The 144,179-nt window shown below is 33.1% G+C and overlaps 2 protein-coding genes and 1 long non-coding RNA gene across 3 annotated transcripts in view; 2 read left to right on the plus strand and 1 right to left on the minus strand.

The window, feature by feature from the left end:
• The window catches only part of LOC140439983 (uncharacterized), an 11,071-nt gene extending 10,157 nt beyond the window's left edge, over positions 1 to 914 (plus strand). Inside the window, exon 2 of the mRNA XM_072530206.1 lies at positions 784 to 914. Within this exon, the coding sequence (XP_072386307.1) occupies positions 784 to 825 (42 nt within the window). The 3' untranslated portion in view covers positions 826 to 914. The remainder of the gene's footprint in view (positions 1 to 783) is intronic.
• A 21,303-nt stretch (positions 915 to 22,217) lies between these two features.
• Positions 22,218 to 33,342, minus strand: LOC140439991 (uncharacterized). Its single transcript, XR_011950775.1, has 2 exons — positions 33,014 to 33,342; positions 22,218 to 22,420 (listed from the first exon to the last, which is right to left on the minus strand). It is a non-coding gene; the product is annotated as an uncharacterized lncRNA (long non-coding RNA).
• Positions 33,343 to 38,787: 5,445 nt separating this feature from the next.
• LOC140434466 (uncharacterized) lies at positions 38,788 to 111,571 on the plus strand. Its single transcript, XM_072522765.1, has 12 exons — positions 38,788 to 38,982; positions 45,649 to 45,734; positions 57,057 to 57,504; positions 72,238 to 72,650; positions 75,798 to 75,902; positions 81,448 to 81,614; positions 82,729 to 82,860; positions 89,982 to 90,211; positions 96,246 to 96,382; positions 97,488 to 97,603; positions 105,426 to 105,774; positions 110,861 to 111,571. The coding sequence occupies exons 1-12, from the start codon at positions 38,943 to 38,945 to the stop codon at positions 111,569 to 111,571; spliced, it is 2,934 nt and encodes a 977-aa protein (XP_072378866.1). The 5' UTR covers positions 38,788 to 38,942.
• The last annotated feature ends 32,608 nt before the right edge of the window (positions 111,572 to 144,179 follow it).

Raw genomic sequence — 144,179 nt, forward strand, 5'->3', positions numbered from 1 at the left:
TCTGGTAAATCTATTAGTAGTACTCCTTTTTTGTCTTTTATGTGTCCTTGTTGTCTATTTCGACCAATTTTAGTCACTTCTCTTATTTTTTTGTGCATATTTCTCATAACATATTTTGTTTCTAGTTCTTCTATCTCTTTACATTGTTTCATCAAATAGATTTCCTTAGCTGTTTTGATTTTTTCCTTAATTATTCGTTGTATTTCTTTATACTTCTGTAGATCTTTTCATTTATATTTCCTTCTTTCTTCCATCTGTAATAATATTTCTTCTGTCATCCACTGTTTTTTAGCCTCTGACCTATGTTGTATCAAACTTTCTTGAGCTGGTTTCAGTAATATATTTTTTATATTATATCACTTTTTATTTACATCCATAGGCACTTGGCAACCTGAAAATTAATAATTTTCATATGACTTTTCCAGTCTCAAAATCATAATCGGTAAAGTGTTTTTAAACAATTATATTTGTTTATTCCATTTGAGAGAATAAAGGTCATTTTCAAATGGCCGTACAGGTGCTTTGTCATTACTTAGAATGTTTTGTTTGGTGTGATTCTCTTTATAAAGTCTCAATTTATTATGTTTTTTGGATACTATAATAATTTTTATTGTTTACTTACAAATAATTGATGCAGAATGAAATACCATTACCATTATATTGGCAATATCCCTAATTTATGCCGCGCAGTATATTTTCGACTTCTTTATATTCTTGTATTTTCTGTTGTATATTTTTTATATTCTGTTTTAAATGGTGTACTACACACAATTATATTTTTAGGTGGAGAAAGTCAAAGCAAAGGAGAAAGTAAAGCAGATATAGATATTAGGATAAAAGATAATTAAAAATCAATTTTTCCATAGAAAAAATAAATGTAGTTTAAGGATTTTCAATAAATAGTAATAACTAAATATTTTCTTTTAATCAAGTTTACCTGTTAAATGTAAATCGGATTTCTGTATTGCTTAAACTCTATTACTCTATTACTTAAGCTACAAAGTTTTCTGTGCAAATGAGGTGTGAATGAGGATGAAAGAAATGGAAATTTTTAGTATTAATAATGTAAATCCAACAAATTAATATGAAAACATTTATAGCTTAGTCTTTGTCTTCTCATAGAAGATTAGGTTTGTTTATAAAAGCAGATTCAGACACATCAAGTAGTTTAGTAGACTGGTGGAGTTATTTATTTATCATTTAATATTTATTTTACACGATCTGACTGAAATGGTCGAGTAAATGGTCAAGTCGAGTTAATTAAATTTTGTTCTATTTTCTTTGTCAAATGGGTCTTCTCATAGTTTTATTACCAGTATGCATAGCGACTAGGGAAGATGGAAAATTAAAGTAAATACGTATTTCTTACTATTTAGTTATCATCAGTGCAGCCAAGTTAGAATTGAAAAAAATTAACTTTGAAAAGGATTACTACAGGAGTATTATTGGTACTACAGGTACTCTTATAAGCCAATAGGGCGTAATTGAACTTTTGTTCTATTGGCTCATCCTTAAATTCGTTGCGATTATTAAATAATCTAATATGTTCGATAATAAATTGTGGTATAAAATCTTTTGGCAATTCCATTAGATTCTGGGTGTTGTGAGGACATAAAATGGATCTTGATTTTGTGAATAGAAACAAGTTCTTGGACAAGAGAATTTTTAAGTTGGGTACCACTGTCCGAAATTATTTTTTCGGGTGTATTATGATGAGAGAAGTACTTTATTAAGGCGTTTACAACTTCTATTCCTTGGGCAGAGTTTAATTTGTAGAGTCGGCCGTATTTGGAAAATAAATCGATTAACGTTAGAAATTTAGTGTTTTCTAGTGTGATTGTATCGAGATGTAATATTTGCAAAGGGTTAATTGTTGTGAGGATACAATTATAAACTGATTTGATTGTTTTTCTGTCATATTTATTTAGTTAACAGATTTCGCAGTCATTTATATAAGTTTGAATCGAAGCCCGTTGATTGAGTCAATAATATATATTTTTTATACGTAACTCGGTCTCATCTAATCCTCTATGGTTTTGTTTTCCTTCATGATAATTTTCAATTATTTCTTTTATTTCATCGAGAGAAACATCAATAAGTTTTTTCAAACAGTTAATGAAGTTTATTTGGGAATTTTTAATAAAAATTTGGACGACTACGCTAAACTTTTCGAATATAGGATTTTCAAAATATTAATGATATTTTGTTCTTGGAACAACATATTCTTTAACGAATTTTATGACACCCTTTTTGAAATTGTTTTTCGAAAATTGCAGTAGAATCCTTAACTTATTATTAAATAATATAATAATACTGGGTGATGCTGGTTTGAAGTTTACTTCAGAAATTTTTATTTGGGGATGCCGATAGTTGGATTTTCTTGATTGGTGTGTATTGTGTCATCCTCGTCATTTGGGTCTTCATTTATTTCAACTATGAGTGATTTATTTTCTGTATTATATTTTGGGGTATTGGGTAGTTCTTTGTCAAAATTTATTATATAATCAATTTTGTCTTCGGTATTTAATTGTGCTTCATATGTTTTATTTACGTTTAATTCTATCCTGGATACAAAATTACTATTAGTGTTTAACTCACCCTTTTTGTATACGATACTGTAGTCATATTCCTTTAATTTAAGGCGCCATATAACAAACTTTGAGTTAGGGTCCTTTAAAGAAAATAGCCATTGTAATGGATTATGGTCAGATACAATTGTAAACTTACAACCAAAAAGATTAGGGCGAAAGTATTTCACTGACTAATCAATTGTGAGGAGTTCCTTCCCAATTGTTAAGTAATTGGTTTTGTTTTTATTTAAAGTTCGACTAGCAAACGCTGTAAGTAAATCAGATCCGATTTTTTCTTGGCTCAATACAGTTCCTAGTGTAAAGTTGCTTGCATCTGTGATTAAGTTAAATTGTTTGAAAAAAGCAGGGTACTGCAGTATTGGATCATTAACACGAAGATTTTTACACATTTCAAAGCTCTAAGAATAATCTGAATCGTTTACGTTTACGATTGCATCTTTTTTCAGATGAGAAGTTAAAGGTTTAGTTAATTTAAAAAAATCTGTTATAAACTTTCTATAGTATCCCAATAATCCTAAGGAACCTTTTAGTTGTTTGGTATTTTTTGGAATAGGAAAGCTTTAATTTTATCTGAATTGGGTTTTTCTCCATCTGGTGTATCAATGTGTCCCAGATATGCAACCTCTTTTCTTATAAATTCTGATTTATCAATCTGAATTTTAAAATTTGACTCTCTTAATCTCTTAAAACTTCTTTTAGATTTGTAAGGTGTTCTTGAAGATTAGTACTAAACACTATAATGTCGTTCAAGTACACAAGATACTTCTCATTTAGTATTCCTCGAAGAATATTATCGAAAACCCTTTGGAAGATCGCCGGGGCGTTACGCAATCCAAAGAGCATTCTAAGGAATTCGTAGGGATCGTATTTGCTGTTAAAATCTATTTTGGGTATATCTTCTTCGGCCATTTCTATTTGATGAAATCCCGAAGCAAGATCTAAAGTTGTAAAATACTGACAACAACTTAGTTTGTCAAGTAAATCGCAAATATAAGATAGGGGACATGGATCTACTAAAGTAATTTCGTTTAATTTTCTGTAGTCAACTACGTTCCTATATTTAGGTACTTGGGAGTTATCCAATTTTTTTGGGACTAAACAAATCGGGGATGACCATAGTGAGTTTGGGGGACGGATAATATTTTGGTCCAGCATACTTTTAATCTGGTTCTGTATCTCTTTGCTATATATTTTAGGATATATATAGGACTTCGAGTAAATATTATGTTTTACCTTACTAGTAAAGGATAGCATATTGCCTGTTACATGAAATATATCTGAACATTCTTTGATTAAACTTTAATAAAATAAAGGCAGATATCGAGCACAGTTTTATTAATTAAATCTTGCCCAAGTACTTTGGCTCACTAGAGCATCTTCAGAGATATTTCGTCAATTTTGGGCTATCCAACAATCATGGAATGTCATAAACATAAAATTAAACATAAAATTAAACATATGAAGATGCTCTAGTGAGCGAAAGTACTTGTGCAAGATTTAATTAATAAAAATGTGCTCGATATCTGCCTTTATTTTATCAAAGTTCATTTATTCGAGCATTCAACCTTATATCAATTTATGCTTTGATTACTTTTAACATAGTTTCCCGTTCCTCGATATTTAAGTGTTCGGTACACACTTTGGACATAATTTTAACTATTTCTGCATATATATTATTTAAATTAGGGTAACCTAATATAGCAAAAATTCGTACATTTAAATAAATTGAGACGATTTTTTTTATTTCCTTGATATCAAACTAATTATAACCATTTATTTCCGTTACCTTGGTTCATAGGTCTATTTTAGGAAAGATAAAAATATAACTTGATCATTTTTGGGTTTTAGATAGGTATATCTGTTTTTAAATCAACAGACATTGATACCAACCGGTAAAAATATATTTAATCAAAGTTTATCAGTCACATAAAACTAATTTATAAAAACTAGGCAACTGATATATTTATAGGCTTAATATAGACACATATTAAAACGTAATGACCTAGTAAAATAAATTACAAAACGCAAATCGCGAATCGCAAATCTAAAAACATCACATTAAACTAGAAAATGATACATTTTAAATACATTTGAAAGAAATTTCTAGAGGAGGGATCTATATATCCTTCTAAGATAAACATCAAGCAAAACAATGCCCTTTCTGTATGTCTAAAATATAGAGCCATCCTCGATAACAGTTCATTTGTTCATATTTATCGTTAGATACTGTATGTGAGTGATCCCTACTCTTTTTGGCGCCACAAGGCTAAAACACGTGTCCTGGGATACGCAGATATGCATCGTATTTGGTAGAAAATTTAAACAAGGCATTGGAAAATGTTAGAAGCAAGAAATTAAGTTTACGGTAAGCCAGTGAAATGTACAGTGTTAACAAAATGAAAATCTATCGCTGTTTAAACGGGAAAAATCAAGCATGGGGGACAAATGGCACTGTCTGTAAAAGACGAAACTTTTCTTACTGATAAACTAGTCACTGCAATTAAGTGGGACTTCACTATGGCATCTTAAAGTCAGACAAATAGTAAAAACTTACCTAGAAAGACAAGAACAAAAGGTAGGAGTATTTAAGAAATATCTTCTAGGAGAAGACTGAATGCAAGGTTACTTAAACCGAAATGGCCAAAAATTAATAGATGAATGGCCGTAACATCAAATACTGTCGCGCCGCAGTTTCGCCACAAATTGTGAATGAATATTTTAATAATTTAGAGATTTCGTTGTTAAATGTAAAGTTATGGTAAATAATTAACTACGATGAGACCAACTTAGCTAATGACCCTGGGAGAAAGTGCGTGTCGTTAAAAGGGGAGGCAAGCATCCAGAATTTGTTTTCAATTCTTCTAAAGCTTTTAAATCAGTAATGATGACGTGTCCTGGAAATGGTACTCTTTTACCACCATTCATGATATATCGTTCAATCCACTTATGGGACACATGGACAAAATGAGGCCCAAAAGAAACGCAATATGGCAATACCAAATCAGGTTAAATAGATCAAACGCGATCATATGCGGTTTATTTTTTCGCCCAAAATTCAACTCACATAGTACAGACCCTAGATGTTGCCTATTTTAAGCCATTCAAAAGATAATGGCGCGATATATTGATCGAGTGGAAATTAAAAGGCATTAGAGGAATAGTACCAAAATACATATTTACATCTATGCTTAAATAACTGTCAAGTAAAATGGAAACAAACACGGTAGACATAATTAAAGTTGTATTAAAAAGTCCCAGTCCCAATAAAAATCCCATTGACAGGATGAAAGTTTTGGATCAAATTCCAAAAGATACTATATATGCTAAAGCTGATCAACATAATATGGAAATATTTCAGTGATATTTTAAGACAGTTAAGATATAGTAGTGACGAACCTAAGAAGAATCCACAGAAAAAGAGAAATTTAAGAGTGCAACCTGGAAAAAGCGTTGTCAATATTCGCGTTTTCAAACGACCGTGCTGCCAACTACTGTCAAAATTGATAACTAATAAAATGAGGATAAATTTCAAAAATTTGAATAAACGAGTGTTTAAAATTGGTATAAATTTCATCAAATTTTTAAAATAATAAGCGATAAGAAGAAAAGTAATTAGAATATAAGTAATTCCCTATCAAATTTACAATGCCAACTAACGATATCCCTATTTCGTCCGCCATTTTTCAAAACAAGTGCTGCCACCTATAGTCGTTTGAGAACGCGAATAGATTCCGCTTCTGAAAACAACGACTTCAACGTCACTGGAACCCTAATAATTGAAAACAACGGTTGAAGTGAAGATGCCGAGAAGAGTAATTTATTGGAAGATAAGTCAGACGAACTCCCTATTTTCAAAATTTGAGAACTCACAGACGGATTCTACGGTCTTCGACTCTATTCTCTACCAAAAGTTTTTTGAAATATTCTTCCCAGTCTTCGGGTTTTATGCTCTGTATTACTTCTTTATTTTTTTCTTTTTTCAATGTTTTTATCAGTTTCCAGCTTTCTGTGCTTCTGGTTCCTCCTAGATAAGTATTTATTCGTTGGCAGTTTCCTTCCCAAGACTCGTTCTTCTTCTTAGAGATTTTCCTTTGTACTTCTGCTTGTTTTTCTTTATATTTTATTTTGTCTTGTAATGATTTGGAGCTTAAATATTGTTGGTATAGTTGTCTTTTACAGTTTTCTTTTAATTTCTTCCTCTATTTCGTTATCCCACCAGTATCTTTTGTTTACCTTGGGTTTTATGTAGTATCCCATTGTTTCAAATGCTGCTTCGTGTAAACAGTTTTTTATATGTTCATATAACTGGTCCATATACTTAGTGGCGGGAATTTGTAGCTTCTCATCCAATCTATGTTTGAATAAATCTTGGGTACTTTCTTCATCTAGGCTTCTGATGTTGTATCTTCGTTCCTGTATCTTTTCTGTCTTGTTGATGTCTATATGTGTTTCTCACTGTTGTCTTCGGATTGGGAAGTGTATTTTTGAACGTAATTAATAGTGATCGCTACCGCATGTTGCGCTTCTCTGAACTCTTACATTTTGTACTCCCAGTCGGGTTTTTTGTGTTGTTACAATAAAATCGATTATTGATTTTATGTTTCGTGTTTCCCGAATACATATATATCTGTATATCAGTTTATGTGGAAAGTATCCATTTAAGATTCTGAGTTGATTCAATACATTTTTCAATACACATAAAAAAACCATTTGGCAAAATTACGGTTATTTTTGATTTATAAACATTTAGAATAACTTTTATACTATTGCTCGTAGATGAAATATTTTTTCATATTCGAAAAGCTGACATTTTTACAGGAATTGTTTACAGGAATTAAAAAAAAAAATGTTCTTCTACGATAATTTAGGGCAAAGTTATTTTTTTTAAATACACGGCTAATTTGTTTATAAAAATTAAGTAACGCAATTTTCGCCATTTGAAAGAAAAGGATTCGTAGTTTTTGTACAAAAAGTTGTACAAACATTGCGCAATAACTGGATCCTCTGTGAATTTTCAAAGATATGGTTCAAATTAAGACTAATAGTGCCAAGCGGAGAAGAAAGCCACAAATCTAAGCGTTCAAAAAATAAAAACACATCTTCAAACTACTACAATTGTTTATATCTTGGGATCTACTTAACGGATTTTAATCTGTCTTTTTTTAGTTTGTATGTACTCTTTGCGTATATTACAAATATTTAATTTGTTTATAAATTAATTAAATAATAAACAGTGTAATTTGTTTCCACAATTTATAAAAAAAATCCCCCCAAAAATCGATATTTTTTGTAGTACTATCATTGTTAACTATGGGGAAAGTTAGGATATAGTTTCTTTAATAAATTATCTTTAATAAATAATTTAATATTACTTAATTTTAAGTAAAAATAAGCAAACTAAATAAACTAAAAATATTATTTCCCATCACAAAATACAATAAAAAAAATAGAATTAGAAATAATATATGTCTATATTTTTCATAATTTCTAACTCACATTTTATTTGATTGTACAATAATATTAAAAATTTCACAAATTACATGATGGATTTATGTTATTTTATGAATATGCTTATAATTCTCAAATAATCATACAAATTATTAATATTTCATTTCGTGCATTTAGCAATATTCCATAATCACATAAAATAATATCTACATCATACATTTGATAATATTAAATGATGCGTGAAAATATTATTCTTATTAAATATATAATATATAATAAACAGCTCGGAAAAAAAAAGGTGCTCGAGATTCTTGTAGATGAAACGGATTTTATTGGAGGTGATTGGAATGGACATATTGATAGAGAAAGAGCGGAAATAGAAAGAGTTTATAAATGTTTTGGGGTTGGGAATAAAAAATGGTGAAAAAAAATAGTGTGATTAACTTTTCAGTAACATGGGATTTTGCTCTCATTAATACGTTCTTTACGAAGACTGACGACCAGTATGTTACCTGTGGTAGTAGGGAAAAGAAAAGTCAGATATATTTTGAGCTTTATAAAAGAATTCAGCTAAAATTGGTTAACAACTGTAAAGTGATAACATGTGAGTGTGTATCTAGTCAACACCAATCTTTAATCGGGTGAGGCGGAAAGGAAAGCCAGTTGGACACCAGAAATTAAAGTGGTGGAAGTTAAAGGATAAAATGTTGACAAGAATCTTTAAGAGTAGAGTGCTGGAAGAGCTTGAGGAAAAATATACGGTAAATTACTGGTGAGAAGCCAACAGTAAAGTTGTAGTGCGATTGGGATAGGAAATGCTAGAAAAAATATCCGGTAAAGGGCCTCATAGAGTAAAAAGAAACTTGATTGTAAAACAGGGAAATGCAAGTGCAAGGAAAGATCGTCTTTACGGCTATATGAGGAGTTGGAAATACCCAAGGGAATGAAAAGGTTATACAGCATTGCTAAAGCAGGGGACAAGTTATTAAAGGACTTGATCCACGTGCGGCAGATTAAGAGTGAGGATGGAACAGTGTTAAGAACCGATTTGAAATAAAGCAAAGATGGTATGAGTTCTTTAGAACGTTGCTAAATGAAGAACACCAAAGAAGAGACAGAGGATGCGAGATCCCAAATTAGAATGAAATACCGGGGATAGCGGTAACTCCTGTCACTAAACAAAAGAAATACCACAGAATACAAAGAACTTAATCGAGCCATACGAAAACAGATAAAAGACGATATTAAAAAACATCAACAAGAACATGTAGAAAGAGTGATAGAGAAAAATCAAAGTCTGAAATATACCAAACCGAAATTAGGAAAGAAAAATATTATAACTATGAAAAATCAACAAGGCCAACTAGAAACAAGCAAAGCTCAGATATCAAACATAGTTGAAAACTTCTATACTGAGTTATACCGCTCAAGAAACGATCCCCCCGACTCTTCAAAGCAAAATCTGAAAAGACAAATAACAAACGTAAATTCTGAAGTAATGCCCGAAATAAGCGAAGTAGAAATAGAAAATGCAATTAAAGAATAAAGCACCGGGTAGTGATGGAATTCTGGCAGAAATGTTGAAAGAAGGAGGAGAAGAAGTCATCAGGTACCTAAAAATACTTTTTAATAAATGCCTATTTGAAGGAAACATACCAAGGGAATGGAATACTGCTAACACAATATTAATACACAAAAAAGGGGACAATACAGATCTGAAAAATTATCGTCCAATATCACTACTATCACAACTTTATAAAACATTCACAAAAATAATTACAAATAGATTGACAACAAAGTTCGATGTATATCAACCAGTAGAGCAAGCCGGATTTAGAAAAGGGTTTAGTACATGTGACCATCTTCACACACTAAAGGTCCTAATAGAAAAAGTTAACGAATACAATTTACCAATCTGTTTAGCATTTATAGACTACGAGAAAGCTTTTGACAGCATAGAATTATGGGCTATTGAGGAAGCACTGGTCAACAGCAGAATAGATTCTAGATATAGGATATTAATACATAATATATACCAACACGCTGAAATGGTAGTCACGATGGATAACGGAATGAAAACGAGGCCAATAAAAATCAACCGAGGAGTAAGACAGGGAGACACCATATCTCCAAAACTATTTACTGCCGCACTTGAAGATATCTTTAAATCACTAAATTGGGAAACGAAGGGACTGTCGATAAACGGAAAGTATTTAAACCATCTAAGATATGCAGATGACGTAGTACTAATAGCCGACAGCTGGAAAGAACTGAAGACGATGATCGATGAGCTTCATACGGAATCCATAAAAAAAGGACTAAAAATGAATCTGAGTAAAACTAAGCTAATGTCGAATAAAGATGATCAACCGACGATAACCATCCAAGGAACAAAAGTGGAACATGTAGAAGAATACATATATCTGGGTCAGAATATCAAGGCAAACAAAAAAAACCAAACTACCGAAATAAGCAGACGACTAAGAATGGGATAAGCCGCATTTGGAAAACTCTCATACATACTGAAAGACAAAAAGATACCCCAAAACCTTCGAACCAAAGTGTTCGATTCTTGTATCCTTCCCGTTCTCACTTACGGAGCTCAAACCTGGACATTCACAAAAAAGAACATGGACAAGATTCGAAAAACTCAGCGAGCCATGGAACGACAGATGCTTGGTATCTCACTAATAGATCGGCAAACGAACGAAGCAATCCGGAACAAAACAAAAATAAAGGACGCCGCGAAACAAGCAGCTAAATTAAAATGGAAATGGGCTGGACACAACGAACGTCTCGAAGATGGTAGATGGAACAAAGAAGTCGGAAACTGGCGACCGTACGATGCGAAGAGACCAAGAGGAAGACCTCAAATGCGCTGGAGCGACGATATCAAAAGAGTCGCAGGACCAATGTGGAAACGCCTAGCACACAACAGGGATGAATGGCGAGAAATGGGAGAGGCCTTTATTCGACAATTCGGATAGAAAAAAGGGCTAAAAAAAAACCGGGGATAGCGAGAGATAAAGTTGTCGAGGAGTTAAATAATAATAATGGGATATTAAAATCTGGGAATAATAAATAAGGATAAAGAATGGTAAGGTAGTAAAACCTGTTAGAATATCGGTGGAGTTTTGGAAGGCTCTAGGAAGGGAAGGGGTTGATATTTTGTGGCAAATGATGAGTGGGGTATCTTGAGAAAGAAAAGATACCCAATGCATGGAGAGAGAGTGTGACGGTATCATTGTTTAAAGATAAAGGGGACATTGAGGCATCTAAGAGCTATAAAGAGATTAAGTTAATGTCTCACATAAAAAAAAATTGGGGGAGAACTGTAGAGCGAATATTAAGGTGGAAGACATCGATAGGAGAAGAACAGTTTGGATTTATGCCAGGAATGAGGACAGCGGATGCCTTGTTTGCTTGAAATGGTTCATAGGGAAGTACGGCGAGAAGAAAAAAAGCTACATTTATAGATCTTGAGAAGGCGTACGACACAGTATCTAAAAAAGAGCTATGGAGATGAGTCAGAGAGAGAAATAGGTTCGTAAAAAGTATATAAGGCTCGTGAAGGTATAAACTGTTTTAAACCCATTTTCTCCTACTATACTTTGGGGCTTTAATTAAAAACATCTGCACACACCTTTACCGCCTGATAAGTTATACCGCCATATAAGTATGAATATATTGAACTTGGTAGTGTATGTATGTAGTTAAATTGAAAGATTTTGAACAAATCTGAAAATTAATTGAATAAAGCGCAACCATTTAGCAAAAGACCAAAACTCCCAAGATAATCTATTAATCTTGAAAACCTAAAAACTGACAATAAACCCGGTAATTTAATTGTCATTGGTGACAAATGTTGAGGTTTTACGTATAATAAATAGAAATAAGAGATCATCCATACAATCAAATAGCGCAAATTAGAATACCTGGGTGGTTTTTAAATAAATATATAAATAAATAGAAATATGGCTTGTTGCAACTCGTTTTTTATGGCAAGGTAAATGGAAAAAGGGGACCAGAAGAAACTTGGCCTGGATGAAATTTTGCAACACGTCTACAACCGGACAATTTCCAATAGCTGTCAGCAAATTAAGGAGAATCATGTTAATTGTCAACATATGAAACGGATAGGAATCAAAAGAAAAACAAAAAGAGGTCTGCTTTTACACCATCTACTTGTTGGCAATAGTCTTTTTTTAACTCAGAATTATATCTGGTATTTTTAATACCAATACTAGCCTCTTCGAAATCAGGTCTAACATTTGGGTCAACCACTCATCAAAAAAAGCTGTGTTTATGTCTCCATCATAGTCACCATTACGCTTCAAAAGAAAAGTTAATAATTCACTATCCACCAAACCTTCAATACTTCCAATATTACAACTATAAGTTTTTTCCCTTCTCCTATGGCAAATTCAGACCTATCGATATCCTTTTCAAGAATTTCTGCCTTCTGATTGACAGTGATATTTTCTATTGCATTTTTCATACTTGAAAATTAATTTTGTCAAAAGTTTAATAATATTTTTCTAGAGAGTCAGTGTAAAGTTTTAACTAGTGTAAATGCGCAGCATCGTCCTGTGTTGTATGTTAGCTGTGTGACACAGTTGTTAGATAAAATAAACACCATTCTTTCACCATGTATTAGAGGACACTCTCTTAGAATTTAAGTATTCGGTAGTAATTTAAACCTAAGAAAAACTGATAATTGGTCAACTATGACCAGATTTTAGTGATATAAGCACAGATTGGTTTAATAAAATATTAGAGAATTTTGAATAGTTCGTATTTTTTTAACACATGTCATAAGTCTATCAGGCGTTTGAACCCGTTCTTCTTTCTCAAGGTTCTTTTTCCAGTACCAGGAAAAGGAAATATTTAACACAAGACAAATGATAATGGAAGAAAATTATGCCAACTAGCAGCAATAACAAACAGTTACAGTATAGGCACAATCTTTAAGCACAAAAGAGAACATAAAGTAACACGGCTGATACCTGACATAACAGACGTCAATCAGATAGATCACATACGTATATCAAAAAAATGAGATTTGGACATAACAACACAAGATGGAAACTGGTGTAAAGTTTAGGGTATGGGAACTAAGAGAACAATATGAGGCGACCTTATTATGATTATTAGGAAAAATATAAAATAATTTATTTTAAGTCCAGCGACACAGGTGCTAGGACAGTGGAAAATAATAAGAAGAAAATAATGGTTCGATACACAATGCGAAACGAAACAAAGAGAAAAACTAAGCAAGAAATAAATGGATATCAAGTAAAGAAGAATATCGTCGAAATGAATATAAAGTAAAACGAAAGTAATAGACAAATGGTGCAAGAACCAAAAAATGCTGTGGGTAGGAAGAGACAAGGTAAGGTAGGTGAAAAACAAATATATCATTAAAGATTCAAATATTGGACTTTCATGGAAACTTTCATGGAATAACACAATAATTTATTTAAAAACATATTTCTAGTGAATTTTAATAACAGAAAATTAAAAACTTTAATTAGTTTAAATAAAAATGTACTGCATATTCCAACAAAAATAATTACGGGCCATTGTCGACTGGTCGTCAAAAATTGAAGGTCAAAAAATACATATTTCATAAGGTAGAAGATCAAATTTTCATGAACTCCTAAACTTCTACAGAACTTCACCCATAAGGAACTCTTAAAGAGCTTCAGAGCATTTTATCTGGGAAACATTTGACCAATACTCTAGAGAAAGATAATTTACAACACAAATTCTCTAGATATACTGAAATTTCTTTAATCTTAAAACACCAATGGAAACGTTTACAACTAAGAAGCAAGATGATCAAGGTCCAAAAACTTTTGCGTTTGGGAATAAAACATTAAACCACAGAAATTTCAAAAAACTAAGAACTAACGCCTTTATAGAGAGCAAATCGGTGATAGACAATTACAGCAATGGATGTGTTAACGGCTCAAACTTTTTAAACTGTTTCTTGAATAGTGATAGTCCAGGAAAGATCTGTTTTGAATTGGAAATTTTCCAAAGGAAAATTGCCTAAATCACTTCAGGATGTACCTTCTATCAATAATTACGATATTTGCCAGTCGCAAACTTTGTGATTCATTTTTTATTTACCAAAATCTAAAACTTCTCGAAAGTTCAAAATCCAAAATTTGGCATTTTGCTCCCATATTTTTGGATATAACTCGCGAGATATTGCTCACAAAAAAAAAGAATTATGCAATGTAAATTTTCGTTTTTCAATTTAACATCATATCTAAGTAGTTAGAAATTAAAAATTTAATGTTTATTGTTTAAGTAATAACAATAATTGAGAAAAAAGTGAAAAAAAAATGAAGTTTCTCCTTTACATTTTTTCAATTTCTTAAACATAGTGTTATATATTTATTAATTCTTCTAATTTATTTGTTTTTATTTATTTAAAGGTTCTATTTATAACACTCGCAAATTTATTAAAGTCTTTATTAAATAATTTATCTTAATTATACAATTTATTATAATTCGTGCGTTACAATTTAAACGCGAGCGCGAGCTTCTTTTTGACTGGTTTCCCACAATGAAAATCCCGTTATTTATATCCAATACCGCTAGACTAGAAAAGTCGATCGCCTTCTCGTCTGGTAAATTCGGAGGGTCGGGCCGTCGGCTGCATTCTTGTTACCTGAAGTTGTTATTCGACCCTTCTGGAGAATTCGGTAGTATATGACCTAGAAAATTCGTGAATGAACAGAATATTAGTAATAAATATGTTTACGGTTTTTAATATGACTCATATACTTTTCTACGTAACATTAAGCTCTTAAAAGATGGTTCCTCCTGGAACCTTGTCGGGACTGGAACTGGAACGGCATGCTGGTATCGGCAACTGGACCCTCTTTTACAACTTCCAGTTGTATAAAAATGACAAGGGACGGTTTTCTCTCCGCACCAGTAACTATGCGGATTGCAACAGACTTACACCTGGACTTCGGTGTCTTTAAAGATCTCCTCCACCATACTTCGGATAATCCTCCAATCTAATTGGCGGCACTCTAACTTTGGCATGGCTAACTTTTGCACGTCGGGCTTTAGTACGTGCTCTCTCAATTGAAGTAAGGCTTCCCATACATCTCGGTAGGTAGGTTGGTCACGGGCTGTGTCTTTTGTTACCAGGTAGAAAAGGTAACGTGATGCTTCTTGGAGTTTCAAGGCTATCCCGGGAGCTGGCACTTGGCATTGAAGTTCTGCAACTCGACCCAACTTCCTTCGAAAGACGGATGCCAACCCTGGTGCCTCTTTGATACTGGCCGGGATGGTAAGGGCGAGCGAGTAGTCATCGGGGAGCGCGAGTAGATCTTGCTTTTCTTCAGTGGTAACACCATGTCTTGCTTTACCGGTACCTCCATAGACACCCATGAATTCCTCAAACGTGAGGTCAGACACATCTTGGACTTGGTTTACTTCCACTTCTTCATCTACGTCGTGGTCACCTCCGAAAGACGCCAGCCGGTTATGGTGTACTATCATCGGCTTTCCCCTCGGAATCTTGCTTATTCGTAGATGACATCGTTGATCTTCTCCATGATGAGGTATGGACCTTTCCAAAAACTGCTGCAATTTGGGAGAACAACCTTTTCGCTTCTTGGGATTATAGAGCCAGACTTTGTCGTTCTTCTTAAAGCAACCCTTTTCGGCTTGTGTATCGTACCGTTTCTTCATTCGGTCGCTAGCGATCTGAAGGTGCGAACGGACCAACTCATGTACATCGTCCATTCTTCCTCGTAATTCGATCACATAATCTTCACCTGCTATATCTTCTCCAGGTCGACACCCAAACTCTAGATCACAAGGTAGTCGCATTTCGCGTCCGAATAGGACTTTGGCTGGTGTCTGGCCTGTTGATTCGTTAACAGCAGATCTGTAGGCTATTGTGAAGAACGGAAGATATTGGTCCCAGTCTCGCTGATGATCGCACACCATCTTTGTCAAATACTTGCCAACTGTCCTATTCATTCGTTCTACCATACCATCTGATTGCGGATGATACGCGGTAGTTCTTGTTTTCTTCATGCCTAGTCTATCACATATTCCTTGGAATAGATAGCTTTCGAAGTTCCTGCCTTGCTCACTATGGATCTCCAAAGGCACTCCAAATCGGCTGATATATTCTTGGATCAACTTATCTGCAACGGTGGCGGCCTTCTGGTCTGGAAGTGCGTAAATCTCGACCACTTAGTAAAGTAATCCATTACTACCAACATGTACTTGCCTCCATTTTCACTTTCTGGAAATGGCCCAGCAATGTCCAAAGCTATTCTTTCAAACGGGCTTCCAACATTATATTGTCTCATAGGAGCTCTCTTTTTTCGATAAGGCCCGTTACTCGTAGCACAAATAGTACATTTCTTACACCAGTCTTTTACATCGTCGGAACTGTTCATCCAATAAAACCGTTCCCGAATTCGCCGAAGGGTCTTCTTTACACCAAAATGCCCTCCTGATGGACTGTCGTGTAACTGACGAAGTACTTCGGCTATTCTGCTCTTTGAGATCACCAACTGTCTTCTCTTCTCTGAACCGTCATCATTTACCAGGACTCGTTTGAGCAAGCCATCTTCCATGATAAATGAGTCCCACTGGGCTCATACGTCTTAACTACTGAGCATAGGTTTGATATTTCTTGCCAAGGTGGTCGACGGTTTTCCTCTTTCCATTTTAAAATTTTCTGTACAACTGGATCTCTTTCTTTTGTTCTTCCCTTATCTTGGTAGGCGTCCAGTCGTCGTTGACTATCGTCGTTCTAAGCACTGCTGCTTCCTAAAATTCCGTTTTGTTGCAGTGGGAACACTCTACTGGGCATGGCCTTCTGGAAAGAGAATCAGCGTTTCGGTGGCTAACTCCGGCCCGGTGCTCAATCTTGAAATCGTATTCTTGGAGTCGTTCGATCCACCTGGCTATCCGACCCTCTGGATTCTTAAACTGCATCAACCACTTAAGGGCGGCATGGGGTCGGTTCGGATTAAAAACTTCCTTCCATAGAGGTATTGATAGAAGTGCTCTACTGATTTCACTACTGCCAGAAGTTCTCTTTTTGTGACGCAATAATTCCGCTCAGGTTTTGAGAGAACTTTACTTAAATATCCAAGGACTCTTTCCTGTCCTCCTTGAATCTGAGACAGCACTCCCCCAATTCCCACATTACTTGCATCTGTATCTAAGATGAACTCTCCTTCTGGCAGTGTATACCCTTAAATTGGTGCTGTGATTAAATGCTTTTTTAAGGTCTCAAAGGCATTTTGGCAGTCTGTATCCCAGCGGTAGTCTCTTGCTTCCTCTGTGAGTTGCGTTAATGGTTTAGCGATATCCGCAAATTTCTTAATAAACCTCCGGTAGTAAGTACATAGTCCCAGAAAACTTCTCACTTGATGTTTGTCAGTTGGTTTTGGCCATTCCTTAATGGAATCGATTTTTCCCTTATCCACGGCCACTCCTTCTTTACTGACTATATGACCCAGATAATTAACTTTACCTTGAAATAGCTGGCACTTCTTGGGGTTTAGCATCAATTGGGCAGCTTTAAGTCGATTAAAAACGTTTTCTAAATTCCTCAAATGATCTTCAAATGTCTCCCCCAAGACGATTATGTCATCTAGATAAACTAGGCATGTTTTCCAAGATAACCCTCTCAACACATTTTTCATAAGCCTCTCAAATGTCGCAGGAGCATTACAGAGTCCAAATGGCATAACGTTGAATTGCCATAATTCAGATCCTGTGGTGAAGGCTGTCTTTTCTTTATCTACCGGGTCCATTTCTACCTGCCAGTATCCAGACTTCAAATCCAAAGTAGAAAATAATTTACTTCCGGCCAATGTGTCCAATGTGTCATCGATCCGAGGCAGAGGATAACTATCTTTCTTGGTAACGTTGTTCAGCAAACGGTAATCCACACATAACCTCGTTGTTCCGTCTTTCTTCTTAACCAGGACCACCGGAGAGACCCATGGGCTCGTAGAAGGTTCTAGTACCCCGTCTTTCTTCATTTCCTGAACAATCGTTTCCGCTTCCTCTCTTTTCGCCTGTGGTAATCGTCGAGCTGTTTGACTAATTGGTTTAGCATTACCAGTATCAATTTTATGCTTAACAACGGTAGTTCTTTCCGTCTTTCCTCCTTTCGGTACGAAAATATCACGATACTGCCGAAGAAATTCCCTTAATTTCCTTTTCTCAATCTGATTCAGAGACTGTCCAGCAACTGCAACCATTTGGTCAAATTTGTCGTTGGAATTATCAGATGTTGTCGTCTGACGGATTATGGATGTCACAGGTACACAAGTTCCTACTTTTGTCTCTTTCTTGATGGTCACTGGGTAGTTATTGACATTGATAAGTCTCACAGGAATTTCTTTAGCCGAAGTCACCAATTCCTTTCCAATTATGATTCCACGGCCAACTTCGTCGTCATGATTCCAAGGCTCCATCATAACAGCGATAGTCAGGTTTAAAGCCTTTTCTTTTTCAGACCATCCATTCGCTCTTGCGGCTGATTCGAACTGTTTCATGTAGTTGTTCCATGATGATTTTTCGTCGAAAGTTGGGACTTTCACATGAACAGAACCTCCACTTCCTTCAAATTTCGGCTGTATTTCCAACTTACATTTCGTATTGTCTTCTTTTGTCTCTACTGTAATCGGGTTGTTTTTTCTCTCTGCTGTCCCTGTTTCTTCCATCTTCTTTTCCATCTCTTTCATCTTTTCTTCGAAGGCCGACATATCGGCAGCAACTTGGTTTTTTAACGAAGATATTCTATCGTCGAGGGCAGACATCTCAGAAGTTACTTTAGAGATTTCCAAAGAGATGTTAGCAGAGACTTTGCTTTCCAGCGAAGAAATCTCATTAGAAACTTTGTCTTCCAAAGAAGCGATGACGCCGGAAACTTTGTTCTCTAACGATGCGAAGTCACCAGAAACTTTCGAAATATCGCCAGAAACTTTCGAAATATCGCCAGAAACTTTGTTCTCTAATGATGCGATGTCACCAGAAACTTTGGCTACATCAGAAGAAACTTTCGAAATATCGTCAGAAACTTTGTTCTCTAATTTCGAAATCGACGAGATGACAGCATCTTCAAATATATAAGTTTCTGGATTAAAACCCTCATCTTCCAAAGCGTTTTTTAGTCGTTGGACTAACTCAGCCTTTTTTCCGGTAGAAGCTAATTCTCTATCCTTGAGATATCTTCTTAAATTCGTCACTGTGAGCTCATAAATCGTCGTTATTTTCACAATTTTACTTCTGACACCACTGTTATATATTTATTAATTCTTCTAATTTATTTGTTTTTATTTATTTAAAGGTTCTATTTATAACACTCACAAATTTATTAAAGTCTTTATTAAATAATTTATCTTAATTATACAATTTATTATAATTCGTGCGTTACAATTTAAACGCGAGCGCGAGCTTCTTTTTGACTGGTTTCCCACAATGAAAATCCCGTTATTTATATCCAATACCGCTAGGCTAGAAAAGTCGATCGCCTTCTCGTCTGGTAAATTCGGAGGGTCGGGCCGTCGGCTGCATTCTTGTTACCTGAAGTTGTTATTCGGCCCTTCTGGAGAATTCGGTAGTATATGACCTAGAAAATTCGTGAATGAACAGAATATTAGTAATAAATATGTTTACGGTTTTTAATATGACTCATATACTTTTCTACGTAACAATCGATTACAGCCTTCATATTTTGACTAAAAAAACTTTATAATAAGACTAAAACGTTTGCTAAATTTTGTTAGGATTGGTTTTATAGTTTTTGCACAATATTTTGCAGTACGAGGTCGGCAAAAAAAATTGCATATTTGCGAAATTTTGCTGGGCCCAAAATAGGCACTATAAAAATAGTCATTTTTTTTTAATTTTAGGAAAAAAACTCAATCTTTAAAAAGTACTTTGAAAAATTAAATAAGTAAACTAGGAGAGCCTAGGGAGTTTTTAAAAATTATAAACAATTTTACTTATAAATGAATAAAATAACTTCGCGAGTTTTACACATCTTCCGATTCCAAAATTTGTATACATTAGAACTTTAAAAGATGCGTTTTAGAAAAAAACAATGCATTTGGTTTACTGGTTGAGATATAGAAGCTAAAAGTTGGCATCCATTTGCCGCCTGATCATAAATGATAGAAGAATTTTTTTTAAAAAAACATCGGCTTTATTTTCAAGTACTTTTTATACAAAAACTTTTGCGATATGCGCCTCGTGACAACATGCATAAAAAAAGACACCAAAATGCCTAGCCAAAACAGAATCGGCGGGTTCAAAATCACAACGCGCTCTAAAAATTATTGTATTTTCTCGGATTTTCTCCCAGTATCATCACGTTGTGATCTTTTTCTTTTAAATCGATGTCTCGAATGACAAGTATTTCAAATATGGTATTTTCAAGCACCTATTTTAATTGCAAAACAAGAAATTTGTAATAAACAATTTTAAGCCATTCAATCATTGCATTTTCTTTCTATGCAGTTTTTGTTTTTGAACTTGCAATTACATAATAAAGTGAATTTTTACTTTTAGTAAAATTGGAAAAGTGAATTTTTTGGAATCAGCTCATTTTATCGATCTAAAAATGTCCTAAAATACAGGGTGTTATATTTAAAAAAAGAGCCGATGACGTCATCACTGTAATGTGTATCACCTTGTATAATGAAATTTTATTGTAAAATGTAAAACATTAAATTTAAAAATCGACGTGTTTTAGATTTTTTTAAAAAGGCTTTTCATTTAGGAAATATCGAATTTATTCCATACTTTACGGACACTTTGCATATATAAATATATATATATATATATATACATAAATATATATATATATATATATATATATATATACATAAGTATATATATATATATATATATATATATATATATATATATATATATTTATATATAAATATATTTATATCGATATATGTTCCGAAAGATTTAATCCTGGAGCTAAGATTAATACTATTATCAGAATTAATATTAAACTCAACAGTCTCCGTCTCCGGGTTGAACTGTGTCGATTATCATTGCGCCGAGCTTTCGACATCCTCTTTGATGTCTTCTTCAGGACTTTCGAGGTCTCAGTCTCCCGAGCACTCAGACGCTAATACACTGATCACTAACCAATGTGATCGTGGGTGGAATTGATGCGGGGATTTGGTGCGAGGGTTGGCTCGAACATTTCTGACAGTAGGCCTTTGATTTGCGGGTGGAGCTGGCGATATTTTCTTAATGTGAGGTCTCCATGTTGCCATCTCTTTTATTGAGACAATTTGGCCTTTTTTCAATTTCTATGGCTTCTCGTTTAATTCTTGGTTTATAGAAGCGGATGGGACTATATTTCTGGAGTTTTCAAAATCAATATTGTGGCCTGTATAAAGATGGTGTTGATCTACAGCTGAAATTGGATCGGAATTGCGTACAGAAATAAATCCTATTTTGGATTTTACGGTTTGTTTGGCCTATATAGGATCGGGGGCAGCCTGTGTAAGGTATTTTATAAACTTTGTGTTGTTCATTTGGAATGTTGTCTTTGATTAATCGGACAAGAGATGAAAGTTTTTGTTGGGGGGTAAATATTGTCTTTATTCCTCTTGATTTTAAAGTTTTGTCGATTTTGTCAGTGACATCTTTAATGTAAGGAAGTAAAGCTTTCGTATGAAGAGGTTTTGAGTCTCTGGGTTGAGAATTGAGTTAGAGATTGTGGATGCTCCTATTGATGTGATTTTTGCGGTAACCGTTAAGGATGAGGGCTTGTTTTAAACTAGAATGCTCAGTGGCTCTACTTGCACCATCGCAAAGACGTATTGATCTGGAGCCAAGAGTATTAATAAATTAATTTGTGAAGGTGAATGATGAGAGTTGGCATGCAAGTAAATATTGGTATGGGCGGGTTTTCGATAAACAGAGTGATGAATACCTTGGGACTGGTTTTATGATGTATGTTAACGTCGAGAAACACTAGGGATGAATTTATTTTTTTAGATAATAATAGAAGAATAGAATAATATAGAACAATCCTGTTTCCTCTTCAATCTAATTTATTCATACGACCTCCAGTTAAAGATCTTGCAAAATGATATAAAACCACACAATTTTTTGAGTATTTTATTGAAAATAACTGGTAAAATAACAAGATCTATTTTCGTCGTATTAAACTTGGTATTAAGCTATCTACCAATATAGTTCCCTACAAGTTCCAGCTTTATCAGCCACAAAGCCTTCCGGACAATTTCCTTTCACATTAAGAAGTGAAAAAACACCGTCTTTAGGTATTGGCACAGTCTCGTCTCCATTTGGTATGATTGGTTTTTCATTTAAAGTTGACCCTTCTGAAAAATGACAAACCAAATAGATATTGAATATGAATAAAAAAAATATTTATCAATATAAATACAACCAAAACTTGTAACGTAATTGTAGTTTAGTTTAGTGAGTTTAAATATATCTATGAAATGCAACTGTCATTATTTAACACGATTATACAGCAACGTCGACCTACTAGTTGTATAGTATATATACCATTTAAAGATCAAATATTATTAATTAATAGTATAACTACACTGAGATTCAGATAATTCTTATCATGATGGAAAGAAGTTCATGTAATTATGATATCCAAACCTGAAAAATGGCAAATTTTCTCAAAATTATCAACCAATAAGCTTACTGACAACTATAAAAAAATTGCAGAAAAAATCATAAACCAAAAACTGAATAAAGAAAAAACCAACAAGGAATCATACCACAGTACAGTTTGCTTTACGTCAAAACACTTTAAGAACTACAGGTTGTGAATTTAATTGAATACATTACTTAAGAATTTATTGAAAATCAATATACAGGTGCAGTATTCCTATACCTTAGCAAAACATACGATATCGAGAATGGTATAAAGGTCTAAATTACAAAATGAAAAATTTTGCGTAAAATAAGACAATGGTATGCCTGATTGGTTTATACTTGGTAGGCAGGAAGTTCAGATTTCGGATAAGGTAAGTCCTATCCAAAGTCAGAACGTCACAAGCCAGAATATAGCCAATACTGTACAAATATATTAAGAACACTTTTGAAACTATATGCCGATCACAGGACCATAGCTGCAAAAAGTGTAAAATTAGACCTTGCAAAACGAAGACTACAGAATGGACTTAAGATATTGAAGACTGGTGCGTTCAGTGGAAAATATTCATTAATCTCAAGAAGACTTAAGCTTTAATCCCAACTTACCACGACGAAATATTCGATATTGAAATAGAATGGAATAGAATGGAATGGTCAAATAGAGCTAAGTATCCAAGAATGGTACTTGACAATGGGCTGACGTTTCCGGCAAGTATGAACAATACAAATACAAAAAAGTAAACAAAACTAATCTAGACAAACAAATGTTAGTTAGACTAATATAAGATTCAAAACAACATGAATATTCAATAGTATTGGTATACCGATATTAAAGTATACCTACTACGTCATCAATAGTTATAGTCAGTTCCGTAAGATTTATTCCATATAGAAAAAGTCCTTTTACGAAAAACAAAAAGAATAAAAAATCTAGAATATTCTAGATGCCATCGAAATATTCCAAAATGTCTTTTAAAAAAATTCCTTTATAAAAGGTATACTAATATAAAAACCCTATCGAGCTACATCAAAGAACGTTTTTGGAATAACTATCCCATCATCGGTGCTATCTGGTTGTGCATGTTTGAAGCCACTAAATATGTAGGTAAAAACCCTTTAAATGTAGTTAAATTAACTTTGAATTACATTTTTGATATTAAAAAACTATGATGTTTAAGTTATAAAAGGAAATGGACACATTGTAACGTACTCCACTGGAGTTGCTAGTCATTAGACGAAGTGTCTTTGAGGACTTGTGCTATCAAGTTTTACTTCATAGTAAGTTTTTTAAAAATTTTACAACTAATACTGGCCCTAAATAATACTACGACCCATGACTAATACCCCTTTGCAGGGTCTAATAGCTTTTAAAAAATCAGAAGGACAAGTTGCTCGGTAAATAGAACGACTCCAAAAGTATACCTTTGACGTAGTACATTGAAAAAGGCGTCCTTAGAACAATGCCGATATTTTTTCGTGACGATACTATTTGCAACAATAATGCCAGCACTCTAAAAAACTTAAAGAATAAGAGAGTGTAACCGAAGAAATAAGTCTCCAGATGATCACAGTTAAACACGAAGAGAAAATAATGATCAGACTTTCCTGGAAAGCTTTAAAAAGACTCAAAAGAAAGATAACCTAAAAGTCATACGAGAATGCCTTAGAAATAAAGTAAAACCTATTTGCCAGGAAACAGCCTAGTATGGTAGAACTATAAAGGCATACTGGCTCAATGGAAATCTCTGTATCTCTCCAATGGTGGATTATATCGAAAGTGGGAAAGTTCCACTAAATTACGTACAGTTCAAGAACTAGTACTATCAAAATCACATATTAAAAGTATGTGAAGGACATTTTGGGGTCAATAAAACACTGGCTAGGGTTCGAGATAGATTTTACTGAATCAATTGTCTCCAAGATGTATATTGGTGCTATTGAACAAGAAGTCGTGGCAAAATTGCACAACATATTTATGAAAAGCCTTTCAATGACTTGCAGTAGACATTCTAGATCCACTTCCGATGACAGAGAGAGGAAACCAGTAATTAATGGTCTCAATATTATGGTCAGATTATTTTCAAAATGGCCTGAAATTGTACCCCTTCGTAATCAATAAGCAACTATAGTAGCAGAAGCATTCATAACATATGTCGTATCAAGACATTAAGTTCCTTTAAAGTGATATTTTAATCAAGGATAAAATTTTGAATTAGAATTATGGCAAAAATTGATAAAAATCTTGGGTATTAAGAAAATTCGCACAACGTCTCTCCATACGTAATTCGATGGAATGGTCGAAAGGCATAATAGAACAGTTTATCTATACCTTTTAATGTTCATCGCCGATAATCAAAAACATTGGAATACTTTTATTTATCTATTCTTGTTAGCTTGTAAAAGTTCCAAACAGGAAGAAACCACTTATTCTCCATCGATGGGAGTTACAGGAAGAAGCTTCACAAGAAGAAATGAAGCTTTTTCAAAATCTTATTTTTGAAAGATTAACTCCCTGCGAAAAAGAACGTTCATCCTTGATGTACATAGAAAATTTGATAGAAAATTGTTGTATTGCTGTTTACCAACTCTACTGCGGTTTGCAGTAGACTTGGTAGACAGCAATACAACAATTTTTTTTTAAATTTTCTATGTTCATTAGGGATAAACGTTCTGTGCGGTTTACAGTAAAGCTAACGCCTTCTTCTTCTTCAAGTGCCGTCTCCATCAATGGAGGTTAGCGGTTATGGTGGCAAACGTTTGTCTATCTTCAGCTGTTCTTAAGAGTTCCTCAAATCCAAGTCCTGTCCAGTTTCTGATATTACGTAACCAGGACAATTTTTTTCTTCCAATTCCTCGCTTTCCTTCTATTTTGCCTTTTATTATCAACTGAGGGATGTAGTATTTCTCGTTGCGCAACAAATGCCCTAAATAACTGGTTTTTCTTCTTTTGACTGTTCTCAATAGTTCTTTTTCTAAATTGAGTCTCGCTAGTACTTCTTCATTTGTTTTTAGTGCTGTCCAAGGAATTTTTAAAATTCTACGGTACACCCACATTTCAAATGCCTCGATTCTATTCAGGCTCTTTATTTTTAAAGTCCATGTTTCGACTCCGTAGAGAAGAACAGACCAGATAAAACATTTTACAAGTTAGTAACAAGTTTACAAGTCTGAGTAACGCCTCGTTACTCAGAAAAAAAATAAAATGTTAAAAAACCCAGCAAAACGCCTCAGAATGAACCGATCAACAAACGACGACGTACGCTACGAAAACGGAGTATGAATTTCGAAACTTGGAAGGTGCTAGGGTTTAGACCTAAAATAAATGAAATAATGTATGAAATGAGTAAGCTGAAATTGGACATCACAGTAATCACCAAAACAGAACGAAAGGACCAAGGATCAGAAAACATCGGAGAATAGGATCACTTCTACAGCGAGGTACCAAAGGAGAAAAGAGGTCAACAATGTGTTGCCATATTAATACGTAAGAAGCTAAGGAAATACATAACTACTTGGAAGGCCATAAACGAGAGAATGATAAAAATGAACCTTACGATTAGAGGACACAAATGCACAATCTTGGGTGTACATGCAGTAAATGATGACGCACCAGTAAACATTAAAAACGATTTTTTTGAGAAATTAAATTTAGATGTTGCAAAAGTCGGCACATCTCGAGAAATTATCATCTTGGGAGATTTAAACAGCAGAACTAAAAAAAAAACCCATAACGCAGTTGTAAGTTGTAGGTCAATTCGGAGCGGACCATGTAAATGATAATGGTAGCAGACTAATATCATTATACGAACAAAATAAAATGAAAATTGCAAATGGATTTTTTCAACACAGAGACATACACAAATACACATGGACGCAAAATATGAGAGGGTTAAAATCAATCACAGACTACACAATCATACGACAAAAGACAAATAAGATTGTACAAGATGTAAGAGTATTGAGAGGAGCTACCTGTGGAAGCGATCATCACTTCCTCAGGTGATATATATCCCATAACCTAATCAGCTTAGAACACGAAAGCGTAAGAGAATTATACAGAAATAGATTAAATCAAAAGTTGGAAAATAAACAATTTAATGATAATGAAGAACATTACACTCACATAAAAAAGGGTCTCCAGGAGGCAACAAAAGAAGCCATTGGATACCAAATCCAGAATCAAAGAAAACTTCCATATTGGTTTGACAAAGAAATAGAACAAGAAATAAAGAAGAAAAGAGACCAATATCAAAAATTCTTAAATACAAAGAATATAATGGATTAAATAATCTACAAGGTATCTCAAGCTAAAGTACGAAAAATGATATGTCGGAAGAAAAATGAAGCATGGCAACATAAGTGTAACATGATAAATTCACATCTAGGAGGACGAAGAAACACAGAAAGTTGGAGAGTCTTAAAATCTTTACGACAAGATAAGAAGAGAGACATAGTGCCAACTATAACAATGGATGACTAGAACCAATATTTTGAGAAACTCCTAAGGGAAGATAGACCACAATTTAAAGACAGCAACGAAACACAAAATATAAATATATTAAACTTTGCCAATACGAATAACAATGAAAGAAGTGGAAGATGTATGTAGATTTCGAAAAAATAAGAAAGCACCAGGTCCAGGTAACATCCCTGCAGAGTTAATTAAACACATTAAAAGTATAATTACCTACAGTAGTAAAGTATGGCAAATAAAGGAAAGATGCAAGAGAAAACTTGAGACAACGGAAATGGATTTCTGGAGATGTTTAGCTGGAAAATCTAGACTAGAAAGAGTAACGAACAACAGAAAAAGAGAAATTATGAAAGTAAGACATACAATAGTAGACGATATTGGTACCCAACAACTCAGATGGTACGGTCATGTACAGAGAATGTCTGAAGAACGTCTCCCAAAACAAGTCTTAATGTGGACCCCTCACGGTAGAAAAAAATAGAGGAAGACCCCGCCTTAGTTGGAGAGAAGGCATCAATAGAGAAATAAAAGACAGAGACAGAAGAAGAATTATGGATGAATCGAGAGGAGTGGCAACTGGGTATCAGAAGACGTAGGAGAACGTTTTAAACCGATCTATATATATATATATATATATATATATATATATATATATATATATATATATATATATATATATATATATATATATATATATATATATTAATAAGGTTCCATAATTTTCAAAAATCAAATAGAAAATATTAAGACAAAAATCAAATCACCGACCAACAGAAATCGCAAACACCCTGTATATTATACTGTTAAGCATTAGCTTTAGAAAGTGTTCTTTTTTCGGAAAGTGAATTTTATACGTTCAAAGACATTCCCAGAAAATATATTGGTTTTTCTAACGGTTTAGTTTTAAACTAGCGGACCAACTCGACATCGAGTTTTTTAAATGAAATTTTTATTTTGCGAGAAAAATATACAATATATACAATGACCGGAAGTAAAAATATTTTTATCAATAACTCAAAAACTATAAATGATAATTTCGTGAGCTTACATTTTTGAACTCTACGTTAAATTCTCTATTGATTTGACTAATAAAACGAAACCGGAAGTCGACCTCAAAACCGGAATGCAATTTTTAGTTCATCAAATGTCGACATGGATATCATTTAGCAGTTAATTTTGCATGCTGATCACGAATCCGGTGTCAGATTTGCTCTATCTTGACGTTTTATGCGCGTTTCGGGTCACTTCCGGTGTCGGATTGCAACCGGAAGTACATATTTAGATTCGTCTCGACGAGACCTTTCGATCCATATATACATTGTGGGGTCTAAAACTTAAAGTAAATTTTAACTTCCGGTCATCTCAAAACCGGAAGTGAATTTTTGTACCAAAAGTATATCTTGACAATCTCATACGTAATACTAATAATATTCCGAAAAAATATTTTAAATATCTAATATGGTTTTTGAGTAAAGTGGTGGACAAGAAAAGGGCTTAGCGTTTTAGTATATAAGATAGACATTTTTGTAAACAGTTCTACCTTAAACTTTCTATTGTATGGATTACCAAGAATTATACAATAGGGTAGGTTTGTAAATAGTTTGTGAGAGGTAATTGGATAGGAGAAAGTTAGCTTTTTTTCTTTGAAGAACGTAAAATTTGTTTGGATGGAGATACGTTTCTGATTGGTTTAAGGAAAAGGAAGAGGGAGATGTATGATTTTGGATAGAGTTTTGCAAGAGAGAGGAAGGCATTGTGAATTGAATATCGGGCGAGTATACTATAGTTTTTTTATTTTTGTGGAGACGACGTTTGATAATTAGCCTAGTTTTTTAAAAAAAGTCTAGATTGTGAAAAGTTGTATTTGTGTTTGGTGGAAAGAGTTCCAACTGTGGTAGCAGACAGAAGAAATAACTGACATGCTATAAGTAATAAACAGATGTATAGTTTTATACTGGACCAAGTCGATTAGTTGAGATATCCTTGTGTCTGGAGAGGAGGAGTTTATTCATGTAGTAAAGATTTGGAGCAGAGGAGTTTGGCAGGAGTATTCTGGAGAAACTGAAAGGTACGAGCAAGGTGGACAAGGCACAATCAAAGGAGAGAGAGGTGAAGTCATCAATTTTGGGAACAAAAGGTTAGTTTCGTCATTTTTAGAAACAGAGACTTTCAATCACGACCACCTATTTAAATTAGAGTTATTCGTTTTTGTTGGTTTTATTGATAATTATAATACATGATAATTTATCGGTCACGAAAATTAAGAAATTTTAGATTTGCATATAAGCTTAATTAATTTGTATTGATAATTGTGGATGTATGATTTGATGGATGTTTGAGATTTTTATTCTAATCATTGTATATGGTATATTTATGTTTATTCAAAATTTTTACTTTTAATATTTGATTGGTTTTTTTTTAATATAACATTTGCTTGTAAAAGAGACCTGAGATATCATATTAATTTGTTAAAAAAATAAATATTATAAACATACAGTTTGAGCAAATCACAACAACATATATATATATATATATATATATATATATATATATATATAAGTAACACTAGGAATCCTAAGATTTCCTACTTGACGAAACTAAATTCAAATTTAATTTTTACCACTGTGCTTTCTAAAACTTGCAAAGCAGGAATATTGATAAATTGGTCGGCAAGGGAATCTATAATTTGCATTCCACATGCCGTTCATCACGATAAAAATTCTTAGTGAATTTATTTTCTGGTACTCGAAACCGAGTAAAGAACTAAAACAAAAAGACGGTATAAGATTTAATTTCGGTGCAGGGCATCCGCAAGCCGCTTATACGTATTTCAACCTCATTAGGTCTCATCAAAGCGACATATGCAGTTGTCCTGAATCGAAACCAATCTCTTCCGTCATAGGAAAATAATTATAAAAATAATTATTTACAGACGTTACAACGCCATCTAATAACAACACTAGGAATCCTAAGATTTCTTACTTGGCGAAACTAACAGATCATCATTAGTGAAAAACCTACAAATAAGTATAACCACTTAAAAATGAAAACAAAAGGGTAAAATTTGAATTGATAAATTGAAAATGTGGTTAATACTTACGTCTATAATGAGGTCAGATGACCCTAAATTACAAAATTTCAGTAACGAACGTTATAATTCTTAATACACTAGGTCGATGATAAAGGATTACAGTTTTTAAGGAAACGAACAATTTTCCAGTTAAAAAAAGTGGACCTTACGCTATGAGAAGTAACAACCAACTGTTGACAAAAGGGAATACAAATTGTTTTAAAATGACAAAACCTTTAAAACAAGTGATAGGTAGTTTTTAAAAAATAATCAGATAGTATATGCCCATTAAGGGTGGTTTTAGAATCAAATTTATATTATTGTTTTAAATGATATATAATAAAAAAAAATTAAAGAAAAAAGAATAATTTTATTATGAATAATTAAAAAGTTTTTAATTATTTTATTATAAAAATTTTATAATAAATCAATAATAGATTGAATTTGGAGAATATACTGTTGATAGTATGAGGGTTTTGTAGACATGAACGAAAAACTGAAGATGCTGATTGAATTTAAAGAGTGTTGGTGGTTGCCTATGTGTCAGTATCTCTATAAGTTTAAATTCATATATGTATGGAGAACCTGTAGAGTTTTAAAAGGAAAATGGTATATGGATCTTGAGAGAGTGTAATTATTTAAATGAATGTGTTGTAATCACCAAAGGATGTCATATGTGACAAGAGGACGGCGGAACATATACACTAGTACCAAGAATGTTGGTTACAAAAATCCTGTAGGGAAGTTGGATTCCAATTCTGTTCAAAATAAATATCTGTGAATTAGTAAAGTATTTATGATAAGGAAATAAGAATATGTAAGGGTACATGTTTGATCAACTCAATGGGGTCCCAATGGGATCCCAAAACGGGACAGGATGACAAGAGCAGAAGTACACGTAAACCAGGTGGTTATGATGGAAAAATATTTATTGTGGTTCATGCCGATTTAGCAAAATTGACCATATATTAATTAACATTGGAAATCACAGTTCAGATTCTGAAGGTGATGAAAATGAAATATGAGAAATGAAAAACATACGTTCAAAATCTTGCAACAATCTAATTTTAATTAAATAATGTTTCATTCTTTAAATAATTTTACTGTTATCAACACGCTGTAAATAATATTGTATATTTAATTATACCTTTTTTATAAATTGTTTATTTATTAAGACTAATATTATTAAAAGAATTTATTAAGCTACTTCAAATGCAGCTGTAATTCTGCACCAAAATTTTATAATATAATCCGTGGTCGGAGCAGTAGCCAGTTTCTGTCATGTGCTGTTGCGTGGAGTAAATTTTTCACTTATTTCGTATGTTTTAAATGATGACGCATGGGTAAAGAATCATGGACACAACTATGTTATATACTAAAAAATCATAATTTAACAACAAAAATCTTTATCTTCAAAAGCCTAATCTTCAAAATTTATAACATTAAATTTTGATTTTGAGTTCTGGCAACAAATATGAGGCATTTGAAATATGACTTAATAACGCCGAATTTAAACTTTTATATTACAAACAATCTCCGTTACGTGAAAAGCTTCCACGAAGACAGCATTAGGTGTAAATTGTATCCAAAAATATGAATTTTTGAAAAATGTCCTTGTGCTATCGAAAAGAAAGAGTTTTAAAAGTTTTAGATTCTTTGTAATGTGAAAGTTTAAATTCAGAATTCTTTAGGTATATTTTGAATGCCTATATTTGTTGCCGAAGCTCAAAATCATAATTTTAGATTATAGGTTTTAAAGATTAGACTCTAACAATGGAAATTCCATAGTGATCAGTCATAAAAAATGGCAAAAAAAATGTTTATTTATTTAACAGCTTATCTTTATTTGCGGCAAAATGCAAAAAATTAATACGAAATCTTTTTTTTTTGACATTATAGAGGGTACAAAATCAGCGTTCTTCACCATTAAAACACATTTTGAATGTTATCGATAGGACACTCTGATTAAAAGATATCGAATTTTTACCGTCAAGTTGATACAAATTTTATGTAAAATTGATTTCACCCTCGTAACTATGATTTAAAATCGCCGGTCACTTCAAGCGTTGTTTCTTAGAGAACGATTTATTCTACAGTAAAAGTGTTGATAAACATTTTTGTTTAAAATTATCATAGATATATTTCTTGCTTAAAACAATTTTTTCTAAGGCATGTAGATTCTTGGTAAATCGATGTTTTTCATTTCCCTTTTACGATGGGGAGTTTTAGAGGGAAACCCGTGGGTATGAGTGGCAAACTTTTTTGCACCTTTTTGGGGTCCCAAAATTGACATTATCAGTCAAATTAAATTTGTTCGTATCATTTTTAGAGGTTAAGTGGCGTTTTCGTCTCCGACGACTGGAGTATTTAGCGAATTTAATAGTTAATTGTACCATGACGATGTAGAAATGTAATTATTGGCTACAAATCGGCTTTAAAGGAAAAATATTGTAATTTATCAAAAGTATCCTACGGTATCAAATATATTTTTGGAGTTTTATATGAAAATGGGATGATCCGAATAGATACTTATTTCAAATATGTATTTAGTTCTGTTTATAGAGTAGTTTACGAAGGCAAATGGGCTGAAATGACTGGTTTATATGCAGTGCATTGAAAATCACAAATAATGTTTAGAGCTGAGAATGGATGGTAAAGTTTGAATGAGGTTAATTAAGTAAATAAAAATTGGCATTATTATAATAGTCTAAAAGTTTATTTCTATCTAAAAGACTTTTTAAAAAAATGTTTGCTTACTTGCACATGGACATGGCTCCACAACCACTGCCACTATTTCTTTTGGCTTAGGATCTTCATAATTTTTAAGTGGTATGATGACGCTTGGAACTTTCATTAAGTTATCTTCGCCAATACTAGCTGAATTACTTAAACAAACAAGACTAATAATGCATATAAATATTGGAATTGGCTTCATGTTAATCCAAGTTATAATTTGGCAATATAAAATATTACTCTTAAACTATTTGAACAGTTTTTTAACTAGCTTAATATGCTATTTCTTATCAATACAAACGAATGTTCCGCATTATCTTGATCTTTATAAAGATTATTCGTTTAATCTCAGTTTCTGTTTAATTTTGATAAAGTTTTGGTTTAAAAAAAGATCTAGAAAGAGCTAGAAAATGTTGCACAAATAGTTTTTTACGTTAATAGTCATCATAAAAAGAGCATACAGAAAAATTATGTGACAATTATTTTTAATTAAGAATAAATTAAGTGATTATTAACCCATTTAGGCCCATAGTTGCGTTAACGCAATATATTGAATGCATTTTTTTTACATTATTACTGAAGTTTTTTTTATAAATTGCGAATAGTATATAGTACGAATAGTTTTTTATATATTGCGTGTTAAGGAAGATTTAAAAATTCAGAAAAAAATTTTCCACACAAAAAAATATAAATTGAAATATTGTTAAAAGTATTAAAATAACTAAGTATAGAAATTATTACAAGCGAGGTAAATTCTAAAAAATGCTTTAAAATATTTAGGTATTATTGTTTTATTATTCACAAGATATTTTCATAAGTTAAGACACACAATAATATTTTAAACGCAAAATTTATTTGTTTTTAGAAAATAATGTTGTCTCAGGACTTTGAATATAGCGTTGCGTTAATGCAACCATGGGACAATAAGTATAATACATATAATTGACTAATTTCTTGTGTATATCTAACTGATAAACGCGTGGTGTTTGTTATTTTGTCTCCTTGTCTTTGAGCTACATGTCTTGTGTGACTTATGCTTGGGTTATCAGTCTTCGTTTTTATTTGGTAAGGTCAGTATCCAAACACAGATTTTTCTCGAATAACGGTTTTTTTTGGTATTTGAGGTGCTACTGTTAGTTACACCACAGAATAAATAACACTTCTTTTATTATTCTGTGGTTATACGGTATCTGTAACGGTTCAGTAATACTACTAGGATAACAGAAATTGTTATCCTATTGTTATTTTCTGATATTTATGTGGAAATAACTAAGTTATTCAATGTTTTTAGGGTGATAAAAAGAATAAAGATGATCCCAAAAGGCCCTTGATTATAAAAGATCTCGAAGCTATTGGTGAAAAACTGGATGTAAATGATGAAATAGATGTTTGATTAATACCTCCAGAAGTTGATAACCTAACAAATGAGGAAGATATAGATAAGGATGCTCTTAACATCCTTAACATAACATAACTAGTTAACATAATAGGGTAACATAAATAGTTTGCCGAACGATGAGCCTGGGACGTTTAAAATAACAAATATAAATGAAGGAGATGAGTTAGAAGAGACAAATGTAAATCAGTCCGCAGTCATTTACATCTAAAAAAAAAAAAAAAATAACTGAAGTCGAAAACGTAACGTGATGCAGAAAACCCGTTGACTATGAAAATGATCCCAACTCAAATGAAGAAAATCGCATAAAAAATATAGTTGAGGAGTTGCGTGAAAAGTCGGTAGGTACTAGAATATTTTGTGGAAATGTTCAATGAAGATGTTATGTAATCTTTTAATTCAAATTCATAAAAATATTTGGGAGATCACAACTGTACCAAGTTTGACTTGGATCGAAATGATTTAGAAACATTTTTGGGATTAGATATCACAATCTTCCATGTTACTCCAGTCGTCAGAGACGAAAATGCCACTGAACCTCTAAAAATCATACGAACAAGCTAAATTTTGCCTTTTGATTATAAAAGATCTCGAAGCTATTGGTGAAAAACTGCTTATGCCGAGCATATTAATTTTGAAACCCCAAAAAGATACAAAAAAGTTTACCACTCTTACCCCCGGGCTTACCCCTAAAACCCTAAAAAATTTACTGAGAATCTGTACACCGTAGAAAAAAATGTTTTAAATAAAAAGTGTAGCTGAAATAATTTTAAACAAAAATGTTTATAAGCATTTTGCATGTAGAATAAACCGTTTTCTTAGAAACAACGGTTGAAGCGACCGTCGATTATGCATGTCAGTTACTCGCACGAAATCAATGTTCAATAAAATTTGTATCAGCTCGACGATAAAAATTCGATATCTTTTGTTTCAAGTGATCTATCGACAAAAATCAAAATGCGTTTTAAAGGTAAAGAGTTCGGCTTTTGTATGCAGTTTTTGTATTTTGCCGCAAAGAAACCATTTTTGCCATCCTTTATGATTCTCACGGGATCAACAGAATATATCCCTTTCATTGACTGGTCACTATGAAGTTTTTATTACTAGAGCCTAACCTTTAAAACCTATACTATGAAATGGTAGTTTTGAGTTTTGGCAACAAATGTGAGGCATTTGAAATATGCTTAAAAAACGCTGGATTTAAACTTTTCACAACAAAACGATTTAAATCATTTTTTCTTTTTAATTACATTATTACGTTTTTTAAAAGAACAAAACTTTTGTAATAAACTACACCTAAAACCGTCTTCTTAAATGCATTTCCCGTGACGTGTGATCGTGTGTAATGTAAAACATTAAATTCTGCATTTTTTATTCATATTTCAAATGCCTCATATTTGTTACCACAACTCAAAATTAAAATTTCATGTCATAGGTTGTAAAGACTGATCTCTAAAAATTAAAATTTTACTATAACTGGTCAATGAAAGTAATCAATTTTATTGATCTCACGTTAATTTATTTAACACCTTTATAAAAACTGAGTTTATTCTCGGCAAAATACAAAAACTGCGTACAATAGCTGCACTCTTTGCCTTTAGAATGCATCTTGATTTTTGTCGATAGGACATTTGGATCAAAAGATCTCGAATTTTTACCGTCGAGCTGATACAAATTTTATTGAACATTGATTTCGCGCAAGTAACTGACATGCAAAATCGACGGTCGCTTCAAGTGTTTTTTCTAAGAGAACGGTTCATTCTACACAAAAAATGCTCATAAACATTTTTGTTTAAAATTATCTCGGCTACATTTTTTATTTGAAACATTTGTTTCAACGGTGTACAGATTCTTGGTAAATCGATTTTTTTTTGTTTTTACCCCTCTGCGAGGGGGGTTTTAGGGGAAGCCCGGGAGTAAAAGTGGTAAGTAGTGGTAAAAGTGGGAGTAAAACTTTTTTGCATCTTTTTTGGAGTCCCAAAATTAATATTCTCTGCAAAATTCAGCTTGTTCGTATGATTTTTAGGGGTCAACTCTCTGACGACTGGACTGCGTGTAAAACTTTACTGGTCTTCCAATGAGGATAAGAGAGTTCAGTTTGTGAAGAATACAATGTCTCGAAATAGATATCTTGAAATAAAGCGGAGCATACGTCTTGCAGATAAGGGCTAGCTAGATAAACAATCATTATCATTAATTTAATTAAACCTGTTTGCGACAATTTTTTGGCTGGCAACCTGTTGTCAATGTATTCTCCTATTCTTAAATGTATGTAAAAATGTGTATTTGAAACTACGGTATAAACGTATTAATTTTCCAGTAAAATCTAGTACTATTAGGACACCGCTAATAACTTACTAATTTAACGAATATAAACAGAGTAATATATAATAGTCTAAGAGCCCACTACTGGATCACTACGTTCATAATGTAGCAAATTAAACATTTAAAATTATTGGCATATATTAATAATAAACACGAAAATGAAGAATACCGTGGCTTAAAAACTTGAGGGAATGGTTTGAATGCAGTAGTACAGAACTATTTAGAGCGGCAGTTAACAGGGTCCGCATAGCCATGATGATTTCCAACCTTCGATAGAAGATGGAACTTAAAGAAGAAGACATTAATAATAGGTTGCTAGTCAAAAAGTGGCCGCAAATATTTTTAATTCAATTAATGGTAATTAATTTTTGAACAAAAATTTTATTTCGTTCATTTATTTTTTAAATAAAATACGCTGTTTATGACGTATATGCATATTTTTTGTATCAAATTAAAGCTAATTTTTTTCTTAATGTGATGATGTATGGTAGCTTGAGAAAAATGGTCACAAATTAGGGTTGCCAGCTGTTAAAAACACTTCTTCTTCTTCTTCTTCTTTTTATATAGACATGACATATATATAACATCTGTCTGTTTATCAATGTGCCTCCAGTAAGTTGTCATTCCATCGTTTGCGTGGTCTTTCTACTGATCGTCTTCCTATTGGGGAAGCGTCTCTTGCCATCTTTACTACTCTGTTTGTTGTCATTCGGCTTATATGATCGTTCCATTCTACTCTTCTATTTCTTATCCAGTTTTTGATGTTCTCCACCTTGCATCTATGTCGTATATCTGTACTTCCAGCTCTGTCCCATAGTGTCTTACCAATTTTTCTAAGTGTTTTCACCTCTGCTGTTTCTAACATCCTTTTTGTTCTCTCTGTGTCAGGTCTTGTTTCTGCCGCGTATGTCATTATTGGTCTGATGACTGTTTTGTAATTTCTGCCTTTCGTTTCTTTCCCGATATTTTTATTTCTCCATATTGTTTCGTTTAGGCAGCCTGCGGCTCTGTTTGCTCCATTCACTTGATCTTCCACTTCGGTTTCGAGCTTTCCGTAGCTAGATAATGTGATGCCTAGATATTTAAACTCCATCACTTGTTCTATTATCTGACCTTCCAGCTCCAATTTACATCTTAGTAAATTTGCTGAAGTAACCATGCATTTTGTCTTTGTTGGGGACATTAACATGTTAAATTTTCTGGCGGTGATATTAAATTGGTGCAGCATACGTTGTAAATCATCTTTACTTTGAGAGAGTAGTATTGCGTCGTCTGCATAGCAGATTATTTTAAGTTGTTTTTCTCCCATTTGGTATCCTTTTTTAGTTTTTACTTTTTTTATTATTACATCCGTAATCAGGTTGAACGATAGAGGACTCAGGGAATCTCCCTGTCTTATCCCATTGCCAGCTTCAATAGGGTCGGTTAGTTCTTTTTTTACTTTTATTGTGTTGTTTTGGTAGATATTTTGGATCGTTTTGATTATTTCTAGTTTTGATTATTCCTGTTAAAAACACGAGGTATTAAAGTAAAAGACAGCTAACGCAACTGGTTTGAAATGTCAGTTGTGTGAGTTTTTAAAGCATATGTCGATAGATATATAATAATATTTATAATACCACTTGTCAAACTAGTGTCATTGCGCGCTAACTGCATTCTACTTTATCTTTGATACCTCTAGTTTTTAACAGCTGGCAACGCGTATTTGCAATTATATTTTCTCAGGCAACATTATCTCATCATATTTAGAAAAAATTAGCATTAATTTGATATAAAAAAGAAGCAAATACCTACGCCATAAGCAACGTATTTTATTTAAAACATAAATGAACGAAATAAAATTGCTGTTTAATTAATTGAGTTAAAAATATTTGCGGCAACTTTTTGACTGGAAACCTATTATTAATGTATTCTCCAAATTTTAAATGTATGTAAAAATGTGAGTTTGATTAACTACGTTATGAACGTAGTGATCCTACAGTGGGATCTTGTACTATAACTTGAAATTGTAAATCAAATTACACGTAGATTCTGCTTACACGCACTGTCGGTATTCAAAATGGCTACTATAATTTTGACATTATTTGAAAATGTGACAGATTTGCCTATTTACAAAATCATTTGTTTGTTCTCGTAAGATTGAGTTTCTTCATTTTCATTGTGACTTAAATTCGAATGTGGGATATTTTCTCCGCAGTATATACGTAAAAGAACTACACGCTGAGGACGACTATGGCATCGTCTACTCCAACTATCGTGGGGGAAATAAGTGGTAAGTATCCCGTTAATTTTTCATATCTGAAATTTGACGTTTAATGACAGATTTATGTATAGAAATGCATTAAAAATTACATGTTGGAACAGTTTTAAATAATTATATTTATATATTTTTTTATATATATATTTATTTATATTATATTTTTAATTAATGAACATATTACTCTCAATCTTATAATAAACGTTATATAAGAAAATTATCTGTTTATAGATAGTTGATCTTTTTATTCATGCGTCAACGTCTGGATAATCTCAAGGACTATTGTTTCGTTTCTTCCTTAACCGTTACTTTCATATAAGTTTCTTAAAAGACATACCTCTTGGTAGCAGAATACAAACAAAAATACAGTGTCTAATCTTATAATAGCGTTCGTGGTACACGAAAACAAAATAAATGGTAAATGTTTAACGACAAAAAAAAAATCTGCAATATACTTCGGAAATATTGCTATACTCTGTTTTTTAACCAGGACGAGTAAACTTAAAAGACAGATTCACACCCAAGAAAGTTACTAGAAAAGTCACCAAATAAATCTTCTTTTTTTGTTGATTATCTCGGCCTTGCGATAATCCAGTAATCAGTATCGGACAATCTTACACGTCGATTCTAAACTAACTTTGTTTATTTATGTTTGAATAATAATTTTTTTCAATTCACTTCCAATATATATTACAATTACAAAATGTTGGATTGTTATGAAGAAGTTGAAGAATATTTTGAGTTTTTTTACCACATTCTAGAAGAAAATCGTCTTTGTATCATTATTTATATTATATATATATATATATATATATATATATATATATATATATATATATATATATTTAAATATCGGGTTTAAATTATAATATAATTTAGAGAATATTTTGATCTGGAGAGTCATTAATGTTTCAGATCTAAGTATGGTTTATCACAGAAATTTTTCTTTTAATTTGCAAATAGATCTTATATGCAACAATGCAAATTCACCTCTATTTTGTTTTCCATTTACTCAAGCATGTATCAAAAAGTTAGAGAGGGTTCAAAGATTTCTGAAATACTGTTCTTTTAAACTGCGTAGACAATACAAGATACTGCATAGATTAATTTCTTGAATCTAGATTTTTTTCTTACCAGAAGAGTTAACTTTGACTTTGATCATTATTTTTAAGTTTAATAAACCAGTCTCCTGAATTGCTTCAGTCAATTTGTTTTACATATTCCTTCCTGTTCATTCCTTTAGAATTCACTTTTTCATGTTTCCCCTCACAGAATAAAATATGTTTCAAATATAGGTGTGGTCCTACTTTTCATGCATGCTAATCAGTTACCTCATTAGATAGATTTGTTTACCTTATGTACCAATATCTCTAGGTTCTGTTTGAAGCACTAAAACTAAAATGCAAAATGATACTTTGTATAAATAAGTGTGTACTTGCAATATCTTTAATGCTGGATTCTTGTTTAATTTTGACAGTGAGTTTGTCCCATTTGTTATCAATAAATAAAATTTACTAAAACCTACTGGATTTCTGTGAGATAATCAACAAATTCAATTTAATATGTTACATTCTAGCATAATTTTGCAGTTTTCTTGTGATGACCTACAACCAGGAAGAACAAAACCAACTGTATCAATACAGCATAAAAGTACGAATACCAACAGCAAAGTCTACAGACTATGAAAATGATGCGAGTAACTAAAATACAACATTAATTTACTAATGTTCTTTTGTTGTGACGAAAACAAAATGAAAATGCTTCCCAACAAGTATACACTAAATTTAAAAGATAGTTGCCATTTTTCTTATGATAATTATTTAGATATAAATTCTTCTTCTTCTTAAAGTGCCCTCTCCTCAATGGAGGTTGGCTACTACAATTTTAAACTCTTCTCTATATTCAGCTGTTCTTATTAGCTGTTCAAAATTTAGCCCTGTCCATTGTCGGATGTTTCTGAGCCACGATAGTCTTTTCCTTCCTAGGCCTCTCTTTCCCTCGATTTTTCCTTTCACTATAAGTTGGGCATATTGGTACTTATTATTTCTCAGTATGTGGCCTAGGTATGATGTTTTTCTAACTTTTACTGTGTTAAAAAGTTCTCTTTCCTTGCCTATTCTATGCAGTACTTCTTCGTTTGAGGTATGCGATGTCCATAAAATTTTGAGTATTCTCCGGTAGATCCACATTTCAAAGGCCTCCAATTTATTTACGGTTGATGTTTTAAGGGTCCACGTTTCAACTGCATATAGAAGAGTCGAGTTTTATTCGAGAATCACAAAGCAGTTTTTTTATTTTTTCGAAAGATTTTCTGGTCTGTTCTATTCTCGATCTTATTTCTAGATCAGGATTTAGGCTGCTATCGATCCAACATCCCAGGTACTTAAATCTATTGACCTGTTCTAAAATGTGCCCATTTATTGTGCAAGGTTGAGGTACGTTTTGGTTTTGGTTCATCACTTTGGTTTTTTTAATGTTTATTTTCATACCAAATTGCTCACAGGTCGAGTTGGTCTTGTCGATGAGTCGTTGTAGACCTAAGTCGGAATCCGCAATTAACACTGTATCATCGGCGTATCTGATACTGTTGATATTTACGCCATTCACCTTGACTCCATCCTTGGAATCCTCCAATGCTTCTTTAAATAGAAACTCGGAGTAAAGATTAAACAGCAGAGGCGACAGAACACATCCTTGTCTAACTCCCCTCGTAATTTCTACTTCTGCGGATGTGAAACCTTCGATCCTAACTCTGGCGTTTTGGTTCCAGTACAAGTTTTTTTAAGAATTTGATGTCTTTTCCATCTAAACCGACTTCTTGCAAACGTTGTAATAGTAGGTCGTGTCTTACTCTATCAAATGCTTTTTCGAAGTCTATAAAGCATATAAATATATCTTTCTGTTGGTCGTAGCATTTTTGGGCGAGAACTAGTAAACTGAACAGGGCTTCTCTCGTTCCCATGCCGGCTCTGAATCCAAACTGATCGTCTCCGATGATTGTTTCGCACTTTCTATAGATACGATTATGTACGATTTTTAGTAGGACTTTTACTGCATGGCTCATAAGGCTTATCAGACGGAACTCATTGCAGTGTTGTGGGTTTGGCTTTTTTTGGTAGTGAGATGAATATTGACTCCAGCCAATCTTGGGGTATTTTACCTGTATCATAAATGCGATTGAATAAAAGGACAAATATTTCGATATTTTCTTCGCTGATTAATTTTAACGTTTCTGGGTATATTCCATCTGGACCTGGGCTTTTATTTGTTTTAAGATGATTAATTGCATTAATGATTTCAGATTTCAAAATTGTTGGCCCTTCGTTGTTATTTGCCAATCTTGGTTCTTCTCGTATGTCGTGAAAAAGAATTTTAATATAGTTTTCCCATTCTTTCAGTTTATCTTCCGTTGATTCTAACAGTTTGCCATCCGTGTTCAGCATGGTGTGAAAAGTCGTTCTCTTGGTAGTCGATGTACACTCTTTTACCTTTTTATTTAAATTAAAAAAATCGTGCCTTTGTTCTAGTTCTTCTATTTCCACGCATTTTGTTTCCAGCCATTTCTCCTTTGCTTCGGTTATTTTTTTTTCGAATTATTTTATTTAGTCTTTTGTATTCTCCGTCCTTGTCATTTTTTCCTTTAGATTCTCTTCGTTTGTTCATTAATTGTAAAATCTCTTTTGTCATCCATTCCTGTTTGTTATTTCTAGGTGTTACTTTTAGATGTTTTTCCGTTACATTGTTCATTTGTTCTTTAATAGTTTTCCACAGAACGTTTATGTCATCGTACTCGCTAATTCTATTGTGGTCGATATTTCCTAAATTTTTGTTTAATTCTTTATTTACTGTCTGATGTATGGTGTCGTTTTTCAATAATTGGATGTCTAATAGTTGGTGTTGAGGTTTTTGTTTCTTTATTAGTTTCCATCTTGCGCGAACTTTTGCAACAACAGGATTATGATCGGAATTGATGTCAGTTCCAGAATATGTTTTTGCACTGATGATTGCATTGTGATATCTTTTGTTGACCAATATGTTAGATATAAATAACATACATTTATAAATTTATAAACACTTTAAACTATATTTAGTATAAATACCATCTAGAAAAATATCACATTAAATACTATTCGCATATCATCAAGTCCAAGTTATAACAAACAACTTAAAGAGTCAGAAATCGATTTATATATTAAAGGAAAATAATATTCAGTACATAATATTATATTCGGGATGTATGTAAAAATAAAGATTTAATAATTTTATTAGTCTTAGAAAATATCCTCTCCATTTATGTCTTGGTGAGATTCATGAACAACTACATCATTTTGAATTTCTTCATTTAGTTTTTTGGCAAAAACTGAATCTATTTCAGATATTTGAGCAAGAAAGTTTTGTTTTTGGTTAGCAGTCCAATTTATAAACCATTCTTAGAATAATTTCACCTAAAAAATAACTATGGTAAGACATTTATAATATAGACAATAAATCAATCATCCTATAAACAGTAAGATAAACATTCTATAGTTATGCTATGCAATATTTGCTGCAATGAATCTGCTTATATTATGTAAAGTAAAAATATTCCTTTTTTCCTTTTCTTCCCTTTTCATGTTCTTATATCTGTTGAACCAAACTACTTGACAACATTCCAGTAGAGTATACAATTAAAGACTTAAAATTTATTTTTAATAACTTACTTTATGAGATCATTACTTAGTATACTTATCATCAAACATACCAAGTATAATTTCGTTCAATGAGAACAGTGAAATGTAAGTACATGATACTTAAAATGAAAATATTAGTACATTGGTATGTTTTCAAAAACATGTCACACAAAGACTGTTGTATATATGTCTATAAATAGGAAAACTATTTTGATCAAACAAGAAGGGCACTATTATAATTTTTTCTCATGTAGCTCATAAATTTTAATTACAAAAACTATTTAGTAGTAACACTAATATACCCGATGATAAAAATGAAAGCTTTAAAATGTTTTAGATAATTTTACCAAATAATTATTGTGGCTAACCAATATTTACTTACCTAAAATTGATTTGCTTCAAGAATTTATATAATTATTATGAACGACACATATTTTGGAAAATCAGGGTACTGAATCCACTTCTGAAGTCACCTTGCTCTCTTGGCTGTGCAGCATTTAATGCATTTATTAATATGTTGTTAAGGATCTTTGTGAATATCTTGTATATGATTGGTAGTAGACTTATAGTTTTGTAGTTTTTGATTTCTTGTTTGCTACCTTTCTTATGAATAAGAATTATATTTGCTGTATTCCAGTGGTGTCGTATGCGTCTTGATCTTAGGAAGTTTGTAAATATGCCTGCTAAGATTTTCCAGGTTTTTTTTGCTCGCGTATTTAACCAGTTCCACTATTATAACGTCTATTCTAGCTGCTTTACCGCTATTTATTTCTGTAATTGTCGATTCTATTTCTCCCGGAAGGACATCTTCTTAGTTACTGATTGCTTCTTGAAGTATTGCAGGGGCTTTGTATAGTTCGCTGTAGAATTTAATCACGAGTTGTATTATTTTACTTCTGACTGTAATTCTGGTGTTTTCGTTTGTTATATCAACGATCTTTGTATATTGCTACTTACTTTAATTTACCTTTATTGTTTTAGCATTATTTTAATTTTATCAGACTATTATGTTCATTTGGTTGTTGAGGACCTCCAATTTCTTTGGCACTATCAAGGATGATTTCCATTAATTTTCTCGATTAGATTCTCGAGAGTTGTCGATTTTCTCAAGTAATCTTTCATCAATAATTGTCCTTTGGTAGTGATCTGAGTTTTCTTTTAAATTGTTAATATTTATACCGGTAACATTTGGTTTTATGATTAATTTTATTCTTTCTACTTTGAGATCTAGAACAATATTTGCCCTGATTAGTATATGGTCCCTGCCTATTTGAAATTTATTTATTACACTGACATTTTTTATTGTACATTGTAGTGTAGTGTCTGGTATGTATATATACATCATATTATAATTTATATATATATATATATATATATATATATATATATATAGATATATACATCATATATAATTATAATATATATATATATATATATATATATATATATATATATATATATATATATATATATATACCATATATACCATTCCGAAAGCTAGACAAAAAGTCATAAGAGTGTTTCATTAACATCCCGGCCAATTTTCTGACTGAAACCCTAATAAACTTTGTTGTTAGTATATATATATATATATATATATATATATATATATATGCTGTCACTATTTTTCCGGGTTTGACTCCGCGTTGTAAAATGCTAATTGTTTTGGCGACGTTTCGGCAAGGTCTCACTTGCCATTCTCAAGCCTGGTGGATCTACTTCTCGTCGTTACTCGATTAGTACAGTACTAATCGAGTAACGACGAGAAGTAGATCCACCAGGCTTGAGAATGGCATGTGAGACCTTGTCGAAACGTCGCCAAAACAATGGTTTTTAAGAAAACCAGCATTTTACAACGCGGAGTCAAACCCGGAAATATAGTGACAGCACATATAGCTCCCGCGGAAACCTCAAAACAAACATATATATATATATATATATATATATATATATATATATATATATATATATATACATATTATATAATTATATATACATAATTTTGTTTTAGCAACTGATGAAGTTTCTCAGTACAAGGTAGAGAAGATAATTCTCGATGGTGATTTGCTTTCTTCAAGCCTTCCTCAGTTAGAAATGGTAAGTCCTTCCTGTTATTCTTTAGCTTTATTAATGCATTGATGATGTATAAGTAGCTGAAAGTAGAAAATAAAGAGGTGAAAAATCAATTATATGTTGAATTGATTAAAAAGTTAAAAAGGACAACAAAAGTAAATAATGAAAGTAATAAAGTGATATTGAAAGTAATAAAGAAATTTAATGATTCTAAAGTAAGTATTGTTGTTATACGTCCTATTAAGGCTATATCTTAATGTGTGATGTGATTATCAGAAGAAATTAGCATATTCCGAGTATTTCATAAGCATGTCATTTTAATTGAAAATAATAATAGCTTAACTTAATAAAATATTATCATTACCTCATTATATGTTAACTCATTATCTTTTGGTTTTCCGGTTTTTGACCGTGTTTTGTTTAATCGACTCTTTGTGAGTCCACTTCTCATGCTTTGCTACACTTATTTGTAGCTTTTTCAGGACCAGTGTTGGCTTGTAAATTTCTGAAACCACGCATGGATCAACGTTAAGTTTAGGGATTACCTCTGAGTTATGTTTTTTATTCTTCTTCTTCCTCTTTCTAAACAATTCTGCTTATTTATCGACAACCTATATGAAAGGTTGTCATTCCATCTTATGCGTGGTTGTACAGTACTTCTGCCGATTGGTGATTTATCTCTTGCTATTTTGACCACACAGGTCTCCTTCATTTTGCTTATGTGATTATTCCATTCTATTTTCTATTTAGTATCTATTCGTTTATACACTGTACGTTACATTTTCTTTTTCTTCTCATGTGTTTAACTGTGTCTTGAATGAGGCTTTCTATTTTAATAATATTTACTATCTTTAATGGAAATTATGTCCATTTGTATAGCGTTTACTGCAATATTTTTGTGTTGCTCTAATTTGATTTGAATTGTGTAGAAGTTGGGCATATTTTTTTAGGGCACATTAAGTCTGTGAGGGCTAGTAACTTTTGTTGTCTCGTGATTTTTTTGTGATTTTACACAAAAGTTTTAAACGTTTTTTTTTGCCTTGTTCTATACGAAATCTCACCAATTTTATTTTTTTTGCGTTTGCAATACAAAATAGAAAGACAGAAGTAGATAGAATTAAATTTTGGGTTCTTAAAATTATATATTTTGCTATTCTTTTACGTTATTGACTTAAACAGTATTTTATAGTTTGGTATGTATTTCTTCTGAATTTACTAAGTGGAAGGCCTTAGGTGTGTTATTTCATGGCGCAGGATTTAAATAGATCCAAACATGCAAGACATATAGACACTACAACAAATATTAAGAAATGATACAAAACCCATACTTTCACTACACGGTGAAAATGGAATTGTCTACACCATACATGAAAAAGCAGAGGGGATGAGGAGGACCCTTTCGAGAAAGTTAACATTAAATTAACACCAAGACGAAGATGCAGACTTCATCGAGGAAGTCAAAGAACAACTAGAAACTCTGTAACAGTCGTTACTTTTATTACAATTTATATTAAAATAATAAACAATTTATATTAAAATAATTTCAGAGATGTAGTATGGGTTGCCTAACTTTAAGTGTTCATTTGCCCATTAAGTGTGTATTTTTAATAATTTAAGTTGTCACTCTGATCTAATTTGGTACCATTGCGAACCAAAGAGATGACAGGAGATTAGGGGGAAGTGGAAACTGGCTCTTCTTGGTTAATTAACTGTGAATTAAAATTCACTTTTGATCGAGAGTTTGGAGTGGTACACAGGTGGTAGTTAGCGAAAGAAAATCCAATTAATGCATAGAATTTCCTTCACTTCAAGAAGTTAAATATTCTAAGTATAGCCATAACAATTTAATTGACGGTGTTTTCGGAAACTCGGGAAGCTGAAGTGAGATTTCTAGCACGGAATTAAGTAGCTATCTGGTAAATAATAATTTTTTTTATATTATAAAAACTAACTTTTGTTCTCACCTTCCACATCCTTAAGGTATTCAGAATGACCTTGGGTCACGAATTCAAGTATAGTATGGCCGCTTACAATCATTCCGGCATGAATCTGATTAAAATTCTGAATTTTTCGTAAATCTCTAACATCTATTACAATTTCCACAGATATTTTAATGAACATTAGAGTATTTTATCTATATCCTATTATTCAGATTTATTATTTCATATTTTAATATAGTATTTTGTTCAAGGCCATTATATTTTTACTCTATGTGAAGCAAGGTCACGCTACATCCGATCGGATAGTTTTTTTTATCTACTATAATTATCTTTTTGCTCCGGTTTCTTATGCTGAAAGAAACTTTCCTCACTTCTTCTTTGATTTCTTTTTATCAATGTTGAGATTAGAAGTAACGGGGAATTGTTTTCAGCCACCTACCATGGAATTATAAATTTCTCTCAGAACATCCGAGGGAGAGTACCACTTCAACTCTATTAGAATCAGGGTCATTGGGACAAGCCAGGGAGTATTGTCTACTCCACCCTCATTTTTTTCTCCAGCCTGCACCTAGAGGTAGGGCAGGACCGTAATCATCGGAACTGAGCCAATTAGCACCAGCTCCTTGCTAATTTCGGACCTCAAGGAGGACTTCGCTGGGACACCGAAGCCATTCGGGAGTATCCTTCCAGACAACTGTTTCACCTAGGAGGACAGTTGGTTTTTGATTCATAACTATATATATCTTGTTTCACCAATTATAGTTTTTTTTATAACATATATATATATTAATTAATATAACTCCCCTTGGTGTAAGGTATCGGTAAGTTTGAGCTCAAATTCTACCCAGAGATTATCTTCCATTGTTTTTTTGTATTAACCATTTATTTCATTATTAACTTTAATTATTTCATTATGTGTTTACTTAAATAATTTTTTTTATATTTCATCTTGTGTTATTAACTCTGGTTATTATCCCTTCAGGATAATAGACCGTTTCAATTGTTTAACTTGGCTTGTTCCCATTTATATATTACTTATTTATTATATTTGAATTTAGAGGTGTTTAACAATATTGTTGGTCATATTGTAGGTAAGTTTGATATATTTACTTGGCTATACGTTCTTCCAACGTTAGCATTATTTTGTTTAAGGTTGTTTTAACCTAGATGTAGGTTGTACACTCTATATCAGAGTTATTCTGTGTAATTTTCCACTTTTTATTATAGTTGTTTTCAACATTTTTTTTTTAAATATTATATTGTGAAATTTTCATATACTTTTTGGTAACTTAGAGATTGTCAGAATCTAAGAAGTTATATTTAATAAACTTGAATTTGTTTTGCATATAATTTTTTTTTATTAATATTTCCTTACCTTTTTACATTTACAGCATTTTTGTTTATTAAATCAACTTTAATTAATATTAGCAGTATACGATACCTGGAAGAGTGACCGTTACTCTTTTTAGAGTAGTATCCCTCTTCTGGCGCCCTCAATTTGTTTTCTTTGTTAATTTTCATTATATCTATTCATTTTTCTTATCTTCTTTTCTATCCATCATACATATTTTCCTGATTTACTGTCTTTAAAAGGCATGCAAATTGGCCGTATCCATCCTTGAGTTTCTAGTGGTCATTCTCTTGCCTACATTGCTAGCCTAGCCACATTCCGTTCAATATTTTTTATTACTTCTTTATTTAATTGTTATCTATTTTACTTCTATCAATTTTATCCCATATATATAGACCACTCTTCTTATACCTCTCTCCTACACACCCCAGTATTTTGCTACAACTCCCGAAGAACTAGAGGAGATAATCACACATCTTCTCAAGAAATAAACGAACTAATTAAAAATAGCATACCGAGAAAAGCACCTGGTCTAGATGAAATTTGAAATAGAGCTCTGAAGTATCTACCAGCAAACGCAATAGTATTTTTAACCAACATAACGAACGCAATGTATGCAATGTAGCAAAGATACATACAGACTCAGATACAGATAGATATAGGCTCTTTCCAAATCGATGGAAGGAAGCCCATGTTATCATGATTCCGAAGCCAGGAAAGTATACTACGTTTCCGCAAAACTACAGGCCGATAAGCTTACTGCCAGAAGTCAGCAAGATCGTGGAAAGAGAAAAGGCCTAATATACAAAATGAGAGACTACCGATACAGTGAGGCCATAACGAGATTGATCTCTTCGTACTTGTGCAACTGAAGCTTCAGGGTACGAATAGGACAAGTACTATCCGAACACGGAGCTCCGGAGACTGGAGTGCCACAGGGAGTTGTAGGCCTGTCGCCCCTATTGTATACAATATACACCGCAGATGTTCCAAAAACACCAGGAACACTACTTAGCCTTTATGCAGACGTCACAGCGATTGCGGCGAAATACAGAAACTTAGACGTAGCGGTCAACAAACTACAGAAGGTATTGAACAACATTGAAAAATGTTGTATCCAATGGAAAAAAGCAATCAATTCAGACAAGATAGAACCAATTATATTCAAAAAGAAAGGAGAAACCCCAGAGCTGTTCGTGCAAGATAATCCGATCGAATGGAAAAGATAAGCGAAATTCACGCAACACATGGAAAACAGCAACCAGAAAACAGCAACAGGTATAGCAGCAATAAGAGGACTCGCAGGTAGAAAAGCAAACTGTGCATAACGACGAAAATGAGACTAATAAAGAGCATCATATTTTCAATAATCACGTATGTATCTCTCGCATGGGGACACATAAGTAATTCAGATAAAAAGAAACTAAAAGTAGCCCAAGATAATATCCTCATCGAAGCGGCAAATGTAACCAGATACGTTACTAAACTCTTTCTGTTTAGATAACTGCAACAAGTAAATTTGATAGATAAAATGACAGAAAAAGCCAAAATTAGGTTTCCAGAACTAGAGCTCAAGAATACTCAAGCCCGATCCTGCGAGAGATAATAAAATATGATGTGTTTTATCGATGGTAGCACAAAAGACCAAAACAGCAAATCCTGGCAAACACATAAAGTCTAGATAACTCGTAGCTCTACCAACAGAAGAAGCCCCAGCACGCAGCACTAAAAATTTTAATAATTGATGCTTATTTTCAGAAAAACCTTAAAATAAATAAATAAATAAAGGCTTCGGTCACCAAAAAAAATTAAAAACTACTAACAAAAAGGCGACAGCTATCCAAAAAAATTTAAAAAACCCAAAATCTGGGCACGAAGGGTCCACATCCTCGGGCACCGAGTCGCCGAACTACTTGGCGCAGCCCGGACTTTGAGCAGCAATTTCAGTTCGATGATACGTCACTAGAGACAGCAGGAAAAGAGCGCCTCATGCTGGCCTGCATTAATCGAATTAGGATATCGTTTTAGAGTTCTTGTACCCAGGACTTCCACGTGAAAAGCATTTGGCTAATAGTGAGCCCCTATCGCGCATCACAGTGCTATAGAGGGAAAGGGATGGCCTGGAGCATTGGGGAGCGGTGGAGTGGTTCCTGATAACACGAATCAACCTCGCTCCAATGAATTGTAACATCGGAATATCATTCTAAGGGGCGTGCAAGTCTCTCAGACTAGGTTAATCAAATTGCTTGGATTTAAATAGATTTAATGTGATATGTCATCGGATAGCCAAGCGGGCTGGGCGGCTGGCTTCTCCTTCGCTTCAATGCGAGAGATGTCAGTTCAAATCCCCGGCTCGGTGAACAGAAAACAAAAAGGCTAACGCAGTAGTTTAAAATTCTAAAATGAATCTGCGGCTTAGTCTAGAATATGCTGGTATCTGATCGGCCTATGGTGGAGCAGTACGGCAAGAGATAAGGGCTTGCGGCTAGGTGATACTCCTCCATAGATCCCTACCGGAAGGGCGTGGAACGCCTAAATACCGGGTATATATATATATATATATAATGTGATATGTCTAAGGGGATATCTTTAGTAGATGTTATAGATTTCTAATGTTTGTTAGAGTTATTGCGGAAATACATCTCATTTGGGGTTTGTTTTGTAACTTTATTGATAGCCGAGACATATTTATTGGTGGAAGGTAGTTTGTGCATAGATGTAGACATTCGATGTGGTCTGGCTACTAATAATGTAGAGAACTGTTATATTATTAGAATAAAGTAGACACTGTAATCTAATGGTAAAGGTTGTAATTTATTTAAAATTTTAAATGTAAGAAATGCTGTGAATGATTGGATAAATGATTTTTGTCATTTCTGACTACTGGGCTGTCCCAGCGGAATCATTAGGACAAGTGGTAACATCGTCAGATAAGATTTCTTCTCCGATCTGAGCTTATATTTAATATCTGTTAACTTCTCAAAGTCGTCAGTTTCTTCTAATATTTTGATCTGTCTCGACATTTTTGTTTAAAAGCTCTTTAACCACGAACGGCCAACCCAGGAATATAACTTCTACCAACTGGCAAGATAATAAGACCCTTAAGTTAGCAAGAACACATGAGTGAAATCCAATTTAACCTACGTCAAATTTTTTCATTTATGTTTCACTAATTTATTGCCACAATATGGCAATTATACTAATGTGAGCGAATTCGGTAGCATAATATTTAAGCTGGCAGAATTAAAAGAAAAAAATATTTTTGAAATACCACAGTGTTCTAATATATTTTTTCTTCAAACGTCAAATAATGATGACATTACTTATCTAACTTGATCCTGTCAAAGTTTGATGTCTCCGCCGGCAGCAGTTTTTTTTCCCATTTCTTTACGGCGGAGGGAAAAATGTTGTCATGGCAACAATATGAAACATGTCACAAAGCAACAATACAAATGTCATTAACAACAATTAAACATCATTTTTATTTATAGTAATATTAAAAGTACAATTAGTTAATGAGGCATTTTCAAAATTGAAACCGTGCAAAAATGTTCCCGACTCTTGATACGCATTGGTAATTGTTGATGATACTGATGGTCGAGAACAACTTTCAGCAATCATTCCAACGTGCTACTGCATCATTAGCCGCGGACTCAATTTCGTTTAGGTTTTCCATTTCCGCACTAAATTTGCGCTTGCGGTTGCAACAACAATAAGCTGTCTTTAATAATTGCAAACAACTGTCAAACAACTGTAACCAGGAAGACGCAAATCCCACCGACGACTTAATTATTTTAATTTCTAACATCTAGACGACTTTGATAGTTGTCACAGTTAATTTCGAGTAAAAATAGCGTATGAATTGTACTATTTATGGTTGAAAATTGCTACGTTTGAAGAAAAAATAGTATACTTTATTCGGCAAAGAAGCGACTTTTCTTGACTTGCCCTCTATTACGCGCCTCACTTCGTTCGGCGCGTAATATCGGACGCGTCAAGAAAAGTCATGCTTCTCCGCCTCATAAAGTAATATACTATTTACTAATTTATTACCACCCTAGTAATTTTTCAACCCTTTAACTACCCCTTATAGGAAGTCAATAATTCTGTTAGGTAAAAATTTAAGGTAAAAAACTATTTCTTTACAACTTCACTCTACTTTTTTTCTGGAAAATGGCTTTAGCAAAACCAATTAGCTAGACTCTACTCTACTTATAACTAAAATAAGAAAGTGTTGTGGTAAGATTTTACTAAATTTTGACCACCCTGATATTTTTTACTCCTAAACCAAACTCAGGTGGAAACGTTCCCGCTAGCTTAATATTCGAGTCAACAGAATTAATTTTTTTTTTAAATACAGTATTCTGCTGGTTTTAACTAATTTATTAATACAGTAGTAATTATTCACTCCTCAACTAACCCTTGTTATGTCATGTTACGGCAGCAAAACAAAAAAAGTCATATTAAGTTTCGTTGTGTCATGCAACGCTATACTATTCGTTTACCACCCTAATAATTGTTTATCCCTCAACTACCTGTTATGAGAAGCCAATAATTCTGCTATGTTGAATTTTGGACTGAAAAAATAAAATTAAAAAAGTGTTTTTGTAAATTTGTCTGTATTGCATTTTTACTTCAACATTTTACTCTTTTTTACTATGTTTATATTTTTTACCTTGGTACACCGCACTAGACCATAAAATCCGTACTTTACGCTCTAATTTTGTGGGCCTAACGTCATATTTTTTCGTCAGGTATAAAAACGTTTTTGCATTTAAATAGTTGAAAATTAACTCTAGACGTGATCATGCCTAGATGAATCTGGCTTTTTTTATATTAAAAATTACTTAACAAAAATTATACTCAGCATAAAAAAATTAATCGAAATAGTATTTTTGGCTATTTTTTCATTAAAATCGAAGCTCAGGGACATCTTGAATGGATTTCTTAAGACTTGTAAATTGTAGTCTATAAGTATATTCCATTCCTGTGACCTTTTTTTTGGCCAATGTTAGAAGAAGCTTTTTTAGGATTTTCTATGTGCTAATTCCGAATTTCACACTAAAAATTCTCAATTTTGCGTCAATAAAATTTCTAACAGTTTTATTCAAAAATTAATTATTTAACACTTTTGATAGCAGAAAAGTTGAGAATTTTCATTGTAAAATTCGGAGTCAGCGCATAGAAAAACCTAAAAAAGCTTCTTCTAACCAAAAAAAGTTAACGAAATTCGAGTAAATACTTAAAATTAAAGTCTCAAAAATCTGTTCAAGATGCCCTCGAGCTTCGATAGCACAGCCTACTTTTAATAGTAAAAAACAAAGCGTCACAATTTACGAAAAAGTACGACTTTGTGCCTACAAAATAAAAGCTTAAAATGCGAACTTAACGCCTAGTGTGCAAAATATGAAGATAGTAAAAAATAATAAACGACTAAAAGCAAAAGTACAATACAGAAAAATTTACCAAAATACGTTTTTTAATTTTTTTTTGTCAGTGCAAAATTCAATCTAGAAGATTTATTGGCTTCTCGTGATAGGTAGTTGAGGGGCAAACAATTATTATTAGAGTAGTAAACGAATAGCAAAAACTTTGCAGGACACAATGGTACTTGAAAATTACTTTTTTATGTATGGTTTTTAATGGTTTAGGGTTGAAAAATTATCAGAGCAGTATAGATTTAGTAAAAATTTACCAAAGCACTTTCTTATTTCATTTATAAGTAGAGTAGAGAGAAATTGCAAAAAAATATTTTTTTCACCTTAAATTTTAACCTAACAGAATTATTGACTTCTCACAAGGGGTGGTTGTGGGGTGAAAAATTGCTAGATTGGTAATAAATTAGTAAAAATCTAGCAGAGCAAAAAGCCAGCGGAACTCAAAAAATTGTTTTTTTAATTCTGCTGGCTTGAATACTCAAAAATGCTTTTTTTATTCTGTTAGCTTGATCTTTAAGTCAGTAGATTCGCTCCCATTGGAGGTGGTGTAGGGGTGAAAAATTATTATATATATACAGCTCAACAGAACCTAGAAACCTTGGAAAATTTTAAAAACTTGGAATTTTTTTATTGTTTTCCTCTATTTCCGTCTATTCATAGCCGCAGTTTTCCAATTTGTTATCCTGATTGTTCGTAGATCGTTTTTATACGCTTCTTGCTACTTTTTTCGTGGTCGTCTTCTTCTTTTCTTTCCTTTTCCTCTTAGCAGCGAGTCCTTTGCCTACCTTCCGTCTGCCATTCTAGCACGATGGCCTAACCATCCATGTCTCTTTGTCCTGACGATCTGGCTAATTTCTGGTTTCCCGTACAGGTCTCCGATCTCTGCATTTGTTTGTCTCCTCCAAATATCTTCATAGTCTTTTACTTCCTGAATATGTTTCTTAAAACACTCCATTCCCAGATGTTCAGCATATTTTCTTGCTTGTTGTTCATAACCCATGTTTTGCCTCTGTACTAAACCGTGGGTTGGATTACTGTACCGTATAGTATCAATTTTACCTCTCTGGAGATGTTTTTTGCTCTTAGTAGTTTGAGTAAGGCTCCAACCTTCTTCCTTTCTCTCGAAATTCGCTTCTCAATTTTTTGGCTTTCTTCCCCTTGACTTGTGAGAGTTACTCCTAGATACTCAAACTCCGTCACATTTTTTAAGCAATATTCTTTACTCTCGTTGTTTGTAGTAGTCTTCAGTTGTGTGCCTTCATATGTGGTCTGCTTCGTTTTTATACACTTGGTTTTTTGCTTATTATTAATAACTCCATACTGTTTAGCCTTCACTTCAAAGAGTTTGAAAATCCTGAGCAGTTCCCGTTTAGTTCTTTCGATTAACACTACGTGGTCCGGAAAGGCCAGGACCTGGCTTTTGTTATCATAAATCATACCTTTCGTCATAAATCGGACCTGGCTTCTGTTGAAAAGAAATTTAAGAGTATTGTGGACAGCAGATCTCACTGCTCTAGTCCCCTTCTTACTTCAAATTTTTCTGATAAGCTTACTTCTAGCCTTACTCTATTGTCGATCTTCGTTGAGGTCATTTTTACTAGTCTGATCATGTTTCGAAATTACAAGTACTCTTAGAGCATGGTACAGACACTTTATTATCACAGAATCGTAAGCTTATTTGAAATCTATAAAGAGGAGGCTTAACTTTAACTGTTGCTCGTACGTACTGCTCTGAATCATTTTTAACACGAATAGTTTGAGATATCAATCAATTCTCCCTGGTATTCACCGACCTGCTCTTATTCGTTTTCTAGTCTACCTGCACTAGACTGGAAAAGCAAGTGCTTTTCAAGTCTACTGTTTATGACTCTGACGAATACCTTATGTGTTATTGGTGAGGGGTGGTTTAGGGGTGAAAAATTATTAAGGTGGTAATAAATTAGTAAAAAATTGGTAAATAAATATGGCTTAGGTTAAATTGGATTCCTCTATTGTGTCCCCGCTAACTGAACGGTACTAATCTAATTAAGCGGCTTACTCATTAGCTTGCTTCCAAATCTGTTCAGAAATAAAACAATTATTTTTCAGAGATTCTCTGATTTTTATTTATTATTTTTGGATAACATTTTACTAATTTTAGGTTATATTTTGCTTTTTCTTCTTCTTTTTCAACCTCTTCTTCCTCTATATAAGCAATTTTGCTTGTTTATTGGCGGGTTGTTGCCTCTATTAAAGATTGTCACTCCATATCGTGAGCGGTCGACCGAGATTTCTTCTAACTATATATATATATATATATATATATATATATATATATATATATATACATATATTTTTATTTTCAATTAATAAATTGTTTTTGATGAATTCAAAAGCAGTGAACCTTGACTGGCGCATTACTCTACTGTTACTGGATGTCGTCCATATTGGTGAATTTTTGCAGATAGTAAAAATGAGGTTCTAAATTAGATATAAGAATGTTCTAAATAAGATAACACCTTATAATAATGCTAAATAATATTGTAATTATAAAATTATTGATGTTACTAAAAGTGAATAATAGTAACTTCAGTTGCCGTTTATCAATGTTAATCTTCAAGTTTTATTATTATTTTAGTCTGTTAGTGGTAATAATGACCAACAAATGAGCTATTCGGCTAGAAAAACCTCATCTGTTTTGGCTTCGAAAAAAGAAGTTACCCCACGAAAAAAATCTGCTGTAAAGAAACCAACTGTGTCATCTAGTATTCCGCTGCCGGTTATTAAGCCAGCCAAGCCAGTTCCTTCAGCTAAACCATCAAATCAGAATGTTAAATCCAGTACTGGTAAACTTTCTAAGCCAAATTCTGGACTGCTAAAGGGTTCGACACAAAATATTAACAAACACACGTTAGAAATTCAGTTTTTAAATAAAAAGAAAAGATTATCGCTTTTGCATAAAGATCTAATAGAAAAACAAAAACCAGTGCTTGATCTCTATCAAAGTTTGGTACATATCAAGAAGAAATTAGAAGAATTTGGAAAAAATGTTTGTTTAGAAGAAATTAAATTAATACCTTATTCAGGTAAGTTTTAATATTCTGGTTTAACTCTTGCCTCAAGATATTTTTGTTATGTCGTTATTCATTTATCTTCTCCAATGTCTCTGTGTGGTCTGACCCTTTGAGATTGGAAATATCTCTGTAAAATTTAAAGTTATTTACCAATTTTAACCATAAAGTTTATTCAAATTATTCTACTGCGCATTCTTCAATAATTGCCGAAAATTGTTAAACTTTTATTATCGATTATTTATTAATAATAATAATAGTCACAATATTTAAAAAAGAAATTAAAAACCTGGAAGCAAACAAGCCAAAAAAAGTTAGATTTAATTTATTAGATGAACAGTAAAAATCACTTAGGGCCGATTGTTCGAACGCTAATCAAAACTTGATTGTAATCAAATATTTAATTAAAATCAAATAAGTCACATTTTGAGGATTTTATTCAATTTTCTTATTTTGCAGTTTAATTTAAAATAAACCATAACTAAACTCTTTCTGATGTTAATTTCATGTTTTTATTTACAAATCAATAATAACAATAAGCAATTTTTAATAACTTTGACAGCTGCTGTGACGTATTTGATTGTAATTAAATATTTGATTACAATCAAGTTTTGATTAACGTTCGAACAATCGGCCCTTTAAATCCCGCACCAACGATAGATATACTCATTAACAAATTTTCAAATAGGACTTTGCGCTGTATAAAATGCGTAGGCAATAACCTTTCAACAAAAGGTCCAAAACAAACGATAATAAAAGATATTTAATATGTAAATTGCTTGGAAAATTATCATGCTAGCTACTAAGAATGTTATGTATGTAAAGAGTCACAGAAAAGAAAATTTCCAAGGCTTGGTGGTAAAAATGTCAACTGCTTGATTCACATATTTTATACTTATCAAACACTTAATCAACTAGCAACTTTACAAAAAAATGTTAAAAGAAAATATAAAAATGCTTCCACCACCAATAGGATGACGTCAGCTTGAACTAATCACAGCAAAGATTGTCACTCTAGTTAAATAAAACAAAGATTATTCATTTCATTGGTGCTTCGACGGAAAGATCACTGCGCATATGCAATTACTAAATGCATAAAAACAGTGGATCCTTCGGCTGGAGTACAGGCTAGTTCTTAATCTCAACGATATAAAGTCTCACGACTTTGAAATTATTTCGCAAATACCAAGTGAAGGAATTTGGCACTTTGCTGTTAACATATTATTAGTTGGAAAATCAATAAAAGTCTGAAACGAATTTAGAATTATTTAGCAAATAACAAACAGCTCGAAGTAGACACTTCGCCGTTCAGTTATCATTTGTTTGAAATAAATAAAAGACTGAGAGACGGAGTCATTTTACAAATTGTCGAACGGTCGAAGGGCGTCACTATATGACCAACAGTCAGGAATAAATAAGTAATGTAAGTCTGAAGAGACTTAGAATTATTTCACGAAAAGTAACGATCCGAACTGAGCACTTTGCTATTTGAATGGTTATTGTCGAAATAAGGAAAAGTCTGAAAAAAACTTATTTCGCAATTCGTAAAACAATAAAAGTTTTATCGCTTTGATGGTATTCCTACGCATTGAGAAAAATAGTATCGATGGCGCATCAACACTGGAGAAACTGACATCTCTGTTTAACAATCGAGGTGCCTTCTGAGCATAGAGTACTCCTGAGCCTTTGTTAGTTTCGAACTGCTTAAGTACTCTGTATTGCCAGTAGTACCCCGTTGACAGCAGAGCCCTTTATAAACCTCTTGTTGGTGACAATCCGATCCATACCAATTTCTCCAATAATAAGAAGATGAAACAGAAGAGTCTTCGTTTCTCTTTTCGAGTGGTGGCTGGTAACCATCCAGTAATCTCAGATACTGTGGAAGATCGTACCGATCGTACGACAAGGGCTTACCATGAAATCGATATAAGACCCATGAAATCGTTTAAAATGGTTCGATATCATATTATCACTGATATCTAAGCTTAACCTTCAACACTAAATTAAAGATAACCTGTTGACTTCTTCACTCAATACCAGGAAGTTAAAGCTTGTTTTATTATCTAGATTTTATGTTCGAAGAACACATCACTAATATGAGCTATTTTTGTATTGCCAAATATTCAACATGTTATAAACCTCAGCCATCCACTATGTTACCAGAGTTATTATAACAAATACGATTAGACATAACGAAATGAAAAATCAGTAGCGTTAACATTTAGGCGAGTGTCACTAAAGGATTTCCAAAATCCGATCATTGTATCTGCTGTTTATTATTGACTAAATATTTTATACCTACCCCCAAAGTACTTCAATAATTAATTTCGCATCAGAGCATTTCCATTTCTTCATAGATCTAAAAATTCGACTTCATAAGTGTCCCAAAATTTTAATCCTTTCAAGTAAAAATAAGCATACATTTTGGAAACCAAAGGAAAACATTTATTTATATAAACTTACCTCTTAAAATGATAAAAATAAAACAAATGCAGTTTTCTGCTAATCTACTTATTCGGCGAGCTGCACAACAGAACCTACCTACAAATACCATCTAAATTAACAACCAACTAAAGAACGCTCTGAACATATAAAGCAAGAAGTTACAATCATTTTATGAGATTTAAAAGCCAAAATTAATGAGGGAGCAGTTGAGACATGGATTGGTAGGTTTGGATTAGGCAAGAAAAATAAGCGTGAGGATTGATTCTTAGAATTCTGCTAAAGTGAAGATTTAAGTATAATACCTTGATCAACCTACCAAAGGGCAGACAGTATTTCTAAAAGTTACCAGCACATCGAGAAACATATATTGTCAAAAACCAAATCGACTTCATTTAAATTAGAAACCGATACCAGTTGTAACTTCAGCCCAGCCTTTTTGATAAAGTCTATTGTGGCTTTAGGTGGCCTTTCTACGAAGTCATAGGGATCAATGTGAAAATGCTCAAATATATTGAGCCTTATCCTATCTAACCCTGGGAAGTTGCACAGAACGTGTTCCTCCGTTTCGTCATCAGCCTTTCAAAATCTGCAATCTGATTTTTGTGTGGGTCCATTTTTGCTCATATGCCCCTTCGTTAGGAGACATACGATAATGCGCAGATTACTCCTATTTATATCTAGCAGATCTTCGGATCTATTCTTCGAATTTTCATGTCTAAAAGCCTTTGAATGTTTGAGACCTATTTGTTCGTACCAGTGCTTCAGTTTTATCCGCTCTACCCAGTCCAAAATTGTTCTTTTGGTTGTGCTTTTTGCAATGTTAATGACAAGTTCCGCTTTTTTGTTTTCTTCAATACCAGTATGTCCAGGCACCCAGAGTAAACCACCTTTATTACTTTTACCGATCCGAATCAGATTCTAAAGACAGTTAAATACTAACTTGGACTCAATCCGATCCGATTTCAGTGCTTTCTGCATAAAATTCCGCTTGGAAGGATCGAACGAAGATTTTGCGGTCCCTTGTCCTTCTTGATTTGCATGCAGAGATGATCCCTCAATGGCCCCTCCTTAATACGTCTATCAAGATTCTTTTCTATTGTCTTCAATAGAAATAATGTAAGACTGATCTACCTGTAATATTTAGGTAGGGCGTTGTCTTGTTGTCCTATTTTGTGTGTATACACTACCCTTACAGTTGTCCAAGTCTTCGATACATAACCTAATGCTATGTTAGCCCTAAATATTTTTATTAGGATAGGCAATAGGATATCCAATCCTTTTGTAGTAAGGCAGGAAATATTCCATCCTCCCCTGGAGATTTAAATAGTACAAATTCTTTTAGGACCCACTTTACGTTCTCCAGTTTAATTTTTATTTCAGAAAATTTCTAGTCTTCTTTACTAGAATGTTTAGATCGTTCTAGTTTTCAGCATGAGTCTACTCATGACTCTATCGTTTCTTTTTTAGATGATTCGGCAAAGATGCCATCAGTAAGTAGGCCGGGTCCCTGTGCCGGATTCTTGAAAAGAATCTTGTGAATTATAGTGCTGGCAAGTATATCCCAAATACTCTGACAGTTGTATATCTCGTAGTTCTCCAATTCTTTGACTTTACTCGATATCCTCCTTACTTTTTTTCTTACTATGTCCAGTTTTCTGTTTCACCAAGGCGTTTGTCTGTTATTCGTCTTTTTTTTTATTGGGCAGTTTTCCTGGTATGATGTGATAATTTTGTGAGCTTTTTATCAATATGTTGATTATTTTCTTAGTCCTGATTTGCCTTGTATGCCTCTTTATTTCTTTTGATGATTCGCTGACAGCTACTTCTGAATCTCGTTTCTTGCAACATCTTTGGTAATACCACACAATGGTTCTAGGCTTGCCTACAAAGGTTTCTCTTAAGTCTTTTTTAACAAATTTGCTCGTTTATATCCATGTACTTCTTTATGACCCAGCATCCATATTAAAGAAACTTTATTGTCTTTTGCCAGCTTGTTGAATAGATCTTTGCAGTTTCTCACCTGTGTTGATTTGGTGAGTGAGTTCTTTACGACTCACTGCTTGGCTATTATATAAATGTTGGTGGTTCTCTTTGCTCTGGGGTCTCCATTTAGGATTTCATCAATTTAGGTCACCAAAGCAAAAACTTCAGCCTGGAACACAGTAATATGGACTTAGGCTCTAAGCTGCGTTATAATTACATGTCTGGCCAAAGACTACTTATCCAGTGCCATAGATAGTTTAAGATCAATCAGTGAACAAGATTAAGTCTCCAATAATATTTGGGACTTTTTCTCTAGATAGTATAATTGTGTTAATCTTCTAAGTGAAGAATATTTCTGGTTTGATCATATCTGAGTTCATCTGAAAGTGTCACGATGGTCATAAAGGCTACTGCCGAAATATATAATTCCAGCAAAGAGAATGATTTTGTACTATTCTCCTATCATATTTAGAAGCCTTTGTCTTTGTAGGATGGTGAAGAAGCTCGCACAAGATTGCAAAGCCATCGTTAACCATCAAAGTACTGGACCATAAGTAACTGTCAGTTGTATCACTGATTTGAATAGATAATAGGTTGAAACTTTTGGTTTCAATTAAAAGCAATTTGTAGGCAAACTATTAACCTAATCTTATCGATGCCGAAAGTTACTGATATAAGTTGACTGATATTAACAGAGAACTATAATTTTGATGTCTAAAAAATCAGTTAATGTTTTCCGGGAAGGAATCTGTAAAATAGATAAGAGCTAAAAAGTACTGTGTACTATATGGATAGTTCATGTTTATACTTATCACTATAAACAGTCGTAAATTGAAGACTGAACACGTATTGTACACGTTACGATTTCGTTACGTTCGGTGTTTAGAGATATGTAACTAAAATACTTCAAAATGGATCCAGCTGTTTTTTATGGACGTAAATGGCATCAAGCCATAGACATACCAAGTGATAGAGATGTAAGTGTTTCTGATTCTCAAAATGAAACTGATGAATGGGTAATAGAAGAGGACTCTGGTTCTGAAATGAGAAAGACCTTAGTGATGGTGGTCAAAAAATAATAAATGAACAATGTACTTGCAATAAGAATGACTATAATGATATTACAGAAAAAACAATAATTAAGTGTTACTCCAATGTGGAACTACACCCTATCAAAAGTAGATTATTTTAAAAATTTCTTCGACGATAACTTACTCAATTTGATTACTTACAAATCAAATTTATATGCTATTCAAACAAATCCCAATAAACTTCTGGGATTGACAATAAAAGAGCTGTAACAATTTATACGTTCAATATTTGTTCAATATTTGGGTCAAAGGCATATAGCCTTTGACCAAACTACCAAAAATTCGTTTATATTCGAGTTTTCAATTTGACGTTACTTTAGTTCGTAAAATAATGAGTCGATATAGATAAAAAACAATAAAAAAACATATACATTTCTCCAATAATACCAAAATTGATCCGTCAAACTTAGATAAACTATATAAAATTAGACCCTTAGTAGAACATTTGGGAGAAAAGTTTCGAAATATTTCAAAGAAACAGATGGTCGTGGTCGATGAGCAAATGGTTTTTTTCAAGGGTCATTTCAGCCTAAAACAGTACATATTAAAAAAGCCACACAAATGGGACTACAAAATTTATGTGTTGGCTGACTGCAGTATACGATCTTGAAATATATATTGGAAAAATCGCCTACTCCAGGATACACTGATATTAGTTCCAGCGGTAATATTGTTGTATCACTCTTTAGAAGCATTTAACAACACAATCACCTTCTTTATATCCACAATTGGTTTTCATCAATACCTCTTTTGAATGAGCTAGTTCAAAAGAAAATATATTTTTTAGGAAGAGTCCGCTCAAACCATCTTAATAGGTGTCCTTTATTGTCAGACAAAATCCTGAAAACAAGTAAATGCGAATCGTTTCCGGAACTAGAGTTGAAAACTGATTATGAACCTTGCAGAATAATTAAATGGCACGACTCTCGTGCAGTATTGCTTATTTTCAACTTTTCCTCTGCCAAACCTTTTAATACAATTAGAAGAAGTGATAAAACAAGAAATGATACTGTATATGTTTAGTGCCCCACAGAAATTCAAACTTACAATAAATTCATGGGCGGAGTAGATCTTATGAATTCACTTATGATACACCCATGAATTAACTAATGGGTATCTACAGTAAACGGCTAAATTATGGAATATTATCATTATTTCGAGAACCGTCGAGTTTTGAGGACAATCCCGAAACAATTCGATTTTTATTATAAAATACCCATCTTATAACGTACATGGAGTAGGGATGACGTCACCGGTGTGGGTGTAGTGACATAACCGTTAATTGTTTTAAATAGAAATTGGTATAACGCGATACCTCATTTGAAGGAGAATTTAATTATCTATTTAACGACATTACATTTTTAACTAAAATATTTTTTAAAGGGTACAAAAACAATTTTTTTTAATTTAAATTCAACTAAATTACAACTAATGATTTAATTCATAATGTACTTTAAGGTAACCAAATTATGCATAACAAATAATTTAAATTAAATGTTCAAAATGCCATCCATCGGTTCCTGCCATGACTTTCTGAAGTAAATACTTAAAAAAGCAAAAATAAGTAAAAATAATAATGGACACAAAAAGAGGTATGCAATTTATTCAATGCAAAATATCCAGACAGACCCATCAGCCAATCAACAGTAAGTAAAATAGTCCGAAAATTTCTAGAGACTGGGCACGTTAAACATATTCCAAACGCTGGACGTCCTAAAATTGAAGACAATGTAAAACTTGATATTTTATTATATGTACATGACAATCCTCACAGTAGTTCAACACAAATGGGTGAATATGCTGGAGTTTTCCAACGATCGGTATTACGTATTTTAAAAAAAGAAAAATACCACCCCTACAAAATTCAACTACATCAGGAATTAAACGACGACGATCCCGATCGCCGGCTTCAATTTTCTGAAATTATGCAGGATTTATGTATCCGCAATCCACATTTCATCAATCAAATCCTTTTTTCCGATGAAGCCACATTTTTTATACGTGGTACCATGAATCGTCAAAATTGCAGATATTGGAGTCAAGAAAACCCACATTGGATTACTGAGTCATACACGCAATATCCTCAGAAAGTAAATGTATGGCCAGTGATCATTAATGACAGAATCATTGGCCCTTTTTTCTTTGAAGAAAATCTAACAGGAGAACGAACTTTTTTGAGAAATCAATTTATACCTGTCCTTGCTAACATGTATCCATATGCCAATAATCCAAATTTACCTATTTTTTAAAGGGTACAAAAACAATTTTTTTAATTTAAATTCAACTAAATTACAACTAATGATTTAATTCATAATGTACTTTAAGGTAACCAAATTATGCATAACAAATATTTTAAATTAAATGTTCAAAATGCCATCCATCGGTTCCTGCCATGACTTTCTGAAGTAAATACTTAAAAAAGCAAAAATAAGTAAAAATAATAATGGACACAAAAAGAGGTATGCAATTTATTCAATGCAAAATATCCAGACAGACCCATCAGCCAATCAACAGTAAGTAAAATAGTCCGAAAATTTCTAGAGACTGGGCACGTTAAACATATTCCAAACGCTGGACGTCCTAAAATTGAAGACAATGTAAAACTTGATATTTTATTATATGTACATGACAATCCTCACAGTAGTTCAACACAAATGGGTGAATATGCTGGAGTTTTCCAACGATCGGTATTACGTATTTTAAAAAAAGAAAAATACCACCCCTACAAAATTCAACTACATCAGGAATTAAACGACGACGATCCCGATCGCCGGCTTCAATTTTCTGAAATTATGCAGGATTTATGTATCCGCAATCCACATTTCATCAATCAAATCCTTTTTTCCGATGAAGCCACATTTTTTATACGTGGTACCATGAATCGTCAAAATTGCAGATATTGGAGTCAAGAAAACCCACATTGGATTACTGAGTCATACACGCAATATCCTCAGAAAGTAAATGTATGGCCAGTGATCATTAATGACAGAATCATTGGCCCTTTTTTCTTTGAAGAAAATCTAACAGGAGAACGAACTTTTTTGAGAAATCAATTTATACCTGTCCTTGCTAACATGTATCCAAATGCCAATAATCCAAATTTACCTAGTGAAAATATCTGGTTTCTACAAGATGGAACCCCTTCGCATTACGCACGTGAAGTACGTCAATTTTTAAATCATTGCTTTTCCACCATTCATTGGTGGATCAAGTTTTATAGAGTGGCCAGCAAAGTCGCCAGGTCTAACACCTCTAGACTTTTTCCTGTAGGGTAACATAAAATCAAAAGTTTATGTCAATAGACCCCAAAACTTACAGGACTTGAAAGATAGAATTAGGCACGAAATAAGTCTAATTACTCCAGAAGTCATCCGCAATGTACTTGATGAATGTGTCCGTAGATTCGCATATTGTCAAGAAACCGATGGATGGCATTTCGAACATTTAATTTAAAATAATTATGCATAATTTGGTTACTTTAAAGTACATTATTAATCAAATCATTAGTTGTAATTTAGTTGAATTTAAATAAAAAAAATTGTTTTTGTACCCATAAAAAATATTTTAGTTAAAAATGTAATGTTGTTAAATAGAAAATTAAATTCTCCTTCAAATGAGGTGTCGCATTATACCAATTTATATTTAAAAAAATTAACGGTTATGTCACTACACCCACACCGGTGACGTCATCCCTACTCCATATACGTTATAAGATGGGTATTTTATAACAAAAATCGACCTGTTTCGGGATTTCCCGAAAAACTCGACGGTTCTAGAAATAATGATAATATTCCATAATTTAGCCGTTCACTGTATATAAACAGAATCCCAATTAGAAGAAGAAATATTACCGTCGTTTTTTATTCCTATGGCAGTTGTAAATTGTTGTCTTTTGAGCTCAAGACAGTTATTAAGAAATTAGAACGTCCCAGCAGTAGCTCTATTGATGACCTTTATGCAGCAAAAAAAACATAAAAGTGCAGCTAACAAAATAATTCCTCAAAAGTGGCCTTACTGTGTAAAATTTCCGAAAATGTGGAAAAAGTTTTCCGAAAGTAAAATTTTTTTCCCTGCTCCTGGTACCAATATTTTTGTACGGCATTAGGTTGAAGGCATAATTTTGTATTACCTTCTAAATTATAAATGCCGTACAAATATGTTTGGTCAAAACGTCCCCGCTCCGCTTGAGTGGTAAGTTTATCTTACCTGTGACTCATCTGTGCCGATAAAAATGGACGACATAGTCTCTAAAGTTGTTATTACATATAGTAACATTGGTTTACATGTGATTTATGCTGGGACAAATGACCTATTAAAAATCTCATACCCAATCTCAAAAAATATTACAATACATTTAATTTTAAGTCAGTAAGTAATATCTGATTAATATGATCTGTGGCTAACGAACATAGTTCGAAGCCAAAACTCTCGATATATACACACATAAGTCATTAATAACATGATAAATGGATATTATATTCGAAGCAAACAATGTCTAAAAAATTGTTATTGTAAATGTACACTTTAATAAGAAAAAGTACCTAATTATTTCATATGCATGGATTTAATTTTAACTTTGGACGTAGTGATTAATTTTCCTATTTTTTTTTATTTTGATAATTATTAGCTGTTGGGCAAAATTATTATTTTTCGATACACATCGTATTCGACCAAACTAATTTTTTGTCTTACTGTTGCATTTTATAAGGAATATGTTTTTTCCCAAAATTAACAATATTAAAAGTTTTCCATATATACTCAGACCGAAAAAAACGCAACGGAGAAAATTTTGGTCAAATTCAAAGTATTTCAGTTTTTTTTTTAAATTAATATTAGGAAATTGCGAATAGTTTTTTTTTTAATTACTAACGCTTAAATACACCTCGTAAAGTGTCATTCTCTTAAAAAAATTGTTGCTACTGATTTAAGTATTTATTTAGATAAGCCAGAGTATAGCGTCAACAAAAAAAAAAACAAAGATTCACTAATTAAACGTTTTACTAAAATTTTCTCAAAAAACAATATATTTCATTACAAAACATTCAAAAGGATAGTTCATTTACATTCATTTAATCACTTCTTTGCTTTACTTAGAAAAATCCAACGGGTAAACTTAGGCAAAAATAGGTATGGAATAAATAAAAGCATACGATACTTAGCGTAGACTGTAACAAGTATTACAATTTTTTTTTAAACAGTCCAAACAAGTTGGTCTCTTGTCTTCAACACACGCATAAGCAATTCTTTTTTTAGGCTTGGCGGGCATATAAGGCAGGTTTTTCTATTTGGCAACTTTTCGTTCACTGTTTCCACAACCGGAACTGGAACCTGAAGTATCCTACTAATATTCATTCGAATTTCTCTAGGAATTCGTGTGTTGGCTAGTCTTCTGGTAAGCAGCGGTGTTACTAAATCATAAGCTAAACTTTTGATAAATTGGAATCGAGTTATTTTCTCTTCAGAATTTGCCGAACAATACACAATATATGCCTTTGTAGAAGCTATGTCGACAACTTTGTAAAATATTGACATTGTCCATCTACGTGTACGGCGACTGCTCGAATATTTGCTGCATTTTTCATCCAGAGCATCTTACTCCACTCTTTGTCGCGTTATAAAATGCAATAATTTCAGGCTTTCCAGAATCACCGTCAATACTTTCACTGTGGCGCATCGATGAAACAAGTATAACCGCCTTGTTTCGCTTTGGCACATGAGAAGGAAGCGTTAGTTCTTTAGTTAACCCATAAAGAGATTCGTCAACTTTTCTGGAAACCATTGGAAGGAACGTTGGTGAAATTTCCTTTTTATTTTTTTTTTTCAACGTACCTACGTATGCCAAACCTTTCATCTTTAGGATATCCACTAGTTCTATAGAGGAAAACTAGTTATCGGCGGTAATGTTCCTGTTTGTCTTATAAATAGGCTTGCATAATCGGAGAACAGATTGAGTTGGAACATTTAGTTTTTTTTCTTGATCATCCAGGCCTACTCCATCGTTATTTTTTCCTCCATATATATGGACATTAAACAAATAACTGGTTCAGGCATCACTTAGATCCATTACTTTAATTCCATATTTTGCAGGCTTTTGTGGCATGTAGATCTTGAATTTACATCTCCCTCTAAATCCAATAAGCATTTCATCGATGCATCCAGTGGTACCAATAGAGTATAGCTCCTGACAGTTCTGTATAAACATGTAAAAACCATCAGAAATAGCAGCACATGGATCAGTCTTCTTTCTTTCATCGCGTGTAAAAGGATTGTCAAATCTCAGAGAACCTAAAATGGTCAAGAATCTTTTCTTCGACATTACAGAACGGAAGATATCTCAGCCAGTTCCGTTTGTAGCAAAGAATGAGTCGACATCTTCGTGATTCGATTTAAATATTGATGAGTATAACAGCAATCCTAAGAAAGCTCTAAACTCAACTGTGTCTACATCAGCTAATTCTGACCTCTTATCATTTGCATACTTGCTCCTTAGACTAGATAATTTCTGATTGGTCCACTCTAGTATTATAGTAACTATATTTTCAGATAATTATCTTTCAAATAATATATGTACTTACAATTATTTTCGGGTAAACGAATTGCAGTGGGAATCTTGATTATGTTATGTACAGCAGTCCGTACATTTTTTGTTGGAGGAACGCTTGACCACTTAAATCTATTTTTACCATAAAAATATTTTTTATAGTTATTACCTTCATCCTTGCTTTCAGGTGTAGTACTTGTTTCTTCAGAAGGTAACAAAACTTCACTGCTGTCGTTATCGCCTTTTTGCTCACTATCTGTTTCGTGCTCACTAGGTATAAAAGTTTTATCCAATATGTTATCCTAAGAATTATCAAGTCACTGTCACATTCGTTATACCATTGTAATGCAATATTACTAAAATCTTCATCACTCACTTTTATTTTCTTGCGTGAACTGGCCATTTTTATATTGCACAATTTATTGAAATAGTTACGTGAATTGTGATATGCCGTCAATTTGACGTATTGTGATTTTCTACACGTGGTAATTCAAAATATATCGCTCGAAAATGCAACAAATTTATGCTATGCACTTTCGATGACTAGACTGTAAGGTACTGAGAGTGTCGACCGTCGACCGTACAAATTTAGAGTAAGTGGGGATTTTAAGGTCATTTTGATAGCACGTCACCAGTTAAGGGTTAATAAAATTTTGTCTTTGACTTATTATACGGGGTTAATCGAAAGGTGGTTTTTTATCCTAACTTTGAAACATCCTGTGGAATAATTCCTTTAACGGAGTTTCTTAAAACCGTACTTTTCGGTTGCAACCATGTCTTCTAAGTATTATGTTTTTAGTTTCATGTGAAAATATGGAATGGTTCATTTTTAGGAGCGAAATGACTGCCACCCACAATTTTCGACTTTTCCTATTACTACCATTATCTTTTGTATTAATTTGTAATACGACGATGGGGGCTTTGGTGACTGATATTAAAGGAATGTCATATCGACATCCCAGAAGCACTGTATTTAAATAATGATTAAAAGCAACGACATGATCTTGATTTTAATAAACAATCATAACAAATACCAAAACATAAAACAAACAACTTAAATGTAACTTAACCTAAGTACGCAAATAAAAAGAAAAACTACTTAATATCCTACCTAAATACCTAAAAAATAACTTAATACTTTGTATTGCCTTCCCCATGAGGTTGCGAATATCATCTTGCTGGATGTTTTGCCATTCCTCTTCTAGAGATAAGCGAAGTTCGTTAATTGAGGCTGGTGCGTCTTCGCGACCTCTAATATTTCTACCAAGCCTGTCCCAAACGTACTCTATTGGGTTCAGATCTGGCGAACACGCTGGCCAGTTTTATTAATACCATTTCCTCTAAATATTGCGTGATACACATTGCATAGTGGGGTCGCGCATTATCTTGCATTAATAGAAAATCATCGCCGATATATTAAGAAAAGGGTACTACGTGATTCGCTAAAATTTCCTCAATATACCGGTGTGCAGTTAACGAACCCTCAATAAATAATAATTCAGTGTGCGCCTCTCGGAATATTCCTGCCCATACCATCACCAAACCTCCTCCATGGCTAACGCGATTACTAAAAGCGTACTCCGCATATCTCTCTCCAGTTCTACGCCATACTCGTTCTCTCCCATCTGATGAGTGAAGACAGTATCTCGACTCATCTGTAAAAAGAACATTACTCCATTGTCCTAAATTCCAATGAAAATGTTCCCTGGAAAATTGTAGTCTAGCCACTCTCTGCCGTGGAAGTAATTTGGGCCCAGTTGCTGGTCTGCAACTTTGCAAATCAAATTCATGTAATCTTCGACGAACTGTAAATACACTTACATATTGCTTTGAACGTCTTGAAGCTGATTTCTTGTTTGCACCGCTGTTTAATGACGATCCTGCAAAGCGTTGACTCATATAAAACCATCATCTAAAGCGGTAGTTTTGCGCTTCGTTCCACTTCCCGCTAGTTTCCCGGTTTGTTTGTTCCAGTCATATAAAACGTTCCACTCCCCTTTGGTTGGTAGAGCGATGAGTGTGTAGTACTCTAGCCACATATTCGTAATTTCGCCCATCTTCAACCAGAGCAACGGCGTTCGCACAATCTTCGACACCAAGAACCATGATCAATCATAGGTAAACAAAATGTAAGTGTCAATATGACATAATGATAACAGTCACCAAAACCACCTCGTCGTATTACAAAATACCTCCAAAATAATCATAATTAAAACAGTCATAAATTGTGGGTGGCAAATTCATTTGCCTCTAAAAAATGAACCAAGACATAGTTTGACATGAAACAAAAAACACAATTCTTAGGAGACATGGTTGCAACCGAAAAATAAGGTTTTACGAAAATCCGCAAACGAAATTATTACACAGGAGGTTTCAAAATTAGGATAACCACGTTTTAATTAACCCTGTACAATAAGTCAAATATAAAATTTTATCAAAAAACTGACTATACCGAATTAAAATGTATAAATTTATACACAGTGTGCTAAAAAAATTATCAAAATAGGGTTAAAAATAAAAAAATTTAAAAACATTGAACTTGACCAAAATTTTCTACGTTGCGTTTTTTTTGCATCTGAGTATATTTATAGTTTCAACTTACTGCGACACATTGTAAAGTTTAATTTTTTAGCAAAGATAAATAGAGTTAGTTATTTGAAATCGAGAATTTAATATTATTTTTTACAGGGATTCCAGAAACTCCAAAAGATATTGAAGCAGGAGCAGGGGAGAGTGTCCCAGCGGAAGTTGTTTTTGGAATGCAAACTTCAATCGAAAATATTCCCAAAACTTTGACGGAAATTTGTAAAAACTTACTAGATCGAAGAAATAATATTATAGAGCTATTAGACAGTGTGCTTAAATCAGAAATAGACGCCGGGGATTTAACTGATCAAATAGAAGCTTTGAAAAGAGAAGGAACTCAGTTAAAAAGCCATTTAGATATCGTTCTGATAGAGCACGAAGGCAAAATTAGAGAAATAGTAAGAAATTGGCAAAAACTACTTAACGATAAGACTCACATTGGTTCGGACGGCAAAATTGAAGAACTAGAAGAAAGTCTAAAAGCTCAGGAAAAACTAACGAAAGATGCAAATCAGGTATTTTATCTTGAGATTTAAAGTGGTGCTATATTTAGTTAAAAAAGTTAAGGTTCCTTCTGTTTGAGCAGTGTTGTGTCATCTACTGCGGGAACTGTCCAATTTTAAGTAAATTTCCCACTCTGCTTCTGAAAATAACTTCTTAAATTAGTAACTTTTTTTCTAATTGCTTATCTATTTTTTAGTGTGTGAAAAAAATTAAACTAAACAACTTGTAAATTCTTTTAATTTTGAAAATACTACACAAGAATAATATTGTCAGTATTTTTTAAACTCAACATCGGAGATATTATTCTGTTAGAACTTTGTTATAAATTATGAAAATCCACACAAAAATTTAATGCTGCTAGTTTGATAAGTTAATTTCCTACTTCCTAAGTTCTTTATTAGTTATTACCGAATTTTTACAGTATTTACAGTATATACAGTAAAGAAGGAGGGGATGGCCTTGGGTAAACTTTTTGCCACAAAATTAAAAAGATAACGATTTCATATTAAATATTTATTTCAGACTCTTTAAAGAACTGTATTATCATTAATTTTTGGTGTTGAAACTTAGTATAAAGTAATAATCAAATATAAATATGTGTGATGTTTTGCGGAAGTTGCGGATTGTATAAACTTGAGCCAAATAGTTTTCCATTTCCTTTTTAATTTTTTATGCAAATCTGGATTGTATTTTGCTGGAGATTATTAAATTTTCTATTTCATTTAAATTTATTGAATGTTTTGCTGTTTCATCCACTACCTCATTATCTTTGATTCAGGCATGTCCTTTTACCAAGATAAAGAACAAGTAATTGCTATTATATTTAAATGAAGCAGTTAACTTGTTAATATGGCATAACAACTCATAGTTATGTTTTTTTGTTATAACTTATTAGTTATAATAAAGTAATCTGATAGTATAAACGTATCTCCAAAGTTCTGTTCAAACGCGTTGATATTAAATATATGTTTTTTTCATAAAAAAGTTTGTTGGTTAATTATTACAAAGATTTTAAAATTAAATTCACATTTAAAGTAATTTTTCCCTAATATTGTTGTAAATCATATTTAGAAATCATTACAGATAAAACAGAATTTCATGCATACAATAATTTATAAACGTTTAAAACTCAAATGGTATTGGTTTTTTTAGACGTGGGGAACATTACAAAGACATTTAGCTGCTTTCGTGTCACATAATTTAGACAAATGCTCTATGTCGTATTTTTCATTACTTACTGGTAAACATTTTGAATATGATTGTTCAGGAAGTAGGAACAAACCTTTCTGAGTAAGATGATTATCTTGGGCACACTGTCGAGTTTTCTTAACCTAACACCATTGTAGTTAACTCGAATTCTCACAGACTTACGCTGGATGGATTTTACAAGATTACCTTTCATGTTTTGAGTACCAAACAGGCATTGTTTCTTGTAACGCTTTTCGAAAAATTGTTTCCATTTGCGTACATGTTTCTGCTTTACTGCAATTTTCTTGAAAGAATCTTAATGAATTACGAATATTGCCAATCCAGTCTTGTGGTGTTTCCATCTCTTATCTAAATTGATCACACCCATATTCTTATTGCATTCGAGGTAGGAATGCCTACGAATAGAGTAGGTTATTTCTATGCAGTCCAACCTTCTTACAACATTTACAACATATGTATTGAATGAAACCTACAATCGTATAATTTTTGTTTTGACCCCCGCTCCGTTACAAAAAATGTGAAGATGTCTCACCTCTGACTTATCATATATCATGCCCTTTTTTTTAGAAACGATTTCCGGGTATGTGTAGAAAATGCTGTCACGATTCGACTAAACGTGAATATTAAAGCTGAACATTGAGAGCTGCCTACGATAGTACACATCGTTAGTGGTAATATTTGGAAGATTAACATTTTTTCAGTCGATCGTAATGCATGGACGGACCCTCCTTAGCCCTTAACCGTTCGTTTCGTTTTCGGTCATAAAAAGTCTTGGCCTTTTTCGTAGATGCACCTCTTTTTCAGCTTGTATAGATCGAACAGAGGTACTTCCTATCATTTCAGTTCACTTTCAGTTTTTGAGTGATTTCATCACAGGAACTACGTGTATTGGAAGAGGATAGCCGAATTTAATATTCATATTTTCGAGATATTGAAACTATTCAACGTTTTCAACTTCTCTGCTAAAACTGGTTAAGGAAACAATAAAAATGGTATTAATTTCGAGTATATTTGGTTTTGTTCTGACCATAATCCAGGGATTTGATACGTTGATTGGATACCATAATTTCATTTACTGTTCCTGTTAATAAATAGTTGATATACTAATGACATTGCGAATGCTTTGTGCCCTCCAAATAAAAACTTGACAGGACCCTGGTCTACCTGGCCTTTCCGCATACGACCGTTAGCGACTCCACTGCCCCTACGAGTCCGACACGACCGACACCAAAATGAAGGTGGCACGACACGTACGCATGCGCATAATTTCCACCTCTACCGACACCCCGATTGGTGGTGTAAAGTCAAAAGAGGTGTGTACGGGCCCAGCTCGTTCAACCTCGCCTGGTTCTCTTGGAATGAGAGTAGAGTGGTCCTCGAGAGTCTCGTCTCAGATACTAAGAATATAGACCGGTAACCGTGACGCCTAAACGTCTCGAGTGCGTTTCTACAAACCCGACACCTCAGGCAACGGCTCTCCACCTCTCGATTCCTACTCATTAGTCGCCTCTTACTACAGGCAGGGCCTTCTTGCCTCGGCCGTATTCTTATCTCCGCGAGCCGAACGGAGTATACTAATGACGAAGGATGCATTTCAATAAGAAATAGCAGTGATAAAGCCATTCTTTTTAAGCATTGTTTATTATCCATTGTATAATACAATAAAGTTGGCGAGTTATACAAATGAGGGATGATCATTTGACGAACATCATTTTCCGAACCTTTCCAGATACTACCTTGATGAGTAGAATTCAAAAAAAATTGTAGTTGATAATGAGAAAGTTGTGTGAGAAGTGCAGTATATCTATCTTTAGAGTATTTATTTAAACGATACTCAATAGATAACTAGTTAAGATCAAGGTTTTATATCAATGTGTTTAATATACCCTTTTTTGTTAAATACTATTTGGTTGTTTTGTAAATAAGGTAATTATGTGTTTTGTTAATAGGTTATCGTAGATTTGCAAAAAAAACTTGAGGACAAGAGATCAAATCATGATAAGTGTGTCCACGAATTAAATAGCGTTATTCATGGATTAAAGGACCAAATTCAGGTAAATTATTATCATTTAATTTTATTAGAAATTAAAGATTTTTATTCATGAATTTTTATTTTTTTAAATTATTTTCTTGTGAAATTTTTCTTTAAGTACTATCTCCTGTAAGCAGGTTGGTAATCATCATGGCTACTTTTGCTTTTGACACTGCAGTTCTAAATAGTTCTACGGAAATGAATTTCTACCACATTCTTTAGTAATTTAACCAAACATGTGTATTTTTCCATCACTTATCTTTCCTTATATTTTGCCTTGTTTAAGGCACAGGCCTTCATTCCACAAAGTAGTAGGTACTGAAAATACATAGGAGAATAATAATATTACTTTCATTTATAAGAGATCACTACTGATTTCTTATACATTTCTTCTGCATAATCGTTATACTCATTAACAAGATATCGTTAACCGTATGTGATATATTGCTTAAACAATGTGATTAAGATTAAACAAAAAATGTTTCTATCTTGAGATTCAATAAAATAGTTGCTTTTACACCCTCTCCTAACTCGTCTTTTGAACTAACGTGCACCTTATAAGGTTTTTCCAAGTGTAATACATTTTTAAGGAAAGAAAGACTAAGACGTTGCAGTTTTATTTTGTTTATTTATTTAGGGCATGGCGTACATGGACAATATAATTATAAATAATTATACATTACAAACATAAATATAAATACACTTCTGATCAAAAAAGTCTGGACACTTGTATTTTGTATGTTTTTTTAATTTGTCAGTATGTAGTGATTTTAATGTGGAGGAATTATATAATAATAATAAAAAAACGTTCATTCGTAAGAATAAAAATAGTTCTTTTATTGTTTTTAAATGATCGCGTCGCCATAGAACCAAAATTTTGACATTTGGCAAAAAAATGAAATCGTGTTAGTATGACTCCCGAAAATAATGCAAAAGTTGTGGATTTACATGAAGATGGTCGAAGTAAACGTTATATTGCAAACCATTTGCATATTTTCAATGATGCTTTTGCCATCATGTGTCCATGAACAAATGAACAATGTAACGGAAAAACATCTAAAAGTAACACCTAGAAATAACAAACAGGAATGGATGACAGAAGAGATTTTACAATTAATGAACAAACGAAGAGAATCTAAAGGAAAAAATGACAAGGACGGAGAATACAAAAGACTAAATAGAATAATTCGAAAAAAAAAATAACCGAAGCAAAAGAGAAATGACTGGAAACAAAATGCGTGGAAATAGAAGAACTACAACAAAGGCACGATTTTTTTAATTTACATAAAAAGGTAAAAGAGTTTACATCGACTACCAAGAGAACGACTTTTCACACCATGCTGAACACGGATGACAAACTGCTAGAATCAACGGAAGATAAACTGAAAGAATGGGAAAACTATATTAAAATTCTTTTTCATGACATACGAGAAGAACCAAGATTGGAAAATAACAACGAAGGGCCAACAATTCTGAAATCTGAAATCATAAATGCAATTAATCATCTTAAAACAAATAAAAGCCCAGGTCCAGACGGAATATACCCAGAAACGTTAAAATTAATCAGCGAAGAAAATATCGAAATATTTGTCCTTTTATTCAATCGCATTTATGATACAGGTAAAATACCCCAAGATTGGCTGGAGTCAATATTCATCCCACTACCAAAAAAGCCAAACCCACAACACTGCAATGAGTTCCGTCTGATAAGCCTTATGAGTCATGCAGTAAAAGTCCTACTAAAAATCGTACATAATCGTATCTATAGAAAGTGCGAAACTAACTTACTGCGTAAGACACGACCTACTATTAGAACGTTTGCAAGAAGTCGGTATATATGGAAAAGACATCAAATTCTTAAAAAACTTGTACTGGAACCAAAACACCAGAGTTAAGATCGAAGGTTCCACATCCGCAGAAGTAAAAATTAGGAGGGGAGTTAGACAAGGATGTGTTCTGTCGCCTCTGCTGTTTAATCTTTACTCCGAGTTTCTATTTAAAGAAGCATTGGAGGATTCCAAGGATGGAGTCAAGGTGAATGGCGTAAATATCAACAGTATCAGATACGCCGATGATACAGTGTTAATTGCGGATTCCGACTTAGGTCTACAACGACTCATCGACAAGACCAACTCGACCTGTGAGCAATTTGGTACGAAAATAAACATTAAAAAAACCAAAGTGATGTCAATCCGAAAAAACCAAAACGTACCTCAACCTTGCACAATAAATGGGCACATTTTAGAACAGGTCAATAGATTTAAGTACCTGGGATGTTGGATCGATAGAAGCCTAAATCCTGATCTAGAAATAAGATCGAGAATAGAACAGGCCAGAAAATCTTTCGAAAAAATAAAAAAACTGCTTTGTGATTTTCGAATAAAACTCGAAATTCGACTACGTTTATCAAAATGCTACGTCTGGTCGACTCTTCTATATGCAGTTGAAACGTGGACCCTTAAAACATCAACCGTAAATAAATTGGAGGCCTTTGAAATGAGGATCTACCGGAGAATACTCAAAATTTCATGAACATCGTATACCTCAAACGAAGAAGTGCTGCATAGAATAGGCAAGGAAAGAGAACTTTTTAACACAGTAAAAGTTAAAAAAACATCATACCTAGGCCACATACTGAGAAATAATAAGTACCAATATGCCAAACTTATAGTGAAAGGAAAAATCGAGGGAAAGAGAGGCCTAGGAAGGAAAAGACTATCGTGGCTCAGAAACATCCGACAATGGACAGGGCTAAATTTTGAACAGCTAATAAGAACAGCTGGAGATAGAGAAGAGTTTAAAATTGTAGTAGCCAACCTCCATTGAGGAGAGGGCACTTTAAGAAGAAGAAGTCCATGATGCTTTTACGAAGTGTCGTCAAACTGGGAAATACACTAGAAGACCAGGATCAGGCAAAAAAAGATGCAGAGACCAGCGTGATGAACATTTTTTAAGATTTTCGCATTACGGAACCCCTCTTTAACGTCAAATGTTCTCGCTAGTTGTTTGTTAGAAGCTCTAGAAACTCATATTTCTGCACGAACTGTAAGAAGAGTCCTACATGAATGTGGTTTTCGTTCTCATAAGCCAGTAGCTTGCCCTAAATTAACAGCAGCTCATTGAGCTAATGACATTGAGATTTACGAATGATCACAGAGACTGTACTGTTCAGCAATGGAATGTTGTAATATTTTTTGATGAGTCCCGTTTTTGCTTACAATCTCCAGATGGATGCGAACGTGTATGAAGGGACCCGGAGAATGATGTGCACCTTGCTGTGTTTCACCCAAAACGCTGTTTGGTGGCGGAGGTTTTATGACATGAGCGACTATTTCTTCCAACGGAAGCACCGAATTAATTTTCATTGAACGTGAAACTCTAACAGCAGACATATACAAAAGACAGTATCTGGAGGACAATGTTGTCCCCTATGCCCCTTTCGTTGGGGATAATTTCTTATTTATACATGATAATGCGCTTCCACATACTACGCAAATCGTCATGGACTATTTAAATACTGTCCGAGTTTCCGTTTTGGATTGGCCAGCTTGTAGTCTTGACATGAATCCATTAGAATATTAGAATATTTATAACACATTTTAGGAAAAATGATTAAAAAGAGGCAACCATTGTCAGAAATATTTCAATAGTTGAAAAGAGCGTCGAATAAAGAATGGGAAAATATATCGCAAGAACAGATTCAGCAACTTATTGCAAGTATCCCTAGGCGTACTGAAATCCTCGGAAGATGTAAGGGAGATAATACCTAATACTTAACCTAAAGAACAGCCAACTGTGGGCGATTAAAATTTTTTTTGTTCAAATTTTGGAACGATGTTAATTGTTTTTGCGTTACTTGTTACTTTATTTTCTGTTAGTTATTTGTCCTATTATTACTTTTTTAGTATTTTAAATAAACGATTTCTATTATTAATGTGTACTGCCTCCCTTTTAACCTACTCAACGCCTACAGAATTTTAAAAAACATACAAAATGCAAGTGTCAGAATTTTTTTGACCAGGAGTGTATATATTAAAGCAAATATTACAGATCAAAACAGATGTAGAATATATAAAATTCTACCGCAGAGATAGGAACGAGTGATCATAATTATAATTTTATGTGGAGATCATTAATCCACTTCAGTGCAGCATTTGTGGCATGGAAGAAGTCGATCAAGCTACCAGACTATGCCGACATCGGACATTTCATCACAATGTGCTCAATAGTTTGTCGAGTTCTATGTCCAATGATATTCTAATACGGATAGAGTCTTCCACTCAAGGCGGGTTAATTCCTAATTCCATACCTGGTAGGCGCTCGTTGTGTTTCATCGCTATTTGTGGTGCGGTTATCGTTTCCCAGCATCGCTTCCATTTTGCGTGGGCGTTGAAATCTTCCTCATGTAGTTGTCTTGCTGTAAGAAATGGAAATATTCTATACTTAACCGATGATCTATACTTCAATGCGATATCTGGGACATCTATATGTATCGGTAACTAGTTTCTACACTGACCGACAAAAAAGTGGCCACCCTAAAAATTTCCGAAAATACATATTCATTGAAAATTTTATGCACTGTTTCATATTGTATACTTAACATCTTTCGCCATCTAATAACAACAAGAGAAATAATACGATTTCCTACATTACGTCTGTAAATAGCTATTTCGATCATTATTGGCCTACGACGGGATAGATTTTGTTTCGATTCAGAGCAGTGGCATATACCGCTCTGATGAGACCTAGAGAGGTCGAAATACGTATAAGCGGCTTGCCGCTACCCTGTATCGAAACAAAAAGCTAATACCGTCATTATGTTCTAACAGAATCAACCATAAAGACATTAATAATAACATAAAGAAAAATTAAAAGAAATAAAGAAAAAAGAATGAAGAAAGCTAAATTGCAATTGTTCAATATAAATACTACGTATTTAAAAAATTCTCAATTAGTAATGCATATTTTATTACGAAATTAGCAACACGAAATAGGTGGAAGAGTCCATTTACTCGTCGAGGAGGTTGAAGACGTTATATAACATGTATATTTGTTTAATTTTATTAAAATCTATAACTAACGGCGGTTTTATGTACTTTCGAATGTAATAACTGTTAAAATAAATAAACTTAAAAAAAATCGAAAAATAAAAAGTAATAATGAAATTACTTTGTTCAATTTTAACAGTAGTATTTAAAATTTAAAAATACCGAAAACATCGTAGTGTAAAGTACGAATCTTCGAGCTAGTCTACAGTACCGCCTACTGTACCACTTTTTTTCGGCAAAGTTTTTTACCGCGTAAACTCTATAACAATCGCCAGATAGTCAACACAATTCTGCGAACCTTTTTTATTTTTAAATATTTCGGTATCAATATAATGTATCAATTATATGAGTGTTGTTATGATAATGAGAACTACTCTAGCTAGTTCTTTCTAGCTTATTTATTCACTCTATTTATTTTGATTAAAAATTTTGAAACCTGCAGATTAACGCCAACATTTCTCTTTAGAGTGTTATTTAGAATCATTAAAATATATTTATAAGTTACTTGTAATTTTTTAGAAAGTTGAGGCCGAGTTAGAGGCTGAGAAAAAGAATACCACGGATTACAGATCCAGAGTAAGCAATAGCCTCCAAGCTTCTCGAGGATTGCGCACCAAGATAGCTGACCTAGAAAAAGAGAAACTTAATTTGGACAACCAAAATAATGACCTCAACAAGAAACTAAAGTAATCTTTTATATCTTTTATATACATTTTTTTATTTATCTCTATACTTTCTTCTCCGTATATCATTGCATCCCTCCTATGTACAATAATTTTGAGATATAAGATCTCGTTTATCTCAATTTTCAACTTAAATCTAGTGGTAAAAACTATCTTATTTTTTACTTATACCTAACTCAGAAATATACCAGGTGCATAAAAATGTTTTGTCTTATTTTTTTTTATTTATGTTAGATAAATAGGTAGAGGCAAAATCATCAGTAACTAATTCACATAATTTAGATTTTTGTATAAGGCCTAATGTATAAACATTTTACGAGCATGAACCAAATTAATCTTCTATCTATTTTATGAAACTCTAATGAATGGAACGTAGAAGCAATACAAGAGCGTAATATAAGATAAAAATTTAAATGATTTTAAAGGAACTATAATCCATAGTGTGATTATTATCATATACATGTGTGGCAGGAGTACATTTTTCTGGGTGTAATCTACAGTTACTTTTGTATGAGGTAATCCGATCTTTTTTGGAACTTTGTCTTATATATTCTTTATTACAATCTATAGAAGGGATTCTGTTGATTATATTTTTTGTTAAATGCTTTAGTATGTCTATCCTTCAATTTTAGTTTTTATTTATTGTTATGTATAATTCCTTCAATTCAAACATCTTGACAAACATCCTCACTTAATAAGTAAAAAACTAATTCGTGATATGCAAGAGACACCGCGCTCAGTTAAATAAAAATTACTAAGTTCTCACAAGGATTTTAAATTTAAACTAATATAAAGCTTTAAATTATTTTGTAATAAATTCTATCATAAAAATATTATTAAAAGTAATTATTAATTATATTAATATCTAATTAATACAGTATTATTAATTAGACGTATTGTTTTAAGAACAAAATGTGATTGAAATGTCAAATTTTGGTAATTCATATTTCTTTCCTAGATGGCGTCGATACCTTACTGGGCAAACGGTGTAACTTGACAAAATAGCCTTTTATATAGATAGATGATTTTTCCGTAGAATGAAACCTTTATTACATACGTTATTGCTTAATATTGATTTTAACTAATAAATTCAATAAAAGTGTTTTTTATATTTTAGGCAACTTCAAGACCAACTCAAACACAAAGAATCTCAGTGGAATAAGGAGAGGGACGAAATGTCCAAAAATATGAAACACCAAGAGAATATGTTGCAGAAACTGTCTTCCGACAAATCTAGCTTCGAAACAAGGTTCTTGATCCATGTAACTCTTAGAGCTTTTTCTGAGCTATTGGGTTCTCAACAGTTTTTGTAGTGTATCACCTACAATATTTTGATCTTTATATACAATTGTTTTACATTCAGTTTTATATGCATATATAAACTTTTTATCAGCCTTTTATATTATTTGAGATTTTTTCACCTTCACGAAAAATGTTTGTCCGTGCACGTGTACAGCAACGTATTTATAAAATAAAAATTGTTTAAATAACGTAGAAGTATTCAAATTTACTAGTAAAACAAATTATATCTTTTTGTCAATTTAAAAGATAAATTTGGTTTTTCTGATATACAAAAGTGCTTATTTTTAAACAACTCATTTATTAAAACTCTTTTAGCTACCTCTTTGTATTATAGACTTGTTAAAATTGCCAGTCATTTGTTTGAAAAATATAATTAGTTACCAGCCAAAATTCATTTTTTTTTTAAATATAATTAATTTACATTTTCGGTAATTATCGGTATCATATCGTGCAATTAAACTATTATCAGGATAAATTTTAGACAATAATCATCATGATCATAGCCTTGCAAAATCATGGGATTTTGGCTCATGCCTTTTTGTGTCATAATCCTATTTTTTTTATAGGGATTATTCCACTTTATTTATTATGATTCGCTATGCGTTTCAAAGCTGTGGTGATCAGCTTTCATTTTTTCTTCATGGTTCATAGGTCGTCATCTATCTATCTTTTTCTCGGTCTTTCTCTTCTTCTAGGCCATAGTGAAGCCCAATTGCTACTATATTATCCTCACCTGATGCCTTCAGTAATTTCCGAGTTTTTTTATTTGTTTTTTTATTTCATATGCTGTTGGATTTTCGATTTCGTCAATGTCATGAGTGTTTAGTATTCCGTTATTTCATTTAGTGCCTTTCATTGATGTTTATTTTTTTTTTATAATGTTGCTCTCATATTCTGCTGATCTGTTTGGGTTCGAGTCCAATTTCTCCTTTTACATTTTTTAGTCTGCTTTTTTTTGGTATGGTAACTTTTTTGTGAAATTTGCTTATTTTATAATTATTGTGTCTACAATTCTCAACATTTAAGTTTCTGTTCATCCAGCTTTTTTATTTTTTTTTTTTATTTATGGATTTGCGTTCATTTCTCGCTGTTTCATAGCTCTTTCTCATTTGTTCTGATGGATTGTTCAACCGTGTGATTCTAGTGATGTTTGTTGTTACTCTTAGTGTCTCACAGTCTTGATCATACCAGTCTTTCTTCTTCTTAATTGTTTTCTTCTTGCGTACCATTTTTTTTACTTTGTCTTTTCTTCAGGTTCATTTGTACATTGAGGTCCCATTTATCTGTGTTTTTTTTATATTGTTTAGTACGTCATACATTTGTGTAGCAATTCGTAAAATATTTATTAATTTCATATATTCCATCAGTTACTTCTTCAGAGTGACCATCCTTCCATTTATGGGGTTAAATTTTGTTAAGTATATTACTTGAGCATTTTTAGACGACAATCTTAGTACAGCTTTATTCCTCATGGACAATATTGAAATATTAGATTGAGAAAACAGTTCTTTTATTGAAACTTGACAAATTTATTAGTCTCTTCGTATCTTTTTTATTTATCTTAAAAAGGCATCTAATAATAATAATGTTCTTTTTCATCGACTATTTCTGTTGCTGGACATAATTCATACTGTAATACCAGTCAGTACTCTTTTAGAGCATAACTTATTATAATATTCACGGAGAAAAATATATGTCAGCTTAACATGATAAACAGAAGCTTTTACTAAAATCACTATCATTAAATTCACGACAAACAAATCATATTAATTATCTTTTACCTCTGTCAGTAATACGTAGGTAAATCTCTTGATGGAGGTGTATTAAACCAATTTATACAGGGGGATTTAGCAGAAGGGTTAAACTGACTTACACCACTTTTTCATCAAAAGTTTATTAGATAAAGAAAGATACAGAAAATCAAATCAACGTCGTGTATTAACAACAGTGTAGATTTTATGATAGCTACCGACGAGATACTCGGCATGATGGAACAACGAAGACAAGCCAAGAACAAAGACAGTCACAATTACAAAATCATTAACAACAAAATCAGAAAAAAGATAAGAGAGACAAAACAAACTTACTATGAGGAAAAATGTAAAGAGATAGAGGATCTTCAGAACAAATACGACCTATTCAACATACATAAAAAGGTTAAAGAAATGGCAGGACTGCAAAAAAGAAACCACAATACAACTCTTTTAGATAAAAATGGAAATACTATGATAACGACTGACGAAAAACTAAAACGATGAGAAGAGTATATGGGAGAGCTCTTCGACGACGAAAGAGGAAACCCACAAGACTTGTCTTTTGAGGACAGAGAAACAAGTGCAGAAATTACAAAGGAAGAAATAATGTATGCACTAAAGAACACCAGAAACGGAAAAAGCCCGGGGCCAGATCAACTGCCTATTGATATCCTTAAAATAATAGAAAATGAGTACATTGATGTCCTCTTAAAGCTTTTTAATAAAATTTATCAATCGGGTGACATACCCAACGAATGGTTGACCTCAACATTCATTTGTCTCCCAAAAAAGAAAAATGCTAGAGAATGCACCGACCACCGTACCATAAGCCTGATGTCTCACACACTTAAATTGTTTTTAAAGATCATTCATAAACGCATTTACAAAACACTTGATATGGATATTGAAGAAACTCAATTTGGATTCCGTAATGGCGTAGGTACCCGTGAAGCTCTATTTGCATTCAACGTACTAATCCAGAGATGCTTGGATGTGAACCAAGATATGTACGTCTGTTTCATAGACTACAACAAAGCTTTCGACAAAGTCCGCCACAAAGAGCTAATGGACATCCTCAAAGCAAAACAAATACAACACAATGACCTTCGAATTATAACAAATCTATATTATAAACAGCAGGCACACGTAAGCATTAATGAACACAAATCAGAAGAGTTCGAAGTTAAAAGAGGAGTGCGACAGGGGTGTGTATTGTCACCACTACTATTCAATGCATACTCTGAAGAAATTATGAAAAGAGCTCTTGAGGGAGAAACAGCAGGAATCAAGGTCAATGGAACACCAATTAACAACATTAGATATGCGGACGATACTATCATTATAACAGACAACCTCCGAGACCTCCAAAAGCTAATGAACAAGATAGTTGAGTATGGAGAGGAATATGGATTATCAATAAACACCAAGAAAACCAAATTTATGAGGATACCAAAAACCCAAAATAATGGTGAAAGCCTGACAATTAACGGTAGTGTTTTAGAACAAGTTGAAAACTACCACTATCTTGGCACAATAATTAATCACACAAACGATTACTCCAAAGAAATCAAAGTTCGAATAGAGAAAGCACGTACAAACTTCAATAAAATGAGACAGGTACTTTGTGCAAGAGAACTGAAATTGGACTTGAGAGTTAGGCTGGCAAGGTGCTATATTTTCTCGACTCTGCTTTATGGGATAGAAGCATGGACACTTAACGCGTCGACTGCTAAAAAGTTGGAAGCATTTGAAATGTGGGTGTATAGAAGAATCTTGAAGATATCATTGACCGAGCATGTAACAAACAACGAAGTCATGAGAAGAATCAACAAAAGAATGGAAGTATTGGAAACCATCAAGACACGAAAGCTGCAATACCTGGGGCATGTTATGTGTAATGAGAGATACAACCTACTTCAATTGATTATACAAGGGAAAATCCAGGGCAAGAGAAGTGTAGGAAGAAGAAGAATCTCATGGTTGCGTAACTTGAGGGAATGGTACGGATGCACATCAATTGAACTATTCAGAGCAGCAGCATCTAAGATCAGAATAGCCATGATGATTGCCAACCTCCGTCGCGGAGATGGCACGTGAAGAAGAAGAAGAAGATTTTATGCCTCAGGTTAGTTACTCGTTGGAAACTTATCATTGGTCAGTGGTCCTGAATCATCAACGAGTGCAAGAGAATCAAATGTAATAAAGTTATTGAAATAACTTTGATATACAGGTGGAAAATGGCAGCAAGTGAGACATACCTGGTTTTTTTATAATAGTCACTGCTCGAGGACTGATATAAAGTTAGTCTTGTACAATGTTTTTCAATAATCTCGGCCTTGTTTTTTGTGCGCTTGGCAGAATGTTAATGCTGGAAAAGTCTAATTCTTCATTTAGTGTTTCTTTATCAAAATATTGTTTGAGACATAAATTGCTTTTACTCTGGAATAAGTCTCTATTGATATAAAGCCTGCATCTTTGGGTAGGTAAAAATGACCACTCACCATAAACTTCAGACTAATTGTGTCCGCCTGATTGGTGTCACTAAATACTGTACTATCTTTCATCACTTATCAGATGTGCGTGTTTCAGTGTGCTTAACTATGCGCGATTTCTTGCGAACCTAGAGTGTCAAGCATCTCATCTCACCCATACATAAAGCCTAAACCAGTCTAAACGGCTATCGTGACAGCCAAAGTTGTAAACATACATATTGTATTTTAGTATGTTGTGGACGTACTTGGCTTGAGAAAAGCGAGAGCCTTTTCTAAGTCAAACGTAAAAGAGTAATAGAATTCATAATTCTGGAATTTTCGTTTATCAGACTTCATTGAAGTTTGAGCACGCTCTGCTTGCCGTAGATGTAGTTCATGTTCGAGTTTCCAAATTACGTAATTCTAAGTCACATTCTAGTCACTAAGCTGTCACATTTACTGCAGGTGTCTGTATGTGGTACATGGAAACTAATATTAAATTCATTGTTAAATGTCCTACGATTAATGTCGATAGAAACAGGGATAATATTTCTGTCGTCACTGGATTCCTTGTACAAATTATACATAAGAGCAACATTAAGTTGTGATGATAAATATTTACGGTTGGGATTTTTAGCTCTCGTGTAATGTGACTGATATGCTGGGAAGCTATTGATGTATTCTCATGCGTTCCATAGGAATTTTTTTGCTAGAAATGCGACGAGCTCTGTAATCAGAACCAGGTTTATTTCCACTTGCAATTTTTTAATAGCCCTCGATGTGCGGCCATCAAATATCTTAAATGTCTAAAGGAAGAACTTCTTACAGCCATTGATGGATTGCCCTTCTGAAAGGAACCTAACTTCCAAAATGATTTAAAATCATGAGCACATGCTTTTCTGGTATTTGTTGCAAACATTTCTTTTTGCAAAAACAGTTATTGTTAGTAAATACCTTTCTTGTTACTATTTTACTACGTTAAGTCGTGTATTTGTTGCCTGTATTTCTTAGCATTACTCGTTTTTTTACCACACTCATCTGCCTTTTCCGAGTTCATGGTGGATTTTCATGTTCTTGTTTTGACTTCGGTATATCTTGTATTGTGTATTACATAGGTACACTGTTTTCGACATCAGTTTCTAAAATAAAAATAAGTAAACACTGTTAGCGATAACCGATAATATCTTTCAGATATAAGTCTATATGAAAAGTAAATACAAAGTCTATGATTATGTTACACTTTTCATCAGTACACGTAAATGTAATGTCACTTACCTGTATTTCTGAGTTTGAGATTAGCCATTTGTCCAATCCTGAGTAAGCACAAACACTAGGTTCACTGTTATTTTCACTAACACACTGGAAACGTCATAAGACATACTCAACAATTAATAACAACATCTACAAAAACTGCCACTTTAAAAGTGCTGTAGGTCAGACTTACCCAACAATTTAACTATGATATGAGTGGTTTTGCTTGCTGTTCAAACCGATGCTGCCATCTATAAGGGAGAAGAATACTTTTGACCTACACCATTTTTCTTGCTAATAGATTTTAATATAGACAAAACTAATATGAGCATAACTCAATAATGACAAATTACTGACTTAAACCATTTTTATTTTAACCACCTCAATTATAAAAATAACGACTACTTAACAATATATTTAATTTATAATTGAATTTAATGCATATTTTGTATTCATTTGTCTTCGCCAATTATTTCCTCATACTCCCACTCCCCAGACATTTTTACCTGCAACACTTTTTCCCAGGTATTCAATAGTTCTTTTTGGACCATCTTTTCGTCACCAAGGATCATAGTTAAATTGTTGTTTGGTGTAATTGTTGGTTGTCTCGTAAAGGTTGTCTCGTATTGTTCTCTTAGTTCCTGTACGCTTAACTTCTCCAGGTTCCATCTTCTTTTGTTTTGTCTTTTTCTCTCTGTTTAAATTACCTTCATTTTATTACTTGTTACTAGAAAATGGCTTGTATCCGTATTTGCTCCTCTATATGATCTGACGTCGTACATTATTATTTTCCATTTTTTTGCATATTACTCTGTGATCTATCTGATTGCTATCTGTTGTGCTATGTATCAGCAATGTAACTTTATGCTCTCTTCTATGCATAAAGTGTGCTTATAATTTAACTGTTTGTTATTGCTGCTAGGTGGCATAATTTTCTTCCGTTATCGTTTGTGTCATCATGAATAGTTTCTTTCTCGACTACTTCCTTATTTTGGTTTACTTTACCTACGTTTGTATTGAAATCACCAACCATTAGTACTGTATCATTTCTTGGTAATTTTCCATATAATTCTTCCAGTTCTTCATATAATTCAATTTTATCTTTTTCTGGTACATTTTCTGTGGGTCATTATTACAGAAAACTTAAACAAATAGCAAAACATCAAACATCAAAACAGAATCCGTTTGCGTTTTGTTGGTATTTATTGCAAATATTTATCTTGAACATGATTGATGCTATTTATTTAGCTAGTGATTACTTACTTAATTAAGTAATAATATTACTTAAAATAAACTTTGTTTTGATATGGGAACATTTTAATTTTGTTCATTGTATTATTAAGTGTAAATCAGTGGTTTTTTTACGTATCTCACAGAGCTATCTGATGTTTAGTATAATACCCTTAGTAATTAGATCACCAATCAAGTAACATGAGGAAAATAATCGGCAGTACTTAACTATCTATACGGAAGATCACTTCCTTTCCTTTCAGTTTTATCCAGCCAAATATCCTTTCAGTGGACTCAGGTAACAATTCCACTGTTTTGATGTTTGGACTGGGGAATTGATGTGATATAATTAAATATTTTAGGTTGCAAGAAGTCCAAGGAGAACGAACTACGTGCGAAGAAACCCTTATAGAGAAAATAGACGCTTTGGAAAACGAACTTATTAATGTCAAAAAAGAATTGGTTATAGTAAGTAAGGAACGCGATGAAGCGGAGGAAAAATGTAAAGGGATGGAAGATCAAATGTCTAGACTGGGAATAGATAATAGAGCAACGATGCATATGGTTACGAATAGTATCAACTGGGGAAAAGGTAGGACTTTTTATTCTTGAAATTCTTAATATTCTTATATAATGAATCCAAAACCATTGATAATTAAATAAAAATCAAATTAAAATAAAAATAGGCATGACCTACTACCAAGGTTGCTTTGAAAGCATTTTCAATAATACGTTTGTCGTATATTATTTCTAGGTCAGTCAGCTTTCACTTTTAGTATTATATTTTATTAAAGTGTCATTTTTCAGTTTAGAGTTTAGGTATAGAGATAATGTCACGATATTCTAGCATGAAACAGCAGAAATTAGAAGACTCAAAAGAATATGACAGGAAACACGCTGAGAGACCAAATGCGGAGTGACGATATCAGAGTAAAATGTAATGTATAGGGTATAAACGATTGGGCACTAAACAAAAAAAAAGAATGGAACAATTACATCAGTAGAATGGCGGACACCAGAGTCGTTAAAATAACAAGGAACAACCACTTAATGGATAAAAGAGGCATCGGCCGACCGCGCAAGAGATGGAGTAAAAATCTTTCATAGAAGCAACAACCCGCCAATGAACAAGTTGCTTATACAAAGCAAGAAGAAAAAGAAAAAAATCTTGGTCCTTTTGACCTTTGTTCAAATAGTCGAAGCTAGAGAACTGTAACCAATGACGGAAATCTTAATCTTGTCCTTGTGGAAATTTTTTTGTACAGTCCTAAAGCGAATGTCAAAGACAAGCATAAAAAGGGTATAGAACAACTGAAAAAAATTAGAAGAATGCAGAATAGCTGAGTATTTAAGTCTAGTTTACTTGATCTTAAAGCCTTGAATAAACAACACAGACATAAGTATATAATCCTTTAACTTTGTTAAGTGTACTTTAGAATTAAAAGGAAAGTCCTTTAAGCAAAAGTCAATGTGATAAAGTCGTTTCCAATAAAAACTTAAGTCTAGTTTACTTGATCTTAAAGCCTTGAATAAACAACACAGACATAAGTATATAATCCTTTAACTTTGTTAAGTGTACTTTACAATTGAAAGGAAAGTCCTTTAGGCAAAAGTTAATGTGATAAAGTCGTTTCCAATAAAAACTTGGACAAATAAATTCGCAGATAGAGTTCAATAAAATGGCTTGCAAGTTCATAAGATATCACACCTATTGATTATAACCTCGAAACGACGAATGGAAGAATAAAAAAAATGAGACACGTTTCACGCACACTGGGGATTCTAGGCCGCGTTGCTCAGATCGAAGGAAATGTAGGCGTGAGTCATATAGTTGCAATAAATATATTAGAATAATGGACTAGTTAGATGTTTGAATTTAGTACACTTCCCGTCATATAAAACTGGTACACTTTTTTTCCCAATGTAAACCTGTGTTCAGACTGGACACAATGGTTCGTGAATCAATTCGTTGTTGCCATCGCAGATAACGGAATTGCACTAAATCTAAATAAAAAAAAAATAACGTTCAAAAATGTATTATTGTAATTGTATTGTAATGTAGATAGGTATTATTTTTATCATTAACAACAAAAAACCGTATCTAATTAATTTAATAACCAGAGATAGGGTTGAGTTAATATCCAAAATGTTTAAAGGATCTTTAAACCTAGGGTATTGGCACAGGGAACATTGGAATGCGTCTACTGTAATTTTATACTTCAATTGCCTACCGAACACGAACTGTATTTTGTGTTAATAAGTTTAGTAACAGGCAAACTACCAAGATTAATTGATTATTTAGTACAAGAACCATAAAAAAATATTATACTTTATCCTACGTATTATAAACTATAAAATATCCGGGGCGAAAAAACGCTTTTCAAAACATGACAGTTACAATCCAATATCCGACTGTAATGTTTTATTATAATAATTTAAAGTTATGTCTAGATCAATTATCTATCATTATTTTTGAATTGAAATATTTTCATAAATTATAATAAGACACAAATCAATGTATGGGTACTTAATTAAGATGATGGAAAATTACAAAATTAATATGGGAATTTTTTAGGATGCATGTTTAAACACATTTAATGTGATTGACTGATCGAGAATGCTCGATAATTTTTTAGTTTTTAGTACACTTAAAACTGGCGGTCTGTCGAACAGCCCTGCTTTTAGCTGGTTTCATATAATATTTTCGTTGAACTGGCAACGGTGCCCTAGAAATTAGAATGACATATGTGACAAGATCAACGTACACAACTTAAAAAACACGATTTTTGATTATAAGAGTTGTACCAGTTTTTTATGACGCGAACGGTACCAGGAGAGCAGTAAATCTAAAGATCAATGATAAATAGTAAAATAGGGCGTCACTACCTCTTTGATGTTTTAATTCCGAAAACTATAGAGCAGAAAGTAAAGACACATATTAAATAAACTAAGCTAAAAGAAGAGACGTTATGTTTCCTTAACAGTTTGCAGGGGGAACGACTAATCTATTAATATATGATCTATGTATCTAACATCAAACAAAATAAATAAACAGTGATATTATATATTATCACTAGATCAATATATATTAGTGTGTGTGTGTGTATGTGTGTGAATATGGCTTGGAAGCAGGTCCGTAATATATTAATATGTTATTGTAAATTAGTGATATATTTACTAATACGGTATATTATCAATAAATAAATGTGTAATAATGGCATATTACTAAAAGTCATATGGTAAATATAGTATACTCCCTGTAAAGTCCTTTTACCCTACGACGGCCGATATGCAATTAAGATGTGATCAGTGGGCCTCAAACAGTGGGGCGTTAATATTTAATTCCAAACGATTGAAAAGTAAAGATATTTAATTTCCTGTATTTTATGTTCAGTAATAATATTGGTAAGTGAGGTGCTACGTTCTTCCAGTGTTACTATATGGAGTTGAAGCCTGGACACTGACGCAAGCCACTGAAAAACGAATCGAAGCCTTCGAGATGTGGATATACAGAAGGATACTAAAAATATCTTATGTGGACCATGTCACCAACGTTGAGGTCCTACAGCGCATGACAAAAGAAAAAGAAGTGCTTAATTTAATTAAACAACGTAAGCTTGAGTACCTCGGCCACGTGATGCGGAACGAAGAAAAATATCGAATTCTTCAACTCGTTATGCAGGGTAAAGTATTTGGCAGAAGAGGACCGGGACGCCGTCGTATCTCGTGGTTGAAAAATCTCCGACAATGGTTTGGGATGACCTCAGCGGAGCTGTTTCGCAGAGCAGTCGACAAAAACATGATAGCCAACATCCGGACCGGATAAGGCACTGAAGAAGAAGAAGAATAATATTGGAGTTAACTGTATCAAAGGCAAATAAAATTAATATAATATACAGGGTGTGTTAAAAGAAGTGGGACGGAATATTTAGAATACTCGAAATGATTTGTCGACATCAAATGTTCATCAAGGTCTCTATAAGTCTATTATGATAGAGTGAAAATTATACGAATGGTTTTGCATGCAGTACAATTGGAAAATACTGGCCAAGACACTTTATTAAATATAACCTTGAAACAAAATGGTACTAAATCACTTTTGAGTTTTCAGAAAAATAAAAGGTTTAAACACGTGTAGTCCAGTAATTAATACCAAAGCTATTGAGAGTATGCAGTCCAGTAATTAGACCGAAGGTACTTTATCGTTTAACTAAAACACACCACAAAGTCCGAATTGAATTCCCGAAACCCTTTTTTGTTACTTCTTTTTAGCAAACGATTTGTCCTATTCACTGTCTAATATTTCATTATCAGAGTCGTCACTATCTGAATTGTCTATCCGAATAACTAAAGGCCCGACCTCATCTATAACTCGCTCGGTTTAGAAAGACTGAACGATTATGTCTTCCGTATGTCTAATACAATTTTGCCATTGTTCTGCCTTTATTTGTTTTAGCAATTCTTTCCATAAACTAAGAACGCTAGCGTCATCTGTTGTTTTGGATGCATGTTTATCATAAAAATTTTTGGCTATACCCCAAATTAACTCAATTACAATATAGTGGCAATGGTAGGGCGGAAGTCGAAGAACTTCATGGCCATATTTAAGAGCCATTTGGTCAGTAACAAATTTCTTTTGAATTGTGTGCTCTCCACACCTTTGAAGTAAATCGACTTTTAAAATATGTCACTGTGATAAATTTTCTTTTCTGTCAACCACAACTTTATTTCTTCTTTTCTCCAGCTGCTTGAAGGAAATCTCTCTTCTACTCTTGAGTGGTAGGATGCATTATCCAACACTATTATGGATGGTCGCTCCAATTTTTTAAAAAATTTTCTTCACACAACCACCTGTATTCTTTGTGGACGAAAAAGTTAAACTAGCGTCAGGAACAAAACCCTCATCATTTCCAGCATGAAGTGTAATGCAGCGTTTACCATTACCGGAACGACTAGAAGAATAAAATTTCGTGGTGCCATCTTGCCAGGATGATTTTGACATATTTCCTTTAGCAAAAATCCAAGTTTCATTTAACTTGCCTCGGACTATCAGACGTTTTATTGTTCATGCATTTTCTTAAAAATGTCACCATTTTGAAACAACATTAGATAGTTTACACATTATTTGTCTTTTTATATCAAAAACCTAAATGTTTCAGCACTCAGCACTGTAACAAACTTGTTAAACTAATATCACACAGTTCCTTGTCTTTTATTTTTTCTAACACAGCACTAACTGTTACATGTTCTTTGACTTTATACATATTATATATAATATTTTTAATTGCAAGTTTAATTGACTGGTGCAAATCTAAAGTTTTTGGATGTCGACGATTTCTTTTGTTTACTTTATTTATTTCATCCTCACTCATGTTATTAATTCTTCGAAATGTCCTCTCTGAGATACCGCAAGCATCGCAGGTGCGTTTCTAAACTGTCATAACAGATGTCAATGAACCCATAATATTTTTTTCCAAATTGAAATAACTTTCGACTTTCAGAACTAAACGCCGTTCTTCTGGAGATAATACTGTCTGTTTCGACTGTATTTTATTTTCTTCGAAATTACTCATTTTACTTTAAAGTACCGTTTTACTATACTAATATAAAAAATAGGTACTTATACAACTACTACACCCTAAAAAGGACGAGGGTTGTACAACAGACGAAAGAATCGAACACAAATTATTTAACAGCCAATGCTAAACAGGCATAAACACTGCATTGATTGTGATTGCAAAAACCGAAAAAAATTATAATTTGACCTCTAAAAATCATACAAATAAAGTGAATTTTTCTGAGAATGTCAATTTTGGGAATTCAAAAACAATATAAAAAAGTTTACTGCTCCTACCTCTGGGCTTACCTCTAAAATACCACTCGTAGGGAGCGACGAATTTCATCGATTTACCAAGAATTTCTACGCCGTAGAAAAAAATATTTCAACACTCTTAACAACACTCAAAGTACCGTGGACGACTAGGCAAACAAACGAAGCAGTTCACAACAGAGTAGACGTAGTCCTAGAAGATAGTGTTAAATCTAGAAAAATTATAAATTTTGGACACATAATACAGGGAAGTCACTATAATATTCTTCAAATGATTATGATGGAACAAATTGAAGGGCAAAGAAAAATTGTTAGAAAGAAAATTGTTTAAGAATAATATTAGAGAATGGACCTGGATAACGAAATCAGTACAGCTGTTTATAACAGCTCAAAATAGGGAGAGTTCTGCTATGTTAATTGTCAATTGTCAATACCACGGGAACTTAATAAGGTATGCAAAGAATAGAATATACTAAAAAATAAAATACAGTTCTATCAGCTGATGAACCCTATATATCGACAAGAACTAATCAATCAAGAATAAAAAGATAATAAGTTTAATGTGTCGTAATATTTATATTACGAATAATGTTCAATTTAAGTATTGTGCTTGTGCCTTATAAATATATCACATGAAAGCCCTATGCATTTAATACACTAAATTTGATAATTATCATATTAGTCCCTTCTGTAATAGTTCAAACAATCGATACATTTATTTACTGTTATATATAATTAGTCTTTCTGGTGAATGTTTGTGTTTGCATAAAAACTAACAATTGCATATAATTTTCAGATAACCAAGATTCTGCAGTAAAGGCTGATGAATATTCTGAAAGCATGATGAAAGACATACTCATTCAAGAGTACAGAGATAAAATTAAAAGGCTAGAGGAAGAGAATAACTTTCAAAGGGAGGCTCTTGCAACAGAGGTGTGTGTAATAAATAAACTAATATATAAGGATTATTAGCCGGTTTAAACTTAGATTTATAACAAAGCTGTAGTTGCTTTAAAGTTTAAGTTATTAAATTATCAAGTTTAGATTACTACTACAAATCGTGTGTTAATATAAAAGTTAAAAGTTAGAGGAAATCCTCTTAATATGGGCCATGCACATAATTTGGGATAAAAACGATTTTTAAAACTAAAATCAGTCGGCGATTTATGAAACTGTATATAAATTTTCGTTACTTTTTAATATATGTAACGACTTGGTACTTTAACTATCAATAGCCGGTATGTGATACCCGTTACAATACTTTTAGAACTCAAAGAGTACATCCATTCAAAGCAAATAAATATTTAAAACAAAGTGAAATATTAGATTCTTTTTCTGGTTTCTGAACCATCGTTCTGCCAATTTCTTGTCATTTATATTAAAAATAGTATATTTCCTTTTATTACAGTTGTAGTACCTAATAAAGTAATAAAATAGTGTAATATCAAAGGAACCCGGCACGTCTCTTTGGTGTTTACATTGCACTGAAACCCAACCCAAATGTCTGATGAACACATTCGGCTTCATAGATGTCATTGTATTTATTTGTAGGAGCGTTTGCGTAAAAATTTTTGTTATTTTCGGATTAAATTTTACAATAAATTTTGCGTCTATCTGAACATTTATTAACTGAAATAATTTTAGTTTAGATGTCATACCAACATAATATTCGTTATCGCAATAATCTAAAACAGTCATATATTTGTGGAATAACCTATACAGTCAGTGTATATATCAATTGTTGGCATCGTTAACTCTCATTGTTGTTCTACTTTCTTAGTTCTACTTCTTTCATTATTACTTTTTAAGTTAAGTTAAACCCTGTTTGTAATACTGGATTATTCTAAGTTATCTGCTTGTTTTTAAATATTTCTCCTCTTTTCCTTTCTAGATATTCCCATTTTTCATTTTTTCAAGTACTATTTTTTATCTTTATTAGTTTTTGTGGCACATCCGGGTATATCAGTTTTTTATTCTCTAGAATTAAATGAAATATATAATGTTTATTTAGTCTTTTAAAATCTATACGTTGTTTTAGGAAAAAACCAGAAATGCAACACCGAGCGCAACCGAAAAAGCAGTAAGATTTCAACATGATATCGTGTCAAAATATAAACAGTTGTTAGCTGAAAGCGAACAAAAATTAACTGAAAAGTAAGTACTTCATTTATTATATTGTCGTCGATATAAATCATCAAAATCGATTTTGTCAGTTAGAGTTTAATAACTTAATAGATCACTCGCTCTGGTTACTTATATATGATATATCTGCTTTTATTTCATTTCATATCACTCTGAAGATGCAAAAGATGTCAGGCCTATGGTCATACCTGGGTAACCTTATATATTTGATACCTAACATATCAAATGCATCGGTAAGAAGCTTACAAAATATTGTGAGAAACCACTAAAAGAGGAACTAGAATGCATTCATTGTAGTGAAAATTCTCGTGCAAACTACCGCGGATGTTATGTAGCTAGAAAAATACAAAAGTTGAGAAATCAGAGGATTAATAAAGCTAGTGCTTCCAAACTTTCCACAATGAAATAATGAGTGACCAGATTAGAACATAGTGTTGTGAATTTATTAAAAGGTTCAATATTTATAACACTTACGGATTTAATTTATTTCTTTATTTATATTAACTTATCTGACAATAATTTATTATATCCGTACGTAACAAATTCGCGAGCGCGGGTCTTGAGAATTAACTAACTGTTTTCAAAATAAAAGTTCCCTCATATTTATACGAAAACAGCTGCTCTAGAATCACATGGATGTTGACCTCAATTGACCTGGTTTCGCCTCGAATGGACAGGCCCTAATTCCGGAAGATTCGAATGGAACCAGTTTTTTTATTACTTGGAGTTTATACCAGCTGGTCGAAAGGTCTCGTATAATCTACAACATATTAGTGATTAAAAACTTGTTTACAGGTTAAAATTATGACTCATATTTTTACGTAACATTGCCCCCCTCTCAAAAGATGGTTCCTCCTGGAACCTTGTCGGGACTAGAACTGGAACGGTATGCTGGTATCGGCAACTGGACCCTCTTTTACAACTTCCAGTTGTATAAAAATGACAAGGGACGGTTTTCTCTCCGCACCAGTAACTATGCGGATTGCAACAGACTAACACCTGGACTTCGGTGTCTTTAAAGATCTCCTCCACCATATTTCGGATAACCCTCCAATCTAATTGGCGGCACTCCAACTTTGGCATGGCTAACTTTTGCACGTCGGACTCTAGTACGTGCTCTCTCAGTTGAAGTAAGGCTTCCCATACATCTCGGTAGGTAGGTTGGTCACGGGCAGTGTCTTTTGTTACCAGGTAGAAAAGGTAACGTGATGCATCTTGGAGTTTCAAGGTTTTACCGGGAGCTGGCACCTGGCATTGAAGTTCTGCAACTCGACCAAACTTCCTTCGAAAGACGGATGCCAACCCTGGTGCGTCTTTGATACTGGCCGGGATGGTAAGGGCCAGCGAGTAGTCATCGGGGAGCGCGAGTAGATCTTGCTTCTCTTCAGTGGTAACACCATGTCTTGCTTTACCGGTACCTCCATAGGCACCCATGAATTCCTCAAACGTGAGGTCAGACACGTCTTGGACTTGGTTTACTTCCACTTCTTCATCTACGTCGTGGTCACCTTCGAAAGACGCCAGCCGGTTATGGTGTACTATCATCGGCTTTCCCCTCGGAATCTTGCTTATTCGGTAGATGACATCGTTGATCTTCTCCATAATTAGGTATGGGCCTTCCCAAAACTGCTGCAATTTGGGAGAACAACCTTTTCGCTTCTTGGGATTATACAGCCATACTTTGTCGTTCTTCTTAAAGCAACCCTTTTCGGCTTGTGTATCGTACCGTTTCTTCATTCGGTCGCTAGCGATCTGAAGGTGGGAACGGACTAACTCATGTACATCGTCCATTCTTCTTCGTAATTCGATCACATAATCTTCACCTGCTACATCTTCTCCAGGTCGACATCCAAACTCGAGATCACAAGGTAGTCGCATTTCGCGTCCGAATAGGACTCTGGCTGGTGTCTGGCCCGTTGATTCGTTAACAGCAGATCTGTAGGCCATTGTGAAGAACGGAAGGTATTGGTCCCAGTCTCGCTGATGATCGGACACCATCTTTGTCAAATACTTGCCAACTGTCCTATTCATTCGTTCTACCATACCATCCGATTGCGGATGATACGCGGTAGTTCTTGTTTTCTTCATGCCTAGTCTATCACATATTCCTTGGAATAGATCACTTTCGAAGTTCCTGCCTTGGTCACTATGGATCTCCAAAGGCACTCCAAATCGGCTGATATATTCTTGGATCAACTTATCTGCAACGGTGGCGGCCTTCTGGTCTGGAAGTGCGTAAATCTCGACCCACTTAGTGAAGTAATCCATTACTACCAACATGTACTTGCCCCCATTTTCACTTTCTGGAAATGGCCCTGCAATGTCCAAAGCTATTCTTTCAAACGGGCTTCCAACATTAAATTGTCTCATAGGAGCTCTCCTTTTCCGGTGAGGCCCGTTACTCGTAGCACAAATAGTACATTTCTTACACCAGTCTTTTACGTCGTCGGAACTGTTCATCCAATAAAACCGTTCCCGAATTCGCTGAAGGGTTTTCCTTACACCAAAATGCCCTCCCGATGGACTGTCGTGTAACTGACGAAGTACTTCGGCTATTCTGCTCTTTGGGATCACCAACTGTCTTCTTTTCTCTGAACCGTCATCATTTTCCAGGACTCGTTTGAGCAAGCCATCTTCGATGATAAATGAGTCCCACTGGGCCCAATACGTCTTAACTACTGAGCATAGGTTTGATATTTCCTGCCAAGGTGGTCGACGGTTTTCCTCTTTCCATTTTCGGATTTTCTGTATAACTGGATCTCTCTCTTGTTCTTCCCTTATCTTAGTAGGCGTCCAGTCGTCGTTGCCAATCGTCGTTCTTAGCACTGCTGCTTCCTTGGATTCCGTTTTGTTGCAGTGGGGACACTCTGCTGGGCATGGTCGTCTGGAAAGAGAATCAGCGTTTCTGTGGGTAACTCCGGCTCGGTGCTCAATCTTAAAATCGTATTCTTGGAGTCGTTCGATCCACCTGGCTATCTGACTCTCTGGATTCTTAAACTGCATCAACCACTTAAGGGCGGCATGGTCGGTTCGGATTAAAAACTTCCTTCCATAGAGGTATTGATAGAAGTGCGCTACTGATTTCACTACTGCCAGAAGTTCTCTTCTCGTGACGCAATAATTCCGCTCAGGTTTTGAAAGAACTTTACTAAAATATCCGAGGACTCGTTCCTGTCCTCCTTGAATCTGAGACAGCACTCCTCCAATTCCCACATTACTTGCATCTGTATCTAAGATGAACTCTCCTTCTGGCAGTGGATACCCTAAAATTGGTGCTGTTATTAAATGCTTTTTCAAGGTCTCAAAGGCATTTTTGCAGTCTGTATCCCAGCGGTAATTTCTTGCTTCCTCCGTAAGTCGCGTTAATGGCTTAGCGATATCTGCAAACTTCTTAATAAACCTCCGGTAGTAAGTACATAGTCCAAGAAAACTTCTCACTTGATGTTTGTCAGTTGGTTTTGGCCATTCCTTAATGGAATCGATTTTTCCCTTATCCACGGCCACTCCTTCTTTACTGACTATATGACCCAGATAATTGACTTTACCTTGAAATAGCTGGCACTTCTTGGGGTTTAACATCAATTGGGCAGCTTTAAGTCGATTAAAAACGTTTTCTAAATTCTTCAGATGTTCTTCGAATGTCTCCCCCAAGACGATTATGTCATCCAAATAAACCAGGCATGTTTTCCAAGATAACCCTCTCAACACATTTTCCATAAGCCTCTCAAATGTCGCAGGAGCATTACAGAGTCCAAATGGCATAACGTTGAATTGCCACAATCCAGATCCTGTGGTGAAGGCCGTCTTTTCTTTATCTACTGGGTCCATTTCTACCTGCCAGTATCCAGACTTCAAATCCAAAGTAGAAAACAATTTACTTCCAGCCAATGTGTCCAATGTGTCATCGATCCGAGGCAGAGGATAACTATCTTTTTTGGTAACGTTGTTCAGCAAACGGTAATCCACACAGAACCTTGTCGTTCCGTCTTTCTTCTTAACCAGGACCACCGGAGAGACCCATGGGCTCGTAGAAGGTTCTATCACCCCGTCTTTCTTCATTTCCTGAACAATCGTTTCAGCTTCCTCTCTTTTCGCCTGTGGTAATCGTCGAGCTGTTTGACGAATTGGCTTAGCATTCCCAGTATCAATTTTATGCTTAACAACGGTAGTTCTTCCCGTCTTTCCTCCTTTCGGTACGAAAATATCACGATACTGCCGAAGAAATTCCCTTAATTTCCTTTTCTCCATCTGATTTAGAGACTGTCCTGCAACTGCAACCATTTGGTCGAATTTGTCGTTGGAATTATCAGATGTTGTCGCCTGACGGATTATGGATGTCACAGGTACACAAGTTCCTACCTTTGTCTCTTTCTTGATGGTCACTGGGTAGTCGTTGACATTGATAAGTCTCACAGGAATTTCTTTAGCCGAAGTCACCAATTCCTTTCCAATTATGATTCCACGGCCAACCTCATCGTCGTGGTTCCAAGGCTCCATCATAACAGGTGTCCCTTCGTCTACAATTCCCTGTAGTCGCGCTACTATGATCGTTTCGCTTCTCGCAGGCACGACTGTATCTTCTGTAATGGCTGCTTGCACGGTGTTGTCATTATGTGGATGAAGAAATACCTCCTCGTTGCCAACCTTGATTACCTTATTCTTAAAATCCAATTGGAATCCATGCATATTCATTACGTCCATTCCTAATATAACATCCTCTTCGATGTCAGCAACTATAACAGTATGGACGAACTTTTCTGCTCCAACTCCCAATTGTACCTGGATTTCTCCATGAATGTTGGCATTTTCACCTGTAGCGGTCCGAAGTCGCAACCTCGTTGGTAATAGTTTCTTACGGTTGTTTATAACTGTTGGGCGTATAATGGTTCTGGTCGCTCCGGTATCCACCAACAACGTATGCTTTTTACCATTTATGTCTCCATCTACATATACACTATCTTCACGACATTTCAAAGAAGCTATTAGTATGAGAGGGTCTTTGGAAAAGTTCTTGGTCGAAGCTGCCCCCTTAAGGCTGACCCGTTCTAGTTTTCCTGATGGTGAGTTTCTTGACTTGCGTCGTACCTAGGGTGCTTACAGGAGCTTCGTACGTGTCCTATTTCGCCACAATTCCAGCATCTGATGGTCTTCGTTTTCTTGTATGTCATGCTTTTTATCATATTAACGAGCTGGTCAAGTTTATCTTCATCTCCTTCCTCTTTTACAGTTCTAACTTTACTGTACCCGCCAGAGGCCTGCGTAGCTGACTCGTATTCGAGGGCGGCGGATAAGACATCAACCAGCGTTTTGTGACGAGCTAATCGCAGTGTTCTCTGCATTTCATGATCACGAAGACCATCAATAAACGTTTGAACGGCCAATTTTTCCATCATGTCTTCGGGAGCTGTTGGATAAGCGTATCGTACTAATCTGGCAATATCTACCTCATATTCTTGAAGAGCCTCATCTTTCTTCTGTCTACGATTTTTAAGCTGTGACTGATATACATGCTCCAAATGTTCGTGGCCATATCGCATATTTAACCTCTTCTTCAGTTGTTCGAAATCATCGGTCTCCTCTACGGCTATGGTCTGAAGCACATCTAAGGCATCTCCTCGAAGAGCGATAGTCAGGTTTACAGCCTTTTCTTTTTCAGACCATCCATTTGCTCTTGCGGCTGATTCGAACTGTTTCATGTAGTTGTTCCATGATGATTTTCCGTCGAAAGTTGGGACTTTCACATGGACAGAACCTTCACTTCCTTCAAATTTCGGTCGTGTTTCCAACTTACATTTCGTCTCGTCTTCTTTTATCTCCACTGTAATCGGATTGTTACCTCTCTCTGCTGTCCCTGTTTCTTCCATCTTCCTTTCCATCTCTTTAATCTTTTCTTCGAAGGCCAACTTATCGGCAGCAACTTGGTTTTTTAACGAAGATATTCTATCGTCCAGGGCAGACATCTCAGAAGTGACTTTAGAGATTTCTGAAGAGATGTTAGCAGAAACTTTGCTTTCCAGGGAAGAAATCTCGTTAGAAACTTTGCTTTCTAAAGAAGCGATGTCGCCGGAAACTTTCGAAATATCGCCAGAAACTTTGTTCTCTAATGATGCGATGTCGCCGGAAACTTTGGCTACATCAGAAGAAACTTTCGAAATATCGTCAGAAACTTTGTTCTCCAATTTCGAAATCGACGAGATGACAGCATCTTCAAATATATAAGTCTCTGGATCTAGACCTTCTTCTAGCAAAGCGTTCTTTAGTCGTTGGACTAACTCAGCCTTTTTTCCGGTAGAAGCTAATTCTCTGTCTTCGAGATGTCTTCTTAAATTAGTCACTGTCAGCTCATAAATCGTCGTCATTTTCACAATTTACAAATATTCACTTGTATTATTATTATAAGTCTAATTTATGTTCGATCTCACTCTGACACCATTTGTTGTGAATTTATTAAAAGGTTCAATATTTATAACACTTACGGATTTAATTTATTTCTTTATTTATATTAACTTATCTGACAATAATTTATTATATCCGTACGTAACAAATTCGCGAGCGCGGGTCTTGAGAATTAACTAACTGTTTTCAAAATAAAAGTTCCCTCATATTTATACGAAAACAGCTGCTCTAGAATCACATGGATGTTGACCTCAATTGACCTGGTTTCGCCTCGAATGGACAGGCCCTAATTCCGGAAGATTCGAATGGAACCAGTTTTTTTATTACTTGGAGTTTATACCAGCTGGTCGAAAGGTCTCGTATAATCTACAACATATTAGTGATTAAAAACTTGTTTACAGGTTAAAATTATGACTCATATTTTTACGTAACAATAGTACTAAAGGAGTTATACCGACAATTAGAAATGGCTAAGCAACTACGAATCATGGAATGGAATGCCAATAGACCTAGAGCAGTCCTAGAGAATAGGAGAAGTTGATTTGCGTATTATATATGAAATAACAATCTTTCATAAGTTTCAAGGATACAGGGTATACCACACTATACATCCCGACAATGCAGCAAAAGGAGGCAGCGCCATAATAATAAAATATTTATATATTTTTATTATATATAACATTATTTAAGATAATGAAATAAAGTATTAAACAAAACACATAAAAGCAATTACAGTATGTTTCAAACCTAAAACTATTTGCAAAATTATTCAAAGCTCAATTTATAGCCTCCTTAAGCATTCCATTCAAAAAGTATATACAGTATACAGTATATATAGTCAGTTTGCTAATCTCAGTCCGGACTGTCTAGTGAATTTAGCAATTATGTTTTTGCGAAGTTAGTTACTTTTTGACAGACTAGAAGTGGCTGGAAATTACTATACAACCAAGCACACGTGCTCATAGCGTATTTCATTAGAGTATTAGAGTATTTCGTCGACCTTTCTTGCAAATTTATACTAATATTCTATTATTCCTACCAGAAACTAATTTTTGACGACCCGGGATTTTACTTTTTTACTTTGTGACTACAATCCCATAAGTCTCTATTGTCTTTAAATAAATCAATTAAATGCATAGTTGCTTAACAATAGTCACAAAACTAATTTAAAATCTTCTACTTTAAAATATAAAGTGTATATCTGAATTGTCATTATAAGTATGGCACATAAAATTAACCCATTAGAAGAATTTTTCTCTTTCCAAGTAGCAAAACAATTTCATTTATGAGATATTTCGTATATTTTTCGTATATTTCAAGAACAATTCCAATAAAATATATTAGTTAATGTAGACTGTATATAACAAATTCATATTTACTAGCAAGTTTTGTTGCTCTTAGAGATAAAAATAATAATAATCAGATTTCTTGCTTTAAGGTCACAAGAAGTGGCAAAGCTGACGTCGGAAATTCGTCAGTTAAAAGTGCGACAGGAACATTTAGAAGAGCTGAATCAGAAATGTCCCACCGAAAGCCTTCAGAAGATGTTCGAAGAAGGCAAAAATAAGCTAAGAGAACTTATGAAAAAATCTCTGGAGAGTGAACAGAAAATTGCACACTGTGAACAGATCATCGATAAACAAAGTCGACAGATGAACGAGATGGAAAATCTATTGAGGTACAGGGAAAATATGGCCGGTGTACTAAAAACTTCCAGGGAAGAACTTTTCATTGAAAAGGAGAGTCTTACGAAATATTCTCAAGAATTGAGGACACTTTTAGCAGAGGTTAGTTTAGATAAAATAGCATAAAAACATGAACTTTTATCAGTATTTGTAGTAATTTATGAATAAAATCTAATTTTTGTAGCGGTCGTAGCTCAGCCGCTCAGATACTGATAATCTAAGTCAGAGCGCACGAGTTCGATTCTAGACACCAACAACAATATTTTCATTTCTGAAAGGGCGGGCTTTTGAGGGCACGTAAAGCCGTCGTTCCTTCTGGGCTACTGTATATCGACTCTAGTTACCTAAAGCAGGCAGACAGATCTCACCGGAAAAAAATACCATGATTACTAGTTATTTACCTAACCTAGATCAAGACGGTGGTGGTCAGTAAATTTAAAAGGTTTTTTAAATGTATTCAATGGCGAATGAATTTATTGTCTGCAGTCATATAAACCCAAACAAACAAAAATGTAATCAATTAAGTAAAAACAAAAACAGAATTAGAAATATATTGCACTGAGTGTTTCATTGGATAATGGGCGCATATAAAAGATAGGTTGGGAATACCAAGATAGTTGTCAATTATATATTTAATAGATATTTAATGGACAAAACTTTTGAGGTTTACTTGTGCTATATTGGCTTAATTAACTTAGTATTTGTTGACATTTGATATTTAGTTTTTCCTGTCCTAAAATGCCTTGTAAATTAAATAATCATACGAAAATGGTTGCGTTTCGATTTAATCTGAGCTTCTTACCACTCCCTGACACGTGTTTCTGGGTCTTCCCGTCATCAGAGAGAGCTTGTAAGAAAACTCAAACTATTTTACACATTTAACTTCAATTAAATAATCAACTATATATATATAACCAAAAAAGGTATATCGATGGAAGGCAACAGTATATACGTATTTCTGACTATTGGTAGTCTTCAGTACGGTGCAGTTCTTCTTCTTAAAGTGCCTATCCGTTCCGGATGTTGGCGATCATCACGGCTATCTTTACTTTATTTATTGCAGCGCGGAACAGTTCAGTGGTAGTCGTGTTATACCACTTCCGTAAATTTTGAAGCCAGGAAATGCGTCTTCTTCCCGGTCCTCTCTTACCATTTACTTTCCCTTGGAGAATCAGCTGGAAAAGGCCGTAACGTTCTTGATTTCTCATTACATGTCCTAGATATTCCAACTTTTTAGTTTTGACGGTCATGAGAATTTCACATTCTTTCCCCATTCTACGCAGGACCTCCACATTAGTAACTCTGTCAACCCAGGATATACGTAAGATGCGCCTATAACACCACATTTCGAAAGCTTCGAGCCGATTCATAGATGCAACAGTCAGTGTCCATGCTTCCATTCCGTAGAGCAGAACTGTGAATATGTAGCAGTTCAATAGACGGCATTTTGTTTTTAATGATATGTCTCGACTGTTGAAAATGGTTCTCATTCTAACGAATGCTGCTTTTGCTTTTATTATTCGCTGTTTAATTTCTCTTGAGTGGTCCCATTGGCTATTTAAATTGGTGCCTAGATATGTATATTGCTCGACTCTTTCGATATTCTGTTGGTTGATTGTAAGTTGAGCGTTTAGTATTGGTTTTTTACTAATTGTCATAAATTTGGTTTTCTTTATGTTAAGAGCTAGTCCGTATCTGTTGCTGACTTCTGTTTTGCGATTTGTTAATATCTGTAAGTCATTCAGATTATCGGCAAAAACTATAGTGTCATCTGCATATCTAATGTTATTTTTATACTTTCGCACAACCGTCTAAAGCTTCCTTAGATACCCATTCAGAATAAATGTTGAATAACAATGGAGACAAAATACAGCCCTGTCGTACTCCACGTTCTATTGCAATTTTATCAGTTAACTGGTCTTCTATTTTGATTTTGGCCGTTTGATTGTAGTAAATGTTTCTGACAATTCTAAGATTTTTGTTGTCAATTCCAATTTCTTGCATTAGAGTCATTAATTTGTCATGTTTTACTCTGTCAAATGCCTTCTGGTAATTTATAAAGCATACGTATATGTCACAATTCACATCCCTGCATCTCTGAAATATCACCTGTACAGCAAAAAGGGCCTCCCGTGTTCCCAGAGCATCACGAAATCCGAATTGTGTTCTTGTTAGTTGTTCCTAACATTTTGTATATATTCTTTTGTGAATGACCTTTAGAAATGTTTTAAGTAAATGGCTCATAAGGCTTATAATTCTATAGTCTTCGCACTTTCTCGCATTGGGTTTTTTTTGGAAGATTTATAAAAGTTGACACTAACCACTCTCGTATCATATATACTGTTAAATATATTTGTCAACCATTTTATGCCATCATAGTCCATAAGTTTTAAGAATTCTGAGTGAAAATTATCAGGGCCTACTGCTTTACCATCTTTGGTGCTTTTGATGGCATATTTTACTTCTTCGACTGTAAATGGTGGTCCAGATTCGCAATTGGTGTTTGTTGTAATACCAGTGTTACTTCGTATATCTTCAAAAGTTTTTTCTACGTATTTAATCCAAATATCTCTTTTATGCTCTATTTCCAGTACTATGTTTCCCTGATTATCTGTCAGGAATCCAGTGTTCTTGTGTTTATATAAGCCTGCCGCTTCTTTAATCTTTTTATGGAGGTTAAATAAACCATGCTTTTGTTGTAATAACGGTGCAGTTAAGTTAGAAAAAGAGCATCTTAACTTGGGAAAGGGTCACTACAGAAGCAATGCAACCAATTTGTGGCATTAGAGTTAGAAAACCCTGATGGTTTCCAGGGCAACAACTAACAATAGCCGCAGAGGAAGCTACAGGAGGAATATACATTATATATATTAATACTATTATATACATTATATATATTATACTAATATTATATACATTGAAAAAAAGAATGAAGAACTAAGAAAATCATAGATGCACTTCCAACAGTAAAGTTAAAATTAAATCATAACTATGGCTATATTGTTACAAGTGCATCTATGATTTTCTTAGTTCTTCATTCTCTTTTTCAATGTTTTTTTTTACTTATACATGTATAAAAAAACCACATGTTTTTTTTGCTGTGCTTAGTTTGAATAAATTGTTAACTTTATCTAGTTCAATTTATTGTTTACACATCGTAATCCACTACCACTTGTGTGGTTTTTTCATATTGTTTTTTTAGATGAACTGATGATGCTTTCTGATGAAGAAAGCGAAACGTCTTCAATAAATAGATGAAGTAGCCACCATCTTTGTCTTTTTTCTCCAACTTTTGACCGAAAAAAACCCACCACTCTTCCGAGTGATCCTTAATTTATATATATATATATATATATATATATATATATATATATATATATAATATATATATATATATATATATATATATATATATAATATATATATATATATATATATATATACATTTCTTCAGTTCTGACCCCCCGGAGGAAGTGTAGTGCTACACCACTGTGTAGTGACGTCGTGTATTGTCCGTCTCCAAAGATCTCTGTTTCTTAATATTTTTTTTTAACTCATGCATAGGTTTTTTGCATATGCCTGCCTGATCTAAAACCAATACATAGTTCCTAATCTACCTCTAGATGTCAAGTCGACTTAATAGACTTGCAATCTCATTGAGACGGCGATTACAAATTTATAGTTAATATATCAGGACCATTTAACCAAGTTTGTTCAGCTACGACCAATGAAAACAAATGGAGCGAAAGAAGTAGCTTATCACCGTCTTAAAAATTTTTAAACATTTGGTGCTGCCGCCATACTACATTCGGATACTGGTAGAGAGTTCAGTAATCGAGTTATATTTAAGTTATGCGTTATGTGGAAAGATGTTAAATGAGTGTACGGAAAGCCTCGTCACAGTCAAACCCAAGGATCAGCAGAAAGAGCCAATTAGGATATACAGAAGATGTTAGCGGCGTGGACATGGTCAAGTGGACCTTTTCAAACACATAGTCATGTTTGCCGTTTATTTAGTTCGCCAAAAACATAACTTATCACGAAGAAAGACGCCAGAATCCATATGAAGCCATGTTTGGCGTTAAACCAAAAAGGTCAGCTAGCGTCGTCATCTCTACTTTCCGGTGAAATTGAAAATATTAAAACTGAGGAACATCTAGAGGCTTATTTGAAAACGTTTCAAGAAAATTCGATTGGAACAGATCCGCAAACTAGCACGCCTATATCTCAAGCACCGAATGAATCGAAGTGTAACACTTCTACATTTCAAGAAATAACCGTTCCGAAACCCAGGACGTCTTCGTCGTGGTTACGTTCGGCTTAAATAGGTGATATTGTGTGAATTAAACTGCCTCATGTTGACCGTGGTAGAACAGACCCATACACCAAACGTTTTCTTACATTCGCCATTCAATGCAAATATTACTTAAACATTAAAAATTAAAAAAAAATGGTTTAGACACATTAGATGCTTTATTTAACAAAATTATTTATTTACCGTTGCAAAATGGTATTTAAATGTTTTTTTTTGCAATATTTAAAAGAAACTTTTCTTCATTTTAAATTGATTATGATTGAATAATCCTAATTTTTTTATAAGGTATCCGTAGAATTACTATAACTTCGTCATTTTCTGATACATTGTTGCAAAAAAATTTAATTTGTGATAAACAAATAAAATAACTTTTAAACTGTTTGATCGATCGCTTTGAAATTTTGATCATATTTTATGCAGCACAAGACCCAACATTTTGTGTAATATAAAGGTCCTAAGTTCATTTAAAAAAAAAACTATTAACAGTTATACAAAATCAAAATTTTTGACGTATTTTGCAACTTTCTAAGCAAAAAATAAAAATAAAAACATTTAAATAACGCCATTTTGAAGTTTTTTGTGTACCTATGACTTTTAAGTTATTACTTTTTGCTGATAGTCAAAATAAGTGAAAATTTACCGTTTTTTGACTTAATTTGTTAATAACTAATTAAGTCCAAAAAATCGATTGCAAGACACATATCGGTTTTTGTTATAGTGGTAACTACTACTCAAAACAATTGTCGTTTGCCTGACCGGGTCAGTATCACGAAAATAGTCTTATTTTCCTTTTCTAATATTCTTTCCCCATTGGGGCTTGTAATATCAAAAAAGAAATGTAATATAAGTATAATTCTCATATTTTTGTTGTAGGTTACTAAAGAAGGTAAAATGAAAGATCGTCTTATAAAAGATCTGCAATCAAAGATAGACTTACGGGAACAACAAATAGATCAACTAGAAAAAGCTAACAGGGACTTGGAAAACAATTTGGTAATGACCAATGAAAAACGCTACAAGCTTCAAGAAACCATAGGAACGATGGAAAAAGAGTTGCAGTCCACCAAGGCGCATTTCAACGAGATCGCTGATTTAAACTCACGGTATGAACCCGGTATGAAACATTCTCGTAGAAATAGTAGAGTAGTTGTTAACGATGATGCTAGTGCGAAAGCTTATCAGTTATTACAAAATTATCTAGATAGTCTATACAATGAAAAACATTATAGATCAGATAGCGTGAATATCAGTTCGAAATCGTTGTTAGGTCTTTCGCTTAAACAAGTAGAACATCTTAAGTCTAGAATGAATTATCTCACCAAAGTATCAAAAATAAGTCCAACTAACATTAGGCACTTACCAAACTATCACCCTGAATTAAATATCGATTGTGATAATAGTAGGTTTGTAACTAATTTTCCTACAAAAAGAATAAGTCATAATGATATAAAACAAAACATAGGAAAAGCATTTGACGTAACTGCTAAAAAATATGACCATTTACAAAAGGAAGCATATAAAACTTACGAGGAATTAACTAATATAGTTAAGCTAGCTGTATCAACACAGAGTGTATCACAATAGAATATTATTTAAAAATGTTTTATTTCATTTAAATTTTTGGAAACATCTGATTTCACGATGTCTTCTTTGTCTGTACTCTCCTACTCTTCCCAGAAACTTTACGTGCATGATATTTCGTGTTTAATGATTACCGTTTTGACGTTGAAGATTCCATTATCATCTGTACCTAAGATCTTTCATTTTGGTACACATTTTTGCAAAACAAGATATTCCCTATCTTCCAATCTCATCCTCTTTTTGTTATTCCATTCATCCATCTAAGAAATAATCGGTAGTAGCGACGGGCGGTGTGTACAAAGGACAGGGACGTAATTAACGCGAGCTTATGACTCGCGCTTACTGGGAATTCCTCGTTCATGGGGAACAATTGCAAGCTAAAATAAAATAAAGCAACAAAAACAGTAAATAGAATTACGACAGATGGAATGCAGAATAGAATTATGACAGATGGAATGCAGATAAACCCCATGAAATACATAACAAAGATAAATATGAAAAAAGTAGCTATCAAATGAGATTAAATAAGTAATCATTAAAGCAGCGCAGCACTAGATATTAGTACAATGATTATAGAAAAAAGTTAATCAAGAAAAATAAATGGATGACAGACGACAACGTGAAATTAATGGAACAACGTCGACTGATAAAATCTAATGAAACAGAATATAGACACCTGCAGAGAAGAATAAAAAAGGAGATAAATTAGCCAAAGAAAAATGGATGAGAAAAAGGTGCGACGAAATGGAGGATGTAATATCTAAACACGACATATTAAATATGCACAAAAAACTAAAAGAAATGAGTAACATATTTAAAAAACGAGTTCCCTCTGTATTCGTTGACAATAATAACAAAATTATTGTAAATGAGCACGAAATAAGAAAAGGATGGCAGCTGTATATATCAGAGTTGTTTGAAGATGACAGGAACAATATTGACGATTTCTACCAAAACTGTAGACGGTGCAGAAATTATGAAATGCAAGGTAGAACACGCTACAAAAAAAAATAGAAAAGCTTGTGGTCCAGATAATAGAACAACTAAGTTGCTGAAAATAATAGAGGATGATAACATAAAAGTAGTAGTAACACTTTTTAATTCAATATATAACACCGGAATGATTCATACAGATTGGTTCAAATCCATCTTTGTCGCAATACCTAAAAAACACAATGCGAGAAAATGCTCAAACTATCGATTAATTAGCCTAATGAGCCACACTCTTAAAATTTTCCTAAGAATACTTCCCAACAGAATTAGACATAAATGCGAAGAAGATCTCGAAGATACTCAATTTGGTTTTAGAAATGCTATGGGAACCAAGGAGGCACTTTTTGCACCTAACATCCTAATACAAAAATGCCGTAACCAAAGAAAAGATGTATTTGCATGTTTTGTAGACTTCGAAAAGGCATTCGATAAAGAACAGCATGTAAAATTAATGCAAATACTGAAAAATATCGGAATAGATGACAAGGATATTCGTGTCATTAAAAATTTGTACTGGAATCAAACTGCTATCGTAAAAATTGGAGATAACTACACCGATGAAATACCCATACAACGAGGAGTCAGACAAGGTTTCATTTTGTTCCCAACATTGTTCAATGTTTACTCGGACTAGTTATTTAAAAAGGCACTTGAGAGACAACCATATGGAATAAAAATCAACGGGGAACTACTTAATGTGATTATATATGCAGACGATACAGTAATTCTTTCAGATAATATTGAAGGTCTCTAAATTCTGCTTGATCGTATTCACGAGGTAGGAGAAGAAATGGGCATAAAAATAAACTCAAACAAAACCAAATTTTTAGTGTTTAGTCGTGACCGACATCCCGATGCAAAGCTTCAATTAAACGGAGTCCAAGTAGAGAAAGTCCACAAAATAACATATTTGGGAACTGTGATAACGGACCAACTAGATCCAGACATGGAAATAAAACGTAGAATAGCAATGACTAAAACTACTTTTATGAAAATGAACTCATTTCTTTGCAATAATCATCTCAGTTTAGAACTAAGACAAAGAATGGTTAAGTGTTATATTTGGTCCGTACTTTTGTATAGTACAGAAGTGTGGACGCTAAAAGTATCGATCATGAACAAAATTGAAGCGTTGGAAATGTGGATTCATAGACGAATGCTAAAGATACCTTGGAGAGCAAGGAAAACTAATGTAGAAGTACTAAGGAGCGTCAATAAAGATAGAGAACTGCTAAAGACCGTTAAACATCGAAAAATGTCTTATCTGGGACATATAGTAAGGGGAAGTCGATATAAAATGTTACAACTGATCCTTACAGGTAAAATAGAGGGCCGTAGAGTTGTACGAAGAAAACAAGTTTCTTGGTTAAAAAATATTCGTGAATGGACACAGATAACAAATGCAGGACAATTATTCCATATTGCAGAAGATCAAGAAGCCTTCGCAATGGTGATCGCCAACGTCGGATACTGTGCAAGACAAAACGATTTCCGAAGTGGAAATTGAAACTTCAATATAAACTTACTTTAACCTTTAATTGTGGCTTATTCTCATTTAAATAGTAATTACTTTAAAATACCACAAGAAAATAGCTTCACAACAATAAAAAAAGTTAAAGAAAATATAAGAATAATAAATAAAGGAGATAGAAATAGAAAATAACAGAAGGAATACAACATATTTGTACAATATGTATTTATCTGAAGATGGGAACAAAAACCATAAACAAACGGTCAGTTTAGCAATTTATAACGAATCCAAAAAATATTTCAAAGAATTATACCAAGAGACACATGTAGAACAAAAAAAAACAAAAAGAGGCAAATGATGGAGTCGAAGACTATAAAGAAACAATTAGTAGAGCACTGGTTGAAAGTATACACAAATGAAATGAAAAAACAGAAAACGTTTGCGGTGTGATGAATAAGTAGAAATTTTATAAGATATTAGGGAAAAGAGCTTATGCTTGATTGTTAACAAGTTAAACGTGAAAAAAGAACAATAAAAACCAATAAAAATAAAACAATAAAAAAAACAATAACAAGCAAAAACAAAACACATGAATGCCAGCAGACAAAAGAAACGATATCTCCTAGAATTTAGAACTAAAGGACAAAGTTTTGAAGAAAAGTAAAGGTTTAAATATTTAGAAGTACGCTTGAACAACCTGCGTGCTAGAGTAGATATAAAGAGAAGAATTCAAGCCATAAACACTACCAAGTTACCACAGGGATAACTGGCTTGTGGAGGCCAAGGGTTAGATTGTTTACCCATAGACAGGGACCGTAGACGACTTACGTACCTGGCATGGTTATGTAGCTGGTAGAGCAGTTTCCACACTGCGATTTATAGAGACTCAGCCCTCAGCTTGGAAATTCGTCTTGTCGGATAGACGAGGCCCTTGATATTAAATAATAAAGACGAAACACAAAAATAAAGATATAAAAAACGACTACAAGATTGTAATAACCTTAGAAATAAGCACATTAACGTTAAGAGAGCAAGAATAGAAGAACATTTTTTTGAAACAAGAATATTGGAATCTAACGTAACAACGATGATAAAGAATTGATTTCAGTGAATTATGAAATAAATACATGGATAATAACCAACAAAATATCGAAGAAAAGCACAAAAAGAAAGCAATAAAAGCACAAAGAATATGATATAAGGTAAGATGTAGAGAGAGATAAGAACTGCAGATACGAAAGGATGTAACATAAAAAAATGGCTGTAAGGTAATAAAATAAGCAAAAATACAGAAAAAAATGGTGAAAGGAAGATTACAAAATTAAATAATACTAAGCATTAGCTGATCTCCAACCAAAAAAAAAACGCAAAAATTCGAGAAGCAAAAATTAAATACACTTCTAAATATACCTATAAATTGATTTTACAATTCTTTTTGAAAGTATATTAAACATTTAAGAAAACCCACACCCCATATAGCGCTGAACCTTATCCTCAGTGGACCAGAAGCTTTGAAGAAAAACTTCCTACGGTTTTAACACTAAAAAATAACAAGTCAGATGATGAAGTGGAAGCCTAATATTTTAGTGTAATAATAAGTACACCACCAATTGAATTATTAAATGCAAAATAAATAAAATCTAAAGTCAAGAAGATAAGTGTTTGAAGAGCACCAGTTATTAACGGGATTGTCCACAGATGATAAAGAGGTATTTAAAAAAGTCTATGTTAATAAGTTTAGTATTTAAAGCCATCTTTAGACTAAATATGAACGTAATTAACTAAATATCGCTAAAATAATTATGATTTAGACAAAATCCAAATACGATAAAATTTTATCTCTGACAGGTCTGCTTTCTGTCATTACCAGACTCCTCGAAAACTGAACAAAATATTATGACAGATACAGATACCAGAGATCTGATCCTGGACCACCGATTTGGTTTTCATGTGATGAAATTCTCAACCATTTGACAGATACAGAGAACAACCTACGGTAGATGTTAAGCATTAAAACATTAAAACTTCCTAGATGTTAGACTTTGCTAACGTCTCTACCTTTGTTAAGATTTAGCACAGAAGATCTTTCTGAAAAGCGTAAAATAGTCTTCCAATCTATTTTTACCCAATAAAGTCAAACGTATGTAAGAAAAAGTGAAAAGATTAAGAAATAACATTTAGTGAAGCAAGGTTTTTTTGAAACGCTGAAGAATAGAAACGCAGCAGGTAAAGACGCGATACCAAAGGAATTACTAAAATATTGTGGAGCAGCAATGACAGAACAATTAACAAGGAAGAATGGAGAACGAACGAACTAATTCTACTATTCAAAAAAGGAGATAAAAACATCCAGAAAACTACAGAGGTATAAACTTATTAAATACTACCCTAAAACTTACAACTAAAATTTTACAGGAACTAATAAGTCAGAGGATAAGTTTAGTATATAAACAACAGGGTTTTCGTACTGGAAGATCGTGTACATCAAGTATAATAAATCAGCATTTCTGTGTCCTTTTCACGCAGAATTGCTGTGTTTTTGAAAGAAACCTTTTGACAGAGTAATACTCAAAGATATAATTCATCTTCTGTATAATAGAGAAGTTACCCTAAATATTACAAAAACTATTGAAAACATCTACCAAAATAGCAAAATGGAAGTAAAAATAGAAGGACAACTTACAGAATCTATAGTAATAGGCAGCGGAATAAAACAAGGTGACTTATTGAGCCTATGTACTTCAATTTAATCATGGATGAAATCAAAAGCGTTAACAAAGGAAGAGGAAACAGAATGAGAAACAAAGAAGTAAAAATACTCTGTTACACAGATGATGCAATATTGATAGCCCAAGATTAGGATAATCTGCAAAGACTAGTCCACAGATTTAACATACGACCAAAAGAATTTAATATGGCAATCTCATCTCAGACAACTAAAACAATAGTAATCGGCTAAGAACCCATCAGACCTAAAATAGAAATTGATAGCATCAGTATTAAACAAATAATGGAAAAAAATCTTGGAATTACACTGTCTAGCTATGGAGACCTGCACAAAGAAGTGAGAGATCAAGTACAAAAAGCAAATAGACTAGCATGATGCCTTAATAACACTACATGGCGAAACAGACACATAACCACATAAGCAGAATGGAGGATACTCGTGTCGTCAAGATAGCAATAGCAAGAGATAAATCACCAATCGGCAGAAGAGGTATTGGATGACCGCGCAAAAGATGAACTCGATAATCTTCCATGGAGCTATTAATCCGCCAATGAACAAGCAGAATTGCTTATAACGAGGAAGAAGTAGAAGAAGAAGAAGAAGAAATAGAAGAAGAGTTTTCTCATCGAATCTATAGCATCTTGGGAAACATTAATGCGGAATACCATCACTATTTACAAAACAATAAATTAAGCCAATTTGGTTATACGGAGTAACACACAGTGAGGAATTCGCAATGGAGTGGGAACTACGGAGACTTTTTTCTGTTTAAACTTATTAACGCAAAGTTAATTAGCAAATAGAGAAGCGAGATGTTAGAATAATAGAAAACTTATATTTTAACCAGGCAGCGCATATATCTTCATCGCTATTTAAATTGTACTCAGAAGTTAGTATACAAGCGCTACTGGACAACGAAACAGCTCGCGTTATACTTAGTAAACGGAATACCTATTAACAACTTGAGGTATGCAAGTGGCACTGTATTAATGGCAGAAAATATTAAAAATTGGCAGAGAATACTCCAAAAAGTTTATATGCACGTTATGCAATCATTACCACAAAACCAAATAATAACTCCTAACTCATTATTAATGGCCAAAATATCGGATGTCTATATGCATATAAATATTTTAAAACTTTATTAAATGAGAATAATGATTTTGTAAAGGAGCTAACAACCAAAATTGAAGTTTTAGATGTTACATATTTCATATTCTCCTATCTGATAAAAAGGCAGTAACTCTCACTAAATCGTTGACGAGAAAAGTGGAAGTTTTCGATATATGGCTTTACAAAATAATCCTGAGAATATCTTAGAAGACTGAGTCGCGAATGAAGAAATCTTGCTAGGACTTAAAAATAAACAAAACTGAATAATGAAATAAAGATTCCAAAACTACAATACCTTGGCAGGTGATGAGGGAAACAAAATAATAGCTTCTGCAGAATATCATGCGGAGAAAGATTTTAAAGCTTAACGTTGGAAGGCGACGAATGTCCTGGCTGCTTAATATCAGAGAGTAACGTTGAAATAACCCCGAGAACAAATCAAAAATAGCAACTAAATACTATACGAAAACTTAAAATTTGCTATAATATGACATACTCAACGAAAGAAGTGTCAAACATCATTGCATACTACAGTTACATTAAAATTACCTATTGTAAGGATTCCAAGAACCACAATGGACATAAAGTTATAAACAACATCAATTATCAGCATGCCTAAGAGAAGACTAAAGAGGACTTCTTATTGGAGAAGTAACTCATGACGCGCTAGAAAAAGATACAAGTCTCTCAAGAATTATTCTGTAGTTACTCTATACGCTCCTCTATCTATTTTGCTATTTCTCTGTATTATCACTATTATTATTAAGCTTTTCATATTTTTCTTCAAAAGCCTGCCTTCATTGTCTACAAGAAAAGTGACTGTGGAATTTTCCATTTAATATTTTTATGAAGAGAATTATAAGCACTTTAATAAAATTAATTTAGAAAAAAGCGTTATTGCTTACTATTATTTATCAACTTAGGTACTACATTAAATAAAACCTTAAGAAAAGAGTAAACACGAAAATATAAAGAAAATTTTACAAGTGAATGATAATAAAACTTTACAAAGTATATCCAATAATTCATATTGGATTAACATATTTTACTACAGGAGTCATTTTGGATTAGAAGTATATACGTCTATATTTTGTACACAATACATAGCGCTGTAATAGGTTTAACCTTTCTATTACCTTATCTATTCTATACCTTAACTAAATAATCGTAATGTACTATGACATAAAAGTTTCGAATCTTGAATAATCTCGATTTCAATCTTTTTACTCAGAAAGTACATACATCACGCGACACACCGTGTAAAATTAATTGAAATACTTTTAAATATCTAACTAGTTTCAAAATTTGACGGATTTCAAGTTTAGCAAGAAAATGTATTAACACGTGCCTTAAAAAAATCTTCCTCACTTGCATTCTCCGCCACCGAGGTTGGCAATTATCATTGCTCTTCTTATCTTTGAGGTCGCTGCACTGAACTATTGTATTGAATTACATCCTAACCATTCTCTGAGATTTTTTAACCACGTCTTCTTCGTCCTATGCTGCGTTTATCTTAAATCTTTCCCTGCATTATCAACCGTAGAATATTGTATTTCTCCGGTTATATGTTCTAAATACATATTAAAGTTTTCTAATTTCCACCGTATACAATATTTCATTGTCTGTTTATTTTGCGGATAACTTATTGATCGATCATTCTATTTTTCCACGGTATTTCTTCGAAAGTCTTCGATATGTTCATATTTCAAAACTTCTAATTTATTGAGGCAACGTCTATTAAGGGTCCATGACTCTGCACCATACAACAGAACCAAAAAGACATAACACCACAGAAATAGCACTCTTAATTTCAGACTTGGATATCTGCTAGATAATCAGCTTCTTGCCTTATCGATTCTTATGCTTAGTTCCCTTGAATAATTACCTGTTTCATTTAGGTTTTTACCCAACTAACTATAGTTGTATTCGTTTAAAACTTCGTTATTATTGGAATATATTTCTTTGTAATTACCATAAACTTAGTTTTCTTTATATTTACGCTATTTATTTTGATCCCACCCGTTTGATCTAAATGTACTCTGAATATATTTTTTGGGTATGCATTAAACAAGGATGTTTCTAATTTGTCTACAAGTTCACGACTTTCAATCCATAGTATAAGTCATCTAATTTTCTAATTTATCAGTCAATATTTCTATTTTTAATAGTCTGTATTAACGATTTATACCGTACGTCTAGTTCAGCATGAGCACTTACTGAAGCAAATAGTGCTCCTCTTATTCCTAAGCCGTTTCTAAATGCGAACTAAGTGGTACTGATGTCATCTTAACTTCCTGTACGGTGAACGATCTTAAAAATAACATATTACTCACTAGACTTGGCTTGCGCTGTTCTTTTTTGGTATAGTTATGAATGTTGATAGAATCCATTTTTAGTTAATATCCATTCTTAGGTAGTTAATTTTGGATAAATAATACAGAAATACTTTCTAAAAATACTCTATTACAATAAATAAATCAAGAGAGGTGTAAGAAGACCTCAAAAAAGATGGTCATAATACCATTGTGAAGACGAAGTAGGCAAAGCCCAATTTCTGTAGTGAAGAAGAAAAGGAAAATCACAAATACTGGTCCCAAGAGGATTACCACATGTGAATACAAATAACTAGGTATATGTGAATCGGTATTAGACAGCGTTAAAAATGCAGATACTTTAGTTTATAAATTACGAGAGACATTTATTTTGCTATTAAAGTTAGGACGGAAATTGAATAAGTAATCCAGAACATTATTCAATAAAATGCAGAGTTTACTAAGTAATTCAGCTCTGGATTTAAACATAAGATACATATTTATTACAGCATATAGGCACTCAATCCTGTTATAGTGTGGAAATATGGACTTTACAATTACAATAAACAAATCTGTAAATAATATAAACAAGTTTAGGACATGACCTTCTAGAAATTGTGTCGTCTGTCGGTCTTCCTGTCGCTCGTTGTAATAAGGCTTGAAAAATTCTCTATTGAAGAAAGAACTCTATGGAATTAAGGGTCAATAGCTCAACATTTACCAAAGTTATAGAAATCTCCAAATATAGAGAACGTAAGATATTTCAATCTGGTATGTTGTTTCTTTTGGCCACAAATACACATTATGTCAAATATGTATGTCAAAGGGTTCAAACTATATAGAATTTTCAAAAATACATGTCCAATATCGTCAAATTCCAACTGATTCACAGTCCTGCAAATTGCTAGTCCTGTTGCTGTCTTGAATCGTAAAATACTAAGTCGTATTGGTTTATTACTGTTTATTTTTAACATCTTAAAAATTAAGTTGATCTGCTAGGCAATTAAAAAGATCACCAACTTCTTTGATAAGTCGACAGGTGCATACATATTTAATGTCTTTCTCGCAGAATCGGCAAATTTAGGAACCAAAATGTTTTTAAATAAGGTATGGCGTGATGTAGTTTCCTATTTTAATATTTTAATACATTGACGTTATGACTGACAAGTGAAAGAAGATCAATCAAGATTTGAAACTTTTATATACCTATAGACTCTATACAGCAAACAGTACAGTTTTACCTCTAGACAAATTTTATGATAATAATATAGAACAATAAAATATTACGATTACTAATTCGATGAACGGTTCTTTGCTAAAGCTAATTTTATTTCAATTTTGGCGTAAATGGCAGGTTAGGTTAAATCATAACTCATAGAGTCGAATCCATTGTTTTAAATGACTCATAAAAGAATATATTTTTCATGTGATAAAGCAAAGAAAATTATTAGTGACAACAAAATTGTACTATTTCTTGGGGTAAGTCTGCATACTTATGCACAATTCTTGCTCTACTATTGACGCCATTTTTATTGTAGTTACATCAGGATGATGAAACGAATCCACATTGCTAATCTGAAATGCTTATGGATCATAGAAAGCTCGAGTTTATTGTAAGTGTTTATATAATTAGTTAACTCTTAATATGCTCTTTCCCAAGAAATAGACAATAAAAAAAATTTTAAACTAATTATCATTGTATCCGCTAATCAAGCTATCATCATTTCAGTTATCGCATAAATGATTAGTCCAATTTGCTAGGTGAATGCTTAAGAAAACTAATATATATATATAGATTTCACACATATACGTGTGATACAGGTTCGGCAGCTCGAAATATCGAGTCCTAACTGATCCGTGGGTTCCCGAAAATGAAAACAGATTTCCAAAGTCATTAGAATAGGGAGAGTTAAGACAATTTCAATATCTGGTGAAATAACTTCCCGTGGTTGTCTTAGAGTAAGAAAGATAAAGGTACTTACTACCGTGTGTGTGTTTTGTTCGCACCTAAAGGGAGGGGCCAAAGAAAATCGCGTTACAGGACTTAGTTACTAATTTCTTCGGAAATTCAAGAAAACGTGTTTCGTGCTGTTTTTGATCACCTTCTTAGCGACTTATGTGAAAGATTTTCTTTTGATAAACACGATCATGTAACGAAACTCCAGTCCTCGATTGCTAATTTTTTAGGCGATTCTGAAAGCAATATTTTTATCCTCATAGAACCTGCTACTATTTACGAATTAAGCCTACTATTAGTAACTATCCAAGAACTTAGAAGAGAGCTGCACCTGTGAACTGAATTTTGGAAGACCCAGCAGAAGACACCGGACAACGCAATTAAAGTTTAGCTGCACACAAGGAATAACTTTTATCCAAATATAAATGAGTTACCATATTGTGTGTCCTACCACTGACGACTTGCACCGTCGAATGATCATTCTCAACTCAGATCTATATATCTCAGATAGAGGATGAACCAGGAGAGAATAAATGGTTTCTTATTACTTAACATTCATCGCAACGCTGACTTGAATCCAGAAGGAATCATAGACCTTTTCGCAAGAAAACATCCTAGAGAACTCCAGCTACATTAAACTATAAATAAGCTATATTATTGATTTTGGGGATTTAAATTTTAATTGCAATTTTAATTATCCTTTATGTTGTCTTTGGCGAAAATCTTGGAAAGAAAATATGAAAAGAGCAATGGCTGAAATAACTGCTCAACAGTTAAGTGTTAATGCAACCTCAAAAGCTTATAATATCACAGAACCTACTCTGAAAAGATATGTTAAAAAATATTTGATGAAATAACTTTTATTTTGATTTTTTAAAAGTCATCTTTTATAATTCAAAATTTTTAAAACAACTGGTTAATTTAAACCAACATTTAACGACAAACAATCAAATCAACTTAAATGTGATAAATATAGATATAGGGGCATTTGGCTTAACCAAGGATCAGTTTAAAAAAACTTGCTTTCGACTTTGCTGTTCATTGTGGTGTGGCTGATAGAATTAACACTACGAAGAAAATGGTTGGTAAAGACTTTGCACAACCCTTTATGAAAAAAATTTAATCTATCACTCCATAAACCAGAAGCAACTTCCACTGCTAGTATAATGGCTTTCAATAAAGTTAATGTGGAAATTTTATTTAAGGTATAAAATGGAGCGACTGAAGGGACCATGGCAGTAGCTTATCCTTCTGGATCGATGACTTATGAAAATTTTGTGAAATATTTGGAATATTTCATTCAACACGCTTGTTCAAACGAAAACAACCATGTGTTAGTGTTAATCAATAATCACACCAGTCACGTTTCTTTGAAAGTCACTACGCTATGCCGAAAAAATTATATTACTTTACTTGGTTTTCGTAATGTGGCTTTATCGTAGAATCTTGAAGATATCCTATACCGACCACATTAATAACCAAGACGTTTTATTAAGAATGCAAAAAGAAAAAGAGTTAACCACAATAAAAACAGCCAAAATTGAATACATCGGTCAGATCATGAGGAACAGCGAAAGATATGGGTTGCTGCAATTAATTCTACAAGGTAAAGTAGAAGGAAAACGAGGACCAGGAAGGCGAAGAATATTCTAGCTGAAAAATCTATGTACGAGGTTCAATACAACAACCACAAATCTTTTTAGAGCCGCAGTTTGCAAAATAAAGATTGCCATGGTGGTCGTCAACATCCGAAACGGATAGTCATTACAAGAAGAATACTTGGTTTCTTGGAGAATGGCGGTTTTAGAGCCACCAGCATATATCCTGTTGACAGCCAGGCGTTTGATATACTTGATTTTGAGGCATCTTTAACAACAAATAAAGACAAACCAATTTCAACGGAAGTTCCAACTACGCCTGCTTGAGAAATTGTAGAAGTCGAAGAGGAAATAACAGATATTTAAGTAATGTCACCGATATCTTTTTTAAAAGAAACAGGACCTCACGAATCTCTTAACTACGCCAGGTCCATCTACTATCAAAAATAGCTGGACGGACACCCCCTCATGTATCTGATCATATATTGAATAAGGGTCTACCTAAATTACCTGTTGCCGAAGTGAGAGCAAAACGACCCAGAAAGAAATTACGATCTTTCAATATTTCCAGTACAAAAGTAGTAAAGATTTTAGAAGAAAAGGAAGTTGCAACATTAGCAAAATAGAGAAAAAGGAATATAAAAGTTCAGAAGAAAATTTAAAAACAAAATAGAAGCCAATATTTTAACTTTCAGCAAAAAAAAGTAGGAAATTCACTCTGGATAAAGGTAAAGGAAAAACTACTAAGAGAAAAATAAAACTTGACAACTCTTCTAACTAGTCAGTATATATGGAATATACTGGCACTGTTAATGATTCAGGGGAAGAAAGAGACTGCATATTTTGCAGTGAAATAGGAAAAGATAAGCTCCGGTATTACTGAAGCAGATGTAGGGAATGGGCTCTCGCTGATACACTGGAATGGATAGTCAAGAAGCAAAGGTAAAACAAAAGACTTGTGATTGATGCTTGTAAAAATGTAGAACCTATTACAAGTGTTGCATTAGTTGCAGAATAAATGCATTTTACTGTAATTTTTTTACTTTCTGATATAACTGCTTTCTTTTTTAGAATAAGCATACCTCTTCATCTTACCCTCCACATTTAGTCATCTTACCTTCCACGACGGATAAGATAACGAATATGACGTAGATGGATAATTTTAAAATTTTTATTTGAAATATTAATCATTACGTAATCTAAATTTAATATGTAAAGTACTACTGTCAGCCAATTACCTTTTAGTTGCGTGCTTTCAGCACAAGGAAAAATATTAGCTCTAGGAATTTTTTAAGCCTACTATCATCATCTTTCCCTCCTTTCTCCTAAAAATAATTAAATGCTTCAGAAATATTCACCCTTACATCAGTAGAGGAAAGATAATTAAAAAGCATCGAAATAAAGATTATAGGTAATAAGAAAAATTGTAGATCCAAAAATATCACACAAAAAGAGAGCAAAGTAATGGATGAATTATATAATAGAAGAAAATATGAAACAGGAACATACCTACTCGTAGTTATAAAAGCATTCAGAATAATAAAGTGGTGGTACATATTAAGAGGGGTAAAGATAACCCTAGTTACAAGTAGCGCCAGGAAGTAAAAGAGTAAATAATGGACCTAAGATAGGATGAGGGAAACAAGTAAGACTCCATGTAAAAAAAGATACGTCATATAGGTAGAAAAATGTCCGAATAAAATGGACCCAATACTAAATGTATCATAAATTTTAAAAGAAGAATCAGAATAGGACACATAAAAATATGATTTTTAGCCAACACAGAAAAGGATAAGTTGTGGCAATGCAACATTTTTTTCAAAAGAAGCAAACAAAGAACATATACTGCTGGGACTGCCAACGTTCATTTAAAGTAAGAAATATTACTAATATTTACAACAAATGCAAATCGTCCGCACGAAATTATTATCTTAGTTGGCTTCATCAAAATCTGCAGTATAATTGTGATTCCAGATATTAAATTCTTCTTTCCCTTTTTTATTCCAGCGTGCGCTATTAAAGTTATTTGGCATGAGTTTGAGGACTATTATATTATTAGTTTATATTCGGTAATTAACAAAATTTTACTTTATTATTTAATTCTTGACATAAGAAATGATGATAGTTCTAATAAATAATATATAATTATATAAGATAATTCGAAAGGAAAGTCTTGATTTTTGTAATGCACTATTTTTAACGTTATTCTTTTGTAGGTGTGGTAAAAGTAGAAGAAAATAAATTTGCGGAGAAAACGGAGAAAATTTTAGAACCCTTAACTTGTGCTTATATTGTGACATTAGTATTGTATTGTGTTGTACGAAATTATTATAATCACTAATAGAATAAATTGTCCCAACAGTACAGGTTTTTTTTTTATATATTTTCGATTAAATTGTAAATTGTACGTTAAATATTTTCTATTAAATTGTAAATTGTAAAAAAGTATGTCGGGCGAAATGACTTACCATATATTTCTGTTTTCATGACTCTGAAAAAACGCCTCAATTTAGACAAAAATATTAATTGCCTCTCAATAACAAACAAGCTCCACTATATAATAAAGGCGAGAGTTGTCTTCAATCGCCTCAGGAAGATTTTATGTAATATGCACCTGAACATAGATATAAGAACACGAGTCCTGAGATGCTATGTATTTTCTACTCTTTTATATGGAGTCAAAGCCTGGACCTTGACGGATGCAACATCCAAATGATTAAAAGCCTTCGACATGTGGTGCTCCCGCCGCATGCTCAGAATTTCCTACATCCATCATGTTACAAACAACACCGTGATCGAACGTATGAATAAAGATCATGAAAATCAGAAATATGACATACTTAGAGCATGTGATGCGCAATGAGAAGTATTAACTAATTCAACTAATTTTACAAGGGAAGATAGAAGGCAAAAGTTCTCAAGAGCGCAGAAGGACATCGTGGTTGAAGAACATCAGACAGTGGGCAGAAAGGACTACCATACATCTATTTAAAGCAGCTGTTAACAAAGTTGTTAGGACCAACGTGATTGCCAACATCCACAGATGATAGACACCAAAAGAAGAAGACTATATAATGCACTAAATAAGTCCGTAACAGCTTGGAACTGAAAACAATATCTTAGGCAACTGGCTAAGAACAACAAAGTAATTTCTTTATGGATGCCAGAGCATAGAGGAAATTTTGATAGATTACTAATAGTCTTGCTAAAGAAAAAACTATTTTTTTTAATAACTTGATATAGCCTACTGGGAATATATTACAGGCCAAAGGCAAGCAAAACAATTTTAATATTCTGTTCGATAAGCAAAAATGCTCTTAGAGCTTTATAAAAATGAACACAAAGTAATCACAGGTATTCTCACTAGATACTACTTAACTAGATATCATCTTTGTAAATTGGGCAAAGTGAATACTGCAGCATGCACATTTTGCAAAAATGCAAAGAATGCCAGTCAATCATATTGTCTTTAATTAAAGGTAATTGTTTGACAATGCCATGTATACTTGGAGTTGATCTTTTTTCATAACCTGAGTAGGTAATAAATGTAGTTTTAAAAGGGACAATACACTTTATGCTTAGAGACTTGTAAAGAGTGTATTAGATTACTCCGGTAATTGTGTAGTTATTTAAGTAACATTAGAACTGAGTAAATAACTGACCAACTTCGTTCCAGTCTCGGATAAAGTAATATTACTCCAAATAAATACTTAACCATTCAAAATCAATATACTTTTTTTCCTCTTGGCTTTAACAATTGTCATTCAGCCAGTCTCAATCAACATGAGCTTTATTAAAGAATTTAAATATGTCAATTAGTGAAACATGATAAATATAATAATAATAATATAATTATTCCGTACTTAGCTAATGTAACTACTATGTTAATAAATGCTATATTATACCTTTATTTGAGGAGCCTAGAAGCCAAGGGGTACAAGTTCAATTTTAAACAAAATGGAGTTAAGTGCACTAAGTAGTTGTTATGGAGTCAAATAGTGTCATTCTGTCTCCGGCTTCTGCAAGTAATGTAGCCTTTCTTAAATAATTTTAAAGTGTTTGTTTGTCCTTTTGTACTGTAGTGTGATGTACATTTATATGTTTATGACATTTTGTTCTTGTGGGATAGGCCGCAATTGACGAAATGCCCCTGAAGATGATCTAGGGATCGAAAGTACTTGGGCAAGATTAAATTAAACTGTGCTCGATATATGCCTTTTATCTGATCAAAGTTCAAATATTGTTGTGGCAAAGGGATACAAGCGTATCACTGTAGGTACAGTGCTGCAGTCTGGCAGATGGTATAAGTACTACCTCAAATATCAGCTGTTTTCCTGAGAAGCCAAGAGGTACAAGCGCCACTTGTACCCCTTGGCCTCCAACTGACTGTCATTAGAGTTGTTTGTTGTTGAATGTTGTACACGATTGTCGACACTGTTACTGTCGTATCTTTTAATTCAAACTTTACCCATATTATTCTACGATAGTTGGCAACTTTAAGAGTAAAGTAACGAACGTTTTGCTACCTTAATCAAAATGGACATCGCAAGTATTGTAAATGAAGAAGAACAGGAGTCTCAACATAACCTCTTAAGCGGTAAGTGAAAATTCTGTAAAGTCCATAGTTTGTGTTTATAAAGGCTATGAATCAGATTATTATTAGATAAAACTAGCACATGTCTTATTTTTTCAGACGACTTAGATGCAGATTCTACATACCAGCCTCAATCTAGTGACAGTGACAGTGAATCCGATGTAGAATCTGAGCTACCTAAATCAGGACCATGGAAAGAACATAACAAACACCCCGTTAAGAAGAGGCTGAGAAGGTCACACAATTGGGCACGGGTACGTGCAAAGCAGGCAAGAAATAAAGGGCACCTTTATACTGACCGAAAAGGAACAGTGCATCGAGCAAAGCGTATAGAAGAGTTTAATCATAACTGTAGATACGGTCGTAATACAAATATCCCTAATGACAAATGCCAATCTATTTTTGACAGTTATTAGGGACTTGGAAGCTGGGACTTTCAAACTTGTTTTTTATGTTCTTGCATTAACCTTCAAGATCCTGCAAGAAAAAAACCTAATGCGAGCTATGTAAAGAGAACAAGCTGTACTTACACATTAGAAGGGTATAGACTATGTAAGGGTTTTTTTATGAAAACCCTTTATGTCAGTAATAAACGAATTACTAATGTTATAATGAAAAAAATGACCAGCACAAACTCGGTTTCCCACAAGGACCAAAGAGGTCGTAAAGCTCCATCGAATAAAATAACAGATGAAACCATTTACTTAATCAAAGAGCACTTAAAGTCACTTCCTAAGTACAGTAGCCATTACTCTAGGATTAGATCTCCAAATGTATTTGAGCGTGGAATTGACAATGAAAAAAATCTACACTTCTCTGTATGTAGAACTGTGTATGGAAAGAAACGTAAACCCTGCGAAGGAGAGTTACTATAGGTATATTTTCCATACTAATTTTAACCTTTTACTCAAGAGAGCTCACACCGATACGTGTGACACACTACAGAATATTATTAATAATGGTGTTGATCCAGAAAGAGTTGCAACAGCAAAAATTGAAAAAGAATTACACTTGCGCAAGGCACAAGCTGCAAAAAATGCAAAGGACGATGATGCATTGAATTTCAAAGATGACCCAACTACAGTAGTTGTAGGCCTCGATTTACGCTTTCAACTCCTAGTTTAACCTACAAAAAAAGCATAGGTACTATAGCCGTCAACTTTGGACTTATAATTTTTGTCTGCACAATGTTTGCACTGGACAGGCACAGAGGCTGCCAACAACCGTTAAGCGCATAATTCTGTACAGTGACAACTGTGGTGGCCAAAACAAAAGTTATTATATTGCAAAGTTATGCAATTATGTAGTCCAAAAGACACAAATTGATACTGTTGACCACCAGTTTCTGGTAGTGGGACATTCATTCATGGAATGTGACCAAGATTTCGGAATTATCGAAAAAGCGAAAAACAGAAACCATCAGCAGGTTTATGTACCAAGTATGTGGGCCGACATCATAGTGAAATCTAGTAGGAAGTTCATGGTAACGCAAATGGAGGATGATGAGTATGATGACTTTGTGTCTTTAGATTCACTAGAACCTTACTTTAGGAAAAATGTACCAGGTATCAGTAAAATGCAGCGTATGCAATTTGAGAAAGTATATCCATACACACTGTTTTACACAGAAAGCGTCAACCTTCCTCAGTGGCGGATCCAAGGGGGGTCACGGGGGTCATGACCACCCCCAAAACAAAATTAAATATCAATCAAATAATCCCAAAAAAAAATTTAAAACCCATCAACCCTATAAGCAGGAAGTCAAGAGTTAAAATGATTCAAACTAATTTATTCTAGGGGTAAGTGTAGAATTATACGGAAGCCTTTTTAAATTACTCTTTAAAAAAATCAACAATTCTAAATACAGTAATACCTCGACTAAGACTTTTAAGAATTTAGAATTACGCGATTTTCAAATTTTGTCAATTCGTCATTTGAGTGCCTGTTCGATTATTATCGATGAGATAGAATTACCGCCCCCACATTATTGCTCATTCAATGTACATGACATGACTTTTCGCACGAAATCAGCACATTTTTATTTTGTATTAGGTATTTCTTATCTTCAGTTTTGTCTACGAATTGGTTATTTGTAATTTGAATATGTATTATAATTGTTGAGACTGTGTGCTACATTTTATAATTTGTGTGTGTGCTGTTGATTTCGTTTGACTGTGGACTTAATTCATTAGCCGAACTAAAATTACTCTTATAATTATATCTATCTATAATAAATATCAAAGTGAATATTGTTTTTGGATTAGCTCTGTCTGATACGTTGGTGAATACGAATAAAGGAACTGGAGGCTGCTGTCCAAGGTATTTGTGAAACAGTAGTTCGTCTTAGTGATGTTTTAGGTACAACTGTATCACTTAGTCGTCTTCTTCAGTCACCAAAATTAGATTTTAAGTAAGCTACCGAGGCCATAGAAGACACTAAATGCATTCTTCAAAATAAAAGATCAAATGCTGAATCTGTTTTTAGCAAACTTTACTATGAAGTAAACAAATAGCTCAACAACTAGACATTGAATTGAAGATGCCTCGTATGGTTTCTCGTCAAACCTGTCGTCAAAACCAATCTGCTAACTCTTGCGAAAAATATTTCCGAAGATCTATTTTTTACCCCTTTTAGACAATATCTTAACTGATCTAGAACGACTTTCACCGAAAGTTATGAATCTATTTAGTCTTCTAGTTGTTTTACCTAAAACTGATAACACACCAGAAGATAAAGTTGCATTAAAAAAAATTGTTGACACCTTCCAGGATATTATTGGACCAACTACTTACTGCATATTCTACAGTAGAACAAGAGTTTTCACTGTGGATTCAAAAGTGGAAAAGAATCGTGCAAAATAATGGAAAACTTAGAAGTATTAGAAATATGCGATATTCATATGTATCCAAATATCCGAATATTTCTGCAAATATTAATTACACTGCCAGTCAGTGCAGCAACAGCAGAGCGTTTTACGCTTAAGCGTCTAAAGACTTGGCTTAGAAATAGAACTTCTGCGGATAGGTTAACTGGTTTAGCACTCATCAATGTGCATCCTGAAATTTCTCTAGATGTTGATGCAATAATAGAGCGATTTGCTAAATCGGATAGGCGAAAAGAATACATTTTTATAAAATTATATAATATTTACTTACTTATTCTTATAGTATTTTTAATCACTGAACTTTTATTTACCACTCGTTACCGACTGTTGCTGACAATTCGTGAGAAAAATTTCAATACGGAGAAAAAACATATTTTTCTCACTTATAGCCTAATATGCCTAATTATAGAAATAACTATTCCTTAATTATATTATGTTTTTTGTTGAATAAATTAATTTAAATAAAATGCTGTTTACACTTATTCTTAAGGTTTCTTCTTCTTACATTCTTCAGCCAGGAGCATTTTTTCCTTCCTGGAATTCTTTTTCCTTCTATTTTCCCTTCCATTACGAGTCGTAGAAAGTTATATTTTTCTTCTCTGTAAATATGTCCTAGATAACTCGTTTTTCTGTTGTTTACAATATTTAGGAGTTCTCTCTCAGTCCTCATTCTTCTCAGCACCTCGTTATTGGTCACGTGCTCTGTACACGAATTTTTTTTCACCAACGTTTTTCGAAGAATGCTGAAGATTAGCATTCTTCGAAAAACACACATTTCAAAGGCTTCTATACGCCTCATACTTGTAATTCCGAGAGTTTATGTTTCCGCTCCGTATAGCAATAAGGAATAAATGAATGTTATTACAATTTGATATCGGATATCCAACGAAAAGATAGAGTTTATTAGGAATGTTAAATATATTCATTAATGTTTTCACTTACAATGAGTTATTGCATTTAAATTACTTAACTTCGGTTTATACTTATTTATCCTTGGTGTGTTTTTGATTTTGTAGCCATAGGATAAGTGGGTGTAAATTAATTGTCTTTAAAATACCTAGTTTAAACTGACAGTCCTTCATTTTTCAGTATTTAAATTTTAATAACTTTTCTTTGGTTTAATAGTCTTGTACACTTGATTTTACTATTATAGAGTATGTGGGTTTAAATTATTTTTTTTTGTTTAAGTTTAAGACCCCTTAATGTTGAACTCTTCTTTGCACCCGTCGGGTATTTGGTATTTCCTCAAGACCCATGCCCCCCCCCCCGACAAAAAATTTCTGGGGATCAACTACTGAAAGGTGCAAAAATCTAAATCCTGTATCAAAATCACCCTCAAGACCCATGACACCCCCTGACAAAAATTTCTGGATCCGCCACTGACCTTCCTACATTTTACCAGCTGAACATGGAGTCCTCAAGAGCTGGTCGACCTCTCAACGAACTCCCGTTATTAGCAGTAACAGGAGACAAACCAAAAATCATGAATCTTAAATTTGACAACTTAGTCACTTTTGCCATACGTTCCCGTATCTACCACTACTTCTTTAACACCTTACAATACGCTTATGGGCCTAACAATGTTTCTGTCAAAGTTAACCAGAATGCTATTTTTCCCCAGATGCCGAAGAGTAAGGAAACATTTTTGATAGCGAGTCAGAAACTGATAAGTTATACTTCAGAAATGGTAGCATTAAACTGATTTAAACAATTTTGTATCTTATTCTGTTAATGATTTTGTGTTAAATTACATTATTTTCACCACAGTTGTATTTTTTATTCAATCCAAATTTTTGTATACAAACAAACCCAAAAGGTTCAGTCAATATCTGGTTTTTTTTTTTGGAAGCCAAGGGGTACAAGTGATCACACTTATCACCTTATCAATGACTGTAAAATAAGTGCAAAAAGACAAGATCTAAAACTTATTCTACAGCTTATGTAACACTCTTAAGTTATTTTAAAAAGTGTTTCATGTGTATAAAACAATTACATACTTATAATTTTAAAAGAGAGTTAAACTTAAACTTTCTTTTTCTCATTATCAATATTTAGTCACTTGTAACCCTTTGCTTCTAGGCTTCCCATTTTACATCAGTTATTCAGTTATAATTCAGTTGTTGAAAGACGTCATGTGAAATACATAGTATATACATCTTACAAATAAAAATGTCCACCTGCTATGTTAATAAATACAATTATGGTAATATTTTTTTTCACTACGTTAGGACATAAACCCGATTCAACACGTCGGGTTTGCTTTAATTCAACCAATATACTTTAAATGTATGCCCCGACTGCAAAGAGAAAATATGACGATGAAGTCAAAAAGCTTTAGACATCTTACGGAAGAGCTTAATAAACACGAAATTTTATATTTTATAGGTGACTTCAATAAAAATTGGGGAAGGTCGACGAGGTTAAACTGTAGGTCTTTATGGTCTTAAAACCTAATGATCGAAGACAGAGATTGTATGAATTTTGTAAAGATAACGAAATGGTCAATTTAAATACCTGGTATAAACTACCCAAGCGACGACTATACACTTGGAAATGCCCATTTAATTTTTGCTGCAACCCTGGGTCTTTAAGAAACCAAATAGATTATATTGTACTTGTTAATAAACGCTTCCGAAATGTCGTCAAAAAAGTCACTACATTTCCAGGAGCCAATATTGGATCTGATCACTAACCCCTTGTAGCAGATATTAAACTAAGGTTAAAACGAATTTAACGACAAAAACCAAAAACCAATATAAATAACTTTGACGGTATAAGCATAAAAAAGAATTTAACAATAGAATAAAGATTATTGGAGAAAAACTAGAAGATCCAGAGGAACTATGGAATGAATTTAAAAACCAAGTTAACGAAATCATCACAAACAATGATTATAGAACTAAATTAATTAAGAAAAATAATTGGATAAATGGATAAAATGAAAGAAAGATAAATGGATGACAGAAGAAATCTTGAAATTTATGGAACAACGTCGACTTATAAAATCGAATGAAAGAGAATATAGACATATATTATATACAGAGAAAAATTAAAAGGGACATAAAATTAGCCAAAGAAAAGTAGATGAGAGAAAGGTGCAACGAAATAAAGGATGTGATATCTAGGCAAAGCTATATAATGTTTACAAAAAAGTAAAAGAAATAAGCATAATATTAAAAAAATGAGTTCCCTTTCTACTAGTTGACAATAACAACAAAATTTTTGTAAACAAGAACAAAATAAGAAGAGAATCATTATCATTCTGATTTTTTAACCCTGCGTGAGTCCTAGCCGCCTTAAAAATGTCTCTCCAGTCGTCCCTATCCATCGCTTTCCTCCGCCCAGCTCGTATTCTCATATTTCTTATGCCTTCATCGATGTTATCAAAAAACCTTGTTTTGGGTATTCCTCTACTTCTCTAACCAATGTGTCTACGAAGGAACGTTTTTATAGCTGGCTGATTTTGTTTCATCCGCATTACATGTCATATCCACTTCAGACGTCTTATCTTAATATGTTTTACAATATCTGGTTCCTGGTATATTCTATAAAGTTCGAAGTTGTATCATTTTCTCTACACTTCATTATCATTCATTGCTCCATACTTTTCGTTCGAAACATTCTAACATGTTTTTATTACTTTTTGTTAGAGTCCGGGTATCTGAATCATATGTTTCGACGGACTGTAAGAAGAGAATGACAACTGTAAATATCAGAGTTGTTTGAAAATCACAGAAATAATATTACCGAATCCTACCAAAATTATACTGATGGTCCAGAAATTATGAAATCAGAGGTAGAATACGATTTAAAAACTGCTAAAATTAGGAAAGCTTTTGGTTCAGATGATACACCAACTGAATTGTTGAAGCTAATACATAAAGATAACATAAAAATAGTAGTAAAACGTTTTAATGGAATATATAACAATACAACATAACATTCCTGCATAGTGACTTAAGTCCATCTTTGTCACAATACACAATGCTAAGAAATGCACAGAATACCGATTAATTAGCCTAATTAGCCACACTGTTAAGATTTTCCTAAGAGTTATCCACAACAAAATTAGACGCAAACACAAAGAAAAACTCAAAGATACCCAATTTGGTTTTTGAAATAATATGGAAACTAGGGAGGAACTTTTGGCGCTAAATATCTTATTAAAAAAATACCATTATCACAGAAAATATGTATTTGCATGGCTTCGTGGACTTCAAAAAGGCATGTGATAAAGTACAGCGTGTTAAGTCAATGCAGGTACTAAAAAATATAGGAATAGATAACAAAGATATTGGTGTCATTAAAAATCTATAAATAATGGAATCAAACCGCTATCGTTAAAATTGTAGACAACTACACCGACGAAATCTCCATACGACGAGGAGTCAGACAAGCTTGTATTTTGTCCCCAACATTGTTCAATGTTTACTTAGACCAGTTATTTAAAAAGGCAGTTGAGAGGCAGCCATATGGAATAAAAATAAATTTAAAACTATTTATTGTAATTAGATACTCGGATTATACAGTAGTTCTGTCAGAAAATATTAAAGATCTCCAAATTCCGCTTAATCGTATTTACAAAGTAGGAGAAGAAATAGGCATTAATAAACAAAACCAAATTTTTAGTCTTTAGTCCTAATCCACATCCAGATGCCGAGTTTCACTAAAATTGAGTTCAAGTCGAAAAATATTACAGAATTGCATTAAAACTATAGAAATGGACCAACTAGATCCAGACATAGAAATAAAACCCAGAATAGCAATTATTAAAACTACTTTTATGAACATAAAGACATTTCTTTGGAATAATCATCTCAGTTTAGAACTGAGACAAATAATGGTTAAGTGCTATGTTTGGTCTGTACTTTTGTACATTGTGTGGACACTAAAGTAATTAAATATGAACAGGATTAAAGCCTTAGAAATCTGGATTCATAGACGGATGCTAACGATACTTTGGACAGCAACAAAAACTAATGAGGTAGTATTAAGGAGGGTCAACAAAGATAGATAATTGCTAAAGACTGTTCAACACTGGAAAATGTTTTATCTGGTACATATAGTCCTGTAGAATTGATATAGAATACTACAACCAATCCTTAAAGGTAAAATAGAAGGCCGTAGAGGTGTAGGAAGAAAAAAAAACCACTATTCAATTATTATTAGTATACCACTATACTTATTATTCACTATAGCACTTCAATGCCAGACATACTCAAATCGATGACTCCTGTAAACACTAAAGTTACATTCTTTGGCTACAATGGTAAGTCTATCAACGATTACATCGTATGCACTGAAAGCATCATGCTTTATGCATCTTCACAAATTCGAAGATAGTTGTATCATAGGTCAATAACGTCAGACCACCTTTCACTCCTAGTCAAAACTGATCCCAAGACAAAACACTCCATTCTTCTATAAAAGCAATTACAGGAAGGCCAATAGGAAAACATTCCAATAATTGATCACTCATAATCTCTCTAAGGTTAGGTAACCTCTCCTTAACAAACGAAGTTGACATAGAAATCTCAAAAATTTAAAGTGTTCTATTCTTAAAAAATATTAATTATTAATTATAATATCATATAATTAATATAGTATTATTAATTAAACGTATCATCATTCAATCTTCGCTTATCCACTGCTGGACATAGATCTCCCTCATAATTTTCCATCTATTTCGATCTTGTGCCTCTTGCATCCAATTCCTATGACAACGTTTTAGATCGTCAGTCCAACGTGTTGGTGGACGACCTCTGCTTCGGTAGGCATCATCTCTTGGTCTCCATTCCAGTATCCGCTTTGTCCATCTATTATCTGTCATTCGAGCCACGTGACCTGCCCAGTTCCATTTCAGTGTTGCTACTCTCTCTACTGCATCAGCCACTCCTGTTCTTTGTCGTAGCTGGCGATTTGGGATCTTGTCTCGTAGTGAAACGCCCAACATAGCACGCTCCATCGCCCTTTGACACACACGGATCTTTTGAACTGTTCTCCTTGTCATGGTCAACGTTTCGGCACCGTAAGTTAACACTGGCAAAACACACTGATTAAACGTTTTTCTTTTAAGGCATATTGGTATATCAGACGATTTGAAAATATGGTTCAGCTTGCCGAAGGCTGCCCAAGTCAGTCTTATACGACGGAGAAGCTCAACGGTTTGGTTATCTTTTCCTATGCGAATCTCATGACCTAGGTATTTATAGGCCATTACCTGGTCTATGGATCTTGTTCCTACGCATATATCTTCGCTGACTACAAGATTTGTCATCATCTGGGTTTTAGATATATTTATTTTCAATCCCCCTTCTAGCGAGGAAAGGTAGAGCTGATTTAAAAGTTCTTTGGCCTCATCTATCCTATCAGCTATTAGTACAATATCATCTGCGTATCGTTTATGTCAAATATCAGATGTTGGTAGTTCAGATATGTTTCCTAGGTGGCGTAGTTACCTTACTAGACAAACAGTGTGACTTGTCATCCTAGCCTTTTATATAGATAGATATCTGATTTATACCGTTCGTATTGTATTATAAATACATAGAATGTTCCCTATTAGCCATTAGCATGCGCTGTGTTGTGGATGAAAATTTCACTGATCCTACGTCTTACGGATGTTGTAAAAAACTAAGATTGACATGATTCTACCCATATAAACCAACGTTATAAAAGAAGCTGCGTATTCTGTTACCTTCTAAAACCACCCCAAAATAGTATGATACTGTAAGGTTATTTTCAAAATACTATTTTTAAATTACTGTGAGTTACTTAACATCACTTTTTCTATTTTTCAGAAACAAACACAAATTTGTCAATAAACTCAGATAAATCTTTAAAAATAAAGATTACCGTAAAATAAAATAAGAAGCATATCAAAATTACATGGTACTCGTAAGTATTATTTGCCCAAAGGTAAAATAAAAATCATGTCATGAAAAATTTTTTTTTGTTTCCTTTTGTATTTTTCTATTAAATTTATACGTTTACAAACTTAATAATTCTGTCTCTGAAAATATGAAAATATATTAAAGACAATTGAATTAAGTTAACACAATACAAAGAAACTACATGATAAATGGTTTAAATAACCCTACAATGCTCAATTTTTAGTTTTAGATTGGAAAAAATTATATGTATAGCTATTTTATAAAGAAGTCCGAAAAAAATGCTTAAAAAAATTTAAAGTTATTTATTTTTAAATTTCAGGACATTTTCGGTAATGTATCAAATTTGATACAAAGTGCATTTGGGCAAAATTATATATAGGAAATAAAATAGGAAAAAAAAAGAAAAATAAGTACCTTTATAGTATAATATTTTTATTGGTGAAATTGAAAGAAACAGTTTGAATCCTTATTAAAATATAAGTGCAAGCCACATTTGTCACATTTAACATAGGTTAATTTTTTACAATTTGGCTTTTTGCATCGAATTCGATCGCTGGTGTAGATTGGCCAATGTCCTACAGCATCTGTTCGAATATGTTTTGGAGGAATATAGCTTGTTGGCCCGTTCTTTTTCTTCAATTGTATATCCTGTTCAATAGAACTTGTAGATGGTCGTCCTCGCTTATTTTCTGCTGTATCTTCCATTTCTGCTCCACTCAGCTCATCTTCAAATACCACTGGAATATTTGATACGTCTATATTTTCTACATCTGCATCATTATTTAAGTCTTCAATATCACTTACATTACAATCATCTTCACTATCATCCCAATTGTCGACTATAACTTGCAATTCTTTATCTGATAAAGGCCTCTTCATATACCAGCTAGACATCTAAAATGATACCCAAATTACATTATGTATCATAAATGATACAAACAAATTTTTTACCATACCTTTAAAAATAATAGTAGATGCTAAATAAAACTAATACTGGATGACTTGTGGATGTGTAATAAGCAGAAAACGCAATTTTGCACATTCAATTTTGATTAATAACCACCTATAAAAAAATTTTAAACTCAGCGTTATCGTCAACACGACGGTTAAATGATAACTGACTAATTCGCGCGTTTTATAAAATATTAGACGACGTTGCAAAGTTACAAAATGTGTATAATATAATAGAGTGGTATACAGTGATGAGTGCCTTAAGAACCGACAAAATAACGCAAAAGATAGAAAACATAATACGTTGTGAAATAAAAAGAGATGAAAGTAGTAGAGGTGGGAAATTATCGATAGAAACCTCTAATTTACATTATATTACATTAGGACTATCGATAGTTTCCCACCTTTAGACGTTAGCTTATGAGCTAGTTGACTTCAGTCATAATATTACAAGTATGACATCGAACATTAACATTTTTTAAATTTCGCATAAAGTAAAAACTGATTGAAGGCAATAAAGCAAATGTAAGTAAACAGTTTAATTAGTAGTAATTTGATAATTAATTATGTGTTGACGAATACAGAATAACAAGCTATGATAATTCTGTATTGAGAAGAGTGTATGCGACGTCTCAAATCACAGTTTATTATTGATCAAAACTTTAATTTTGGATAAAAACATACTCGTACTTGAACTGTTTTTACTTACATTACGTGATACGTATTACTATGACTGAAGTCAACCAGCTCATAAGCTAACGTCTAAAGCTGGGAAACTTTCGATAGATCTTATGTAATGTAAAGTAAATTATAGGTTTATATCGATAATTTCTCACCTCTACTACTTGCATCTCTTTTTATTTCACAACGTATTATGTTTTCTATCTTTTGCGCTATTTTGCCGGTTCTTAAGGCACTTATCCCTGTCTATCGAATATGTTACATAGTGCTGTTTGGACTTATTAAACATCTAATATTATTTCACTGTGTTATACATGAAAATTCTCGGTATGTTTCATATATGATACATTGAGCAGTGTAGGGTTAATAATGATATTAGTTCAAAAATATTGACCTATTTTATTACCAGTAAGTTCCAATTAATAAGGTTATTTATATAAGAATAAGCATATAAGTCCGGTCGTCAGATATTTTACCTCTAAAATTAATATAAACAAACTGAATTTTCCTGAGAAGATTAATTTTGGGATCCCAAAAAATAGGCAAAAAAGTTTACCAGGGGGATTGCCGAAAGTCGTAGAAAAAAAAATGTTTCAAATAAAAAATGTAGCTGAGATAATATTGAAAATTGAAATTGAAAATTTTATTAGCACTTTTTGTGTACAATGAACCGTTCTCTCAGAAACAACGCTTGAAGCGGCTGACGATGTTGAATTTCAGTTACGCGCGCGAAAGCAATTTTAAATAAAATTTATATCAATTCTGCGCTAAAAATTCGATATCTTTTGATTAGAGTGTCCTATCGACAAAAATTAAAATTCATTTTAAAGGTAAAGAGTGCAGCTTTTGTATACAATTTTTGTATTTTGCTGCAAATGAAGTCAGTTTTTATAAATCTGATCAATAAATAAATGTTGCGCGATTTTTGCCATTTTTTTACGATTCTCATGAGATCGATAAAATTTAATAATTCCATTGACCGGTCGTAGTATAATTTTCATTGTTAGAAACTAATATTTAAAACCTATAACATGAAATTTGGATTTTGAGTTTTGGCAACAAATATGAGGCATTTGAAATATGCCTAAAAAACGCAGGTTTTAAACTTTGGTACGAAGATGGTATTGGATGGAATTTGTAGCTGAAGTTGTGTAGTTTTGAAAAATGTACTTGTGTCATCGATAAGAAGCAGCTTTAACCATTGTAGATCAGTTCTACACCAAAGGTATTTCAAAACGGTTGTCTTCCGTGTAGTGGGTGTGAATCTAATTAACAAATTATTCAGAAATTTAGGTACTGTATATAGTATACATTAAATACGGTAAGCATATTGGAAAATTATTATGAATATTACTTCGGGGATAATTCCCCATTTGTGAAGGATCCCCAGATAAAGATGTCATAGAGAATAACATGGATACAGGTAAAAAATCTTATAATTTAAATAATAAATTTAATTCCAGAGACATTGAAACATACTATGTTACTGTAGATTGTAGAACCTTGTGATTTAAATAGTTGATTATCAGTAGTGAAGGTTGGTCATCATTTATTTAAAAACTCAATCTTCAAAAAAGACTTTATCCATATTAAGTTAGTTGGTGGAAACGAAGTAAAAATTATATTTTAAAACTTATAGTATTTCAAATTCTATTATAGGATATCAATTAATTTAAGATAATAATTTAGTTTCTTATATTCCTAACTTCTTTAATCATAAAAAAGCCATTATTAGAGAAGTGGACACCTTTTATTATTAGAGAAGTGGAAAGCGACAAAAAATTTATTGACATTAAAAGAATGAAACGTAAAATTATTGATTCTAATAATGAGGTACAGTTTATACCAAGACAAATGGTCGTTCCAATATTTATAGGAAATAACCTGCCACAATTTGTTAAGATTAGTTTAGTAAGATTTATTGTTGAACCTTACATTTACCCGGTCGTGCAGTGTTAAGTTTAAAAAATGTGGACAAATACATGATGACAAAGAAAATGCCGAATGCATATATAAAGATTACTGTATATATTGTGAAAAATGTAATCTGTATCAAAAGAATGTCCAAAATATCAGGAACAATTTAAGATTAAAAAAATTATGTCTGAACAAAATGTATCTTTTAAGGAAGCCGAAATTTTAATAAAGAATTCATCTTACTCCAAAATTGTTACAAATAATAAATTCAAAAGTTTAAGTAACCTCCAAACTTTCCCCAATTAAATGGTAATACCAACCCTAACGACTATCCTACCACAAGTAGTAAAAACTGGGTATCTCGTCCCTCTACAGCAAAAAGCAGTCTGTCCCGTTTCCGTAAGTAAATTCTCTCTTTCAAAATTAAAAAATATAAATCCAAATCCTTTTTTCCCTAATCCCCACAGGGAATCTTTTCAATAATATAAAGAAAAATAAGAAATACAAATCTTACAAAAACTCCCATATATTTTTGAAAATCTGTTTAAAAAATTTAATTTAGTAGTCCCAAAGCAACAAATACTACATGAGACATAAATAGAATTATGAACGATTTTAGTTACAATACATTGCAATTATTTAGTGACAATGATTATTATTAAATGATAAACATAATCCATTGGAATTGTAAGTCAATTAACAAAAATAAACCAATCTATTTAATTTCCTTTACGAATCAACAGCTAAGTTTGACATAATATTTCTAAATGAAACTTGGCTATCTAAAAATAGAACATTCAATTTACCAGGTTTTAATATAATACGAGTAGATAGATCAGCTGGATACGGAGGCATTACTATGCTAATAAAAGATTGTCTTATTTTTAATGAAATTTTAATCCGCAAAAATTTCCATTCACAAATAAAAGTTTTTGCAGCGTATATCGATGACCTTAATATCTCCTTAGTTTGTCTTTATAAACTTCCCAAAATACAAATAACTAAAAATGACTGGACTAAACTTTTTTCACAGCTGCAGAGTGATGTTGTTATATGTGGCGACTTTAATTGTCATCACACTCGTTGGGGCTCCATATTAGATAGCACTCAAGGAAATCGATTGCTAGATGCCATCGACAATACTAACATAATTATTCTAAATGATGGACGACCGACCAAGATAGGCAGACCGAACGAAAGACCTTCCATTATTGATCTAACTTAGTTTTTCCAAGTCTCGTTAGCCTTTCAGAATGCAATACTATTAACGATACCTATTAATATTATACCTGCCAGAAAATGGATTGAATCATCAGCTGATTGGATTCTTTTCCGAAACCTCATAGAATCACAATTTGATAAAAATTATAATCACAATAATTCCTTTGAATTCTTAATTAATTCAATAAATGACGCAGCCCCGAAATAAATCAAAATCTCGGTGAAATTTTTGTAAAAAACACCAAATCCATCTGGTGTGATAACGAATGTACTATAATTATTAAAAACAGAGAAGAGGCCTGTAAGATATATAAAAACAACACAACCTTAGATAACAACACAATCTCAAATTTAAACATAAATATTCAAGCCAAAGCTAAATTAATTTTCAAGCAAAAAAAGCAGCAGCTATGTTGGAAGAATTTTATTGATAAATTAAATAAAAATATTCCAATCTCAAAAATTTGGAGCTTCATAAAAAAAATCTAACAAAAATTCAACTTTCAAAAAACAGGTTACCTCTGAAAACTAATAAACCAAATTTTTGATATTGTACCACCTAGCTTTGTACCAAATATGCTTAAAGGATCCAAAGTCAATCACTATATGTATACGCTTTTCAGCATTGACGAACTAAGAGCTAAAATTAACACCTCTAGATGTACTGCCCCTGGTCATGATTTTATTACATATGATATCATTAAAAATCTACCCGAGGTTGCTCTCCAATATATAATAAAAATATACAAGGATTGGTGGGTAAATGGAAAATATATTGAACAGTTTAAACAGGTCACCATGTGTTTAATATTAAAACCTAATAAAAATAAAAACTTAGTGTTACGTTAGGAATGTCCTACGGTTAATTTTCGCAAGAGGCTCCTGGTTCGAAAAAATACAACATTAAATTTCTATTAGAAAAAAATTACTGTTGTATTAAAATACACAAATGTGACTTTAAAGTTTTATTTAATTCAGTTTGCTTCGGTGGTACAATTCGACTGACTAACCCTAACTATACCTACGCAATTGTATATAATCTTATAATATGATATTCGATACTCCCTACATTCTCAGACGAAAAAGTCGTAAAATTTAATTAGCTAACACCAGCCCTCAGCCGGAGAGACGATACGCTGATTAGGGAATTTTTTAAATAAACACTAAGTATTTACTCGACATTTTCCCACCGTGAAAAATTTGACATAATTTTTAAAAAAATGCAGAGAGTTACGAAAAAGTCATGAAAATATCACTTAAATCTTAGGAGTTTTCACCACCCGGTCAGATCGCGTAT

The sequence above is a fragment of the Diabrotica undecimpunctata genome, chromosome 1 (assembly GCF_040954645.1).
Source record: "Diabrotica undecimpunctata isolate CICGRU chromosome 1, icDiaUnde3, whole genome shotgun sequence".
In the NCBI taxonomy this organism is placed as follows: Eukaryota; Metazoa; Arthropoda; class Insecta; order Coleoptera; family Chrysomelidae; genus Diabrotica; species Diabrotica undecimpunctata.

Excerpts from the sequence above, each read along its gene's own strand:
- LOC140434466 (XM_072522765.1), top strand. The coding sequence starts at position 38,943 with ATGGCATCGTCTACTCCAACTATCGTGGGGGAAATAAGTG. Across the intron at positions 72,651-75,797 it reads TAACGAAAGATGCAAATCAG|GTTATCGTAGATTTGCAAAA; the intron begins GTATTTTATCTT and ends TTTTGTTAATAG. Across the intron at positions 81,615-82,728 it reads GACCTCAACAAGAAACTAAA|GCAACTTCAAGACCAACTCA; the intron begins GTAATCTTTTAT and ends TTTATATTTTAG.